General features: G+C 41.1%; 1 protein-coding gene across 5 annotated transcripts; it reads left to right on the top strand.

Moving 5' to 3' along the window:
- The first annotated feature begins 10,152 nt into the window (after positions 1–10,152).
- Positions 10,153–104,788, top strand: LOC126297617 (dynamin-1-like protein). Of its 5 annotated transcripts, XM_049988634.1 has the most exons (15): positions 10,797–10,854; positions 10,944–11,000; positions 11,102–11,204; positions 17,107–17,251; positions 52,129–52,337; positions 52,828–53,038; positions 67,422–67,522; positions 70,172–70,318; positions 70,545–70,708; positions 74,660–74,810; positions 81,504–81,719; positions 88,523–88,717; positions 88,799–89,057; positions 89,155–89,366; positions 103,655–104,788. In XM_049988634.1, coding segments are annotated over exons 2-15 (2,172 nt in total). In that variant the 5' UTR covers positions 10,797–10,854; positions 10,944–10,998; the 3' UTR covers positions 103,712–104,788. The 5 variants fall into 5 exon arrangements, with proteins under 5 accessions (XP_049844592.1, XP_049844589.1, XP_049844591.1 ...); XM_049988635.1 differs by lacking the exon at positions 10,944–11,000 and having other exon boundaries at positions 10,153–10,854; XM_049988632.1 differs by lacking the exon at positions 10,944–11,000 and having other exon boundaries at positions 10,741–10,854; positions 74,660–74,819.
- The last annotated feature ends 39,391 nt before the right edge of the window (positions 104,789–144,179 follow it).

Genomic DNA, 144,179 nt, shown 5'->3' on the forward strand with positions numbered 1-144,179 from the left:
TCGAAAATGTAGTCCATCAACAAAGGAGGTGGCTTACGAAACACTCGTTCGACCTATACTTGAGTATTGCTCATCAGTGTGGGATCCGTACCAGATCGAGTTGACGGAGGAGATAGAGAAGATCCAAATAAGAGCGGCGCGTTTCGTCACAGCGTTATTTGGTAACCGTGATAGCGTTACGGAGATGTGTAGCAAACTCAAGTGGCAGACTCTGCAAGAGAAGCGCTCTGCATCGAGGTGTAGCTTGCTGTCCAGGTTTCGAGAGGGTGCGTTTCTGGATGAGGTATCGAATATATTGCTTCCCCCTACTTATACCTCCTGAGGAGATCACGAATGTAAAATTAGAGAGATTCGAGGGCGCACAGAGGCTTTCAGACAGTCGTTCTTCCCGCGAACCATACGCGACTGGAACAGAAAAGGGAGGTAATGACAGTGGCATGTAAAGTGCCCTCCACCACACACCGCTTGGTGGCTTGCGGAGTATAAATGTAAATGTAGATGTAGACTGCTGTGGTCGCAGGTTCCAAACCTGCCTTGGGCATTGATGTGTGTGATGTCCTTAGTTAGGTTTAAGTAGTTATAAGTTCTGGAGGACTGATGACCACAGATGTTAAGTGCCATAGTGCTCAGATCCATTTGAACCATTTTTTGTTGTGAGAACTTGTGCAAATGATTCAGAAGAAAAAAGAAAACGGTCAGGTTCTATGTCCGCAAAATTCACAAAAAAAAACTTTATGTGTGCGATGGATGCCCGGTATTAAAACTGACAGTAACATGCATTGGTCATAGTCAAGTGGCCATACTGCAATTTTTTCTTTATTGTAATGTTATTCCCCTAATCCCAAATGGCTGAGGTGGGGGCTACTGTACCTGTCATGCTACTGTCAGCAGAACAGCATTCCACATTCAACCAACTGCTTTTAAAAAATATAAGGAAGATGGAAAACAAGTATTATTAAAAGGTGAAAAGTTTGCAACAGTTTTTAACAACTTCAAAATGTTGAATTATCTTGGTATTTGCTTAAAAAAATAAGACTGTTGTGTTTATTTGTGGTTAGAGTGAAAGGACTAAAAGTAAAGAACCACTTGCAAAATACATACATTTAAAAATACATCACAGAAGGAAATTACGGTTTTAGGTAAACCTGCATGTGGAATATAGTCATGCACAAATCGCATTACAACAGCCCCGGGCAGTAGCACACTATAATGGATACAATTTTACATATTTTGTAAATACATCATAAAATCCAAAAATGGATCTTACACCTCCTCTTGACCATGGAAGTGGGCCGCAGATATCACACGAAATTAGTGACCTTGGCTCTTGTGGAATAATTGAATGCAGAACATCTTTACTACCTCTATCATCTGGTTTTGCTTTCTGACAGATTAAACACCTATGCATTAGTTTGTGCACTTTCGTCCTAATATTCGGAAAATAACAGTAGGCTCCTATTTTGTTTGCACATTTAACCACTCCAAAATGTCCCCATGATGAGTGGGTGAACCAAATTAATTTCTCCTTGTATTCTTTCGGGATGCACACACACAACCTTGGATTGTTGTCCTTCTCATATCTGAAGAATAATACTCCATTCACTAACTTGTATCGATCTATATTGGCACTTGAATATTGTTGTTTCTTTAGCCGAATTATCTTGTTCCATCGCTGATATTTCCATTGTAAATTTCTCATATCTCTACAGAGATGTATAGAGTAAGCTTTGTAGTTATTGTCTTGCAACAGTAGTATTGGAAATTATGAAGTACTGATTGATTCTGTTTCCTGGAGATCTCAAAAGTGCATCAGCAATAATATTCTCCTTGCTAGATACATGAACCATTTTAAACTGGTATTGCTGTAGTGTCATTGTCCAACGTGACAATCTGGGATGTAATAATTTACACTTGTGCAAAAAGGTTAGTGACTGATGGTCACAATACACAATGGTTTTCGACCCATAGAAATAATAATTAAACTTCTTGAATGCCCAGATAACTTCAAGTGCTTCAAGTTCTGTTGTGGTATAAGCTCTTTCACATGGTGACAAAACTCTACTAGCAAATTATATTGGGCATAATGTTGTTACTCCTTTTGTTTTCCTTATCTGAAAGAGACAGGCATCTAATCCAACATCCAAGGAATCCGTAGAAAGACAGAACTCACAATTCATATCAGGCTGATATAACAAGGATACATTGACGAATTGGTCTTTAATGTCTCGAAACGCTTGTTCACATTCTTCAGTCCATTATATGGCACATCCTTCCGCAGAAGTCAGTTTAATGCTTCGGAATTCATGGCTTGATTCTTTATGAAACGACGCCATTCCTATGAATCCCTTCACTTATCTCTTATTCCGTGGAGATATAAAATTTCTGGTTGCACATTTCTTCTTCTCAGTTGGCAGAATACCTTTTATGTCAATCATATGCCAGAAGAACTTAATCTGTGGTAATGCAAAGTGAGACTTCTGCAGGTTTAATGTAATTCCTGTCTTCTTGAAGACATCAAAAATCCTTTTCAGAATATGTAAATGCTCTTCCCATGTCTTCATGGCTATTAAAAAATCGTCAATGAATACAGTTATGTGACTTCGCAATTCTGACCCAAGAGCATAATCCAACACTGATATGAATATTCCGGCACTGATATGGAGTCTGAAGGGGCAACTTTAAATTGGTAACTTCTACCTGCATAGATGAATGCCGTATATATTTCCTAGATTCTTCATTAATGGGGACTTGCCAATGAGAACTTCTCACATCTACACTAGTCAAGTACGAAACAAATTGAATTAACTCATCAATATTTTCCGGATGGGTTCTCACAGGTACTATTATTATATTGATCTCTCTCTCATCAAGAACTACTCTTACGTTGCCTCCAGGTTTTGGAACGACTGACAATGGGGAACAATATGGACTCATTGATGGCTCAATCAGGTCCCATCTTAGCATTCTATTTATCTCCTTTTGAACAAATTGTTTTAATCGCCAGGGGATCGGATAGTTCGTGTGACAGTAAGTCTGATGTGGCTTTACTTGCAGGTGGCAAGTATACCCTCTGATAATTCCCAGTTTACTCATCAGAAATCTCTTCATAAGCCGCTAACAGATGATGAAGGTGCTGCCTTTGTTCTACGGTAAGATGATTTGATTCACTGGCTTTAAGTATTGGTGTTTGATTGAAGTCTTCATTCTGCATCGAATTATTTGAAAAATCCTTCCAACGACCATTTGTAGTATCAATTAATTGAATGGTGGCACCATGACAATACTTCTTATGCACTGCCTCCTTTCTATTTAAGTCCAGTGCTATCTCTCCTCCATTTATTATAAATCTAACTTTCCCTTCGGAAAAATCAATCTTACAATCATACTCATGCATACTCCGAATAAAAAGAATACAATCTAATAATAATTTCTCTACTACAAAGAACGTGCATCTTATTGCTACACTTCCCATCTTCATCTGCAATTGCATTTGTACTTTGACATTGGAAGAGTGTGCTCCTATAGCTCCGATGATTTTACAGTTTTGTACCTGTAAAATTGGTACCTTCCTCTTCTTAACAATTCTCCTAAAAAGATCGCCTGAGATGACATTGGCGGAAGCGGCGGTGTCTAGTATTACATTCGTTGGATTCTCCTCTATTTCGACAAATACCTCCGATACAGGAACACTCGATCTTTCATTCTGACACATTGTTAAATCTTTCGTCAACTCTTCAGTTAATAGCTGACCGTCATTATATCCTAACAATTGCAATTTTACTGACTCGCCCCTAACAGATCCCCTGACCGCCCCTCCAGGGCACGATGCGGTCACAATTAGTTTGACTGATTTGTATTATGATTGCTATTTGTATCGTCAATTATTTCAGTAATGATCGGTTGTTGTGGTGAGTCGTGATTCCATTCTGTCTGTTGAGGTGAATTTGGTCGGTATTGCCTTGATTGGTTCGTGTAGTTATTGTTATTATTCTGTGGCTGTTGGTAGAACTGTCTTGCATTCCCATACATAGGATTAAATCGATTAAAATTTCTGTTGTTCCTGAAACTGCCCCTAGCGACCCTGTTATTGAAATTTCCATTATAATAATAACTGTTTTTTCCATTTAATCCATTTCCAAGTCTTCGTGGATAAGATGGTTGGTCATGATTATTATTACTGTTACTATTATTGCCATTTCCGTTCTCGGTGTAGCTCGGATTTGCTTCAATTGCTCTTATTTGATAGAACATTTATCTTGTCCTTTGATCGTCCACCTCAATTAAATCAATGTGATCATGAGTGGTCATAAACGACTCTAAGTCCTTATCATTTTTGTACAAAAGCTGATTCCTTATATTCATGGGTAATCTGGGTTTAAGTATTCTGAGTATGTCAGGTAAAGGAATTGGTACCTCCAAGTATAATAATTTGTTAATATATTTCTCAAAATATTTCATTGGGGATCCTCTTGAGAATGAGAAAGGCTCAGGATATAACACTTCCTGTCTTAGTTTTTCTTGTATTCCAGCAGACCAGTATTTTGATAGAAAAGCCTGCTCAGATTCTTTATATACTTTACAGGACGATATTTGCTCAGATGCCCACAGTGCTCCTGATCCTTGAATATATCCTGACACAAAACTAATCTTTTGCCATTCTGTCCAAGATCGTGGAAATAGACCTCTATAGCTTCTAATGAAAACTACAGGATGAACATTCCTATTATCAGGATTAAAGATTTGTCTTTGTTTAATCATTTTTTCTTCTACCGCACTACGATTCCAAAAATCATCCTATTCAATATCTTCATGGTGACAATCTGGTAGATCAACTCTAACCTATGACGTTATACATCTGTCTGCGTCTGACCTTGATGTTGAAGAAATGTCACGCATAGATTAAGAATTTGGTTTCTTGCTTTGTGCAGTTTCCAAATCCTCTGGAGAGAGATTTAACGATATTTCAATATTCTCCTTCCAACGCGAAAATTCCTCACCAAGTTGGTCACGGACATTCTTCAACCTTTTGTTAAAGAAATTCTCTTTGGAACTATCAGAAATTGACTGCAAAGCTACTTTCACTGTTTCTTCGATCTTTTGAGAAGAAAAATTCTGCCGTTCTAATGTTATTTCTCAAAATTTTCCAGTAAGTATATTGATTCTATGTTCAACATTCGCCTGGTTTTCTTTGACTTTGTCGAACTGCTTCTTTAGATTGTCTTGTGATTCTATCATTTCAGGTATCATAGCTACGGCACACTGCATGTCCTCTTGGGCTTGCATTAATTGAGGAACAAGTTCGACTTGTTTTTGTATCATGTCTATCTTGACAGATACATATTTGGTTAGTTCCGCCTTTAATTTACTGGTAGTTTTTTGACATTGCTGACGGACCTGCTCAATTTGAGCAATGAGATTTTGTTCGGTTCTTTCTGCCTGTTCTTTTATTTCCTGTGTCTTGGTATTTAAACTCTGATCTAGTTCATTAAAGCTTTCTCGTAATTGATTCTGTAATTCGGTTTGATTTTCACTTAACTTATTATGCAGGTCAGACTGTACTGCTGATAATTCTCGTTTGACTTTGGCTTGCCCTTCTGCTAAACTTTCACGTAACTGATTTTGAAGTTCAGCCTGTACAGCTGATAAGTCTCGTTTGACTTCTGTTTGTGCCTTAGCAAGATTGGACACATTTTCTGCTAAGAGGGACAGCTGCTACATAATCACAATTAACAGGTCCACAACATTTTGATCTGGTGTTGTACAAACATTGTCTGAACCAGCGGGAGTTTATATATTGCTACTGCTATCCACAACCGTCTCAGAATTGCTCTCTGTGGCCTCTGCTTCGGCGTAAACAGCTGAAGGCTGTTGGACGTCTTGTTGCTGATGCATTGACATTTTATATGTAGCTCTAGTTAATACCATCAAATAATTATCTATCACAGTTTACAAATCTGATGCATTGACATTTTATATGCAGCTCTAGTTAATACCATGAAATAATTATCTATCACAGTTTATAAATCACTGAATGTTGTTTCAAAATTAATGTATTAACCAAGTTTAACGTTCAGATTAATTTACTGAGGTAGTCAAGTTAAATGCTCACACACGAAATAATAATCACACAACATTAAAATTCTACAAGCTAACTACTCTCTGAAAAACTTCTTTCCAAGATACTTCAAATTCTATTTCAACTACAAAATTAAAATTTGGTTTGTTCTGGTCTTTCTCTGGAGTGCTATCCTTGTCTAGCAGGTGAAACCTTTCCTGTTGGCAAAATTTACTGTCAGCACAGGATATCTCTGCAGCTTAGGTCCAGTTCATTCTCGTAGTTTATCATGAGACAGAAAATACGTGTATTATAGAACAATCCAAGATAGTTCTGCCACGTTCGCCAATATAATTTTAAGTAATATTGTGTTTATACTGGTTGCTGGTGAGGAGGAAAGTTAGTTGTTAGTATTTTATTAATGATCTCATTCATAAGCAGCCATATCACAGTCATTACAGTCGCTCAAGAAAGTTATAATTAAGCTTTACTTGTTTAATTAGAATCGGACGATGACTCTCCTTGTCTGCAGTCTCAATGATTCGAAACGATCTGCAATCCTGTGTGAATAAAATGTCTTGGTTTCTTGCATTGCGTAGTCAGTTGTGAAACCTCAGATCAAGCGGAAAGTTTGCTTTGATAGAGTTTAATTATCCGATGAAATAATGGAGATCTTGGATCTAATAATTGCAGGTTCGTTTCCAATTCATCGGAAGTTTCCTTCTGATTAACAACAAAACGACACCTCCACGCAAATTACCAAGTAGAGAAGACATATATAATAAAATTCCTTACACACCTTTGACATAAATGCTCAGTATATATTTTCTTGAGTAGCATACAATATATTTTCAATCGCTTTCTTCCAGTAATCTCGATAGCAAAATTACAATTATTCAATGCAGCTATTCGGCACTGATAAGATCCTAGAAGTCCCCTCAACACACCAGAGAGAATATTACAAAGAGTAATTATGCGCTCATGGAACAGTAATAGTACTGTACTACTTTGCGCATGGTTCTGGAATATATAGACGGTCCAGTAGGAAACGTAATTCACTCATAGAATTGTGCAGAGATAATTAGTAGAATTAAAGAGATATTATAATTCAGTGACTATCGGGGATTGTAATCGTAGGAGTTTTATTCTTTTCAAATACACTCCTGGAAATTGAAATAAGAAAACCGTGAATTCATTGTCCCAGGAAGGGGAAACTTTATTGACACATTCCTGGGGTCAGATACATCACATGATCACACTGACAGAACCACAGGCACATAGACACAGGCAACGGAGCATGCACAATGTCGGCACTAGTACAGTGTATATCCACCTTTCGCAGCAATGCAGGCTGCTATTCTCCCATGGAGACGATCGTAGAGATGCTGGATGTAGTCCTGTGGAACGGCTTGCCATGCCATTTCCACCTGGCGCCTCAGTTGGACCAGCGTTCGTGCTGGACGTGCAGACCGCGTGAGACGACGCTTCATCCAGTCCCAAACATGCTCAATGGGGGACAGATCCGAAGATCTTGCTGGCCAGGGTAGTTGACTTACACCTTCTAGAGCACGTTGGGTGGCACGGGATACATGCAGACGTGCGTTGTCCTGTTGGAACAGCAAGTTGCCTTGCCGGTCTAGGAATGGTAGAACGTCGGGTTTGATGACGCTTTGGATGTACCGTGCACTATTCAGTGTCCCCTCGACGATCAGCAGAGGTGTACGGCCAGTGTAGGAGATCGCTCCCCACACCATCATGCCGGGTGTTGGCCCTGTGTGCCTCGGTCGTATGCAGTCCTGATTGTGGCGCTCACCTGCACGGCGCCAAACACGCATACGACCATCATTGGCACCAAGGCAGAAGCGACTCTCATCGCTGAAGACGACACGTCTCCATTCGTCCCTCCATTCACGCCTGTCGCGACACCACTGGAGGCATGCTGCACGATGTTGGGGCGTGAGCGGAAGACGGCCTAACGGTGTGTGGGACCGTAGCCCAGCTTCATGGAGACGGTTGCGAATGGTTCTCGCCGATACCCCAGGAGCAACAGTGTCCCTAGTTTGCTGGGAAGTGGCGGTGCGGTCCCCTACGGCACTGCGTAGGATCCTACGGTCTTGGCGTGCATCCGTGCTTCGCTGTGGTCCGGTCCCAGGTCGACGGGCACGTGCACCTTCCGCCGACCACTGGCGACAACATCGATGTACTGTGGAGACCTGACGCCCCACGTGTTGAGCAATTCGGCGGTACGTCCACCCGGCCTCCCGCATGCCCACTATACGCCCTCGCTCAAAGTCCGTCAACTGCACATACGGTTCACGTCCACGCTGTCGCGGCATGCTACCAGTGTTAAAGACTGCGATGGAGCTCCGTATGCCACGGCAAACTGGCTGAGACTGACGGCGGCGGTGCATAAATGCTGCGCAGCTAGCGCCATTCGACGGCCAACACCGCGGTTCCTGGTGTGTCCGCTGTGCCGTGCGTGTGATCATTGCTTGTACAGCCCTCTCGCAGTGTCCGGAGCAAGTATGGTGGGTCTGACACACCGGTGTTAATGTGTTTTTTTTTTCCATTTCCGGGAGTGTAGAAACATGATGGGTTGATATGACATCGCAGACAAATATCACTGTGCGATGTTTGAATATTTTTCATTTCTTTATTTTTCTTAACAATGCTGGAGGAAAGTGTATGGCTCCTTAGCACAGGAATAAGGTTTCAGATTATATTGACAATTATGAGCTATTCTAGGGTTGCGTTTCTGCTCTCTGTGGCCACTTGAAGGTCTTTACATGTATGGGAAATAACTTCCCAGGGAACTGTGGTTTGCAGAAGTCGGTGACGCGAGGACTTTTGTCAACACAGGTGGCGTTGTCCTTTATAGCCTGTGGTAAGTCATTGAGGGTGCCTAGAGAATCAATGAGTGTGACTAAGGAAGCTTACTCAAGGCAAGTGTAAGAACATGCTGTCGCAGCTATGCTGTGCACCATGAGGGAATTAGGTGTATTGTCATCCAACCAAAGAAATCGGTTGGCATCTTCCCCATAGCGTGAATGGCATGACAGTGAGCGTTACCAAACAACTATGGGACCCTGCTATCAGCTCTTTTTTTTTTTTTTAAAAAAAAAGGAGAGGGGCGAGTACATTTAATGTAAGGAGGACTTGATACTTGGTTATCTGGTCATGTTTTAGTTTTCAAGTAAGTTTTACACTTTGCGTATGTGCTATTCGCTTTCTGAGCAGTTCACAATTTGTGTGGCCTGCTATACAACTTATGTTGCTTCATTAATTGCATTGTTTCATGGATCTCGAATCCGTTTACCCCTCAGTTACGAGCTACATAGATTAGGAAAGTTTATCCCATTTCCCAAGCAGTTTTCCAGGTAGTTCTGAGGTACACCCCTAGTTGTTAGCGCTACATTCATTATGCATTTGAGCTTCTAGTGAGCCACGGTTTGCTATAAATTTTACGACAATTAACATTCTTTCTACTAATAGCTCACTGTCAATAATTTTCATTATGATTCATATCGAACTTTAGTGTCAAACAATCAATATTGTAAAACGCAGACTAGATCTGCATTTCCAAACCTAATTGTCCTACAAGTGATCCAGATTAGGTTACCTTTAAATAATAAAGATAATCAGTACATAGACAGCACACACCACAGCCAAGCTCCAACATGACACAAAACATAGACATTTCAATGTGTTTATTTTGTATAAAAACAACAAAACGTCATATGAGTAAAGAGAGGAAAAATATGGAATTTTAAAATTTTTTAACAGTAGTCGACAGGCTATCAATCGTTTGGCAACATACGTGTTCCTAATTATTTTCTTCTGTAACGTTAGGAGCCTCATAATATGTGCTGAATTTCACCAGAATATGCGATAACAGTTAACTGACCGACAATCTTTCTGGTGTCTATGTTTGTGGCCCTTGACCAAATACACATCGCTGTCGCTACGTTTTACAATTTACTGGATAATTTGCAACATAAATTTTTGTCGAGATTTAGGCGTAAGTACTTTGCAGCATTTGCTTCTGTGATATTTTCATCACTGCAAGTTACTTTTGTGTCAACCTGTTCTCATCATTTAGTTTCACTCTGCACCAGTTTAGTATTTGTTACTTTTGGTTGTAAGCCGTTTCAGTGGAACCAACATTCAAGTTTTTCTAATCTATTTTTGACACTCTCTGGAATTCTTTCAGGCACCTCACTTCGTAGTACAACTAATATGTCTTTAGCAAATAAAATTAAGTGAAGTGTATGTGGTAGGTCCTTTACGAAGGAAAAGGATGGATAGAAACCCAATATCGAACCTCCTGGTCCTCCTTGGAAAATTGATGTGATGAGTAATAGCTTGTGATTGAAGTTACGCCTCGGCAAATTGTTTTCCAGTTTGAGGAATAATTGCTTGAATTTGAAGTTATAATTTTCCCATCTTTTAAGTACGAGACGAGCCATTGGAAAGCAGTGTGTCTGATTCTATAAATCTGTAATTCGTGGACAAGCAAGGAGCGACTCACTGAATTGACTGCATGGGTCAGATCACAGAATACTTCTGTGACCTTCTTATATGTGGAATATATTTTTCAATAAATTCATTGATGACATTGACAGTGTTTGAATTAGATCAAAATATCCAGTAATAATTCATTATTTCATACTGTGATGCCTATTTAATATTGCTACACTCAAACTTCATATGGGAAATTGATGATATATTTTGAAGTGCTTTGTGTTGGGTGTGTTGCCTTTTGTTTTTGACGAAGATCTCAGGCAACGTAAGTTCAAGAGGTAAGAGGGAAGTTGTGTTTGTATTGCGAATTGTGTGTGAAAGTTTAATTGTTTGTCAGTGTATTTACAACCTTAGAATGTTTGTTCAGATGGGTTGAATTGCTGAGAGAGAGAGGAAAAAAACTTAAGTTTTTCTTAGAGTAAATGTACGTACTTCCAGTGAGATATGTTTGAAACATAGATATGGGAGGTTTTTGTCATTTTATGAATGATTAATAGTTATATATTGAAATTGGGTGTATTACAGGATGGAGGCGTTAATACCGGTGATCAACAAACTGCAGGATGTGTTCAGTACTATTGGCGCCGACTCTATACAGTTACCTCAAATTATAGTAGTCGGCACGCAGGTATGTACAATAACTACAGAACGGTGTTTACATCTGATGACATAAATAGGTAACTGTTATGTGTTACATGTTCTTAGTGAACATCGAGATTAATTCTGTTGTACACTGGTTTAAGTACGCTATATGTCGGATGATACCGCATGCGAATGTAATCACAAGACCGGATTTATTTTGTGAAACTGTTCTATAGAAAACGATACTTAGTTCGAAGAAGAGCTCTGTGACAAGTGCATCATTTCTTTTAAACAGCTACATTATTTTAGCAGAAACTATTGTTAGTGCTAGGCCTTTCTACTTTTATGCCAGCGATTGTGTAGTTTTTTCAGTGACAGGAAACTTGTACTGACAGTTATGTTTAGTAAGTATTCATAAGTATTAATAGATAAATACCAAAGGAAGAAGATAGTTCAATGTGGTATTAATAACGGTTTTATTGTGACGTTAATATTAATTTTCATTAAAATTTTTAATGTGTTTATGTGGATGGTGCAAAACATCAAATAGCAAACAGAATTTTTTATGATCTGGAATCAACATCATAATGTTCACATATTGATTGATAATGCATCAGAGATACCACAGTTGGGCCCTGATGCCTTTCAAATCTGCATGTGACATTTGAAGAATGTTGGTATTATTTTCATTAGGGTGCAGTGGGAACCACTTCAAATGATCAACAACCTTATCAAGTGAAGAATTTATTTTTGTAAATAAATTAAAGAAATATATCTGCAAAAACCTTCTTATGAAGAACAGCTATCGGTGATTTAGCATGATCAATTCAGTTTCAACAAATAATACTTCTTGGCATTATATTAAGATTACCTTTGAAAAAAAAAAAAGCCCTAAGAAGTTCTCCATAATCATTTCAAAATATTTCCATTTTATGTTATGCCTGTGCTATATGACTTTATCCATTGTTTTGGTATCTTTCTTACATTATGAAACTTCGAAGGTTTTTGAGGGCTTGTGCTCTGATATTTGTGATCGTGTTGTTATAGCGGTCACTAGAGACACAGCACTTTGCCTCAGTTATGATGAAATATAGTGCATTTGCTTCAAAAAATGTCCAATAGTTAATGCACAAATCTGCTTTAATTAGTTATAGTAGTCGTTATATGACAAGAAAAATGGTAATATTTACTGATGATCCTGAAAGCCTTGGACAGGTGGTTGCTGGACCATATAAAACAATGTCACCAATGCAACACTGTGATTTGAACTTATTGCCATGGGCACCATCTTGCAAGCTGTTTATTCTGTGCACACACTTGGCCAGTCCAGTTAATTTACTGCAACAATCTAAAAGTTTAATGACCCTCTTCTTCCAATATATATATATATATATATATATATATATATATATATATATATATATATATATATATATATATATATATATATATATATATGTTTTTCCTTCCTTCTTACTGAATCATGCCAGTACTATGTACTGTGATGCTATACATTCACCACCACTGAAGGTGTGGTGATTGGATGCCATACAGTTAAAGAGAACTGTGAACATTGGAAACAATGTGGAACATGCAGTAGCATTGCTAAATCAGTTTGTGTTTGCACTGTCACATTTGTCTCAAAAACTAGTCATGATGGTTTAAAAATGATAACAGTCGTTTCTGCGCTAGCAATTCTGGTGGAAGTGTCTATAAAAGTCAGTGTAATTGAAGCTTATTGAGATTAATTGGGTACAGCAGAGAAAACTGGTTTTACTGTACTGACATCAACCAGGATTTATAGACTACATCAGTAATATCACCTGCAGTGCATCTGATACATATTTGATTTGGAAGATAGTGTAACCCTGATAGTACGCCATAGAAGATACTTCGGGATCCTCTTTTAGTGTAACAGTGAAAAGGTGCACTGAATTCTAATAAAAGAGCAAGAAGAGAATATGGCCAGAGTCTTAGGGTCTCAGGAATTTATCTAGTTCCATTAAGCAATAATGCTTGTACAGCTGGGTGATGTCTCTGGGCAGTTGTCGCAGACATCACCTGGTTGCATTCCCGTAAGCTATTTTAACAGTTTGTGTGCTGGGGGAAAGTAAAGTTTCACATTTGTATAGTGTTTCGGTATTGTTGGTGGTGGTGTCCATACCCCCCTGCCCGTTGCCCACCATTGTTCCATCTTTGGATCATCATCATTGTTGATTAATTGCTGAGAGTAGACACGCTTCACTCCCACTAACATTAAAGAACATAGGGACACATTGTAAGAAACCGGTGCTTAGCTGGGTGGTAATGTGCTTGCCTCCCATGCAAGAGGGTCCAGGTTTGATTCCCGGCTGGGTTGGAGATTTTCTCCGCTCGTGGACTGGGTGTTGTGTGTCCTCATGATCATTTCATCCTCACCAGTGGCACGCAAGTCGGACAGTGTGGTGTTGACTGCAATCAGACTTGCACTTAGCGGTCGAACTTCACCAGATGGTGCCTCCCAGCCAACAGTGCCATACTCTCATCATCATTTAGTGGCCTGTTAAATTGTGATGGATGAATCTTAATAGCAGAGGGGTCAGTGCAGTCATAGCCCAAGATGTTAAACGAAATATTTGGAGGTATTGTCTGGACTCGCTTGCAATGTACTAATTTTATGAACTTTCAAAAGGCGCACTTGGCAGGAAGTGTACAACACAGGCAGTTGCAAGGAGGACAAGAGCTTTAATAAGTGGATTGTTTGTATAAATACTGACATTATATACCACCCAGCTAAGCACCGGTTTCTTACAATGTGTCCCTAATATAAGAAATAGGACCTATATCACAACTGGCAGTTGTAGTCGAATTACTGAATTTAATAGCAGATAATACTGCTAAGTGCTACAACATGTTACCAGACAGGTTCTACCATTGAGTTACACTAAAAGAATAGGAAGTTCAAGGAATAATATGGAAGTTTATGGTGAGTCATGAATAAAAAGAAAAGCATCAAGGCAAAAAGAGGGAGCTCCCCATATTATGTCTTCTCCATGGGAAGATGAAAGTGATACTTTGCCAGAGTTCTGTGAAATATTCACTATCAGCTTCTTTTCCATAATTGGTAAGTTGAATAAAAGTTTTATTGGTACAAGCAGATATGCAGGAGTTTTCAAAGCTGGTGTCCAGAGGCAGTTAAATCACGTGTAGCTAAAAGGAAAAGGGAAGGTGGAAGCTTAATTAATTATTGAATTGCTGGAGAGTTGAAACTAGAGTGTTTATGTGCAGACCAGAGCACAGTACATTAGTGTCATTCTGTCACCTGTTTTTCAAGTGTAATCAATTCATTGATAGATTAAAATGCTTCTTCACGTGTCTCTATTAAAAAGGAAAAAGTGATAACAAGGAAAGTTATAGGCCTGTTTCCCTGCTGCAGGTTTCCAGAGATTGTTGAAAAGACAGTTTATGTGAAAGCAGGGTGGCGATTCTTCAGGAAAACCTGGAATTCTCAGGGAATTATAATTTATCTGTAAAAAATTGGGGAAACGTCCGAGAATTTGAGGAATTTCATAAATTATTTGGGAATTCTGTGTATTTAACATAGCACTGAAATTAAATTTTACTGAGTTTTATAAATCACAATTTTTAAAATATTTGATATTTCAAAATGTGTTAATTGAATGCATGTTATTCCGTGTTAATAGTTGATTGTTTAAAACTATTGTTAGGCTACTGCTTATGGCTGACATATAGCTCATCGGAGAGGACAGAAAAGTTATTATTGTGGTGACATATACCTCACTCTCAGCCCCCACCCTCACCCCTCTCGTTAACCATTAATTTATTTGGAGCTTCTTACCCCATCTTCCTCCTCACACCTGGAATTCTTAGGGAAGTTTTTTCCAAGTTTGAGTAGTACCCTAGAAAGACTAATCTCTGCAATATTAATTCATTTTTGGACTTGCAGTTAGTGTTCAGGAAGCAGAAATAAACATGGAATGCGCTTTATTCTTTTCTCAGTGAGGCACTTTTAGGGCGATAGTAAATACCTTATTTTATATAAGTAATGTATTTGATTATGTGGACACTTATACACTTGTGTATAAAGTGAAGCATTATGTTAAAGGGAAAGCAAACACCCACACTACATACAGTGTTAGATACAGATTTCTTATAAAAGTGAAATTTTTTACTCAGTGAAAGCATGTTATTTCCCAGTACAATAGGGAAGGAGGTAAGTAGCGAGACTGGTTGATAGAGAGAGAAAGAGAGAGAGAGAGAGAGAATAGTACTTTAATAATTTTCTTGAGCTTTTTACCAAGTACGTAGTAGCTTTTGCTTTTCAGAGGTAGAAATTTGGGATTTCATTATCAGAGCCTGGAGTATTTGTGTGGATATGACATTGTAAAATGTAAACTTTCACGGCCGGAACTGTCATGATTAATAAAATTCTTTTTCGGGCTATTATGCCGTGGTCTGATGGATTTCGCATTGTAAAATATTGAAAAAACGGAATATCGCGGTGATTTACAAACCTACCCGGAAGATACAAGAACACCTGAGATTGGCTAAGGATGCTCGTAAACCGCTGGAAAAAGCAGGAATTTACAGGATCCCGTGTAGTTGTGGGGAGGTATATGTGGGTACCACAAAAAGAACGGTCAAAAAACGACTAGAAGAGCACAAGGGCAGTTGTAGAAGGGGAAAGATTGATAGATCAGCTGTTGCGGAACACGCTTTGCAGTCAGGAGACCACCACATTTATTTTGATAGAACTCAAGTACTGGCAGCCACAAGCGGATATCATGAAAGGCTTTACAGAGAGGCTATAGAGATTATGAAACACCCCAGGAATTTTAATAGGAAGGAGGAGGGCGTGAAATTGAATGACATCTGGATGCCGGTGCTGAAGATGATGTGTACCAGTCTTCCGCCATGGGATGATAGCAACAGCGGACGGCGGCGACCGACAACGGCCAATTGCGCTCGCGTATTCAAAACATGTGACGTCACGCCTATGCGCGGGAGCACGCGAAAACAAAAAATTTGCTGCAGTCAGTAGTGAGACAGTGTGTGTTTCGGAAGTTAACAGAAGCCACGAACCCCCTTGAAGATGTCCTCCGCAGATGGGGACGAAACGTTGGTTTACAATGCGAAATCCATCAGACCACGGCATAATAGCCCGGAAAAGAATTTTATTAATCAGGATATGACATTGTTTTTTGCATGTATTCTATTGCATTTTTTCTTTAACTTTCCATTCCAATCTTGTGAGCTACTTCCAGGAAGCTGGGAAAAAGTCATCAATGTCTGTAACTTATTATTTGGCTGTTTTTCTTTAATAACAAGGTTCTCATATTCTTAACTGCTTTCCTGGTTTCTCTTCCAACTATTCACCACAAATATTTAATTTTATTATTTGCATCCTTCATTTCAGATGTTATGCAGATCATTTGATTTTTTTAATCACTTTCCTTAAGGTAGCACACCATTTCTTGATATATGACATCTACTTATGTCATCCTCAAAATTTTCTTTTCCTTCCACATGACATTTGAACTCCTGATTCCGAAGCTTTTAGGCTTGCTTGTGCCATGGGGAAAGCAGTTATTAAAAGTTTACAAGCAGCCATCTAGAAACGCAGAATTGACATATGTCACATTATACCCCACTCTACCCCAGCTTCCTGCAAGGCTACCTTGAAGCATTCCGTTTTTTGTTCACTCGGGTTTTCATTATACCACAAAATATAACAAAATGTAGTTTTCTTTTTAAGTATACATGTTAGAAATAGTTTGTGTTTAAAATCCCTCTTCTCATCAATGAGATGCGATTTTTCATTGTTTATAATATATGATATGATCCACATTAGAGCTGTTTAGTTTTGTGTCCTGCACTGTAAACTCCTATTTATTTTTAAAAAAGTTCTTGATGAGATGATTGTGACTGAACCCAGTCTGTTGTTACAGAGCTCGGGCAAGAGTTCAGTTATTGAGGGTATAGTTGGTCGTTCTTTTTTACCACGTGGTGTGGGCATAGTCACCAGACGCCCTCTGGTACTGCAGCTCATATATAGTCCTAAAGGAAGTACACGTCATAGGTCAGCTGAAGAAGGTAATTAATTATTATTGTAGTTGACTACACATCTACTTATTTCATATTTGTAATAAACAAGCCCATTCCTAGAATATAAATTTTTGTATAATTACATTTAAAATAATGCTGTCAGTAATACTTCCATTACAGTTTTTTTCATGTCACCCTGTAATGACAAAAAGGAGAATTTTTCTGATGTGGGAAGCTTGGAAAGAATTGGCTGATTCTTTTGCAGCCATAAGGATAGTTGGGAATACACTGTGGCAGTGTTGTCTCTCTTTGGCTGCCATTTTCACACTATTAAATATGAGGTTGTATGTCAGTGAGAGACTGACTGGAAGCAAGGACTAGTAATAATTAGAATAGAATAAAAATCCCAAAACATTACAAGGCCCAATGAAAGGTTAAAAATATTTTTAATATAGTTTGTGATAAAATCTTCTGAAAAGTTAGACTACTTGTAGCTGCTAATCCTCATTTATTGTGGACTCAGGCTGCAGCAACTTTCACAAAAATAAATCACATCTTCAGGTTAAATTTTGCTGGAATACATTGAGATAGGATTTACTAGTAGTTGCATCAGCACAACTGAGTTAGTTGTTCTTAAATGTGCTATCAGAAGTGCAACACTGGTTCAAATTAGTATGTCCCTCATTTATGACCCATAATCGTCTGAAATTATCGATGGATCTTTCAACTTCCATTTCCATTTGTTAACTGGATGTGTGCCTTATAGAATGTTGGGGAACTGTATTGGTTTAATGGCTTAATGTAAACAAGCCAAATTAACCTGAAGATATCTGCTGTACATTGATTCCACAATACATGAGAATTATCAGCTATCAGCAGCCTGTACAATTTTTTAGAAGACTTTACAACAAACATTTTTTATAAATGATTTCTTAACTATCTAGAGACAAAGCTGCAGTTGCTCACATAGAAAACTTACATGTTTAGTGAAACGGTCAAACTGTACGAAGATATTATAGTGTGTGTAACACTCCCTTGTAGCATTTATGCTGACCATGCTTTAAGCTGAATAATACTATCGAAAGCAACAATTTATTGAAAAATGGTACATTAAGCCAAACCATAACAACTCTGATTAGACTCCAAAGATTCACACACATATCTGGTTCTGGGAGATATTGCCAAATATCTGTAGGTGTGCATGTACAAACACACCACTTTCAAGACAAATGCTAAGATTGCACTGGACTCACATTCAGGATGATGATGGTTCAAATACCTGTCCTACCATCCAGATTTAGATTTCATGTGATTTCCCTAATTTCCACCAGCTAAATCTGTAGTCGTGAAGGCACTGGAGCAGATGAGATATGGAGATGGAGGAAAGCTCCATAGGGTTACAACATCTTTAATGCTTTAAAAGCATTCAAATACGTTTGGTCCAGAAGATGCAGTATATAATGCTTAGTCTACAAATGCTGGAGGAAATAATAATCTGAGTACACATGGGAAGGAAATGAAATGAGGTAGTGGACAAAACACCAAAAGCAGCAAGCCTCTAAATCCCTGCTGTTCACTTAATGTCCTCCTACAGAGGATAATGGCTGAGTGGGGTGAAAAGTGGCCAGAATTAGTGCACGATGAACTGATGTTAGTGAGGTCACAATCTACCCACTTTACACCTCTTTCTAATGTTATAGGAAAGACAGAGGTAATTCTTAGTTGTCTTTCTGTTGGCCATTGTCCTTGTAAATGTTTCTACTTCCTCTGATGAGAAGGCTGCCTGGGATGCATTACTTGCATAGTTCTCACTGTGTACAATATTTTAGCTTCCTGTGTTCTCTGCTAAGGATAGGAAAAATTTTGAGATTACCTTTCACTTGTATTTGAGATTTGTTCATTCATTCATTCATCCAAGGACCATCTTAGAACGGTGCAGGATTTGTCGTCATAATACAATGAAAGTAAATGGCTGAAATGTAGACTTGCATGTAGTACATAAGGATGTTTGTACGGAGGTAGGATAGGCGATAATAGGGCAGATGATAATGAGATGACTGTAATCTAGAGGTTATAATTTTATATAACATCGGAATAGCTGCAGTTTAAAGGGGCAGATAATTAAATTTGTTTTAGAGTGGCTGATATACTTTATGAAGTGTGTGATCTATTGACCATATCTACATGCTGAACTGTTTGATCAGAACTTCAGATGTTTGTTTTTATGGACTAAAATATGTTTTAAGAGAGTGGTGAATTTGTATGCAATATTTTAAATACTATATGGGGAACAGTCTATTTTTACCTAGCTTAAAAAATTTTAATTACTTTCATCCCATTATTTCAGAATATGCTGTGGACCTTGATGCTCAGTATCCTAAAATTAAATATGCCCATACAACACTAATATGAACCATGGTTTGTTTGTGTACAACAAAGTAGGACATTTAATGTATGTGACTCGCTGGCCACTGTTTTCTCTGTATAAATAGTTGCATAGTTCTGCCAACATCCAATGTGAATAAAATTTTGCTTAAAGATCCAGCAGGTAATTGTAAAATGAAGTTGCATTTATTTTTTTTATATTTTTAAGAGTATAGTAGAAAATGTACACATTGGTTCCTTCAATAAATCTATGGCCTATTTCATTCCTCATATTGGCTAACAGAAAATGCTACATTTCTAATGACCTTCGTCGATAGAGAAAACGCGAATCGAACTTTCATCTCTCCTTCTGATCCATCAGTAATACAAGAGTTACAGTGTATCCCTTGTTGAGGGATGAAAATGGTGTGGATCTGCATGGAAACGAAAACGAGTCTCCTATTGACATAGCACCAGTGATTGTATGAAAGCAAGGTTGAGAACATCCTCTTACCCTCTACTATCTGTAACTCTGAATTAATGTAATGAATCTTTCACTGACTGGAGATTGATGGACTTGTCTCGTGTTAAGCCCCCAGGTACTGATTGAATTTATAAGAAGATATCCAACATTACAGATACATCTCTGCAGTTTTGATACACATTGTAAAGCCAGGGCCACAGTATCGTAGCTTGCTGGTTGAGGAGTCAGTACGAAGGTGCACAACCCATTAATAATGCGGAGTTTGTGTGGTAATTCATTTTCTGCTTTTGTGGGGAACAGTTATGTAAAAATCATTGCTAAGTTAGTAGAAATGTACAGCAGCAGTATACCTTTGTGACACAGTTGTTACACTTTGCCACTGCCAATGTGGCAAACAAGTCTGAATGGTGTACAGCAATGTGGTAGACACTCACTTTGTGATGAATTGGGAATTGCAAGAGAAGTGGAAGACCTGGTGCTGAAAGACCAGTGTGTCACACTTGAGGCAGAAGTGGAAAAAGTGAAAAAAATAATAATGAGTTTTCAGTGTCATGCATGACATTTTGAACATGATCATCACCACGCACTGGTATCTATGAGTACTCATCCTCATTCGTAGAGCCCACCGAACCAAGGTATTGGCAGAAGAGATTGCATTGGTGTCAGCACAATCCAGGTGTTGTCCTTAGTTGGTAGTCACTATGCTGGGTGTTTCACTGTGGTCCCAAGACAAAGGAGCAAAGCAGGCAATGAAAAAGTGGAGTTTTTGATGGCCAAAAAGATGAAGGCATGGCCATCATCGGGCAAGGTAATACAGAGTGTTTTATGAAACTGCCATAGTGCGTAGCTATCAGATTTATGCTCGTAAGGGGTAAACTGCCACGAAAAATCTCCTGATGAGGTTACGGGAGGCTGTCGAGGTGAAGTATTGTGAGCAAATATCGAAGGAGGTGTTTTTTATCAACACACTAGCTTAATGTTCCATGAGCATAGATAACTGTGACAGTAATGTTGACCTAATTGTCTATGGGATGAAAGCTAAAAACATTTACTGTCAATTTAATAAGAATAATAAAATGTTTCTGATGTATTGGTCAGATTTGAACAATATTAGGTTGGACGTAGGTGCAGCAATCTAAATAAGCCTCCCCAACTACAAATAGCAAATAGTTATTCAGTTATAAAGTTCATTCTCCTATTTCATACTTACTAAGCATAAACTGCTGACAAAACTCAGCCCCCAGGGGCTCAGTATTTGGTTGGTGGGTACAGGCTTGGCGTCCCCAGGTTCCTGAGCTGGGGACTGGTAAACACCATCAGTCCTCTGTTACTGTAAGCTCCGGCCATGCTTCAGCAACCACCATGCGGTGCAACAGTGGAGTGTTGTGCGTTTTGGATATCGGGAACCTTGGCTTTATTGCCTGGGTCGCGAGGAAGATACACACCTCTACTAAAAGAAAGAAAGACCCTCAACCTCAGGGTGTGCTACATGCTGATTAGGTGAATGGCTGTTGAGGTAAAACAGTCTCTAGTGGGCAACCTCTGGGGCTCCTGCTGCCCCCCAGTTCTATAAGGCTTGCTCAGGCATGCAGGGTTTTGCCCGGGTCAACAGTTGTTTCCCTAGCATCTCATGGGATCCCTTTGGAACGGCCTCATCAAACTGCTACTCCAGGTAGTACCTACACCCACTCACCAAAGAGAGTTCTGTTGGTTAGTCCTTCTGAAAAGAAGTCTCAGAGTCATAGTAACAGGGCATTAGTGTGTCATAACACTTTCATTGTAATCAAGTGAACAGGAGGAACCTGGGAGAAGGTCTCCCCCTTCTATATTCACATGGTGTTGGAAGGTATTGCTGGGTCTCTAAAAAGTGTCAAACGACTTAGCAGTGAAACACTTCTAGTTGAAACTGCTAATTCAAACCAAGTATCTAAGCTTCTGGGTTGTAAGGCCTTAGCTGACTACCCAGTCGAGACTGAGTTGCATAACACCCTTTAACTTTAGTAAAGGCGTGGTTACCTGCTCCGATATAATGGGGGTGGACCCTGTGGAGTTAATGTGAAGAATGGAAAAATATAGGCATCATGGGAGTACAGATCTGTATGAGGAGAGTGAAGGGCAAATTGGAAAAATCTGCAACATTTACTCGAGTGTTTGGTACTCCAGAATTACCTGACATATCCTTGCAGGCTATATTCGCCTTAAGGTTCGCCCATTTGTTGCTAATCCAACGCAATGCTTCAGATGTCAAAGATTTGGCCATACTACTATGGGAGTGTTATGTGTGGGAATTGTGGAGGCTCAGCTCACGAATTGGACAATTCTTGTACACTGCTCCAGAGATCACCAAGTGTGGAGCAGAAAGTGTGATGTTTACAACGAGGAAAGGAAAATTCAGGAGGCAAAAGTCAAGAGAAGCTTACCCTTTGCTGAAGCTAAAAAGCTTTCAAAGATAAGTGACCTCCTGTTTTTGCTACTTCTGTTGCATCAGCCCTTAAGATACCAATTGTCAAGTACGATACCTCCGAAGAAACTCAGACCACAGATGTTGCCGGTGTACCCGTGGGGGAAATGCTACATTTGAAACAGAAGTCATTCAGAAGCCGTTGGCAATGGGCTTACCACACAAGCCACATACCACTCCCCACCATCAGATGCCTACTAAGCTGTCCCCTCGACCCAGGCAATCAACTCCTCCCATAAGTAAAGAAAAAGTCCTTCAAATAGTTCGAAGTCAAAGGAAATGGTAGGTAAACCTTCGGATCGGCAAGCTCTCTCCTCCTCTGAGTGGGACTATGTTCCTCCCCAGTAAATACCGGCCTCCGAGGGAGAAAGAAAAGAACAACCTTCACTAAATAGTGGCTTCCACAGGGACTTCTCTATTGCAGTGGAATTTAAATGGATATCAATCACATTTGGAAGAATTCAGCTCCTGGTGTAGGAGAAACAGTTCTGCATCTTCTTACAAGAAATGCATCTTAGTCACTGACAGCTGCATTATGCAGTTACCACCTCTCTGGAAAGGACGGTATTACTGGAGGCAGGGCTAAAGGTGGAGTAGCTGTTTTCATTGATGACAGATGCCACTTCTCTTCTGTTCATCTTACCACGATCATACAAGGAATTACTGTGCACGTTCTCACGCTTTAATGTCACAGTGTGTTCCTTGTGTCTTCCACCTAATGATGCTTTGGATGCAGATGCACTGCCAGAACTCCTCCAGGCAATCCCACACCCATTCCTAGTTGTGAGGGTCTTCAGTGCACACAATAAACTGTGGGGCTCGGCTACCACTTGCTCCAGGGATCATATGATCTAGCGACTCTTCCATTCTGAGAATATCTGCCTTCTGACTGCGGGTCAGATGACACACTTTTCCTCAGCTACAAGGTCTTTTACAGCCATTGACCTTTGTTTTTGTTCCCCAGCTATTACAGACTTAATTTAATGGGAAGTGGCTACAAAGTTACATTTTGGTGGCCACTTCTCAGTGTGGATCCATCTGCCGACTAGAACGGTGGCTGACAGAAGACATCAAAGATGGATGATACGAAGGACAAATTGGTTGCAGTACAGTCGACAGGCTTTTTTTTGTATAAAAGGATTGTGCATAGGAGATAGTGGCCCATATTACTTGTGAGATCCAATGGGCTGACACAGAGTCCATCACCCGGTCTAGTAACCATCTTAGACGATGGCCTGTACCTTGGTGGAATGCCAACTGTTGATTGGCAGTCATGGCCAGACGAACAGCTGTGTGGGACTTAAAACACCGTCCAACTAAAGAAAACCTTCATGCCTTAAGATATGCGAGGCGAATGATGAAAGAACTGAAGAGGTCTTCCTCGAAGGAATTCAAGACTTCCATTAAAAGTTCCACTTCCACTGCAGAAGTTGGGGACTCAATAAGACAGATTTCAGTTATGGGTAGTACCCATCTCCTTATGGCCTTGTCAAGTAGTGGGCCTTGGTGGACATGCCAGAACACATGGCTCGTGTTTTAGTTGAACACTTTTTTACTGTCATTACATTGTCTAGACAAGTTCCTGGTTTTGAGGTGTTCCATAGTACTGCAGAGATGAGGAAGCTCAATTTATTCTTGCATAATGAGAAAGTTTACAACCTTCCATTCTCCATATTGGAACTGGTATCAGCTTTGTCTGCAGCCAGACACACTGCTCCAGGCCCTGATGAGATCCATTATGCCATGCTTCATCACCTGTGCCCTGAAGCAAAAGGACAGCTTCTTTCTTGTTTCAGTGGGATCTGGTTTGATGAGCAGTATCCTGTGACTTGGATGGGGGCAATATTAATTCCAGTCTGTTACCAGTGGCATTGGTAAGACTCTTGAATGCGTGGTTAACCACCACCTCATCTGGCTGCTAGAGTCCCGAGGTTACCTGAGCTGCTCCCAGTGTGGTTTCAGGTGCTACCCTTGACAACTTAATTCTACTGTAGACGACAATACAGTAGTCCTTCTTATGCTGAAACCGTTTGGTTTGTGTGTTTTTGACCTCAAAAAATCATGTGACACTACTTGGAGGTACAACATTCTTTGCCAACTTCATGAATGGAGACTACGTGAATGCCTGGTACTTCTTATTCAATCCTTTCTCGGCGACTGGTGTTTTAGATACTGTGTTGGAGATGCCTGTCTGACTGCTTTCTTCAAGAGAATGGGGTCCCCCAAGGCAGTGTCCTCAGTGTCAAATTGTTTGCCATCACTATCAATGGCATCTCCTCCACAGTCAGGAGCCCTGTCAAATGCTCTTTGTTTGTGGATAACTATGCAATCTTCTTCTCTTCCTCTGATCTTAGTGACGATGAGGTAGCTACAGCTGACCATGAGGAGGCTGGAAATCTGGGCCAGGACAACAGGTTTTCAATGCTCATCAGAGAAGACTACATGTGTCAATTTTACCCATGCTCATCAAAGTTTCAACCAACCAGTGCTCATAATGGGGACAATATTTTATGTTTCCAAGAAATTGCGGTTTTCAGTTTATTCTTTGGCTCAAAATTAAATTGGCTGCCACACCTGAAAAACCCATCATCAAAGGACTTAGTCATTGACTGTTTTCAAATGCCTTAGTGGAAAAACATGGGGAAGTGACAGATCCCCCCCCCCCCCCCCCCCCCCTCCTGCAGTTCTATAGGGCATTTGTTCAATCATGTTTAGATTATGGCAGTGTGGTCTATAGATCAGCCTGTACTTCCTAACTCAAGATGCTAGACGCTGTCCACCGTGGTGGCATTCTGATATTGACTGGAGTATTTCAGATCAGCTCAGTTCAAAGTCTGTGTGCAGAGGCTGGCGAACCGCCACTATGGTTTTGGCGACATATCCTTTTAGCTTGACAGGCACTGAAAATCTGTGTGTCACCACAGTCATTGACATATAGTGCAGTGGTCCAACACACCTTTGAATGGCTGTTCAGGAATCATTCTTATGGGACCAAGCCATTTGGGATACATGCTACAGACTGTCTCAAGGATCTGGATCTATTGGACATCAAAATACACAGCCAGGGATGGAACGCATTGCCGTCTTGGTGTCTTCAGAGGCCGAAAGTGATTTTAAGCGTGACACAGTACAAGAAAACTTGTACTCCAGATTATGTTTTTACAACTCTATTTTTGTCCATTTTAAGTATGTACCACAGTTTTATCATTGCTTATACAGGTGGAGCCCAACAAGACGTTATCCTTGGTTGTTCTGCTGTTTCCTCTGATAGGGATTTTAAAGTGTGTCTTTCAGAACAGTTTACAAGTTATGATGCGGAATTATATGGCATTCTAATGCCACTGAAGAGGATTCACATACCTGGCCATATTGAGATACAGGGAAACAACATGGCCGACAAAGCCATCTAGGAAGCATGTTGGGATGATGCTGTCCATCGATGTCCCGTCCTGTTCAACGCTATCGTCTCATTTTTCTGATGGACGCAGCATGCATCAGTGGGAGACTGAATGGTTGCAGGTGACAGAAAACAAACTTTGGTCTCTCAAATTGACCATGTACGCTTGGTGGACTTCATGTCAGCATCACCGCTGGAAGGAGGTTGTTCTTACCTGACTGTGCATTGAACATAGCCCTTTAACACATGACTTCCTCCACCAGTGGAAGGATCCATCACTCTGTGAAGTTCGTGGTGTGCCACTTTCAGTTCAGCATATTTTGGCAATGTGTGGCCTATAAACTGATATTAGGAGAGCCCTCTGTCTCGATGGAAATCTGCCCACCATCCTCACAGATACTGATTCCAGTGTTGCAAGAATGGCGAAATTTTGTGAACTGTCAGGCCTCATTCCTAAATTAGTGGTGAAGGGAGGCAGACTTTAACACATTATAAACATGCTCTGCATGTGGGTACAGCCTTCGTCTCCACCCGTGAGATTGGCATGCCAACTTTTCATCAGGGTGCTGATGACAGTGATGTTGCTTGCCCCTCTCCCCAAATCGTCGTCATCATCAGACTCAACATTGAAGTTAAGTGAATCGAAAATAGTTCAAGCCCTCAGTATAGTGGTTAGCAAACACACCATAAAATTAAAATAACTGGACAATACAACAAGTGTTGATTGTTAGAAGTCAAATGAACACTAAAACAGTCAAATGAAAGTCTGAAGAGACACGATGTGATGATCCTAAGCGTCGACCAGTGTGGAATTGAACAGTCTCCACTAACAAACAAGAGTTAGACTTGATGCATGTAATTCAAAGTTCAGTCCAGATTGACGCCCAAAAAAGTTCAAGTTCATCTGGACTACTGTCGGAATAAACTGGAGTCTAGAATACTGTGGATTTTTCTGACTTCCTACTGAACTAATGCAGAATATTTCTGAGTATCGTGCCCATTGTCACAGAAAACTTCTAAGTTTAAAAGTGTGCAGCTGGACTGCCACCCAAACCTACATTGGTCTTAGCTCTGTAACTCCATCCAGAACAGTTCTCTTGACACCAGTTGGTCACCATCTGTAATAAATTTGGCATCCTTTTCTCCAGAAATTCCAAGCTTCTATGTCACATGACTTAGAACAAGTTAGATCTTTATACAATAATGCAGTCCTAACAGGATGTGCCTTTAGATGTGCACTAAAAATCTGAATAAAATGACATATTACACTTAATTCTACATAATGCACACTGCTCACAAATTGAAGGTAAAAAAAAATGCATATTTTAGTTGCAGTAATTAAATGCAGTCAATGCTTTCTTTGCCTTGAGTGCTTGTTGTATGGCACATATGCATCTCTCTTTCATTTGAATTGATATATTCTTTCCACTGCTGCAGTCAGAGTTAATGTAACTCAAACGATTTTTAAATTAAAGTTAAAACTGTACAAAAATAATAGACAATTAATTAAAATAACAAACACGCAAATCTTATCAACAAAGTGTTGGTGATGTATATGTGTCTGCCAACACATACTGACTTGCTGGTAGTGTAATTGTTTTGGCCTACAAAATATGCTGATTTTAATCAAATTTATCATTAAACCATGGCTCATAGGTTAATTATTTAAGTAACAGAACACATAACTAGCTCAGTCGATGCATATTGATGAGCAGTGCTAACTGATATGTCAACCTTTTTTTGCAATTAAAATCAAAGTACTTGTTAATTATTTACTAAATTTCTGTTAAATTAACCTTCTCAGCACTGTAACTTCCCTCACACATCATCTGCATAGCAAATCAATGTATCTTTTGATTCATTCTTTTTCTCCTCTTCAAAATGGTGTATCGTGCTTTATTGTAATTATGATGATTTGTGCTACACGTGCATAAATATATATAACGCTATTCATCCCTGTGTGATGTCAGTTGGGCAGATATGTCACATCCGGTTAGCGCACATATTTGACAGTTCCGTGTAATTTCAGCCATGCCACTCCATGGTACACAACACCCTCTAGTCAGCTGTCGGAGCCACACCAGCCTGGCCTCTGCACCACAGCATGCCTAATTCAAATGCCATGCTCGACCAAAATCAATCACTTCAGCTCAAGTTGTAGTGCATTGACACACATCATTCAGAGCAGGACACAGTCACACATGCTGCTTCTTTGGACTGTCAAATTTTGCTTCACCCCTGTGTTGTTCTGATATGGCAGTTAATGACTTGTTTCTCTTTCCTCAGATCAAGAAACTATTCCGTGGCAGTCATTTTCAGAGTGATGATTGATGGTGATTTTTGTGGTGTGACCTCTTGTGAAAAGCCAAATTACAGACTTCTGTAACCAAGGTCTCCACCAAGTCGTTCACCAGTGTGTGAAAATGTCACACTGGAGGTGTAATATGTACAGATGGACTAAGATGATAACTAAGTTTCTCACAGCTTGATTTTTTTCCAGATGATAATTCAAACTTTATGACCAACCCTTGTGTATTGCAGTGACCTGATTTCACTGTGACAAGTACTGTGTTTAAATAGCCATTGGCTCCTCCCATTTCACTCATGGCTTGCAATCACAGTGGCTACTGCAACTCCAGTGTCAACGCAATCTGCATGAGTCAATATTGCTGTACATTCTATGTTGGCCAGAGTGTCAATTTAATCACAACTGCTTCTGACTAGCAGGGATAAAATATGGTACAGCTAATGCCTATTGCAGACATAGAGGTATATTTTTATGAGTGCTGAGTTAATAATGGCTGCATTGTATATGAATCAGTGTGACATTCATACCTTCAAATGCTTTACTTAGTGCACTGTGAGAAAATCTGATGAGTCACTGGAGTGTTATAGGACTAGGGCAATAACCAGTCTAACAGTAGATATTGGATAGCTGCCCGTAGCAATCTTATGGAAGTTAGTAATGGTACAAAATGTGTATTATGAGCACAGCCACAATCAGCTGTTTCTGTTGCTCATGCACTCGTAGAACATGTATATTAGTGCCATTGCCCCATTTGGAGTCTGTATGAAGCAGAATGTGACCTAACTGAGTTTTGCATTATGAATGCCCTTGCACAACATTGGAAACCATTTCAGTGTTACTTATTAAGGCCCAAGTTGATTTTATATATGTTTGAGTGTAGAAAGTATTGCATTCCACTTTTAATTTTTAAAACAATTTTATAATATTTTATGTAAGTATTGCAGTTTTAAGTTTTTGTTTTGTGACAAATTTGAACAAGGGACACAGTCAGCTGCTACACCACTTTCCTTCACAGTATATTCCAGATTTAGCAACTTGATGAGTATATTACATTGGTTGTCAAACTTAACACTCTTTAGAGTGTGTAGGAGCTAGTAAATTGGTCCAAAACTTCCTAGATGCTCCTTTCTTCACAAAGGGAAAGGAAGAATGTGCTGTTTGGATGGATATTGGCCCATATGGGAATTGTGGCTAGGTAGTTATTGCAGCCATGAAGGTGTGGAGTTCAAATTGTGTAGGTAACTATATTGTCCTACTACACATAGTGATAATGAGATTTAGAAGACACTTCTTGGGTCAGTGGGTTTGTTACTGGCTAGAGGTGAGTAGTAATATGTTATGGATTGGCCATGCAAATATGATAAAGTTGATCTCACTAGACACTGCCTGTTGATGTGTGAGTTCCTCCTCTATTTTTAGTTAGAATGCATGAACACAACATTGATTTTAAAATTTTATGTGATGTTAGGACTCCCCCCTAAATGGATAGTATGAAGGTTTTAATTTGTAATGCACTGGCTGGGATGGTCAGGATGCGTATTTGGAAAAGGACATGGCTGACTTGCTTCTCCCATGTAGTGCATTGTGATCTTGAGCTTCTTCTCTAATGACCTTGTGTGTGAGAGATTACACTCATGTCTTCCTTGCTTCCACTAGCCTAAGACAGAATTCTTTTGTGACTGAAAGTAAACAAATTTCGGCATAAACTCTGAATTGCCAAAACTTGGATTAAGAGGCCTACTTCCATAGCTGTGTGGTCAGCACATCTTTTTTGACTGCCCTACAGAGGATCAGAGTTGAATTACTCTTACTGCCAGGGATGTTTCTTTGATGGAAGGAGTGGAACAGGGTCCACTTAGCCACTTAGTCTTGTTATGCCAATTAAGGAGATACTTGAATAAGATGTACGGCATCGACGTCTGGGAAGCCAACAGTGGCCTTGCAGGGTGGTGTGTTGACTCTGTCCCCATCTGTACCACATCCAAATGATGCCTTGTGACAACTGATTTGCATTGTGTGGCCTTCTGAGCTTGATCAAGGAGTTTAGGTTAAAAATAAAGTAGTCTGAAGTACGTTGTTTTTTTTCTGTTGTAATATTAAGGTCATGTTTAATAAATGTTGCTTTTGTCATCAGTTAGTAATTGTAGGATGTGAGCATTGCTGATTGCTGTTTCACTAGCATTATTGAAATATCAGAAATAAAGTGAAATTTGTGACTGGATTCAGGATTTTTTGGTAGGGAGGTGCAACATGTTATCTTGGATGGAGAGTCGTCGGCAGGTATAGAAGTAAGTTCCCAGGAAAGTGTGTTCGGACCCTTGCTGTTCATGTGGTGTATTAATGACCTTGTAGACAATATTAATAGTAACTTCAGACATTTTTTCCTGAGATGGTGCAGTTATCTATAACAACTTATTTTCTGAATGAAGTTGCACAAGTATTGTCAGGTGTGAAGATTTGCAACTAGCTGTAAATGTTCAGAAATGTAAAATTGTGCATTTCACGAAATGAAAAAATGTGGTACCCTATGACTATATAGTCAGAGAGTCACAGTTGGGATCTGCCAACTCTTAAAAATACTTGGCTGTAGCATTTTCTACAGATTTGAAATGGAATGGTCACATAGGCTCACTTATCGGTAAAGTAGAAGGTAGACTTTGGTTTATTGGTAGAATGCTGGGGAAATGCAATCAGTCAGCAAAGGAGATGCTTACAAATCACTCACGTGACCCATTCTAGACTATTGCTACAGTTTGTGGGACCCGTACCAAGTAGGACTAACATGGGATGGTGAACATCTATGGAGAAGGGCAGCATGAATAATCACAGTTTTGTTTGACCTGTGGGAGAGTGTGCACAGAGATACTGAAGAATTTGAACTGGCAGACTCTGGAAGATAGATGTAAATTATCCTGAGAAAACCTATGTACAGTATTTAAAGAACCACTTTAAAAGATGGCTCTAGGAATATTCCATTGCCCCCTGCATATTGGTCGCACAGGGATCAAGAGGAAGAGATTCGATTATTTACAGCACACAAAGAGGCATTAACTCAATCATTATTCCCACACTTCATACATGAATTGAATGAGAAGTGGCTTGGGGAGTACAGATGTAGATACAGGGTGTTTAAAAAATGACCGATATATTTGAAACGGCAATAAAAACTAAACGAGCAGCGATAGAAATACACCGTTTGTTGCAATATGCTTGGGACAACAGTACATTTTCAGGCGGACAAACTTTCGAAATTACAGTAGTTACAATTTTCAACAACAGATGGCGCTGCAAGTGATGTGAAAGATATAGATGAGAACGCAGTCTGTGGGTGCGCCATTCTGTACGTCGTCTTTCTGCTGTAAGCGTGTGCTGTTCACAACGTGCAAGTGTGCTGTGGACAACATGGTTTATTCCTTAGAACAGAGGATTTTTCTGGTGTTGGAACTCCACCGCCTAGGACACAGTGTTTTCAACGGAGGTTTAATGTAACCAAAGGACCGAAAAGCGGTACAATAAAGGATCTGTTTGAAAAATTTCAACGGACTGGGAACGTGACGGATGAACGTGCTGGAAAGGTAGGGCGACCGCGTACGGCAACCACAGAGGGCAACACGCAACTAGTGCAGCAGGTGATCCAACAGCAGCCTCGGGTTTCCGTTCGCCGTGTTACAGCTGCGGTCCAAATGATCCCAACGTCCACGTATCGTCTCATGCGCCAGAGTTTACACCTCTATCTATACAAAATTCAAACGCGGCAACCCCTCAGTGCCGCTACCATTGCTGCACGAGAGACATTCGCTAACGATATAGTGCACAGGATTGATGACGGTGATATGCATGTGGGCAGCATTTGGTTTACTGACGAAGCTTAATTTTACCTGGGCGGCTTCGTCAATAAACAGAACTGGCGCATATGGGGAACCGAAAAGCCCCATGTTGCAGTCCCATCGTCCCTGCATCCTCAAAAAGTACTGGTCTGGGCCGCCATTTCTTCCAAAGGAATCATTGGCCCATTTTTCAGATCCGAAACGATTACTGCATCACGCTATCTGGACATTCTTCGTGAATTTGTGGCGGTACAAACTGCCTTAGATGACACTGCGAACACCTCGTGGTTTATGCAAGATGGTGCCCGGCCACACCGCACGGCCGACGTCTTTAATTTCCTGAATGAATATTTCGATGATCGTGTGATTGCTTTGGGCTATCCGAAACATACAGGAGGCGGCGTGGATTGGCCTCCCTATTCGCCAGACATGAACCCCTGTGTCTTCTTTATGTGGGGACACATGAAAGACCAGGTGTACCGCCAGAATCCAGAAACAATTGAACAGCTGAAGCAGTACATCTCATCTGCATGTGAAGACATTCCGCCAGACACGTTGTCAAAGGTTTCGGGTAATTTCATTCAGAGACTACGCCATATTATTGCTACGCATGGTGGATATGTGGAAAATAAGGTACTATAGAGTTTCCCAGACCGCAGCGCCATTTGTTGTTGACAATTGTAACTATTGTAATTTCCAAAGTAAGAATTTTGTAAGCAGCATAAAAAAAAATTGGACTGGTTGCAATTCACTATAACAAGCTACTGTATGTCTGATGTGGCTGTGGTGGAACTGAGAGCTGTGGATTTACAAACCATAGATGGACTTGATGGAGGGGGGTTAGAGAAGGGGAGAGGGAGAGAGAGAAAACCACTGTAGTAATTTTAGTGAGATTTTAGGCAGAATTAGAAATGGTGTATTTTGAGTTCAGGTTATTTTTAAAGCTTAAGCAGGGTCATATGTTTCCAGTCAGGGCCATACAGACCCTAAATGGTGGAGGTATGCTGTGCCACAACTACCGTCACAGATTATTGAACAGTAAAACTCCCATTTTTACACTTTTCAGTGGACTGACATAAGAAAGTGTAAAATACAGGAAAGCATGGGAAACACAATAAACAAAAACAAATAAATTACTGCTACTGTCATTCTCTTTATATTGTTAAAATATGAACTGAAAACAAAATAAGTATTTAAAAAATCTGAAATACTTAATTGTTTTTGTTTCTTTCTAATAACAATTAGCTCTACTTCTCTCCCCATAGTGTACAAAGCATCAAATGCGTTATCACCACGAGATGTGCTACAGATGTACTGCCTCAAAGTGTTGATAGCTTCCCTACTGCTTGTCACAACTAGTTCTTGGTCATTGTCTTCATCATCTTCTTCACCAATCACCTGTCTCTTCTCTTCAAAATGTTTGATAATTTTGCTACCTACTGTTGGTACTTCTGAAGTGATGACTGAAGCATCAACACAGACGCTCTTGAAATGTAGATGATGTGCAGATGATATAACTACTGCAGAAAAATCTGTAGACTCGGACAAATCTTCTTCAGTGGTTCTTGTGTGTTTTCTGTGAACTTAAATCGGGCTTTCATGAAACAGTTAGAAATAGTTAAAGTAGTCACATCCATTCCTGCTTTGGCCATTCTCTGCTTACTCAGTTTTGCACGGTTGCATTTCTCCCCTTTAAAACATAAGGTCTTATTTACTAGATAACATGTTACAAAGAAAGACCATTTTTGTCAACATTAAAAAATTTATACTCTTTAAAGATTTTTGCAGTTCTGTTTTCCTTTGGTCCACAGTTCAACTGTAAACACTGAGACTTTCACCACACAGTTGCTGGCAAACAATGTTATGATGAGTTTTGAATCAGTCGATCCAACCATTTTATGTTGTGAAGTCAGTGATTCCCATTTTTGCAGCAAACAGAAGCACCTTTTCTCTCAGTATCTTGCTATCAAATGGAATTCCTGGTGCTCCTGTGCTAACAAACCATGCTGCAGTGAGTTTATCCAAACGATCATATGCTGATGGTTGAATGTAGTTATGCTTTTTTGCCATGGAACCAGACTGTTGTGCATTGGCTTCCGTTTTCTCACTGTCGTGTTCAGAGTGGAAGCGAAAATTCGTAGGTCCATCGCTAATTGAATTTGTGATCAAAAACTCGGATCTACATGTTGTAGAACCATCATTTATTTCGTTCACAGAAATACATTTCCTATCTTTTCTGATCATTTCATTCATAGGCACTGATTGAAATTGTTACCTAGCATGACTTTTACACTAGTGATTATCTTATTATTACTGGTACAGTACTATTTCTTTGGTATCATTGTTAGAATTACAGCTCCATAGTCACGTTCAAAGAAGCAGTCACTATTAGGAAAAGGTAGAATATAACTTTTACTAACTACTGGTAGTGAAGTTTAATCTAATGGTGCATTTTGTTTCATAATTCTTATTTAAATATGCAGTAATCATTTTTATTTTTTGGCAACAAGAAGTCTTCTTGCATAGCTGAGGAGCACCAGAACAAAAACTGATAAATCCGCATTTCCTGTTAATACAGAAAGTAACAAATAGTGATCTCTAAATGGCTCAGCAAGCTATAAAAAGAAGAAACACATCATAAAACACTTGATGTCGTGTTGTTCTGAAAATTATTTTGTGGCAGCATATATTGCTCCCATATCTCTCCCCTACAGCTCAAAGACGCAAATACAGCAAAAGTGGATATATCAGGTTTTGTTCTGGCGCTCCTCAGTTCTTTTTGTGACATGTTGGCACAATTTGGAACATCTCCTGTTGACTATTTTAGGTTTGCAATTGTGGCAACTGGAAACAATTGGACAGTAATAACTCAAGTTGCAACCTTCATTCTGTTCATTGCATTGAGTTACAACAGCTTTAATTTATTTTCACAGTTGTGTGTAGAACAAGCATATGTGTGCGTGCATGTTGTGTGTGTGTGTGTGTGTGTGTGTGTGTGTTTTTGTTTTTGTTTTTGTGTTTGGGTGGGCACGTGTCCGCGCCTGTGTGTGTACACACAGCCACTACCTTCATGATAATCACAAAGGCAGTGGCTGAGGGCTGACACAAATAAATGCGCACACGAGTTTCCCTTGTTGTTATCTATAGTTTGTTGCCAACAAGATCACTAGGTTCAGGGATGTCCTGGGTGAGAAAGAGGGTGGACATTGTCATGTTGGTAATGGTGGGAAAGCATTGTATTGAAAGAATAAGACTTAAGTTGAGGCTGACTGAAATGAACATAAAAAGCAGGAAAATGTAAAACGTGGGTATGTAAAAATGGGGTTTTACTGTATATCCTCTGGTATAGTTATCTACATGGCAGACATTCCCTCTTTCTGTTTGCAGCTTGAATGCTTTATTAACAAAATGTCTTATAACTCTTATTGGTAGCAATATATTACAGAAATTTTAGAGACGGAGCAGGTATGGACAAGTTCTATAATGTTCAGTACACATATTGCCTAATGTGGAAGGGAAGATTGATATTAAAAGACAGAAAAATGTTGAATTGTTTGCTTTTATTTGTTGATGTCATTTGTTGGATCAGTTCAGATTTTGACTGTTACGGAGGGACCGGAAACTGTAGCATCTATTTTTTTGTAGAATTAAGATTTATTTCACATATATTTTTTGCAAAATTCTAGTCAATTTTTTTTGTTTGTAATTGATTGGAGACACAAATTAAAAGGTTGTCATGCTACATGAGTTAAGACACACAGAGCCTTAGTTCTTTGAAATTGACTGCTAGAACAAGTGCTGATGGGGAACTTTTTGACTGAAATATTTGCTTTTGCAAAAACTTTAACACCCTTTTCTTCCAAAATGGATTTTTCTTCATTTGGCTGTATTTAATGTTTAAAAAAGATTGCTTTGTTGAAAAGCAGCAGCATTTTTCCCGCCAGGAGACAGAATGCACCTCTGACGGACAGTGTTTCTGGGCATTATCTGACTTTTCCCCACCCAATTCAATGATTACAAAATCGGCAGACTATTAATTTGATCTTTCATGGGCATTTATAGCTGTGCAACCCATGCTTGACAACGCCACAGGTAGAACTGACAAGTCAGTTAGCATACAAGTAGAATCGAGCGTATCTTAACTCCGTTTTAACTTTAGGGGAAGAATTTCAGTGCAGTTGAAAAACTTAACAGATTTTGTTTTCTAAATGCTGTAGCACAGAGTGCAGGCACCATAGGCTATAGTGGCAGTGGTAAATAAATGAGAATTTTGATTGCCAGAGGTGAGAGGAGCAGCCTACAACAGACCTGACACATTGTCACAGGGATCGCTGCTTTCTTCTGGTGTTGTAAATATCATCATCGAAATCTGTGATGGACCAGGATTAGTCGGTTCACATATTTCAAAATAAGAAAAGAAAACGACGAGCAATGCACAAGACACAGCAATCTGAGGTGGCCACCATGCAGTTGCCTCTTAAGGTGAGCAATTAACAACGTAGTTAAAGCCCAACCTCTAGCGGAATTCAGTGCAACCACAATTCAAAAATCCACCAACTAATTTGGCATGATAAAAGTGTAACATGATATGTCTCATGGCTGAGTACTACATTGCATTATGTGGTGCGCATCTTCACTGAAGCGCCAAAAAAAGTGGTATAGGCATGATTATTAAAATACAGATATGTATAAACAGGCAGAATATGGCACTGCAGTTGCCAACGTCTTCATAAGACAAGTGTATGGTGCAGTTGTTAGGTTGGTCACTGCTGCTACAATGGAAGGTTGTCAAGACTTAAGTGAGTCTGAATGTGGTGTTAGAGTTGGCACACGAGCGATGGGACACAGCACCTCTGAGGTAACGATGAAGTGGGAATTTTCCCAAACAAACATTTCATGAGTGTACAGTGAATATCAGGAATCCAGACCTCGCTGTGGCCAGAAAAAGATCCTGCAAGAACGGCATCAACGATGACTGAAGAGCACCATTCAACATGACAGAAGTGCAACGCTTCTGCAAATTCCTGCAGATTTCAATGCTGGGCCATCAAAAAATGTCAGCGTGTTAACCATTCAATGAAACATCACCGATATGGGCTTTCGGAGTCAAAGGCCCACTCCTGTGGCCTTGGTGACTGCATGACACAAAGCTTTACACCTCCTCTGGGCCCATCAACACAGACATTGGACTATTGATGACTGTAAACATGTTGCATGGTCAGACAAGTCTCGTTTCAAATTGTATCAAGCTGATGGATGTTTATGGGTATGGAGACAACATCATGAATCCAATGACAGAATGCGCCTCTGATGGACAATGTTTATGGGCATTATCTGACTTTTCCCCACCCAATTCAATGGAGAGCAGCGCGCTTCGTTACAGGATCATTTAGTAATCGCGAAAGCGTTATGGAGATGATAGATAAACTCCAGTGGAAGACTCTGCAGAAGACACACTCAGTAGCTCGATACGGGCTTTTGTTAAAGTTTCGAGAACATACCTTCATCGAAGAGTCAAACAATATATTGCTCCCTCCTACGTATATCTCGCGAAGAGACCATGAGGATAAAATCAGAGAGATTAGAGCCCACACAGAAGCATACCGACAATCCTTCTCCACACACCGTCAGGTGGATTGCGGAGTATGGATGTAGATGTAGACCCTGCATGTCAGCAGGGGACTTTTCAAACTGGTGGAGGTTCTGTAATGGTGTGGGGCACGTGCAGTTGGAGTGACATGGAACCCCTGATACATCTAGATATGACTCTTAACAGGTGACACATAAGCAAGCACACTGTCAGATCGCTTGCATCCATTCATATCATTTGTGCATTCCGATGGACTTGGGCAATTTCAGCAGGACATTGTAAAATCCCACATATCCAGAATTACTACAGAGTGGCTCCAGGAATGCTCTTCTGAGTTTAAACACTTCCACTGGCCACCAAATTCCTCAGACATGAAAATTGTATAGCATATCTGGGATGCCTTGCAACATGCTGTTAGAAGAGATCTCCACCCTCTCTTACTCAGGGTTTATGAGCCCAGTAGGATTCATTGTGTCAGTTCCCTCGAGCACTACTTCAGACATTGCTTGAGTCCATGCCACATCGTGTTGCGACACTTTCACGTGCTCGCGGGGCCTCTACGTGATATTAGGCATGTGTACTAGTTTCTTTGGCTCTTCAGTGTAAATGGACTATTTAACGTCCACAATTGGCATGGCACCATATCATTGAGCACACTGATATGTTGTGTTCATACACTTTTTATTTTGCACGCAGTTTCTTATGCACATTATCTTTCTAAATTGGGCTTAGCCAGATGATGTGCAATACCAGTAACTGAAAATTGGTTGAATTTTAGTTATTTATATGCAGAAAATAAAGCTATTCTAAACTATCTCTGATAAACTTCATCTGTATACAATTCGCAATGAAATAGCGTCAATTAAGTGATATTGCATTTTGAGGCTGAATTCACATATGTTTTGCATTTATCGCATAATGCAAATTTTACCAGTACTTAGTATGGAATAGAAACTGAAGGTGACATAAAGTATTCTCTACTAATATTTTGAGGGCTATCAATTGACGATAATCTGTATAGTTCTTTCATTGTGGTCAAATGGATTTTAAATTGAAGTAAAATAATTGTAGGTTGTTCTGGAATAAATATGAAACTATTTCATATCCAGCTAAGCCTGTGGTGTGAACTTTACTAGTGGTATTTTTCTAAATTTGTCACACATACACAAACTTGTTTGACTGAAAAAGTCTTCAGCATTTACTGATAACCTTTAAAGTTTGCCACCACTGTTCTGACAAGGAAGCATACCCACCTGCCATCACTGATTTCCTCCAAATTTATGATATTTGCAGAACTTGGCCATAAATGAAAGTGAGAGAAGTGGGAGATCCAGATGGCCTAATGTTTAGAAAAAAATAGAATTTTTGGTGCAGTTTGGCTGGGGCATGAGCCATTTATGTTAGCACTGGTTCCAGGCAGCAGCTGGCACAATGGAAATATTACAGATTGATATTGTGAAGGTCGTACTGCAGATAAACCAAAGTAATGCTCAAAATATTGTACTTATTAATATTATCATAAAACACATGAAAAGGAAAGCCCTACAAAAATTGGAGATTGCAAATAAATTTCCAGGAAGGGATTGTAAGGCATATGTGAGAACTTTGTACATCAAATTAGATACTTTTATTATTTTACAGTTGACGATTTACATGTGCTGGGGTGATAATCATTGTAAAAACAGAGAAGCAGTAATTTATAGTTACTTGTTTCTTTTTTTAAAGTTTCTATAGAAAAACAGACTTGGTTTACATTCATGAAAGATTCTCTCTCATGGCACAGTTTAGCAGCAAACTGTACGTTATGCATCATTTTGCCAAATATTGGCAAGGATAGCCGGTGATGTACAATGAAATGTACTGTATTTTGATGCAGTACCCTTGGGTTGTAACATCTTTTTCTCTCTCTTTATGAGGTGTTAGCAGTTTTCAAGCTTTATCAAATTCTTTCCCAGGTGATAGAAATAGACATTGCTGGTTTGCGGTAGTTGGTGCATTTGAGGGGGGGGGGCAGGAATCTCTGTAAGTGGATTTGTTAGTCCTCGCTGCGAGTTATTTAGCAGAATAAAGTTGTTCTCTTTCATCACTTCAGTCAAACACTATGGTATAAATGTGCTTAAGTTTCCCAGGTTTTGATTAAGTAATGACAATGTTTTTTTTATTTTGCCAAATACTCATCCACCTTTATTTGAATCTTACGTTGAAAATGTTCCTTTTCATGTTTTTTATGAAAATAATAATAAATACAATATATTGAGCATTCTTTCTGTTTATTTGCAGTGGAACTAACACAAAAATGGAAAATAAAAAAGTTCCACTTTGAAATTTGACGCAGTTCTCTTGTATTAGCATTACGTACTCTTTACATTGTGCCAGCTGCTACCTGGAACCTATACTAACATAAATGGCTCATTCCACACCTGTCCTGTGCAGAAAATGTTCTTTTTTGTAAAGAGATCTGTTACAGGCGTCCAGATAACTTCACAAAGACACTTAGAATGAATCTCATTTGAACCATTATTTTTGTTGACTACAATGAACACTCCCCCACCTCTGGCATATAATGTCGTTTCAATGTACATTCTATGACTTGGTAAATACTCAGAGCTTTCTGTTTCCTGTTTCAGCCACAATAATTTAAGTGCAACAAATTTCCAGGAGGGCAGTAAAGTTAGGAACTTTGTTACGATTATTTTGACAATTTATTGACAAAGTTTTGACCTTCAAAGTGTCTATACTCTGAACGCGACCTGGTTTCGCTCTGTGTGTCGACGGGTGAGTGTTCATCAGAGTACCTCAAACTGCCACGTAGCTTTTTTTAAAAAAAAAAAGAAAAAAAACCTTCTCCACTCCACAATTACTTTGTGTTGTGCACCCTTGACCTATCGAGGGGAATCCTACTACTCTCCACCCAATAATGCAGATCCAGAGATCTGCAGCCAAGACCGTCACAGTCGATGAAGCCTTTGGTTGAGACCCTCCACTTGGCTCCAAACCAAAGGACCCCAATCAAGTCTGGGAACAGCAGACTGCGAGCTCTACTTCCACCCCCAATGTCAGGCCTTCAGAACTTCTACCGGCTGCCCACATGAACTGAGAATTGCCTCGGAACCCAAGTGACGGGCATCAGTGGTGCTGACATAAGCCACAACTTGCAGATAGCTGTTCCCTGTTGCCATATGGCAATACAAGCTTCTCTAGCTGCCAAATTCAGGAAAACTAAATGAGGTGGTGAGGTGACTATCTATGGAGGAGAGGCCACCACAGATGAAAATCCTCCATTGATGACAGTCACAAAGATATTGGCAATTCTCATTAATGTCATCACTGCCCAACCTTTCTGTGCACTAGTTGACTCAGGAGCTTCCTTTTCTGCAATGTCAAATGCTTATCGTCAACAGCTAAAGAAGACTACTACTTGTGATACCAAAGTGATTATGCTGAAGGTTACAAATAGGAAATACATCCAGCTGACAGGAACATGTATTGCAAGAATAATGATCAGTGACAAAATGCAGACCTTTGAATTTGTCATTTTAGCTGAATGTAGTCATGTTGTTCTCAGATGGGCCTTTGTGCAGACATCACATGCACTGAGACTGTTCAAGATAGATGAAGCTACTCAAACAAGTGCACACAATAAAGATTGCTGTGGGTGGTTGTTTGCCATTGAAGATGGTGTTATCCCGCCATCATCGAGATGAGTTCCAGTGGACAATTGATATGTTTAGGTAAACTGTGAAGATTTGGTAGACTGCAAAAAATTACTCGGGCTCACAAAAGGCATGTATGCTAGTGATGATCATATACATTTTAGGTGCTCAAGAGAGCTTTGAATCACTAATTGTCCTGAGCAGGTATGTGCATAGGGGAGCTGAACCAGGGTAGCTTAGTGCTGTTGATGAGGAATCATACTTTATTATTACTGCAGACAACACATTGGAGGAAGCAACTATCAAACTGTCAGTAGGATCTGGCCTGACCAAGGAATGATGTGGGCAAGTGTTACCGATTCTGTGCGAATTTTCAGATGCTTTAAAATCTGGAGTGAAGAAGAGACAGACCAAATGACCCATGGTAAACTACTACCTTATCAGTACTGGTTATCATCTACCAATACGCCAGCACTCATATGGGGAGTTGCTGGCTGAATCCAGGAGGAAGTCTTGAAGGTGCTGAAAGCTGGCATTATTCAGAGAGTCCTTGGGTGTCTCTCCTATTGTCCTTCTAAAGGAGGAGGATGGCACATGGCATTTTTGCTCTGATTACCATTTGACTGATCGGGGGGGGGGGGGGGGGGGAATCCTCCTATTGCCGTACATCAATAACACCCTACACTGCTTGAAAGGATCCAAGTATTTGCCAAATATGGACATGCAGATGGGTTGCTAACAAATCAAGGTTGATGAAGCTGACTAGGATAGGCTGCCTTCATAATTTTTTATGCCATCTACAAGTTCAGAGTTACACCATTGGGACTATGTAACACTCCAGTGATATTCAGATGTATGGTGGATAGTCTGCTTTGACACCTTAAATGGATGACGTGTATTTGCTATGTAGATGACAATGCAATTTTTTTGAAGATCTCTGACAAAGGTGTGGAAGCGTGCTCGGACTGCAGGTCTTCACCTGAATTTTAAAAAGTTCCTCATTGTTGCCCAAGAAATAGAGATCTAGAGCACCTAGTGAATGGCAATGGAGTCCATTCTGATACAGAGAAAATAAGAGCTGACACAGATTTTCTGACTCCTTGGCACATTTGTGATGTTAGAAGTTTTATCAGAATGCTAACTACAGGCAATTAATAAAAGGTCTTCTGTACCAAGGCATGTCCCTTGCGACAACTACTACAGGGAGGTGCCAATATTTCCAGGAACAAAGTGCAAGAAAGATCTTTTCTTGCCCTTACGGAAGCACTAACATCTTCTTCAGTTCCAGCATTGCATGATGAGAATGCTGTGACGCAACATCACAGTGACACTAGGGCTTGGGATTGGGGCAGTTCTAGTTCAAATTCAGAAAGGTGCCAACTCGTGCTTCCAGATTACTGTCAAAGTCTGAGGTCAATTACTCTCTGCAACTGAGAAAGAGTGCCTTGCAGTCGTTTAGGCCATCAAAAGTTCCAGTTGTATTTGTTTGGCAAACCTTTAGCCATACTGATGAACCACCATTATCTATGCTGTCTGTCTAGCCTGAAGAATCTGTCATAATGACTAATGACTGAGGCTTTAGGAATCTCAGGGGCTCTGACTGTCTTGCAAGGAATTGTGTGGCAGAAAACAGCAGTGGGTATAAAATCTGTTATTGCTCTATTAAATAAAATTACTGTTGAACAGAGGGAAGATCCAGCAATGCTGAAAACCATATGCCATGAAGATTGAAGAACTATCAGAGGAGAATTCCAATGAATAAATGTGACATTGTATAAGAGTAACAATGATCCAGTGGGGCAGAAATGGTTGCATGTCATTCCAGCCCATCTACTGCCAGCTATCCTGAAGTTTTCCACAACACTCCAAAATCTAGTCACCTGTGATTCATGAAGACTCAAGACAGAATCAGATGTAAGTATCACTGGCGTGGTCTCTACAGATCTGCTAGATAATGTGTGAGCCACTGTAAGGAATGCCAACAATGGATGTATGTGCCACAAGGTAAATAGTCTGCAGTGACTGCCACCCACTATACTCTCACTAAAACTATACTGACTACTGAAGCTCCAGAAATTGCAAAGGTCTGTGTAGAAAGCATCATTTTGAAGCAGGGAGCACTCAGTGGTATGATCTCTGGTTGTGGAAAAGTTTTCCAGTTAAGACTAGTGTTAGAAGTAATTTAATATTGCGACATCGACTACAGGACGGCAACTGCCTACCACCCACAGAAGGGTGGCCTCACACAACATGTTTGTAAGATTTTGGCAGGTGTGCTCTTGATTTACGTTGATCTCGAACAGAGAAATTTGTATACAATACAGCCCAAAGTGACATTTGCATATAGTACAGCAAAGTGACACTGCAGTCTTCCTGCTGCACAGTTGTGAGAACAAAAAGACAATGGATACACTGTCACGTTTCCAGTGGGTGATACTCGGGATGATTATGTGAAACCAGGGCCAATGAAGCATAGCAATTGGCTTGTGTAAGGACCCTGGACACCCAAGAGAAACACGGAGAGCACTGTAATGCCATGCATCGGCCAGTGAGATACAGCCCGTGAGGCTTGATGTGTGGAAAGGAACACTATTGGAAATTTTACTAAAGTTCTACTTTGAATTGCACAGTTTCCTTAGTCACTTGTTGAACATTGCATCTCAAAGATAGCCAATGAAAACCTTGTAACTCTATTTCATTAAATTTTGCATGTGAAGGAAAAAAACTCTTTCTTAAAAAGTGACAGAGAAAGTTGCTACATGTGTAACTGTATAGTAAAGTCTAGCTATTGAAAGATTAGAGAAATCCATGCACTTTCAAATCACTTTTTGGTTGTGGAGTTACTGGAATTAAGTTGTCAGAGACAGATGGAATTATGAGATTTTCATTGCCTGGTATTGATACGAAGTTGAGGATTCTGACCTCCACCAAGAAGACAAAAGCACATAGACATATTCCACATCCTTCGTATGATGCCCTATTACAGTCCAGAAGTGCAAATCAACACTGGGAGGTTCAAAGAAACTGAAAATCCTCTTGACTATTGTGAAGCCTTGACATGAGTGACCCTAGTATTTATGATTTATGAAAAGTTCTTGAAATATCTTAAGTTTGTATACTCTGGAATATTCTGTGTTTGTATAAATATCAGTATTCTGTAACATTCAGTGTTTGTATAAATAGCTGCACTCCCGTCCACGAGCTCAGTTCTGTTCTGTCCATGTGTTGGTGTTAATAATAAACATGCTTTCAGTGTTAAGTATGGTATTTCATTGTGATCCTGCCTTCGGATTTGGAGTTGTTATGGTTTTGACATGAAAATATAAATAAGTTTTGTACATCTTCCTCTCTTCATTTACTGGTATAGTAAATATTATTAATTCTTCTGCACAGGTTGTAATTCATACTTAGTAGGATGTTTCACACTACAATTGTTCTTGTATTTGTCTCTCCGGACAGCAAAGTGGTTGAAATAGTGGATCAGCATACATACTGGTATAGCCTTCAGTCTTCTGTGCGTTCATCACTGTTAGTCACTTATTGTCACATTTTTAGCTGTGAATGGTACCTGTATTTATTTTGTGTAATGAATAGACCTTCTAGCAGATGGGGAGTTGAGAGGTTGTATAGTTATTCTTTCATTTTTGAAGTATTCTATATTTGTGAGATGAAATGATTGTATATATAGAGGAAAATTTAAACTAGAAGAAATTTGTCATGGAACTTTTGACACACGGAAGCCAACAAACCTTGTTATTCTCATGATTAATAACCTCAATAAAAAGGAAACAATGTCACAAGATAGTTTGCCAATTTCTACTCATTAATGATTGCATGAGAGAAAACAGTATAAATAATAGCTCATGCTCATCCAAAACTGCCTTGTATGTGCTTCTTCAAGGAGTTAGGGATTGTAATTATTGCTTCACAGATGTATGTCTGGTAATAAAATTTGACAGGATCAGCGAACTAATTTAACAACAATGATGTACAAAATGACAACACAAAAAGTAAAAATTGCCTTCATTATTTATTATTATAGCAGTTGCTGGCTCAGAGCTGTGCAGTATGTAATTACGAAAATCTTTGATCATTTACCCAATAGAAAAATATCGGACCAATAGCAAAGTAAATTTAAATCTAAAGGAAATTCAGCTACATATATTTGACAGCTTAAAACAACCAGTAAATAGTAAAACAAAAGTTGATGAATAAATGAAAAGACGTGGGGGAAGAGGCCTGACTGGGGGAAGGGGAATAGAGATAGAGAGAAAGAAGGAAAGACTAAACCCTACTAGAGCAATTGAAGCTTTGACAAAAGTGCTTTAGTAGTGAGAAGACTGAGGGATTTCACTTTTGAATTATTGGGACATCTATCCCTGTTCATCCTGTTTCCACCTATTGCTTATCTTCTCATTTGAAGAAATTTGTTAGTGGCAAACAGCTTTGGTGCAATGAATGGGTTAGCGCAGGCATAGATGAGTATTTTGCAACCCTTCCAGAACTACACTTAAGGAAAAGATTGTAATCACTGGAAAAACCTGGGACACAGTGCTTTTAACTAAAAGAAATTGACAAAAAAAAGCACTTTGATCTTTGCAGATGATTCTATCATGCTAATAAGTTAATGTGGAGGCTGATATTTTTTTGAATCTCTTTATTACAGCTAAGATATTTATCCTTAGTGGTTGCCTCTTCTTTCATTGGCAAATATCAAGCAGGTTTTAGGAAAAGTATATCCTTTGTGGAAGAAATTCTCAATTTAAGTCTTAAAAATCTGCAAGACAGACGAACTGTATCTTCTTTGTAGACTTCAAAACAGCATACGAGTCAATAGATAGGGTACACTGTTTAATATACAGAAAGAGTTTAAAATTGATAGAAAGACCACAAGTTGATTAAACACTTTAAAATTGATAGAAAGACCACACAGTTGATTAAACACTTTTGATATAAAAACTGGTCTTACAGGGAGATTTATATCCCCCTTACCGTTCAGTCTTATAACAGAAAAAGAAGTATGTCCGGAGAAGGGTCTTATGGGATGGGAAAGACCCACTGTAATTTAATAGCTGTTTTTGGAATCAACAATGTAAACAAAGAGAGCTTCATGACAGATTCAAGAGCTTTCAAAACTTGTGTGACAAACGAAAAGCTGAATGAAGTGAAAATGAACATAAGGAGAGCAGTGAAGGAAGCTTTCAATCACTTTTAACGTAAAATTTTGTCAACTGATCTGAGCAACAACCCTAAGAGGTTTTGGTCTGATATAAAATCAGTAAATGGTTCAAAATAATCTGTTTAGTCATTCGTTGACCCTAGTGACACTGAAATGAAAAACGACAGGGGAAGGCTGAATTACTGAATTCGCTCTTCTGAAATTGTTTCGGGAGACTGTAATGTGGTGTCTCCTTTCAATCATCATATGATCTTTGAAATGGCAGATACGAGATAACTGATCACGGAATAGGAAAAAAATTAAAATTGTGTTGTACTAGAAAGGTATCAGGACCAGATGAAACACCTGTAAGATTCTACAGAGATTATGTGAAATAACTTACTCCTTTTCTAGCAGTAGTTCATTGTAGGTTACTGGAGCATGAAGGGTATCTTGTGACTGGAAAAAAACAGCAGTCATTCCCATTTTCAAGAAGGGTCATAGAACAGATGAACATCATGGATGTCAATCTGTTTTAGAATTATTATCATGTATTATGACATTTGTGGGGAACGGAAATCTCCTCTATTTAAGTCAACATGGATTCTGCAAACAGAGATCTTGAGAAACTCAGCTTGCTCTGTTCCTCTAAGAGATCCACAGAACTGTTTACCTCGGCACACAGGGTGATGCTGTGTTCCTTGAACTCGTGAAGACATTTGACACTGTCCCTCACTGTAGATTTGCGACTTGATTCAAGACTTCCTCACAGATAGAACTCAGCATGTCGCTCTTAATAGAACAAAATAGACAGATGTATAGGTAATTTCCAGAACACCCCAAGCAAGTGTGATAGGACAGTTACTGTTCATGATGTATATAAATGATCCACCAGAAAGTGTCACAAGCTCTTTAAGGCGTTTTGCAGATGATGCAGTTGTCTACAAGAAGGTTTCAACGCCAGAAGACAGTAACAACTTGCAGAAGGATGTACAGAGAACTATTGAACAGTGCAAGGACTTGCTGTAGACTCTGAAAATAAATAAATGTGAAATATTGTACATACATATGAAAAGAACTCCACTACTGTACAAATTTCTGGAAACAGTAACCACCATAAGATATCTAGGAGTATCTGTTGAGAGCAACCTTAAGTGGAATACCCACATAAAACAAATAGTTGGGAAAGCTGATCTCAGAATTAGGTTCGTAGGAAGAATATTAAGGAAATGTAATTAATTTACTGAACAAGTGGCTTACAAGACACTTGTTCAACCAATTCTTGACAATTATCAATCGTCTGTTACATTGCCAAATCCTAAGTTCATTTTGTTTGCAGATGATACAAACAATGCAATAAGTAGCAAGTCAAGTACAGATTTAGAAATAGCTGCTAATCAAATTTTCACTGACCTTAATAAGTGGTTTAAAGCTAATTCACTGTCATTCAACTTTGAGAAGACCCACTATATGCAGCTCACAACCTATAAGAGATTTCCTTCCAGCGTGTGTATAACATATGGAGACATGCAGATCAAAGAGGTTGACAGTGTTAAATTCTTGTGGTTACAACTCGATTATAAATTCAGTTGGGAAGGGCATACCACAGAACTGCTTAAGCACCTAAACAAGTCTGTATTTGCTGTGAGAATGATATCGGGTGTGGGAGACATAAATAATAAAAAAAAACTTGCATACTTTGCTTACTTTCGTTCCATTATATCATATGGGATCATATTCTAGGGTAACTCATCAAACCGAGCAAAAGTTTTTAGGGTTCAAAAGCTTGTCATAAGAATCATTTGTGGTGTAAATTGAAGAACATCATGTAGAAACCTGTTCAAGGAACTTTGTATTATAATCACTGCTTCTCAGTATTTTTATTCCTTAATGAAATTTGTTGCAAGTAATACATCTCTATTTGCAACCAATAGCTCGATACATGGTATCAATACTAGGAATAAGAACAGTCTACATAAAGACCTAAAATCACTTTCCTTGGTCCAAAAAGGGGTCCAATATTCAGGAACACACATTTTCAATAAATTGCCAGCAACCATTAAAAACTTGGTTTCAGATAAAGCACGGTTTGAACAGAATTTGAAAGAATTGTGATAGGCAACTTCTCCTACTCCATAGATGAATATCTTAACAGAGACTGTTAAGTGAGCTTAAGTAAAAATAACTGTTAGATTTCAGTTTTGACAGCACTTGGCCACAACAGTCAAGATTAGGTATTTTGTGTACGATAAATTTATTACTAGTGTATAGCAGTGTTTCATTTTGACAGCATATTAATTCTGTAAATATTAGCTGTTACAGTTTACTGCATTGTATTCACCTATCTCCTGACAAATGATCAGGGTTGTAAGTATTATATTAAAGTGTTGTATGTTATACTTTCTGACATGTTACACACCCACGAGAATCATCTCATTTTTTGGGTCTAAGGAATGTAAACTGAATCTAATCTTATTAGTTAGGACTGATGGGGGGGGGGGGGTGGGGGGCAGGGGGAGGGAGGGAAAGGGAGGGGGGGGAGAGAGAGAGAGAGAGAGAGAGAGAGAGAGAGAGAGAGAGAGAGAGAGAGAGAGGAGAAGAAGAAGAAGAAGAACAGCACATTTCCGCATGTTATTGTTCAGTCAGCATGGGAGCGTTACAGAGCTGCTGGACAAACTCTTGTGGCAAATGCTACAAGAGAGGTGTTCTGCATCATGAAGGGGTTTACTAATTCAATTTTGGGAGAGTACTATCCAGGAAGAGTAGGCCCACATATATCTTCCTGCCACACACATTTTGCAAAATGACTATGTGAAAATTTGAGGAATTAGAGCTGACATGGAGGATTACCGACTATCATTTGCGAATGGAATAGAGGTTGGGCATCAGTTAATGGTACCAAAAGTACTCTTTGCTACACACTGACCTCTTGCTTGCAGAGATATAGATGTAGAAAGAAATAATCATTGGCAGACTATGTGAAACTAAAATTCTTTTATGATGATTGGCTGATGCAGACAATCTAGGATTTGTTTCAAATAATAGAGGAGAGTAGATTAACTCCCTTATATAACTGCATGAAATAACAGCTAAAAGTGGACTGAAAATTTCTCAAGAAAAAGTCCAATACCTGGAAGGTTGTCCTCTGTGGACAAATCATTTTTTCACAATTTGGCAAAATATCTCAAGTATCCATATTTAAATACCTATGAGAAATCATCCAGTGCTCAGGGTCAACTCTTGAAGCAAACAAAGAGGCGATCATTAAATTACGAAATGCTTATAGAATTACATGGGATAGATGTAATGGAAAATAAATATCTCATAATGTAGAATTAAAACATTACATCACATTAGGCAGCTGGAAGCATTATATGCATCGGATGCTGTCATCATTGGAGGTAGATTTTTAACTAGACACACAGAAAAAGAAGAAAGGAAAATACTAAGGATTTTTTTCTGGTTTGTATTGATGTTGAATTCTGGGTGAAGACAGACGTCTGATGAGTTATATCAAAATTGGGAGAAAATCTGACACTTTCAGGGAAAGAAGGTTGAAGTTTTATGGCAAAAATCAATGGCAATAGATTGGACAAAAGGATTCTTACCTATGCCTTTTAAATGAAATTTGAAAACAATTAGATACTTAAAATACAGGTAACAGGCATTACAAACAAAATTCTACAGGACACAGCTGCATTCAAAACTTTGACAAGGCATCAGTTTAAAGCCAAAACCAGTGTTACGTGTGAGAGAACATAGACAGAAGATTATAAGAAAAATCATAGTGAGAAGATGAAGAGATTTTGGAAGCAGACGAAAGCAAATACAGCAGTGTAAGTTCAAATGTGCTCCTTAGCTGGGCATAGTGGTGTAGAAATAAAGATGCATATTGATCTACAAAACCCAGTCTTTTCAGTACCTGGCCAAGAAAGTCTCTCTTTGCCCTCATTTATTTAGTCATTTATTTATTCATTCTCAGTGTGTAAAAGTATCACTTCATGAGAGTATTGTACCATTAGAGGTAACATTTTTTAGCATAACTTGAGAAAATGCCCATTGGGTAGCACAGTCACTTTCATCAGAATTTCCCTTTCAACTTTTTTTCTGTGTATGGGATTTTAGGTCTAGGAGTAAAACTTTCATTAAGCCAAAACCAGAAATTACGTACTAGCAAAACACCTGTAGGCTAAACAATGTAGAGATTTTCTTAATAGTCTAGTCACTACTTCCATCCAAGTGTATCCAGTGGCTTAGCGTTCAGTTTGCTTGTTCTGAAAGTTTGAACCCAAAGCAAAAGAGCTGAAACTGTTCAGAACTTTAGCAGTTTGCCACAGCTCTTAAGTGAATACGAAATATCCGTTATTTTGCTGCTCAAAATCACATAGTACTGCTAGCACAAGAAGAGTATAGGTGGCTACTTTGTGAATTTTTTACAGTCTTGAATACTGCAACAATACTGCTAGAATAGTTTGTGTATGATGGTTTGAACAATTATTCCCAAAGTAATAGGAGATATTTTGTGAGTTGGCAGAACTAGACTCAGGGTATTAGAATATAAAAAAAAGAGAGATTGTAAACAATGTACACGCGGCAGCAATCAAATTTGAGGTAGCTACTATTTCGACAAGATAAAACTCCAGTCATTGTAACAAATAGTACAGTTTAGTGAGGTGCATCATGGGGACAGCAACAGATGTTGTACGGGCAGTCTTCACCATAATCTAATGCAGGATGGGCAAGGTAGCAGGTGATCAGTGTGGTCACTGAACTTATCACATGCCACCATGTTGAGGGTGTATGCAAGTACTCCACCTGAATTGACTAATGCAGGCAAGAATGTTGATAACAAGAATCACAGTTTATGACAGTGGATACTTGGATGATAGTACTACAAATTGTTTGCATATTAAATGCAGAAAGATAAGTCAGCAGCTGCAATGTCGGGAACAACTGCCTTGGTACAAGGTGCAGGAGTGACTGTTGTTCACGTGTTCCTTGCATGTCACATGTCGTAGAGATTAGAACGTTTAGAGGAAGAGCAGCATGCGACACTCAGTATGTAAAGGAAGGTTCCCTGGAGTGGCAAGGTGTGATGTTGATGTGTTAGTGGCAAGGTAGTAGTGTATTTCACCAATAGCTCTCTCTCCAAGTAGATGAAGGGGCTAGCCTGGTTATACGACATAAATTGGACCCCTCACAAATGACATGGGAATGTACTGTTCATTTGCGTGCATTCATTTACTATACAGTCTTCTGTAGGGTATCACAAGTTGCTTGTGAAGCCCCCCAGGTTACTAGATTTCATTATGCTGAGCATGTCTCTCATGTCATTGGGAGAGATGCATGCATCTCTGTGTCAAATCTGATGGGTCTCAATGACTTGGGGGCAGTGGCAGTTTGACTTTGATCTGCCACACTTTTGACATCTTGTAGAGTTCATCTCACTTCACACTTCTGCCATCATTGGGGTAGATTTCTTGAATTTTGCTTCTTGTGAGCACAGTTCGTGTGGACACTGAAATGTGCCGTGTTCACATGCAGAAACATTATAGCAAAATTACACTACAGGTTGTGCGTGAGCATTTATGCCAAAGTACTTGAATATATCCTACTGTTGTATTCCTTTCCGTTAATGAATTAATCATTACAGATTTCATGTAAGTTTCATCTTTTATTCTAGGCACCCTCAACATTGAAGAATTTGGGAAGTTCCTTCATAAAAAGAATGAAATATTTACTGATTTCAATGAAATACGCAAAGAGATTGACAGAGAAACTGAAAAAGTAGCGGGATCAAATAAGGGCATCAATGCAAATCCTATCACTTTAAAAATTCATTCACCACATGTTGTGAATTTGACTCTGGTTGACCTACCTGGCCTTACAAAGGTAAGGGTATAATGGCTGTGGGTTCTTCAGATATGTTGTTGTCTAGATATGTTAGTGGAACATATGTGCAAGAGAAGAAGCAGAATTATTTTAAACATTATACTACCTGTTGTGCCTGTACCAAATTGACTCAATTTTTAGGTGTATTGTTGCTCTGCTTTTTACGATTTCTGATATTAAACATTTTTAATGTGACCACTTTTTCCACTCTCTGGGTCATTTAGTATGTGCTCCTACTTCTGTGTGAATATAAATAACAATAATGTGAAAGAGTGTGTTGTAACAAGTTCCAAAGTGTAATGAAGGTGTACTTCAGCTACAATTACTAATCTGCAAATAACTGAAAAGTCTGTTTTCTCCATAACATTTATCTTTCTTGTTTGTTTTCTCAGAATCTGGCAACTTTACAAGAATTTTCCATTAGGTGCGACAGTGTCATTTTTTCCTTGTCAAGTTTCTTACATTGCTTAAATCAACTCTTTTGTTACAGGTACCTGTTGGTGACCAACCGGAAGACATTGAAGTTCAGGTACGGGAGTTAGTCTTAAAGTATATAAGTAATCCGAACTCAATAATATTAGCAGTTGTTACTGCTAATACTGATATGGCAACTAATGAAAGTCTGAAGCTGGCAAAGGAATGTGACCCTGATGGTCGCAGAACTTTGGCTGTAGTAACTAAACTGGATCTAATGGATGCAGGTATTTTGTTCATTTGAATTACTACAGTGTATCTTAAGTTACAAATGTAATTTTTGTCTTTGCTGCAGAAATATTTCATGGAAAAGTTCTTCCCAATTCAGGGAACTGAAGCAAGAATAAATGCATCTGGAAATTATGTATGTAAAATGATAGATTTGAAGCTGTCAAAGAATGGTCTTCATTGTCAGATTTAGCTGTACTAAGTTATGAATAGTAAATTATAATTATATTCAGTAAGGACTAAAGGAGACTGGTAGCTATGAAATTGATTCAGGAATGTACAAAACATATACTGGGCTGAATGAAGTGTGCAGCGAGTTTGTTTTGAATTGTGAGGATGGGTATAATTAATATAAAGCATGTGAATTTTTTTTAAAAAAGGGGAAGGAGAAAGTGGGCATGTTTCCAGGAAAGGAAACAGTAATTTTGAACAGTGAATAAAAAAACTATATATGAATGGGAATTTGTAACTAGAGCAAAGGTGCCAAGATTAATGGAAAGGAGATAGCAGCTGACAGCGTTCAAATTTAAAAAGATGTTCATTATAAAGAAACTTTACATATGAGGGGGGTAACATACATTATACAAAAACAAGGCATTAATAGTGAAGTGACAAAGTGAAGTAACTATTAACTAGTAATGCAGAATTGGTGGTGATTTGATTTGTTTCCTGGTTGATTTAAGTTTTGATGCTTCAAATAAGTTAATCCCTAGCTATATGCCTTTTCTCTAAAGCAGTATGGCGGTAAGAAGATTGGCTACAAGCATGACATTTTCCCCCATTGCAAAAGCCACAGTGAAATTCAGTGAACAGATGGCACTTGAAAACTTCCAGTAGGAAGTAGTAGAGGCATCACTTAGTAAGGCAGAGATACTAGGCGAGGAATAGACGTATGTGAGACAAAGGTGGAAAATAGTATAAAAGAAAAAGCAAATAGCGAAGGAAACTAAAATCAAATAAATGAAGAAGGAAAAAAAACAACAGAACAAAGAGAGTGAAATGTAAATTTTGTATGAAAACCTGAATTATAATAGTTGAGGCTGACTGTCAACTGGGAGCTGCCCAACATGTGGGTGAAGAAGTTATATATTTGAATGACATACAGTATCTGCTGTTTTTTGTTCCTCAATAAATAATTCTGTATGTACCTATCAAGTAGCAACTGTTTGCTACTGAAACAACTTGTATCAGAAAAGAATATTTTTAAAGAGAGCGTAAAGACAATATGACTTGTAAATTGTTTAGTTCAGTTGCTTCCTTTCCGTGAGTGACAAATTCTGAAAAATTGCTAAACAGCCTGAGAATAATGAGAATTACAGAGTTCCAGATAGATTATTTTTGCAAGGTGGTCAGTAGGGAAGAATAACAGTTTATTGTTTTTGTACGGAGGTCAATAGGGAAGAATAACATTATGCTGAAGTTTTTGCAGGAATCTGTATTCAGACACAAAACATTATTCATAAATCAATTTTTTCTTACTCTTCATTGCTGTAGGTGGCATAAATTCTTATCAGACTTCAGTCTGTCTTCTCTTCCTCTACAGTTAATCTGCATTTTGTAAAACATTTTGACTCCTGCTCATTAAGACAGGAAAAAATACAGTGTGTCTAAAGTCTTAAGCTTTTGGTTGCTTTCCCTCAGTTCTGTCATAGCACTGTTTGAAAATTCTCTTGTGGAATAAAAACTTCGTTTCACAGTGCCTAGCTATTTTGAAGGTGGCCAAAAAAAAAAAAAAAAAAAAAAATTACTGGTTTATTCGCTTTGTACCTTCTCATTAGGTGAAGTATAACATTTTCATTACCTGTTTATTTGCATTACTTGAAATGCAGTAGAAGTCATGGTCCGAAGCTATCTGAGAAAGTTTGGGAGCTTGTAGCTTGTAGAAAATAATTAAGTTTCCCAACTAAACTTTTAAAACTTTTGTGCCCTGCATCTGGATGCATGAAGTGGAATAAAGTGCCTCTTGGAAGCAACACATTGTAGGAAGTGAATATTTTGCTTCACTGATTGAATATTGTATTTATTAGTTGAGAAACTGAATGATTTTCCAGGTTACCAAGTGATAAAACTGCCCTTAGGGGCCCAGCATTCAGTTGCTGGGGACAGGCTTGGTGGCCCGGAGTTCTGTAGCTGGGGACTGGCAAGCGCCACCATTCCTATGTTCGCTGCACACTTTAGCAACCACAGTATGATGCGGCAGTGGAACATTGTGTGTCACAGGGACTGGGGATCTTGGCTTGGCTGCTCGGATTGCAAGGATGTGATATATATATATATATATATATATATATATATATATATATATATATATATATATATATATATACACCTCAAGGTGTGCAACACACCAATGAGATGTGTGGCTGTTGAGGTCGAACAGTTGTTAGTGTACCTCTTAGGTAACTACCAAACCTCAGTTGTACAGGGCTTACCTAGGTGTGTGGGGCACTGTGTACGTGGACTTTTATTTCCATAGTTGCTCATGGGACTGAGACGGATCCTTCAACATTATCCTTCCTCCTCCCAGAGAAAGTGTGAGCTCCTGGAAGGTACCAACAAGAGAACTCGTGCAGCTAGACCTCCATACTAGGAACTGTTTCAGAACTCTATTCTGTACTGTAACAGAATACATGCTGCTAGTCATAATGTATTGTTATTATTATTAGTTAAAAGGGAGGGGAGAAGTTTTGACAAAGTCTCTCATTTTATATTCAATTAGGTTTAGAGGGTACGTTAAAATCTGTTAAACGGTTACAAAATGGTACACTGTTGATGGTGACCTCAACTTCCCTGCTTGTGACAAACCTGCAGGAAGCCAAACACCATAGCTAGTATCCCACTGAGGCTGTGCTCCATTCCACATTAAACTATGGTCAAGGTATTGTGACATGCAGGGATGTGGTGGACATCCCCAAAGATGACCTCAATGTTGAGTGGACCCAAGAAGGCATTGTAGACATGCAGAATATCATGAAAACGGTGTAAGGCGATCTGATTAAATCTGACTCGTTTATCCTCACTTTTAATGACACAAAATTTCGCTTAACTGTGCGGCTTTGTCTCCCCAACCCAGTGTGCTGTTTTAAGTGCTAGTGCTTTGGGTACACCACTCTTGGATGTAAGGTGAAAGCCACCTGCAGCCCTCCACATTCGCTACCTCCTTTGCGTTACTTGTTAAACAGTCGCTTCAGAAATCTGTTGCTCCTATACAAACAGAAGTTATTAGTGTGAGCACTAGTACCTGCATTTATCAGTGCACTTGTACTGCTGCAGTTACTTGAAAGCCTGCACTACCTCCCAAAACATCAGCCAAGGCTGTGGTAGCCAAAATTGTGGAGCTCTCTGCTCCTCCAAAGGTTCAGTGTGCTCCACCACCCAGTGCTGCGCATACCGCTGCTGTGGTTGTGGCTCCGAAGCCTACCCACGACAAAAAATCAAAGGTCAAGCATCTACCACTGATGGATTCAGGGAGTAAACAGTCAGACAGTGTCAATGTCATCCTCTCTGAAATTTCTCGGGATTCTTCTGTAGAACTAATGGACTGTGATGTCAGATTGGGGCAATCATCTCTGCGCCCCTACCTTCTCTCACAGCCTGAGCCTCCAACCAGTATGGACTCCCCTCCCTGGCAGAAAGACAGGGTGAAAGTGCAACACCTGTTATAGATGGCTCCTGTATTACAGTGGAACATTGATGGGTTCAGGACACCCGTAGAGGGACTGCAACTGCTAGAACAGGAATGCCCCTGTGCCTGTGTTTGCAAGAAACACACTTGCCACTGTATCCTTTACCAAAGGGATGACCTGATTGGGGAGAGCCAAGGGAGGGATTGCTGTGTTTGTCAGTAAGATGCACCACTACTCTGCTTTCTTCGTGGTTACTGACCTACAAGCAGTAGCTGTTGCAGTTCATGTGGGTCATATCATCACTGTGCTCAATGTACTAACCTCCACATGATGCGATACTCTAAAGCTCTCGTGGGCATTATTGAACAATTCTGATGCCCATTTCTCCTGCTGGGTGATTTCAATGCCAATCATGTGTTATGGGGCTCGAGCTATACTTGCTCCAGAGGTTGAGTTTGGGAGAACCTCATGATGTACGAGGAGTTTTGCATCCTCAATACATGCAGTCACACTCATTACTCAGCTGCTACTGGATCATCCCCGGCCATCAACCTCTCTTTCTGCTCTCCCACCCTTGCAGACTCAGCTCAGTGGGAAGCATCTGATGACCTTAATTCCAGTGGCCACTTCACTCTGTGGATCAACCTACTGGATGGAGGATTGCTTGAACAGAAGCCACCAAAATGGATGGTCCATAGGGCTAACTTGACACTGTTCAGCCAGCTGGCTGTGCGTTTGAACACTGCGACAGTGTCCAGGAATGGGTGAACCACATCACACAAGTGATCCATCATGCCACTGACTTATCCATCCTGAAGTCTTCAGGTCATCTTTGAAGGCAGCCTGTACCTTGGTGGACTTATAAGTGCCACTCAACAATCCGGGACAGGCTTTGCTGGTTTAAATGACACCCAACAGCAGATGACATCACAGCTTATTGAGTCGTGAGAGCCTAGGAGGCTCGACACATAATTAAGGAGAACAAATAAAGATTGTCGCAAACATTCCTGGACTCTGTCAACCATTCCACTTACTCTACCAAACTATGGGAAGTCATTGGGAGGATTTTCAGTAAACAGTCATTTACCAGCAGCAGCAGTGCTGAAAGAGGGGTGTCATTGCTCAGATGATAGCGGAGCATTTTGCAGAGACTACTGACAATGCCAGCCAGGATCCGGCATTTTGTCAGTACCATGTGACTGCAGAGAGGGGGCACATTCGATTACAGATACAACATATCTGAGTCTTACAATACCCTTTTTCCATGTGGGAGCTCTAATTGGCACTGTCAGATACTAGTGATGCTGCACCCAGTAATGACCAAATCCACTACAACATGCTTTAATATTTGCCAGCAATGTCAAAGGAAATCCTCATTGAATATTTTGAATTGACTTGGCAGTCAGGTCAATTCCCCAACTTGTGGAGAGAGCAATTTTGATACTTCTCCTCAAACCAGGGAAGGACCACACATCTCCCAGTAGTTACCAGAGTATTGCCTTAATGAACTATGTCGCAAAGACCCTGGAATGAATGGTTAACCATTGTCGGGGATGGTTGTTAGAGACCAGGCAACTTCTTAGCCATTCTTAGTGTGGGTTCTGGAGATTTCGGTCCACTGTTGACAACCTGCCCCTGCTGGAGGCAACTATTCAGCAGGCTCTCCAACGTCAACATCACAAGCTCTGTATTTCCTTTGACATCTGTTCCTTTCATCATATAGTCTTTCCTCTCTGAAGTGGTATTTTAGGTCCTGTTTTGGTGACATGCTGTCAGATCGTTTTGAGCAGGAGAATGGTGTCCCTCAGGGCAGTGTTTTAAGTGTTACCCTCTTCGCTATAGCCATAATCAGTATAACATCTACAGTAACGGAGTTCTGTACAATACTCAATATTTTTGGACTGTTCCTCCTCCAATATTGCAACAGTGACTCATCTGTTGCAACCTACAGTGCAGAGGTTAGAGGAGTGGGATGAAAAGACGGGTTTTCATTTAATCGTTCAATTTGTATTTTAAATTTACCACATTCGCATGCGTGGTATGCCATTCTCCATTTCAAGGCTCTGGGAGGTTTATGGGCCTCATTTTTTTTACTCCAGATTGTCGTGGTTACCACACCTGAGACCTGAAAGCCAGAACCCAGAATGCACTGAATATCATAAAGTGTCTCAGCCACAGGTCACGGGGAGCAGACAGGATGTATTTGATCCAGTTTTATAATGCTTTTGTGTGTTCACTACTACACTATGGGTGCACAGTGTAGGGATTCACAAGGCCTTCGTATCTGAAGATCATTGACAGTCTCCACCATGAGTAGATTAGGCTGGCCACAGGTGCTTACAGGACTAGTCCCATACCCAGTCTCTGTGCTGAGGCTGGTAAACTGCCACTTACAATATGAGGGCAACTCCTCATGGTATGTTAGACATATAAGTTTCTCGCAGCTCTGAATTCACCTGCTTACCAAACTGTTGCTTGTGTGCATCTGTAACACCTTTTCTCCAATCATCTATGAGAAACAAGGCCATTTGGGATCCATGTATGTCATGTGCTGGAGTCTCTTGGTTTGGACCAAGTGCAATCCCAAATCCAGGGTTTTAACTCTCTGCTACCCTGGTTATCGCAGAGATGCAGAATACTTTCAGATTTAGTGCACTCTTACATATGTTTTTAATACATTATTTAAGGATGTTTAACTGACCATCACAACTTTACAGGTGTCTTTATAGATGGGTCAAAATGGGGGGACTTCGTGGGTTGTTTTCCCTGATCATGCTTTTTTTAACTTCAGTTCTCAGATGGCATACTTAAGCCGGAACAGCTGTGTATAAGAACTAGCATCTTCTAAATTAATGTGATTTTTTGTGCTGGCTATTGTTTAAACTGTGATAATACCAGGCAAATGAGTATTGAATCTCCCCCCCCCTCTCACTGCATCCTTTAGATGTCTAGAATGTTTTTGGCTCCATGCACATTGTCTTTAGTATTCTTTACACTTTCACAGTTACATAAACTGAGGCTTCCTCTCTCTTTTTTTTATAATAAATTACAAACTCTCCATGATCTAAAGACGGGTTAGTCGAGTGGGATGTTAACCATGGAGTTTCACAGTTTCAATTACAGACTTCTAGGGATTGTCAAGGGGGCTTACTAGATAAAGTTTTGATTAGGAATACATGCCTGGAAATATACTATTTGGATATAAAATAAGTGGAAATGTCTGATCACTTTCAAATGTTTTTCACAGTATGTCCACAAGCTGAGAAGAGTGCCACTGTTAGCCTCTGTTGTAATTATGACATTACATACCATTTTCATCAGACTACAAGAATGGTTGTGGGAAACTGGTGCATTTGCAACTAGGGGGGTTGATTGTGGTACTGCACTGTGGCCGAAGAGGACAACTTTCATCTCATAGAAGAGAACCTGATGACGAGTACTTGAAACACTACCTGTGCAATGATCTCCTGTAGAGCACACAGATCAGAGCTCATAATCTCCACTGTTTGTATACCATGAAACGAGAAAATTTTAAAGTGATGTGATATTCAAACTTATTTTACGTCCGAATGGTACATTTTTAGATGTGAGTTTTTTGTGAAAACTTTATCTAGTAAGTCCCCTCTACAGTCTCTAGAAGCTTATAAGAGAGATTGTGAAACACTCTTTATAAGATCAAATGGGATGTAGTAGGGTTATCAGAAGAGTAACAAAGAGAACGAACACCAAATAGAATTAATATCAGACAGTATGGCTTACTACATAGGAACAGAACAGGGATTAAATTCAAATGTAGGAATCTCGATAAACAAGAAAATTGAAGGTGATATTACAGATTTTGAACAAATCTTGAGTAGGATGATAAAACTTCAAAAATACACAAAAGATATTCCGTAGAGATAATTGGTCTGTGTACCAATATTGTCGCATTCTGGTGAGGAGGAAGAACTACTGTATGACAGGAGGGGGGGCTGATAACTGGCAAATGCCCTACAGAATGATTCTATGCAGAAGTAGGACAAAAACTAATGAACTATGGATAAGACACCAGAAAAGACGGGAGACAGGTTGTATGTTAGTAGATTTTACTGTGCCCTTAACACATTCTCCCAAAATAAAACAAATAGAAAATGGATTTGGCAGGGACCAAGGGGTACTAAAGGTGAACTTTTGTGCTCTCTTGTGAAAAACTGACGTTCATATCAGGGACTTGATATACTTCATTGAAAGTTTCAGGAAGTTATAACACAGATCAAGTGACATTCTGCTCAGTTTCAATGAAGTTTTGTTGTGTACAAAGTTGCTGCTAAAGGACTCGGTGAAGCACATCGGGTCCTTCTTCACGGATTATATAACAACTGTTCCATACTTACCTCACATTTAGTTACCTCATGTGTGATGGTGATTTCTATGAACAGCTGGAAGAGGCTACTGTGTGAATTCCACTAAGTCCAGTGGTATCCAGTTGATTATAGAACAGTTCAAATAACAGGCTCGGGACTTGGCACCATGGAAGCTTACAGCGAATAGCTACATGGATGACACCTTTATAGTGTGGATTCTGGTCTCCTGGCATATTGGACATTCAAATAACTGATAGGACTGTTGCTGGGTAACATTCTCGAGAATTGTCACTATTTTTACAGGTTAACTCTCTGTCATTGCCAAGACACCTTTGAAATTAGAGATCACTGTGCGTGGCTATTCGAACAGTCATCTTGGTACATGCATAAACTCGACACACAACTAGTACGCCGACACAAAGATAACCAACACCAGATATTAGTGATGGTGAAATGTCAATTAACAACAGGTGAGCAAGTACCGTTAACTCTGTCCTTGTGTTGTTTGACCAGGTAGAGAGTAGGAGTCAAAGTAGAAGTGGAAACATTAGTATCTATTTATAAGGTTACTTTATAGCTTAATTCTGAGACACTATCTGTTAAGACACTATCCCAGTAACTCGCAAGTCACATCAGAATATCTGTGTTGTTACACTCCATTGGACAATCAGTAAAAAGGCAATATTCTCCAGTCATAGATTTGTCTATCTGTTATACGTCTGTGTGACGTTTCATCAGTTCCCCACACTCAGATCATCAGTGTGATAGTGCAGTAGCATAATAATGCCCTTGCAACAATTGTGCGAAGAGTATATGAGTTGTGACACATTGGAAATGAGGTACAGAACTTGGAATTGGTTTTGTAGGCAGTTGAAGAAATCTAATATCTGACAAAGCCTGACACTGGAGAAATGACACCTTTAAAGAAGATATTTCAGGCTAAGTGTTTTTTCTGTTCAGCCAGAGTGATGGACAGTATGAGCTGTATACTCTGAAAATTCACCACAAAGACGATATATAGACTGACAAAGTTGATGAGTGCCTCAGATCAGCCAGAGATTTACTGGACCCACTCACAGTATCAGGGGCTTACTTAATAATGTGTAGGTGTGACAAAGTGTAGATCAGTATAACAAGATGATTCATTAACACCAAGATCACAGAACATAAATGAAATTGCAGTCTGAGACACATGGAAAAAGTCATCTGTGACTGAGCATTCATTTAATGTTGCAAGTTATTGTACAAAATTAGTTGAAACACTAGTTATTCCAGCAAGGGAACTGCTGTACTCGATTGAGGAGACAGTGAGATCTATGAACATGATATCCTGTCTTAGAGAGAATGGTGACCACATGTAGCAAGTATAAAGGGTCATTAAAAATGATCCCAGAGAGGCCTTCGAATGGTGCCGCCACAGTGGCATATATCTTCCACTCATGAACTTGACTTTGGTTCACCAGAAGTGATGTAAGATAGTTCTTCAAGAATGCCAGCTAATTGTGCTGGTGAAATATCTGACAATGACTCAAACAGCTATTGCATGAAATAACCAAAACCTACAGCTCTGGTCAACATGTTAAGATGTGTTTGTAAATATTTTTGTTATGTAACTTTTTGTGTGCCAGGCTGAAGGATACCCAAGAAATACTGTTAGAGGCCACCACCACCATACAGGCATGGAACCTCACCTTGGCACCTCTGTTGTGAGCAGCAGGCTCCAGATGGCACTTACAATCCGGACATCTTTCTGCTCCGATGCCACATCCTTGAGCATGTCCGTATACATCTACTGATAGTGTGGAGAGTTGCCAAAGTGTATGCTGTCAGCCATGGATGACATTGCTTCCAGCTTGTAGTGGCAGATGTAGAAATTTTTCTGCTGACATGCACAAAACACGATAAGCCAAACCAGCAGTCTAGACTGTTCAGTTCCATGCCTGCAGCAGCTCAGGACAGTTATCTGAAGAGTAGATTGTGACTTAGCATTTGCTATTTACAGAGTAATAGAACGGCCAAGTATGGTTGCTTCATTACTATCAGTTATACAGACAATCTCGTAGACGGCTGAGACACAGAAAATATTATTTAGATTACATTGTATTAGGTTCAGGACATAAAGTTCCCTGCAACACACTGTAACAAAGTTAAGTGCCATTGTTCTACAGACTCCTAAAAAATGTTATTAGTTATTTCTTGAAGTGTTGCCACTTTTTTGTTCTAGTGTGCCATGTCAAGCTTGTGTTTATGTTGCTGATTAGTAAGCATTTAATCTGATACTATTGCAGAACAGTAGCAGTAAACCACTTATCTGCTACCGTGGATGTTTCAGCTGAATTAATTATAGCATTCAGTCACAACATTCCCATCAACCACCAGCAGTTACATACATCTCTTCTGATGAGTAAATTCTGTAAATTTACTTACTTTCAATTAAGCCCTATAAGTATTACTCTGATATTGATTTTGAGCTGGTTTTCTAGTGTTAAAACTGTTCTAGTCTACAGCATCTGGTCTTTTCTTACATATTGCGCTGTGAATTTTCTCTTTTGATATGAAGTAGGCACAATTAATTCTTAAACTGTGAAAGGTTTCCAGATTCCATCCATCCATCCATTTGCTCGATGTAAATTTTGGACCTGATGTGTCAGGTGATACTTGGGTATTTCAGTGTGCGAGATTAAGCTTACTTTATCTGTAGCATTCTATAAATTACATATGATGTTTGTGTCAAGCATCATCCATTCAGGATTGCTCATTCCATGTTACGAAGTGCGAATCAGTTGTACTCTGTGATCTTTTTGGCGTATGTCTAGGCACTGGTACTAAATATAACCATCATTACTGTGCACGTAATGTATGCACTAATTGTATTATGCTTACTGAGGAATGTGCCTATGATTTCTTTAGCCATCTGGATAGGCCCGACACAGCTGCAAGACATCCGCTGTGACCGAAAATGAATTACCACACAATACACCTCTTCTCAGTGGGTTGAGCCATATTGTTTAGACTCCTCTAGCAGTGTACTGTGAGACTTTGGCATGGAGATTTCAGTGTGTAATAGAACTACAGACATGTATCTGCAAATAAACAAAAATAAATAATGTAACTTAATTTTTTCAAGATGAGAGTTGGAACTTCATGATTACCTGTTACACATGCATAAATTACTCCATCGTTATAGGAGGTACAAGAAGAGCCAGTAAAATAAAACCTAACCTTCATGCCTTTGAAGCCTTTGGTTTCCATTTTTCAACACTACTTCAATGGAAGTGCAATGGTCATAAATGCCACCTGCCATCTAGCAGAGTTCCATCAGCTGATGACCATTAGCCCTCTCCCCCCATTTCCTGTGTGTATTGCAATACAGGAGTCAGTGTTATGATGAGATCACCTTCTAAACATCAGAAATTATCATGTCATTTGCAAAAACAAAGTAAACTTAAGGAGGGCATCTGGAGGAGTCTGCACACTGATAACTTTAACACTCTTAGCACCAAAGTGTCACCTAACACCACACTAGATGCAGCAGTCAGATTAGAGGCCATAGGAGGGGGAGTTTTCATTGCAGTTGAGAAAAATATTATCTCTGTTCAGGTCGAAGTTGAGTGTGACAGTGAAGTCATCAGGTTGCATGTAACAGGTGTAGATGAAATTAAGTTAATTGTTGGATGTTTTTACTGGCCACCCAATTCCGCTATGGAGAGTCATTCAAAGAAAGTCTACGGTCAGTTCCATGTAAATACCCAGATCAAGCAATTTTAGTTGGAGGCGACTTTAATCTGCCGAGTATAGTCTGGGATGTCTACGGGTTCATTGTGGGGGGTGCAGACATAGTCATGCGAAATCATTTTGAACATGTTTTCTGAAAATTGTCTTGTGCAGCTAGCTGGGTAGCCCACACACAATGGAAATATCTTGGACCATTTAGCTACAAGTAGGCCAGATCTTACAGACAATGTCAGTATAGAAATGGGATTTAGTGATGACGATGTCATTATAGTAACTGAGATTATGAAAGTTAATAAACCAGTCAAGATGGCTAGAATAGTGTTTCTGCTAGATAGAGTAGATAAGCAGTTACTAACATCCCACTTAGTGAATTGGCATCACATAGTTCCAGTAAGATGGATGTAGAAGAATTACAGGCAAAGTTTAAATAGATTGTAAATCATGGTCTAAAGATTCACATGCCTAGGAGGTGGATAAAGGATGGAAAAGACCTACCATGGTTTAATAACGAAATTTGGAAAATTCTGAGGAAGCAGAGGCTGTTGCACTCTAGGTTCAAAAGGGGACCCACAAATGACGAAAAGCAAATGTTAGTAGAGATTGACGCATCTGTGAAAATATGTCAGCTTGAAGCATGCAACTACTACCTCCATCTCACCTTAGCAACAGGATTGTGGCAGTTGAAGATAGCGAAACAAAAGCTGAAGCTTTAAATTTCACATTCAAGATGTTGTTCACACAGGAGAACCATACAAACATACCATCATTTGACCATAGGACAGACTGCTGTATGGACGACATATAAATAAGCATACCTGGTGTAGAGAGGCAACTTCAAGATTTGAAAACAAACAAACCACTACATCCAGATGGAATCCAATTTGACTTTACAGAGTGTACTCGACGGCATTGGCCCCTTACTGAAGTTGCATATATTGTGAATCTCTTGCCCAGCACCAAGTCCCAAGTGACTAAAAAAAAGTGCAGGTGACTCCAGTATATAAGAAAGGTAAAAGAATGGATCCCCAAAATTACAGACCAATATCCCTAACTTCTGTTTGCTTCAGAATCCTTGAAAATATTCTCTGTTCAAATATACTTCCTTGAGGTTAAGAAGCTTATGTCCATGAATCAGCATGGTTTTAAAAAGCAACATCCATGCAAAACTTGGGTTGCCCTTGCCTCACATGATATACTGCAAACTGTGGATGAGGGCAGAAGGCAGATGCCATATTTCTAGATTTCTGGAAGGCATTTGAACACGGTACCTCATTGCAGGCTGTTAAAGAAGGTGTGAACATATGGAATAAGTTCACAGTTATGTGAGTGGCTCGAAGACATCATAAATAATAGAACCCAGTATGTTGTCCTCGACAGTGAATGTTTATCAGAGACAAGGATATCATCAGGAGTGACCCAGGGAAGTGTGATAGGACCCCTGTTTTTGTCTATATATATTAATGATTTGGCAGATAGTGTGGGCAGTAATCTGTGGTTGTTTGCTGATGATGCCGTGATATATGGTAAGATGTCGGAAGTTGAGTGACTGTAGGAAGATAAAAGATGACTTAGACAAAATTTCCAGTTGGTGTGATGAATGGCAGCTAGTCTAAATCTGGAAAAATGTAAGTTAATGTAGATGAGTAGGAAGAACAAACCTATAATGATTGGATACGGTATTACTAGTGTTGTTTAAATATATGAGTGTAATGTTGCAAAGTGATGTAATTGGTTGTTGGTGTGTACCATTTCTCAGTAACATACCTTCAATGTGACACTTAAATTCTGACCACCCCATGCAGTACTTTAGAGTGAGGCCTCTCCTGCTCCTGTGGTACTACTCAAGAGACATATGCTTTATGCCATAAGCTGGTTTTATCCTGTCCCTCCCTTTCATTCCCTATCTATCTGTAATGACAAAAAAAAACACTATATTGCATAACTTCATCAGTCTTTCATGCGAAACTTGATGCTTCATCACACAATATAGATAAACGTTTAACATTTCCCATTTGTTACAGCAGTCCCTGTATGTAACTCCACAATTTTATGTTTGGGGAGGTGACAGTGTGAAACAATGTGTCTTTCCTCTGAAGGCTACAATTTTGCTGTAGAGTGGGAGAGCTGTGGCACTCTCTTAGGAACTGCTGCTCGTGAAGTTAACTGTCTGCCTGCAGCATGTCTCGTAGCAGTCACTCCACTGGGACTGGATCAGAAATTGATAGTCCTTTGCCGGGGCACCAACATTTTTCTGTTGTATTCTTTATATCCTTATCTGTTAAATTTATTTAACCTTTGTTCAAGTTATCATTTGTATCACAAGTTTATAAAACTTACATATAAAGTGTGCGATATGTAGTGGAAAATGTAAACTTTTATCACTTTTGCTGACTCTTGTCTCCTAAGATTAAATAGGGACACTGGAGACCTTGATGTCCTTTTTAAAACCTAGATGTGAATGGGTCTTCCAAATATCTTACTACTCATACTTTAACCAACATATTTAAAACCACAGGACTTGCAGTGGGTCAGTACACAGTGCTTTAGTTGAAGGTGAAAGGCCCTATCTTGTAATTTTTGCTTGTCTGAACATCTAATATTAACTAAATTTGCTTTTATAAAATTGCTGTTGCTGTGTTGATTTTGCTTCATTTTTATATTAAAAATGTCATTTTTAGGCACAGATGCAATTGACATACTCTGTGGCAGAGTAATCCCTGTAAAATTGGGGATCATTGGTGTTGTTAACAGATCCCAGCAGGATATAATGGACAATAAGGTAACAGAGCTGCTTGTGTAATTTAAGTGTAACATTTCCTTTATGTAATCTGAAATTTTATTCACTGCCTTTACTATTCTTGCTACTTAATTTCTCAGATACTGTCTGTACAGTTCCAGTTTTTATTAGTACAAACCACTTAAACTTGCACCATTTTCAGCTTAAGTGCTTGGCAACTATACTTTCAAATTAAACTTTCACATTTTTTTCTAGATATTACTTCACAGATATCTTATCACTACACACTGACATTTTACACCACGTAACATGAAAAAAGCTTAACACAGTGTACTTGCAAGAATAATGTTAATCTAAAATTTTACCTTATTTTATCTATTTTGATTAGAGAACACCACAACTCTTTTCGTAAATTACACTGTAGGAAATACTGCAATCGGCCATAAGTTTTCTGAAATGATTTTGTTGTACCATTACTGGTTTCAGACCTGAGCCCATCTTCAGATGGTAGTGCTGACTTCATTGCAAGTTTTACGTGTTTATCTTCCTGGTAACCACTCTTCTACATATTACAAGACAGAGGTTTTATATTCTTTTACAATCTATATTGTTCAATGAATTGAACTAATAAGAGATGGCAGATAAATTCTACCTTTTATCTTGCATCTGTTCCAGGAAAGCTTTTTCACTTCAGTTGCAGACAAGATACTGAATTCTTTGCATACTTTCTGATTGGTTCACACTGCAATAGACTTTAGTGTATTGTACTGTGCTGATAGTCTCTGCTGAGTAGGTACATCCCCTGATAGTTTGCAAATCAAACATATAGCTATAAAGTTGTGGGTATACGAAATGATGAACAATTAATGACTTATCCTCCTTTTGGCTTGACATTACGTATGACACAGCTGACAGTAGCTGAAATTATGAAAGACTGAAAAGCTGACAATCACTTACCTTCAGGAGATACAACTCCCATTACTGCTAATGCTAAAAAACATGTTATTTTTAATTTTTGTAACTACGCATTCCTTACTCAGAAGGGGAGAGGGCTAAATTGTGACAACATTTAGGAACTCTGCATCAGAGTCATGGCTTTCATAGCTGCTGTGCATTCTAAACACAGATAAAAAGGAGAAATCTGATGTTAGAGCTATTTGGCGAAGTTTGGTTCAGTCATTTGCAAAAGCTAGCCAGCCGGTGTGGCCGTGCGGTTCTAGGTGCTTCAGTCTGGAACCGCGTGACCGCTATGGTCGCAGGTTCGAATCCTGCCTCGGGCATGGATGTGTGTGCTGTTCTTAGGTTAGTTAGGTTTAATTAGTTCTAAGTTCTAGGGGACTGATGACCACAGATGTTAAGTCCCATAGCGCTCAGAGCCATTTTGCGAAAGCTAGATCTTTGTATATTTGTGACAGAATTATGTTATCTGAGGAATTTTATGGTGAATGATGGAGAGCACATAGGACTACAGCCAAAATCTGCATTTGCACTTTTTTAATTTGTTAAGATACAGCTTGTTTAGGTGTTGGTCAACAGCATGTATGAATTTAACAAAATGTATTAAACTGTGCTGTCAGTGATAAATGATATTTATTCTGCTACCAGTTTTGGTCTTAAATCATCTTCAACGGCAGCTTTGCTCATTGATAAGCCAAGATTGCCTGGACCGAAACCGGTAGCAGAATAAATCTCACTAGCACAGTGTAATGCATTTTGTAAAATTCGTACATGCTGTTGACCAGAGCCTAAATAAGATCTTCAGTTTACTGCCAAACACAGCAAAACAGACAATCGTGGCTTATCAATGTGCAAAGCTGCAGTAGAAGATGGTTTAAGACCAAAACTGGTAGCATAATAAATCATTATCACAGACAGCTCAGTGCAATGCATTTTTTAAAATTTTTTGGACATCTCGAATGTGGCCTTTCTAGAACTTGTCTTCAAGTCTGCTCACCAGTGCCTCCTCTCTAATTATTTAGTGTGAACTAGAGAAGGTCCTTCAGAAACACGTTGCAGTCGCAGCAGCTCGAGAATCCAAACTTTCATGGATATTTTGTTTAGCGTTTCAAGAGAGATTCACATAGGCACTAGAGCTGCTCTGTAAAGTGACAAAATGTTTTAATTTGGGACAATTAGCATACCTATTCGCTATTAATGCCCTCAGTTTTTCAATTTTGATTGTAATCCTGTTGCTGAAGAATAAGTGTACTTTATACCTACATTCATTCTTTTTTTACACTTGATGGATGACGACATTAGGAAATAAGTGCACAACTATCACTTCTTTGTGTCATTTGTTGCATTTTGATTTTGAGCAGCCTGTTATTCCTAGCATATGTTGGCAGAACATGCTGAGTGTTGTGTCACTGTGTTTGACATTACAGTATCTACATACTGTAAACTTACCCAACATGACTCTACTGCTAAAATTTTACAGGCAGTTGATGATGTAGTACCTACAATTTAGTTAATGTGATAGTAGACGTAGGAGGTATCTTTTTTGGTTGTCTGAGTATAAGACGCAATGTTTTCAGTAGCAGTTGTTACTGTGTGCCCAGACTGACCTTCATCTTAGTCTCTGACATTAAACTGCTGAAACGATATATATCAATTTGCAGTATATCTCTGCCGTAAGTGTAAAACAGATATCACATATTCAAATTATGGTTAAATTTTTTTTTACATTTTCAGTCGATAGCAGAATCGCTTAAAGATGAAGCAACATTTCTTCAGAGGAGGTACCCAACTTTAGCAAATAGAAATGGAACACCTTACCTTGCCAAGACACTTAACAGAATGCTGATGCATCACATACGTGACTGTTTACCTGATCTGAAGGTAGTTCTCTCATTTTAAATGTTAGAATGTACATATTTGTTAAAGGTGATATTTTTTTGTGATAAACTTGTTACTATTAGCTCTCATTTCGTTGTTTATTTCTTGGAACTTACATTGACTTTTTTCCTCATCATTTTTAGTCATCCATAACTAGAAATTTTATGTGAAGAAGAAAAAAAATTGAGTTGATTGATTGCTTTCTCTTTCTTTCTTTCTATTCATACAGACAAGAGTGAATCTTATGATATCACAGTTTCAAACATTACTTACATCATTTGGTGATGATGTGTCAGACAAGAGCCAGACACTACTTCAGATTATTACAAAGTTTGCTTCAGCCTATTGTGCTACTATTGAAGGAACTGCGAGGCATATAGAAACTAATGAATTGTAAGTACTTGCTGTATAATCATGCTTTATATTATGATGTAATTGGCACATTATTGGGTAATGCTGTGGTATTACAGAAATAATGAAGATATAATTGAGCTTATCATGGTGTGGCCATGTTTTAGTACAGTCCACTTTATTTACCTCAGCTGAGCTATGAATTAGTTCCTTGAATGATCCCCCATTCATTTCCTCTATACCTCCATATATTAAAACACTTGCTGTCATCCTGCTCATGGTCCAGGTGGTGGGTGATGCAAGAGAGATTACCACACAACACTGTACTGCATGGCTGAAAAATTTTGTTGGGTATCACCATGGTCATCATCATCATCATCATCATCATCATCCTCCTCCTCCTCCTCCTCCTCCTCCTCCTCCTCCTCCACCCAAATCAAATTCTTTGAATAAGGTTCATGAGGATAGAATTAGTAGTTCATACTCCTGTATTAGGTGTGTCAGTAGAGAACAAAAGAATTGAGTAGATTGAATAACAGGACAGTATGTTAGTACATTTTGTGGAGAGTGAAAAATACTGATAGCTGAAAGCAATATAATGTGGTGTTCCCGTAGTCATTTCATCTCCTGAGAAGGGAATGCCACCATCTTTCTGTTGTGAACTGAATACAACCTGAAGATAGATGTACTGCTTGACAAGCCCTGTGTATCACAAGCTAAGATAGGATCTGACTGGCAAGATTCAAAGAAAAACTGTAGACCTCCTCAGGAAGAGTTCTATTCCCACAAATTTTGTCCAGAACCTGAGTCAGCAGGCTGTAGTCCCCCAAGACTGTACAGCATATGGAGGATTCAAAAGGATGGTTCCACTCTTTGCCACACTGTAAGCAACATTGGAGCACCTACCTATTTTGGGGGTAAACATCTTACTTTGGTGTTGCGATTTCTCATAGATGAAAGTGACAATCGTATTTAAATGATTTCTTAGGATGCTTGAATATGCTTAAACTAAAACAGTTGGATCTTTCAGTGAACTTCGATGTTGTATCCTTATTTACAAAAGTGCCTCTATGGGACTCATTAGAGCTTATTCACAACAGATTTTAGAAATACATTGTGACATTATCTAAACATATTCCTACCTCAAGGTATGTCTTATGTAATTCCAAGTATTTTGAGCAAGTGGAAGTTGTGGCCATGGGAATCTGTAGCTCCCAATGTGCCCAACTATTTTACGGAAGACTTTCACGGACATGCACTTAAGGTGGAAATTCCCCCAACCTTCCTGCTTCTTGCACTTTGTAGGTGATGTGGGCCCATGAAATAGACAAACTATGTGTGTTTCTTCAACATTAGAAATCACTCCATTTGAATATTCAGTTATCCATGGAAGTGGAGAGAGGTGACACCCTACCACTTCTGGGTGCTATGGTTAGAAGAAAGGTCGATGGAGCTCAAGTCAAAGGTATTGCAAACTCCCTCTCACAGGACTTCATTTGCAGGCCAAAAGCTGTCATTACCCTCCACAGTGCAGTGGTGTCTACATTCCTTTTTGAATAGAGCACATGTGGTCTCAGATCCCAACAGCCTGCTAGGTAAGCTGCGACACCTAAGATAAGTGTTCCAACAGAATAGTTATTTTGATAAACAGTTATACAACGTATTATGAAAGGCAAACACATCTCGCACACACATGACCAATGTCTATGGCAGAGACAGTGGTTTTGTGTGTGTGTGTGTGTGTGTGTGTGTGTGTGTGTGTGTGTGGCGGGGGGGGGGGGGGGGGTGTTACTCTGAAAGAAGGCTTTTTTTGGCTGAAAGCTTGCTTGTTTAGCAGTATTTTTGTTGTCTGTCTGTGACTCTGCATCTCGATTGTATGTTGAATATCAATCTGTCCTTTTCATAATATTGTCATTATTCCATCCTGGATATTCCATTGTTTGATATGTAATGGATTTTGACCAAAGTGAATGCATTGTTGAGGTGTGAATGAACATATGGAGGCATCCACTGCAATTGCCTTTAGTGGCATGATTTCAAGAATTGAAGGGGTCCTCAAGAAATAAAGACACTTAGTGTGTTTTTTGTCCACCAGCAAAACAGTAGAACTTATTACAATTTTAGAAAACGGGGTCTACTTAAGATCACTTGCCGGTATAGGAAGCCAGACATGTCGCACTGTGCAAGAATGTTGTGCTGAACACTAGTATGACATACACGTGTGGGCCAGCTTGACAAATCAGCTGTGGTGGAACACTGCCTGAATATGGAGCATTGCATGGTCTATGAAAAGACTGAAGTTTTATGCTCAGCGTCGTCATTCTGCAATTGTATTTTTGAGAAGGCCACACTTATCTGTAAGCAGACAATTTTATCAACAAGGATGTGAATTTTATCGAAGCACTGCTTGAAATCCAGCACTGGCTGCCATTAAATCAAAATGGGGAGAATAATGGACTTCAGATTTTTGACCTGACACATTACATTGCTGACAAGTTAATTTAACTTTCAACCACAGCAGCATCTGGCAACACAGTCATTATCCACTGCACACTTGCAGAAAGCCTTTCTTCGGCACTCGGCAGGGGACACGCTTCTGTCCAGTTGTGGGTGCCTCTCTATGTGTGCCATATTCCAGCCCCGGGCCTTGACAAATTTTGATGCTGCTGTGCAAGTATCATCAGTCACATCTTGCAGCAGTAAATACCGCAATATTTACAACCTGAAGATATTAAACAGTTGTTTTGGTGAAATATTGTTGGATGTCCATAAGGTTATCCAGTGGCATACCTGAAAAACTATTACCAACAGATCTGTGAGGAAAGCCTGAAAAATTATAAGCACTTATGCATTGAGGAAAACTACCAGTGAACGAGTATCCATAAAAATCTGTGGACATGGACTTATTTTTTATGGTTTACAATATTGTTATAGAATACCAGAGGTCAGGATCTATCAGATCCTATGTTCTTCAGTTGAAATATTTGAGGACAACTAATATTTTCTTAGATTTTTGGTTAATATTTCAGTCATATGAGGGCAATTTTCATTCTAAAATCATGTTTTTAATAGTTTGCTGTGACTTCCCATCATGCAGTGTCAAATTTAGTTTGGTTTTCTTGTGTCAACAGATAGAATTTCTTAATAGTTCGACAATAAACATAAATTGCTACAGTCTATCATTTGTAGGTGGAATGAGGGAAAAAATACATGTTTTATACACAGTCATTGTAAAAGACAAACCTGAAGAGGTCGCAGCAGTGTCGTAGTGGGGACATAAAACATATTATACTCATCACACAAAAGGTAAGAAAAGGACTGCTGAATCTAATGTGAAAACACACGTCCGTGAATCAAAGCAAATCATAATGTATGCATAAAAATTGGTAGCTGATTTATGCAGGTTGTTCACACAACCATGAATGTGTACCAACATTTTTATGAATAGGATTTTGTGTTTTTGTGGGTTCATGTGCAGAATTTGTGGTAAGAAATTATAAGATAACATCCAGTATCCATCTGACTTGTTGGAATTCACAAATGACATTGCATCTCTGATAAAATTTCAGTTGCGGTACAACCAGCCTCGTAGAACCAAATGAATGTACTGTCGAACATATGCTATAGGATAGGTGGGAACAAGCAAGTGCGAATATAATGGCTCAGCCACACTGTGCAAAATGCAGAATTGTCTGATACTAAAATATATCATTACTGAGAAGAGGAATAGATGTTAGTGATAAAAACCGTAGTGTAAAAATTATGTTGCTTGACTTGTAAATGCCAAACTAGATATCTCAAATGAATACGGTAGTTCATTCAGTTACAGTGTATCATTCTTGCAGAAGTGAAAGTTTCAGTTCCATGTGCATAGCATTCATTGTTAAAGTTATGTTTTAACATTGATTTGAGTGTTTGAAGGGCAAAGTAGTTCCATAAAAGGAGGTTTTAAAAATTGTTTTTTGAATGGTTTTTGTGATAATTTTCTTGCAGATGTGGTGGCGCTCGGATGTGTTTCATTTTCCATGAAACTTTTGGGAGAACTTTGGACACAATTCACCCATTAACAGGCCTTAGTAAAATGGATATATTAACAGCAATTCGTAATGCAACAGGGCCTCGACCAGCATTGTTCGTTCCAGAGGTTTGTAAAGTAAATATTATTTCACATACATATTTAGAGATTCTGATGTTAAAACTATTCCACATTTTATAATACTTGGGTGGTGATTTGCCTGGATTAATTTGAATTTTTGGAAAAATTTATTTTTACCTAGAAAAGCTCTGAGAATATAGAGTTATTCTAAGAGACTGGTGGAATTTTTCGAATTTTCAACTGTTTGTTGAATACTGATTGAAGGGTGCTTGTCTGTGCAGTATTCTTTTTTTATAGGAGTGCTAGTCCCACAAGGTATGCAGGAGAACTTCTGTGAAGTTTGGAAGGTAAAAGATGACATACTGTTGGGAGTAAAGCTGTTAGGGCCGGTCATGAGTTGTGCTTGGATGGCTCAGTGGGTAAGAGCACCTGCCCGCAAAGGCAGGTCATAGATTTGACTCCTGGTCCGGCACACAGTTTTAATCTGCCAAGAAGTTTCATGTTCTAAATGATCGAGAGAACAAGGAGTTGTAGAGTTGCTGTGTAAGGGAAGGGGTACTGTGCATTGAGTTTTCATAGTGTGTTTTATTTGATAGCAACCATCACAGTGTGTTAACCAAGGTCACTTTTATTTTTAGAAATGTTCACCACTGACATTATTTGCCATTATAGCTTCATGTTTCCAAGTGATATCTCGTACTTGAATTCTCCCTAGTCTATTCAAAGATGATTCCGTTGTAAGAAGCATGTAAAGTGTTTGTCAAAAAATTTGTGTGGCAAACATTCCTTCAGTACCAATCAGCCTAATTGTTGGCAAAAGCTGCAAGTAGTCTTGATCCCAATCTGATTGGAACATGTACTGATTTGAGAGAAAACAGTTGGATAAAGTTACTGCAGTACTGATGGAAAGAATTGACTTGGAAGTTCATTAATGGTTGCTGTAGTGCAAGAGTTCCAATAACCTTTAACACACCCAAGAATAATTTTAGACAAGGTGTCCATAACACAGGCCAACAAAAAATATTATTTTAGATAGTAGCTTAATCTCATGGTTTATTATATTCTGAATCCTTATCTGACATTAGTTTTGTTTCCGTCACTTATGATATTGCCACAGTGTGACTTCGTTATAAACTATAAAATGAACAAAACACACACAACTGTAATTACAAATAATTTAATTTTTCAATATACACAAAGGTAGTTTAGAAGTACAACTGTAGAAAACTCTTTTTTCTTACATAGGAGTATGTGTCCATTGGCTTACATTTCCCTACTGTTCTCTCCTTAAAGCATCTAATGTAGCTTTTTCGCTGATGAATTACCTGTTCCACGTCTTTCTGAAGTGACCAAGAGTAGTCTCCCATGATACTGCCATTCCGGCAGCCCTGATACTGTCTTTCCATCACTTCAGTGTCCTGTGAATGTTCCCCTTATTTCTTATTAGCAGCAATAAGTTTTTTCTTTTAGCTGACTGTCCATTGGGTGAGTCTTGAGGTTCATCAAATCACCCAATCTTTTGGACTTGCCGAGAATGTTGGCTGCAGCATAAAGATGATGTGGGCCCTTATTGTTGCATAAGAAGTTTCAGCAAGAAGCTCCTTAGCTGAAACCACCTTCATAGATGCACCCCCCCCCCCCCCCCCCCACCACCACCACCACCCTCCTACCTTCCTTACAAAATTTTTAATGTTCCTGATGTTTATTAACCACAAATTCACATGAAACATAAAAAGTATGTATAATGAAAATCACAGCAAATGCATGTTTGTGTGTTTGAGAGTTGCTACTATAAACTTAAAACCAAGGAAAGTCCAGGTAGAAATCTCAGAATTGTAGAAAAAATAGATTGCTACTTACTGTAAATAAGTTGCAGACAGGCACAATTAAGAACTTGCATAAAGCTTTCTGCCACAGCCTTCAGCAGTGAAAACACACACACACACACACACACACACACACACACACACACACACACACACACCAATTGCTACTTACTGTAAATAAGTTGCAGACAGGCACAATTAAGAACTTACATAAAGCTTTCTGCCACAGCCTTCAGCAGTGAAAAAAAACACACACACACACACACACACACACACACACACACACACACACCATTCATACCCACGAGAGCAAGCACACCACATGGAAACATGGTCGCCAACTGCGGCATCTGGACATTCCAGCTGGAGATGCTGGAGTTGGCGGTCGGTATGTGCATGTGGTGTGCTTGCTTGTGTGTATGAATGGTATGTATCTCTCTTTTACTGATGAAGGCTGTGGCTGAAAGCTTTATGCAAGCATCTTTTAATTGTGCCTGCCTGCAAATTAACATATATTCTTTACAGTTGTTAGTATAAAAGTACATATTTTGTTAGATTAGGTTTCAGCACACTACAAACCACTATGATAAGCCACTGTCATTAAGGAAGTTCCTTGCACTGTTGGCCTTTGTAATCATAAATTCAATCATCAGTAAGTCACTTTTTATTTTTACTTAGTGGCTGGTTTTGATGTTATTCCATCACTGCTGCCTACTGGCCACTGATATAAAATATTTATCTACAAACTGTCTTTCTTCATTTTATTGTAATGCTGCATTTATACTTTCTTTGACCCAGTAATGGAACTGTGGAACTGACCAATAGAGCCCATTTTGTTATGAGGTATTATACACTAATTAAAGTTGTTTTCATAAAGCGTTTGCTTAGTATGATGATAGGGTAGGTGTTGCAATCACTATATTTAAATTATGATTTTTATTAGTTTGACTTGCATTATTTATATGTACGATTTTGTCACTCATATTCTTATTGTCACTGAATTATTCTTTATGCTATGTGATATTTCACATAACTTAAAAATGCAGTATCAATCATCGATACAGAAATCTTAAATCGATATGACTGTGATCTTTGATCAGCAACGTAATTTTGGCCACTTGTGTTTTGGCCGTGGTTGAGAATTGTTGTTTTTGTGTGTGTTTCTCAATAAACGTGTGCTGTCCACAATGTGTGTGGTACTTAATTTTTGTGATTAGACATTGTGAAATTTACTAAATTACTTTAGAGATCAAAGTGATGACAATAAATCCGTGTTTTTCCTAAACAAAAAATCGTGAAATCCTGCTTCATGATTTCGGTAGTCTGGTAATAGTCAAGAACTGCACCTTTTTCATCCAGAGCAGCAAAGGAATCAATCATCGCATAGACAACAAAGTTACATGTACAATGGGTATTCTGCAGCATCAAGATAAGTGACATCATTATCATCTCTACAAATTACTTTACATCCATTAGCCACACCGAACTGTGTTTTTATGGAAATAACTTCGCATTATAGTAGAGAGGGTCCATGATAACCCACAATAATTTTCTTTTTAATAGTTGATCTGAAGATCCCTACTTTACCAAAATGGGCCACCAACTACAAATAAAAAGTGATTATGACTCTTTTCAGATCTGCATAGCAAGAAACAACACTTTGTTTGCATGTGTTTCACCTTTTTTTCATTTGCAAGAAACATAGGTTTCTGGTTCCATGTCAATACCCTAGTGTGACTTGGAACCAGCAACCTATGTCCTTTGTCTTGTGGAGTAAAAATCAAGTTAAACAAAATCAAATGGATGTGTGTTCCTGCGTATTAATTCCATTGCTTCACAAAAAACTGACAGTCAAGTCAATTAACCTTTTGCTGCTAGCAGATGTCCTCTCTGCATTCCGTGCTGAGGTTGGCTTTTGTTATGGCTATACTGCTCGCCAAATGCCGGTGCCTGTGTTGAGAGACTGCATTCTGGCCATATGAAATACATAACATATGATGTTTCAAAAACTGTTAGATGAAAACAAAATTTGATTTTCGCACATTTTGCAGTATGATATCTTCACTTGCCAAAGAATTGAATTTCTTTTCGTTATCCACCATACTATTTGCGCCACATCAAGTTAAGTAAAACACTGCACAAAATTTTAATGAGTTCACAGGGGCAAAAACACACTGGTTAAACTTTACTTATGGTTGATTTTTGCTGATACATTTCAGTGAATGAAATGCAGATAAGATACCAAAATTTTATTTAAAACTGAGTGCAGAAAAATATTCCATTTGGTTCTGAAGTTTTTGGGTTTCTGAAAGACAGTCGCATGTGATGCATCCCTTCATGTCCTTGCACATTGCAAATTGTGTTCATAAGAACCATCATATCTCATAAACAATTCAAAATATTGAAATGAGATATTCTGCAAATCGTAGTATGCAATGAGGCATATATGTTGTGTGATAAATACTTGAAACTCTTTCATTCCGAGATATCTAAGTAGTTTGTCCGTAGAAGTGGAAAGTCAGCGGCTCAGGATGCATACAGATGTCTGTAGTACTGCAGGAAAACCCAAGAGTTGCGTGTATGCATGTCCATAGAACCTGGGGAATGGCGTAACAGGACGTTTATACATTTCCAAATTAGCAAAACAGGTAACATAATTGACATATTAAAAACCTTCAATTGCATAAAAACATTTCTGAATAGCTCTTCCCGGAAAAAAAAAAAAAATTGCAGGCAGTAGTGTTAGAAGATAGTGAGGCTTCTAAGTGAACACAATACGTTATTGCTTTTGGAGAAATAAGAGCAATCATTGCCCATCACCAAATCGATGTACACACATCAAAAAAATTGAATGTGGATATTGTATCACAGACACAGACCTGTCCAAAGATGTAAACAACCTTGCATGAACACTGCCTATTAGGCAGAGGGGGTCCAACAGCCCATCGGTTCCATTCATTCCATCAGGAAGGAGATACACGGCTTGTGTTGTCTGTAGTTCAACCATCCCTAGATGGTCAGTACTGCAGTTCAATCGCGTATGTGTTGTTACTTTCTGTCAGGAAGGGCTCTCAACAAGTGAAGTGTCCAGGAGTCTCGGAGTGAACCAAAGCGATGTTGTTCAGAAATGGAAGAGATACAGAAAGACAGGAACTGCCGATAACATGCCTCACTCAGGTGGATGATCTCTATCTACTGATTATGGCTCGGAGGAACCCTTATGGCAATGCCAATACGTTGAATAATACTTTTCGTGCAGCCACAGGACCTCGTGTTATGACTCAAACTGTGCGCAATAGGCTGCATGATGCACAATTCACTCCCGATGTCCATGACGAGGTCCAGCTTTGCAACCACGACACCGTGCAGTGTGGTGCAGATGGGCCCAACAATGTGCCAAATGGACCACTGAAGATTGGCATCACGTTGTCTTCATCAGTGAGCATCTATGTGTCTTCAACCAGATAAACGTCGGAGACATGTTTGGAAGCAACCACCGTATCGGCAGCATATTAGCAAAGCATTCGTCTTCATAGACGACAATTCGTGCCCCCATTGTGCACATCTTGTGAATGACTTCCTTCACGATAACAACATCGCTTGACTAAAGTGGCCAGCACGTTCTCCAGGCATGAACCCTATCGAACATGCCTGGGGTAGACTGAAAAGGGCTGTTTACGGCCGATGTGACCTACCGACCACTCTGAGAGATCTACTCTGAATCTCCGTTGAGAAGTGGGCCAATTTGGGCCAACTGTGCCTTGATGAACTTGTGGATAGTGTGCTACGACGAATACAGGTATGCATCAATGCAAGAGGAGGTGCTACTGGGTATTGTGAGGTACTTGGGTACCACAATCTGGACCACCACCTCAGGAGGTCTCGCTGTATGGTGGTACAACATGCAATATGTGGTTTTTATGAGGAATAAAAAGGGGGAAATGATGTTCATGTTGATCTCTATTCCAATTTTCTATGTAGGTTCCAGAACTCTTGGAACCGACATGATGCAAAACTTTTTTTGATGTGTGTGTGTGTGTGTGTGTGTGTGTGTGTGTGTGTGTGCGCGCGCGCGCTTTGAGTCATAGGTTAACTCAGAATCCCCACTTATAACTGATATAGCAAATCAAAAACTTCAGTTTGTGACCATGAGAACATGGAGAAATTAAGAATTTTGAGTTGGTTATCTGAGAGAAATCTTCGGATTGGATAAAATTAGCACCCTGATTAGTGGAAAACTATATTTTGATTGAGACTTGATTTAGTTGTGAGATAGAAGTTGTATATGTGGTTGGAAGTAATATTTCATGCAAATGAATGCTGATAACAAGAGTACTGGATGGTCCTCATTAGTTGGCAGACATGATATTCATTTAAATTTGTTACATATAAAAATGCATTTTCCATTTGTGTGTGTATGACTAGCATAAAATATTAGACTCCACCCTGTGTGGAGTCAGTCTCATGTTTTCTTTCTAGTATCTGATTTTTGGAATTTCAGTGGTTTTCTTTGTCTATTTGCTTTAGTTGTTTACATTTCTTTTAACATTGCAGTTTGTATCTGTGAGTGTGTTTTCTTTTTGCAACCTCAATGCCCCACCACCCTTCTTCCATATAAACTTTGGTGTTCCTCATTGAATTTCAACAGTATTGCCTTTTTTCTGTGTTAAAGCATTATATTTCTTTTTTAATATCATTTACAAGTTAGACCAACATTCTGTGCTACTGTTCAAACATAACAGTTCCGTGCACCCTTTTTAAGTTTCCTTTCACTTCCGTTGTTTACGCTTATTAGCAGAAAATTATACTGTGGAGCCAAATTTTTAGGTAAAAATCACTTTTTTATGTTAATGAACATGGCCAGTACTGCTGACAGGTCATGTCAGGTGAAATTTAGTGTATAATGGTGTTCCAGATATCATTTGAACTTCTTGTGAAACGCCAAATTCGACGCCTTGAAGAGCCTGCTCTTCGCTGTGTTGAATTAGTCCATGAAGAAATGCAGAGAATCATCCAACACTGTGGTTCTGAAGTCCAGCAGGAACTGATGCGCTTCCCTAGGCTTCATGAAAAAATCGTGGATGTAGTAACTCATTTGCTGAGACGAAGACTACCAGTCACGAATCAGATGGTATGAAAACAAGCTGAATATATATTATGTTATGCATGTAGTGCTATGATACAGGAAAAATGTTAGACTAATCTTGGTTTTTCTTTTATGTGTGTTAATTTTATGTAAAAGCTTTTGCTGGTTCAGAAGAGCTGTAAAAAGTATAAAAATGTTGTGTAATGTCATCAAAAAGTTTAAAAACATTGTGTTATGTTTTCAGTAGAGTCAGGGCTATACAGTGTAGATAAATGAAGGAACTGGGTACTTTCATTTACTTTTATTACTATCATAACCTGCATCTTGTGTTAGAATTTTATATAGTGACCTTTGTTTTTTAATTTCCTATCAGAAAATCTAACTTTTTCCTGTCTACATGGATTGGCTGAGAAGTGAAGCTATCATGTAAGTGATTTCTGGTGGTATCAGCTGACAGGTTGTTAAATTGAGAGAGAGAGAGAGAGAGAGAGAGCAGTTTCTCTAGTGCAGTCTTTGATTTAATTACTTACCCATTCAAATCCCAGTTACCGTGAAAGGTGGCATAGTTATCAACACATTGAACTCTCACTCGATAGGTATGAGTCCGCAGCTCGTGGTCTAGTGGCTAGTGTTGCTGCCTCTGAATCATGGGGTCCCGGGTTAGATTCCGTGCTGGGTTGTAAATTTTCTCTGCCTGGGGACTGGGTGTTTGTGCTGTCATCATCATCATAATTTGTGACTAAATTGGACTGAAAAAAATTGCGACTTTTTACGGGTTCTGATGATCACGCAGGTTCGTGCCTCACAAACCAGTCATAATCATCATCATAATCATCATCATCAATAGGTCTGTGGTTCTAGTCCCTGCCTGAGCCTCCAGACCTCCAGATATGGATTTTCTGTGGTTACCGTAAATTGCTTAAGAAAAATTCTGGCGCATTTTCCATTAATTACCATTCCCCATCATAGGTTTATTCAGCTTACCCACAACTGTCTGTGCTGATCACCACCTGCTTATCTCAGTAAACTAAAATGGCAAGTACTAATCCTCTTTGAAACATTCCTGGATCATTGAATGTCATGTCAACCAGAAAACAGCATTATCCTGCGCACCATCTTGGATTTGGATGAAACTTGGCTTACTTGTTCTTCCTATGAAGATAAGCAAACACACCAAATGTTAGCATTTATAACTGTCTGTTACTGTGTTATGCCACTTTAAAGTTAGGAAATTTTGCTATTTTTTAACACTGTGAAGGCACAAAATGACACTTCTGAACATTTTGAAAATAAATTACTATTTTAAATTTATCATCCACACTGTGAAATTTAGTGATTAATAATTTCTGTGGTACAGATTGTTGCAATGCTGCCCCATGTGGTACGAGCATTCCCAATCCCAGGTGCCCCTTGTCACATTTGCTGGCAGGTGTGGGTAGTTTAAGTCACCATATGATCAGATTGCACAAGTTTTGTCCATGCACAAGCTGCTTGGGCATCTCTGACTTGTGCACTCTACCAGTACAGTATGATTGTGTATGCTATGGCCTGGCTGCTTGACTGCCCACATAGCAGTTGTATGCCCTTCCCTTACACCTGTGCCTTGTCTGCCTGAATGCCTTTTCTGAATACCTTAATGCTGACACACTACCTGTTGTGGTGTACTGTAGTATGAGGACTGTAAAGATAAATAACTCCCATTTTTATGTAAAATCTTCAAGAAAAAGAAATGTAGACTTATAGCTTTGTATTTTATTTTATAAAAAACTTAGTTCACCATTACATTGACTCTCACTTAAAGGAAAAGAGAGATTCTCCTTTCTGTAAATTGTTGCAACTAGCCCGAAAACTGGTTTTAGGTTATTTTATGAAATGGAATTAATCATTAGAGAGCGTGCATGCATTCATCAAAAACAGGTTACGTTGGTTTGCAGGTGGGTTGCCATAGGTTAAACAGTAATTCTCAGTTGCAGAAGTGTAAGAATGATGGTTATGCTACAGACTAGTGTGTTAGAATGCAACTTACCCCCCCCCCCCCCTCTCTCTCTCTCTCTCTCTCTCTCTCTAATACACACACACACACACACACACACACACACACACACACACACACACACACACACACACACACACACACACAATAATGGTAATTTATTTTTAAAATGTTAGCAAAAAACTACAAAAATCTGAAGTTCCATAAAAAGAAGACAGATATAAAGTACTGACATTTGATATTGTTATTTATTTTTGTAGAGAGAACTGAACGTGTAAGGTGGCATGGTGGTTAGCACACTGGACTTATATTCGGGAGGATGACAGTTCAAATTCGTATCAGGCCATTTTAGGTTTTCTGTGATTTCCCTAAATCGCTCCAAGCAAATGCTGGGATCGTTTCCTTGAAAGGGCATGGTCAATTTCCTTTCCCATCTTTGAAACGTGTCAAGATTGTACTCCATCTCTAATGACACCGATGTCAACGGGATGTTAAGTCCTCATCTTCCTTCCTTCTTTGGGAGAAAAGATAAGCCAAGTTTAATCCAATCTGAGATGCTAGGGGAGAATTTTTTGTGGTGGAATTGACATGGAAAACAGAGGAGTGTTTTGAAGAGGACTAGTACTTGCCATTTTGGTGCCTCTAGATGGTAAGCAGATGTTTTCAGTACAGACAAGAGTCCTGAAAGTCTGTCATCCAAATAAACCTGGGGTGGGGCAGGTAATCTAAAGGATACATCTTATGCATGCTAATCTTGACTCAATGGTAATATTTTTGTTTTTATAATACTTTCCCCATGATTGTACTTTGAGCAATAAAACAAAATCGATGCTGCGCAAGATAAATAACATTGCTAATTGCTGCCAGTAGAAAAATCTTAAATGCTTGGTTTTCTGCAGCTTACATCTTCTATACACAGTGAGCTGCTCTAGAAATGAAAATTGTTTTTTTGGGTTTATAACCCATCAGTGGCATATTATATGTTTCTAGAGCTATGACATGCTCTTCAGTTAATATTACATGATCTGAAATATGTTGTATAATATAGTACACAGTTTCTCATATATGTTACTGCTGTCAAATTTTAAGCAGTGATAATCCTTGATAATGTTTGACATAACTGTCATATAGAGTAAACCATGAAAGACAGCACATTGTGGCCAATTACTGTGCCCTATCGAGAGAATATCTGCTCTTGTGGACCAACACCTACTGCATGTTACCAGTAACCTGCACTCCTATTTAAATGACATTTACCATTTCCTGTTCTGACTCTCCACAGTTCCTGATCCTGTACGAGCCACACAGCGCCCTGCTTGTCATTGTTGATGCCATTCCTCTGTACATGAACATCCCCAATGCCAGTGGCCTTGCCACTAGTGAACACTATCATTCCTAACGTCCTTCTGACTCCAAACCTACAACCTCCTTCATATCCTCGCCCACAATTACTTCTCTTTTGAAGCAAATCCATGTTACAGCAGTGCGTACCAGCATTGCACCAGGCTGTACCAATCTGTTCATGGATGATCTAGAGGAATTCTTCCTAATCACCCCACTGATGACGTCTTTGTGATCTGCACTGGGGGTGAGGACACCCTATCCATGTCCCTCCAAAACCTGAACACTCTCCCCTGTGACTCAGTGCCACTCAGGACTGAAGCAACTGAATCATATTCTCTGCCAGGGTTTTAGTTGCCTCTCTTCAAACCTTGAAATGAGGAATAACCTTCCCACTATACTTCCCACCCCCTCCCACCGTGGTATCTTGCCACTCACCAAATCTGCACAAGATCCTTGTCCATCCCTGTTCGACCCCAGCTCTCAAACCTTTACCTCGTAGCTCATATCCCTGGTCAGACATATATGCAAGAACTGTCCCATACATCATCCCTCCGCCACCTACACTGGTACAGTCACAGGCATCTCCTGCCCTTCCAAAGTCAGGACTACCTTTGAAAGCTGTCATGTGATATGCAAACTAAGCTGCAGCCATTGTTCTGCTATCTATGTGGGCATGACAACTAACAAACTGTCTGTCTGCATGAATGGCCATTGGCAAACTGACCAAGAGACAGCTGGAGCATCCAGTTGCTGAAAATGCAGTGCACCACATTGTCCATCACTTACATGTCTGCATCACAGCCCGAGTCTGAATTGTACCTCTCACCCCCCACCACAGGATTGCTGCTCCTATGAGGCACTGTTACCATTCAGTCTGCTCACAGACGCTAGAGACAGTGGTCATATGTATGTTTTCCCTGTCAGGAGAAGGCCTAAGTTCTTGAGAAGTCGCACTTCTTATTTTTTATTTACCAGTTTCATTCTTCAAATGAACAAGAGCATCATGAAAATATACACTGTAAAAGATACAACTTGAGATAATACAGAAAACTTTCATTGCTGTTATGTAAAATAAATATTCTGTTTCAAGCATGGCGAGTTAAGTTGATAAGTTGGCTAACAGCTCTAAAGGTTAAACTGGCTGTACTGTAGTACGTAAACTTATGTTTTAAGTACATTAGTAAATAATATTGACAGAGCCAAAGATGAAATTGACTGTACAACAGTACTTGTAACGTCCATGGCATAGTGTATCCAAAGTTATTTTACAACTACAGAAAACGAAATTTACATTTTAGTCACCTCTTTGTATGGGCTTGCGTATAGACGTCTGTAAGTATACTGTAAGTGTACTTTAAACACAAGCTTAAAACTACAGTAAAGCCAGTTAAATATTTATAGCTATCAGTGTACTTTAAATGCAATCATTGATGCTGTCAGCCAAGTTTCAACATAAGTAACCATGCTGGAAATATGTACTTTACATAACACCAGTGCAAGTTTTCTGTATTATCTCAATTTGTATCTTTTTACAGTGTATATTCTGATAATGATCTTGTTCATTTGAAGAGCAAAACACAGAGTGCTGCTTTCAATTACTTAGTTTTATAGTTTTAACTGCCACTCCCCCTGCAGGCAATTGCTATATAGAAGAGGGCCTTTTGGCCAAAAGCTAAATGTATAGGTGTGAAAGAATAAAATAACTAACAGAAAGAAAGCTGAGAGAATGAAAGTGAAATGAGTAAACACTGAAAAAAAAAATATATAAACACAAAAGAAGAGGAAAAAGGAGGGGAGGGGGGGTGCTATGCTAATGGCGAGTGAAGTGATTGAGGATATGTTTGAAAGTTTACATATCTGAAGTTCCTGTGGTACAGAACATACGGAATTTATCTCTGAAATGTTTGTAGAATACACAGGTATAAGTCACAGTTGTTGATTTTGTAAGAATGAACCAGTGCATAATAGTCCTAAAACTCCGAAAATTCTCATAAACATACACAAATCCTCACACAGGATAAGATACACCAACAGCGCATTTAATATGCATGTAAGTCAGGAAAGTGTAGAATTTTTAACTGAATCTCTGAAGTCTGCATAATGTATATAGAAAAAGAGAAAATGCGAAATTACAATATTTTTTCAGTCAGCTTGTTAAGACATTTTGTATGACTGAAGTGCTATTCCATGTGACAGAAGTGAAGGGTGACAATTATTGAACTGTATGAAAAGAAACGTAAATTAGTTACAAGCTACAGCATACACACACACACTTCATTCAACATTTAAGGATCACTACAGGTATTTGGATTTAGGTTATGACATGTTAGATATGCCTGCCATCATTGGCGATGATTTGGTGCAGGCAAATATCAAAATTCTGCATGACCTGCTGAAGTGTGGAAACATTGATGCTGTTGATGACCTCCCGAATGGCTGTTTTCAGCTCAGCAATGGTATAACTTGTCTTTAAAGTAGCCTGAAAAAAAGGAGTAGTCACATGTATTCAGATCTGGAGAATATGACGTCCAATTGGGGCCCATGCCAGTGGCCTCTGGGTACCCCAGACCAGAATGCGATCTCCAAAGTGCTCGTCAGTGACAACAAACACTCTCCTGCTTCGATGTGGTCTAGCTCTGTCTTGGATGAACCACATCTTCTTGAAATCAGTTTCACTTTGTATAATGGGGGTGAAATCATCTTCCGAAACCTTCATGTACTGTTCATTAGTTACTGTGCCATCAAGGGATATCGTACCGATTATTCGGTGACTGGACGTTGTACCCCCACAGTCACCAGTTGAAGATGAAGAGACTTCTCAATCACGAAATGCAGATTCTCATTCCCCCAAACATCCCAATTTTGCTTACTGACGAGCCTATCCAAATGAAAGTGGGCTTTGTCGCTAAACTAAACCATAAATGCACATACGAATTCCCATCATGCCCTGTGGCTAACTGTTCAGTTTGAACGTCCTTATGCAAACTGTTTAGAAGTTACGATGATTTTATTTCATATACTTATATAATTTTCACCCTGTTTTGTGCTCTAGATTGCAGTGCGTCTCAGTGAGATATGAGAATGTTATGTTTGTATGAAACTTTCAAAGCTGTAAGACATAACCAAACTAGTGGTAGGGCATTGTGATGACGAGCAAGGCAAAATAATGAATAGTATCCCAAAATGTAAGAGAGAAAATAAAATAAACTTTTGTGAAAAATGGGGAAGAAAAGGTCTTACACATTGCTAGCCACCTGAAACTCCTATATTAATGAAAAGAGAAATTTGTTACACTTCCAAGTCAGATACTTTATTTCATCCTTTTACAAACAGGATGAACTCTGTGAATGTAATATTTCATGTGATGCCTGCAAATTTCTAACATTTTGTGAAGTAAATTTGTCAGCTAGCTCATGTGACAGACCCAGTGTTCTTTGTATAAGATAACCAACTCAGTATACTGTTTTCTTAATTTAACTTTTTTATTTAGATGTGACTTACCTTTTTTCAGGTAGAAAACCTGGTAGCAATTGAACTTGCGTATATTAATACGAGGCACCCAGATTTTAATAAAGATGCAGCGCTTGCGTCGTGCTTGTTCTCAACGCCACCGGCTGAAGAAGATACACCAACACCAAAGCCTACAAATCTAAAATATCCTGAAAGTAATTTTCCTTACACACCAGTAGAACTGGAAGGGGCCAAGGTAATATAGTACTTTCATTAATTTAGTTCTAACTAGATAGGTGTATATTGTGGTACAGCTAAAGATTTGTGTGTTTTGCAGAACTCCTTTGGTGCCAAGTCAAATGCTGATGCCAGTGGGTGGCTATCAAACTTGTTTCCTGCTGGTCGCATGGATAATAAAGAAAACCAAAGTATTAGAGATAAATCTATAGAACTTAATTCTTCTGCTTTACCAAACCATGTTTTTGAAGCAAAAGGTGTGCTTTCGCCTCAAAAGCCAGTAAATTTGCTACCTGAAGTTCCTGTACAGACAAACAGGAAACTTTCAGAAAAAGAGAAAAGGGATTGTGATGTAATAGGTTGGTGTATAATTCAGGCTTTTAAGTCATTCATATTCTTAATCATTCTTATTCTTAATCATTCTTTTCTGATGTCTGACTTCTTGTTTTGTTTCAGAACGCCTCATAAAAGTATATTTCTATATAGTACGTAAATCAATTCAGGATACTGTACCAAAGGCTGTAATGCATTTTCTTGTAAATTATGTGAAAGATAACCTCCAGTCTGAGCTGGTTGCACATCTTTACAAATCGGCGCAGGCTGAGGAGCTGTTGAGTGAAGCGGAACATGTTGCACAGCGTAGAAAAGATGCAGCCGATATGTTAAAAGTATGTACTTTGTGGTGGTAATTCTCTAAATTTCTGTCTATCTGTATAATGGTTACCTTTATAGCTTGTGCCTCTTGACACTGTACAAGTAAAAACAAAATTTAAGTGATATATTATTCTTCAGATTACTACTCACGCTATAGAGCAGACAAAGAGTGACAGACAGGCACAATGAAAAGACTGCTATACACATGACCTCTGCCTCTGGCAGCTGTGGTCAGACTCCGGAAGAAGGCCATTTGCTGAAAGCTAAAATGTGTAGCAGTCTTTTCCATTGGGTCTGTCTGTGACTCAGTGTGTCCTCTATACAGTGAATAGCAATATGTCGTTTCATAGTATTGTTGTTGTTCTATTCTGTACTTTACATTGTTTGATATATTAGTCTAATTTTTTCAGATGGATAGAAAAATTAGTCCAATTGTTCAGAGAATGACTAGGTGAACCACGGAAAATTGGAAACCAAAATATACTGTTTGAGGAATGGGCACACTGCACCACAAGCAGTTTTGTCAAATTCCTCACCATGTCATCAGAAGACATAAACCATGCATTATGCATAAAAATAAAATCCAAGAACAAAGAGAAGGCAGTTGGGAACATTTGTAGGCATGATACTAATTAACTCAGTAAGGAAAACTATGTCCAATCATTGATGGCAGTAGCAGTGAACAGATGATAAATTTAGCTCATTGGCCACTAGACTTGATTAGTACTTCATAAATCGAAGGAAAAATGGGCCATTGGAAGTGGAGGTTTTATATGTACTTAGACAAGCATTGTATACTCCACCACCAAATCAAAGTTTTGCCAAGTCAACTATTGAAGAGATCTCAAAATTCAGTAGGTTACTGAAAAGCAGCAGTTCTTGTTGCTAGGATGGTATTTCACCAAAGTATTGAAACCATCTGTCGAATTTGATAGTGGCCCTGCTAGATTTACCTCTTTCATTCGGTCAATATGAGTCAAGTGATATCTCTTGAAAGACTGATATGAGCAGTAGTAATTCCGATTTATAAAAGTAGAGATAAGCAAATGACCTTTAATTATGGATTCTGCTTCCTCTGTGTATTCATAAAAAGTTTGAAAACATGTCTTACAACAGAATATTGAACCTCCTACCTAAGAGTAACATTTTAGCAACAGCATGGTTTGCTTCTGTAAAGGATTTTCTACAAAGAAAGCAATATATGAACTCACCAACTTAGTTCAATAGTACTAAACAAGAAAAATTACAGAGTTGGTATTTTCTGTGAACTTGCCAAGGGCTTCAGTTGCGTGGATCATAAGATTCTGTTTTGGAAATGAATATGTAATTGCATTAATGGCACCAGTGTTGCATGGGTAGTCAAATCTTGTCAGAAAATGGTCACGTTAACAAATTATCTCACACTGGAGAAACTTAAAATATGGAGTCCTACAAGATTCAGTGCTTGCCCACACCTGTTTTTGACCCATGTAAATGACCTACCAGGGACATGGAGGACTCCCCCAAAACTGGACTGGTATTGACACATGAGGATACTTCTGAAAGGATTCACACACCCACATCAGGCATAGCCTAGAGCTTAATGGAACACACTGATAACTGGTTCACAGCCAACAGTTTAAACCTCAGTTGTATAAAACAATAAAGAATGAACTTAGGGTTAACTCTGAAATTGACAGAGTCCTTATAATTAAACTTTCGCTTCTTGAGCCAGTGTAGAAGGAAACCTGTGTACCCAACTTCATAGGAATGATGTTCAGACTGTCCACTGTTTGTGTTGTTAGTAGTGTGTGTGTGTGTGTGTGTGTGTGTGTGTGTGTGTGTGTGTGTGTGTGTGTGTCATGACTTGTTGTTAGATGCCAATACTGGTATGACAACATACGGTTAAAACACAAAAATCAGTCTGCATTACAGTTCCAGAGAGTCAACATGGGGTCTGGAAAGAGTGAGCAGGACTTTACTCATAAATCTCAGAACAATAATAATAGTGCTACTGCTGTTAGCGAATATTTATGCATTAAAGAAATATGGAGAGGTCCTTTTTCAGCACTGGGGTTGTTGAACTTGATTTGGAAGTTCAAATTATTTAGCGATTAGGAAATTTCTCCAGTAGGCTGACAACCAGTTGCATCACAAATTATTGAAGAAGTTACTGTTGCCTTGGCTGAGAATGCTTTATGTAATTTCCAGTCTTTGAGCCGTGCACAGGCTGTGTCTTGACAGCTGAACATTGCGCGGTTTACCATTGTTTTGGGCACGGATAGAGCAGTCTCTATTGTAGTTTCAGGCTGTTGTGAATACAGATGGTCGTCACGTTGAGCAACATTTGTAACATGAGACATAAACATGTTACATAGTTGACAAGTGTTAATTTCTCATGTAGAAATTAAAATATGTTTCTATCAATGGTTTATTCATAATCTATCTTCCACATGTCCTTACAAATTTTGCCACAAAGTTTTATTGAAATTATTAAAGTTACTTAAATGCTTAATATGCAGTGCAGTATAATCCCACTTTCACATCCCCAAAATTGACATTTTTCACAATTTTTACAACATTTTTTGTTCAGGCCCTTAAAATTTTCAATGTTCCAGTCATTAATTTGCACTCATTTTTGTGGCATTATGATTATAAAGTTATTGCTATTTACTCTTAATAAAATTACGTTCATGGAGATAAACAAAAAAATGGTGTAATTAATAAAATGTCACTGGTAAGGCATTGGATTTCTAGTAGTGTTTACAAGCATTGTACAGTTAACTTTCTTTGAGCCTTGGACTCCATAGTTATGAAGTGATTAAGCTCATTAAAAGTTGGAAGTACCTCCAGTGCTTGATCTCCTAACGACTGCTACGTTGTGTGTAGCATTGTTCTTAGTTACATTATTGAACAAAATGTCAGATTGAGCTAAACTTCAGTATTAGAGTGGTGCGAAGTTGGCAGCAATAAAGATGACCTATGCCAGTGCCTCTTATCAATTATACAAAATATTGTCCCAAACTGTCACAGATGTGGCAACTCGTGTGAAAAATATAGGAACATTATTTCATAAAAAATACTTAGATTTTGATTTGAAGGGAAACGTTCTCAAGTGGTGTATCGCAGTACCTCCCCCTTGCGCCTCTGCCTCCCCTTCGCGCCTCTGCCTCTGCCTTTGCCTCCCCTTCGCGCCTCTGCCTCTGCCTTTGCCTCCCCTTCGCGCCTCTGCCTCTGCCTTTGCCTCCCCTTCGCGCCTCTGCCTCTGCCTTTGCCTCCCCTTCGCGCCTCTGCCTCTGCCTTTGCCTCCCCTTCGCGCCTCTGCCTCTGCCTTTGCCTCCCCTTCGCGCCTCTGCCTCTGCCTTTGCCTCCCCTTCGCGCCTCTGCCTCTGCCTTTGCCTCCCCTTCGCGCCTCTGCCTCTGCCTTTGCCTCCCCTTCGCGCCTCTGCCTTTGCCTCCCCTTCGCGCCTCTGCCTTTGCCTCCCCTTCGCGCCTCTGCCTTTGCCTCCCCTTCGCGCCTCTGCCTTTGCCTCCCCTTCGCGCCTCTGCCTTTGCCTCCCCTTCGCGCCTCTGCCTTTGCCTCCCCTTCGCGCCTCTGCCTTTGCCTCCCCTTCGCGCCTCTGCCTTTGCCTCCCCTTCGCGCCTCTGCCTTTGCCTCCCCTTCGCGCCTCTGCCTTTGCCTCCCCTTCGCGCCTCTGCCTTTGCCTCCCCTTCGCGCCTCTGCCTTTGCCTCCCCTTCGCGCCTCTGCCTTTGCCTCCCCTTCGCGCCTCTGCCTTTGCCTCCCCTTCGCGCCTCTGCCTTTGCCTCCCCTTCGCGCCTCTGCCTTTGCCTCCCCTTCGCGCCTCTGCCTTTGCCTCCCCTTCGCGCCTCTGCCTTTGCCTCCCCTTCGCGCCTCTGCCTTTGCCTCCCCTTCGCGCCTCTGCCTTTGCCTCCCCCTCACGCCTCTGCCTCCGCCTCCCCCTCGCGCCTCTGCCTCTGCCTCCGCCTCCCCCTCGCGCCTCTGCCTCTGCCTCCGCCTCCCCCTCGCGCCTCTGCCTCTGCCTCCGCCTCCCCCTCGCGCCTCTGCCTCTGCCTCCGCCTCCCCCTCGCGCCTCTGCCTCTGCCTCCCCCTCGCGCCTCCGCCTCCCCCTCGCGCCTCCGCCTCCCCCTCGCGCCTCCGCCTCCCCCTCGCGCCTCCGCCTCCCCCTCGCGCCTCTGCCTCTGCCTCCCCCTCGCGCCTCCGCCTCCCCCTCGCGCCTCCGCCTCCGCCTCCCCCTCGCGCCTCCGCCTCCGCCTCCCCCTCGCGCCTCCGCCTCCGCCTCCCCCTCGCGCCTCTGCCTCCGCCTCCCCCTCGCGCCTCTGCCTCCGCCTCCCCCTCGCGCCTCTGCCTCCGCCTCCCCCTCGCGCCTCTGCCTCTGCCTCCCCCTCCCCTCGCGCCTCTGCCTCTGCCTCCGCCTCCCCCTCGCGCCTCTGCCTCCCCCTCGCGCCTCTGCCTCTGCCTCCGCCTCCCCCTCGCGCCTCTGCCTCTGCCTCCGCCTCCCCCTCGCGCCTCTGCCTCTGCCTCCGCCTCCCCCTCGCGCCTCTGCCTCTGCCTCCGCCTCCCCCTCGCGCCTCTGCCTCTGCCTCCGCCTCCCCCTCGCGCCTCTGCCTCTGCCTCTGCCTCCGCCTCCCCCTCGCGCCTCTGCCTCTGCCTCCCCCTCGCGCCTCTGCCTCTGCCTCTGCCTCCGCCTCCCCCTCGCGCCTCTGCCTCTGCCTCCGCCTCCCCCTCGCGCCTCTGCCTCTGCCTCCACCTCCCCCTCGCGCCTCTGCCTCTGCCTCCGCCTCCCCCTCGCGCCTCTGCCTCTGCCTCCGCCTCCCCCTCGCGCCTCTGCCTCCGCCTCCCCCTCGCGCCTCTGCCTCCGCCTCCCCCTCGCGCCTCTGCCTCCGCCTCCCCCTCGCGCCTCTGCCTCCGCCTCCCCCTCGCGCCTCTGCCTCCGCCTCCCCCTCGCGCCTCTGCCTCCGCCTCCCCCTCGCGCCTCTGCCTCCGCCTCCGCCCCCCCCTCGCGCCTCTGCCTCTGCCTCCGCCTCCGCCTCCCCCTCGCGCCTCTGCCTCCGCCTCCCCCTCGCGCCTCTGCCTCTGCCTCCCCCTCGCGCCTCTGCCTCTGCCTCTGCCTTCCCCTCGCGCCTCTGCCTCTGCCTCCGCCTCCCCCTCGCGCCTCTGCCTCTGCCTCCGCCTCCCCCTCGCGCCTCTGCCTCTGCCTCCGCCTCCCCCTCGCGCCTCTGCCTCTGCCTCCGCCTCCCCCTCGCGCCTCTGCCTCTGCCTCCCCCTCCCCCTCGCGCCTCTGCCTCTGCCTCCCCCTCCCCCTCGCGCCTCTGCCTCTGCCTCCGCCTCCCCCTCGCGCCTCTGCCTCCCCCTCCCCCTCGCGCCTCTGCCTCTGCCTCCGCCTCCCCCTCGCGCCTCTGCCTCCCCCTCGCGCCTCTGCCTCCCCCTCGCGCCTCTGCCTCCGCCTCCCCCTCGCGCCTCTGCCTCCCCCTCGCGCCTCTGCCTCTGCCTCCGCCTCCCCCTCGCGCCTCTGCCTCCGCCTCCGCCTCGCGCCTCTGCCTCCACCTCCCGCTAGCGCCTCTGCCTCCGCCTCCGCCTCCGCCTCCCCCTCCCCCTCGCGCCTCCGGCCCCGCCTCCCCCTCGCGCCTCCGGCCCCGCCTCCCCCTCGCGCCTCCGGCCCCGCCTCCCCCTCGCGCCTCCGGCCCCGCCTCCCCCTCGCGCCTCCGGCCCCGCCTCCCCCTCGCGCCTCCGGCCCCGCCTCCCCCTCGCGCCTCCGGCCCCGCCTCCCCCTACGCGCCTCCGGCCCCGCCTCCCCCTACGCGCCTCCGGCCCCGCCTCCCCCTACGCGCCTCCGGCCCCGCCTCCCCCTACGCGCCTCCGGCCCCGCCTCCCCCTACGCGCCTCCGGCCCCGCCTCCCCCTACGCGCCTCCGGCCCCGCCTCCCCCTACGCGCCTCCGGCCCCGCCTCCCCCTACGCGCCTCCGGCCCCGCCTCCCCCTACGCGCCTCCGGCCCCGCCTCCCCCTACGCGCCTCCGGCCCCGCCTCCCCCTACGCGCCTCCGGCCCCGCCTCCCCCTACGCGCCTCCGGCCCCGCCTCCCCCTACGCGCCTCCGGCCCCGCCTCCCCCTACGCGCCTCCGGCCCCGCCTCCCCCTACGCGCCTCCGGCCCCGCCTCCCCCTACGCGCCTCCGGCCCCGCCTCCCCCTACGCGCCTCCGGCCCCGCCTCCCCCTACGCGCCTCCGGCCCCGCCTCCCCCTACGCGCCTCCGGCCCCGCCTCCCCCTACGCGCCTCCGGCCCCGCCTCCCCCTACGCGCCTCCGGCCCCGCCTCCCCCTACGCGCCTCCGGCCCCGCCTCCCCCTACGCGCCTCCGGCCCCGCCTCCCCCTACGCGCCTCCGGCCCCGCCTCCCCCTACGCGCCTCCGGCCCCGCCTCCCCCTACGCGCCTCCGGCCCCGCCTCCCCCTACGCGCCTCCGGCCCCGCCTCCCCCTACGCGCCTCCGGCCCCGCCTCCCCCTACGCGCCTCTGCCTCCGCCTCCCCCTCGCGCCTCTGCCTCTGCCTCCCCCTCCCCTCGCGCCTCTGCCTCTGCCTCCGCCTCCCCCTCGCGCCTCTGCCTCCCCCTCGCGCCTCTGCCTCTGCCTCCGCCTCCCCCTCGCGCCTCTGCCTCTGCCTCCGCCTCCCCCTCGCGCCTCTGCCTCTGCCTCCGCCTCCCCCTCGCGCCTCTGCCTCTGCCTCCGCCTCCCCCTCGCGCCTCTGCCTCTGCCTCTGCCTCCGCCTCCCCCTCGCGCCTCTGCCTCTGCCTCCCCCTCGCGCCTCTGCCTCTGCCTCTGCCTCCGCCTCCCCCTCGCGCCTCTGCCTCTGCCTCCGCCTCCCCCTCGCGCCTCTGCCTCTGCCTCCACCTCCCCCTCGCGCCTCTGCCTCTGCCTCCGCCTCCCCCTCGCGCCTCTGCCTCTGCCTCCGCCTCCCCCTCGCGCCTCTGCCTCTGCCTCCGCCTCCCCCTCGCGCCTCTGCCTCCGCCTCCCCCTCGCGCCTCTGCCTCCGCCTCCCCCTCGCGCCTCTGCCTCCGCCTCCCCCTCGCGCCTCTGCCTCTGCCTCCGCCTCCCCCTCGCGCCTCTGCCTCTGCCTCCGCCTCCCCCTCGCGCCTCTGCCTCCGCCTCCCCCTCGCGCCTCTGCCTCTGCCTCCGCCTCCCCCTCGCGCCTCTGCCTCTGCCTCCCCCTCGCGCCTCTGCCTCTGCCTCTGCCTCCGCCTCCCCCTCGCGCCTCTGCCTCCCCCTCGCGCCTCTGCCTCCCCCTCGCGCCTCTGCCTCTGCCTCCGCCTCCCCCTCGCGCCTCTGCCTCTGCCTCCGCCTCCCCCTCGCGCCTCTGCCTCTGCCTCCGCCTCCCCCTCGCGCCTCTGCCTCTGCCTCCGCCTCCCCCTCCCCCTCGCGCCTCTGCCTCCGCCTCCCCCTCCCCCTCGCGCCTCTGCCTCTGCCTCCGCCTCCCCCTCGCGCCTCTGCCTCTGCCTCCGCCTCCCCCTCGCGCCTCTGCCTCTGCCTCCGCCTCCCCCTCGCGCCTCTGCCTCCGCCTCCCCCTCGCGCCTCTGCCTCCGCCTCCCCCTCGCGCCTCTGCCTCCGCCTCCCCCTCGCGCCTCTGCCTCTGCCTCCGCCTCCCCCTCGCGCCTCTGCCTCTGCCTCCGCCTCCCCCTCGCGCCTCTGCCTCTGCCTCCGCCTCCCCCTCGCGCCTCTGCCTCTGCCTCCCCCTCGCGCCTCTGCCTCTGCCTCTGCCTTCCCCTCGCGCCTCTGCCTCTGCCTCTGCCTTCCCCTCGCGCCTCTGCCTCTGCCTCCGCCTCCCCCTCGCGCCTCTGCCTCTGCCTCCGCCTCCCCCTCGCGCCTCTGCCTCTGCCTCCGCCTCCCCCTCGCGCCTCTGCCTCTGCCTCCGCCTCCCCCTCGCGCCTCTGCCTCTGCCTCCCCCTCCCCCTCGCGCCTCTGCCTCTGCCTCCCCCTCCCCCTCGCGCCTCTGCCTCTGCCTCCGCCTCCCCCTCGCGCCTCTGCCTCCCCCTCCCCCTCGCGCCTCTGCCTCTGCCTCCGCCTCCCCCTCGCGCCTCTGCCTCCCCCTCGCGCCTCTGCCTCCCCCTCGCGCCTCTGCCTCCGCCTCCCCCTCGCGCCTCTGCCTCCCCCTCGCGCCTCTGCCTCCGCCTCCCCCTCGCGCCTCTGCCTCCGCCTCCGCCTCGCGCCTCTGCCTCCACCTCCCGCTAGCGCCTCTGCCTCCGCCTCCGCCTCCGCCTCCCCCTCCCCCTCGCGCCTCCGGCCCCGCCTCCCCCTCGCGCCTCCGGCCCCGCCTCCCCCTCGCGCCTCCGGCCCCGCCTCCCCCTCGCGCCTCCGGCCCCGCCTCCCCCTCGCGCCTCCGGCCCCGCCTCCCCCTCGCGCCTCCGGCCCCGCCTCCCCCTCGCGCCTCCGGCCCCGCCTCCCCCTCGCGCCTCCGGCCCCGCCTCCCCCTCGCGCCTCCGGCCCCGCCTCCCCCTACGCGCCTCCGGCCCCGCCTCCCCCTACGCGCCTCCGGCCCCGCCTCCCCCTACGCGCCTCCGGCCCCGCCTCCCCCTACGCGCCTCCGGCCCCGCCTCCCCCTACGCGCCTCCGGCCCCGCCTCCCCCTACGCGCCTCCGGCCCCGCCTCCCCCTACGCGCCTCCGGCCCCGCCTCCCCCTACGCGCCTCCGGCCCCGCCTCCCCCTACGCGCCTCCGGCCCCGCCTCCCCCTACGCGCCTCCGGCCCCGCCTCCCCCTACGCGCCTCCGGCCCCGCCTCCCCCTACGCGCCTCCGGCCCCGCCTCCCCCTACGCGCCTCCGGCCCCGCCTCCCCCTACGCGCCTCCGGCCCCGCCTCCCCCTACGCGCCTCCGGCCCCGCCTCCCCCTACGCGCCTCCGGCCCCGCCTCCCCCTACGCGCCTCCGGCCCCGCCTCCCCCTACGCGCCTCCGGCCCCGCCTCCCCCTACGCGCCTCCGGCCCCGCCTCCCCCTACGCGCCTCCGGCCCCGCCTCCCCCTACGCGCCTCCGGCCCCGCCTCCCCCTACGCGCCTCCGGCCCCGCCTCCCCCTACGCGCCTCCGGCCCCGCCTCCCCCTACGCGCCTCCGGCCCCGCCTCCCCCTACGCGCCTCCGGCCCCGCCTCCCCCTACGCGCCTCCGGCCCCGCCTCCCCCTACGCGCCTCCGGCCCCGCCTCTGCCTCTGCCTCTGCCTCTGCCTCCCCCTACGCGCCTCCGGCCCCCGCCTCTGCCTCTGCCTCTGCCTCTGCCTCCCCCTACGCGCCTCCGGCCCCCGCCTCTGCCTCTGCCTCTGCCTCTGCCTCCCCCTACGCGCCTCCGGCCCCCGCCTCTGCCTCTGCCTCTGCCTCCCCCTACGCGCCTCCGGCCCCCGCCTCTGCCTCTGCCTCTGCCTCCCCCTACGCGCCTCCGGCCCCCGCCTCTGCCTCTGCCTCTGCCTCCCCCTACGCGCCTCCGGCCCCCGCCTCTGCCTCTGCCTCCCCCTACGCGCCTCCGGCCCCCGCCTCTGCCTCTGCCTCTGCCTCCCCCTACGCGCCTCCGGCCCCCGCCTCTGCCTCTGCCTCCCCCTACGCGCCTCCGGCCCCCGCCTCTGCCTCTGCCTCCCCCTACGCGCCTCCGGCCCCCGCCTCTGCCTCTGCCTCTGCCTCTGCCTCTGCCTCCCCCTACGCGCCTCCGGCCCCCGCCTCTGCCTCTGCCTCTGCCTCTGCCTCTGCCTCCCCCTACGCGCCTCCGGCCCCCGCCTCTGCCTCTGCCTCTGCCTCTGCCTCTGCCTCCCCCTACGCGCCTCCGGCCCCCGCCTCTGCCTCTGCCTCTGCCTCTGCCTCTGCCTCCCCCTACGCGCCTCCGGCCCCCGCCTCCGCCTCTGCCTCTGCCTCTGCCTCCCCCTACGCGCCTCCGGCCCCCGCCTCCGCCTCTGCCTCTGCCTCTGCCTCCCCCTACGCGCCTCCGGCCCCCGCCTCCGCCTCTGCCTCTGCCTCTGCCTCCCCCTACGCGATTCCGGCCCCCGCCTCCGCCTCTGCCTCTGCCTCCCCCTACGCGCCTCCGGCCCCCGCCTCCGCCTCCGCCTCTGCCTCCCCCTAAGCGCCTCCGGCCCCCGCCTCCGCCTCTGCCTCTGCCTCCCCCTACGCGCCTCCGGCCCCCGCCTCTGCCTCTGCCTCCCCCTACGCGCCTCCGGCCCCCGCCTCTGCCTCTGCCTCCCCCTACGCGCCTCTGCCTCCCCCTCTGCCTCCCCCTAAGCGCCTTCCCCTAAGCGCCTCCTCCCAATTTGTACTTTTCACTAATAACACCAAAGGCAACAAGTTTTTAATATATAAATATTATTTGCAGCATATAACCTCTACAACGGTGTAAGAGTTTGGATTGTGTACGAGAAATGCATGGCATGATATAATCAATGCCAAATATATGCAAACATGTCAGTTAAATTGAGTAAAACTTCTTTTAATTTATAATGTCATTGAAGTTCAGCAGTTTATGGGGACGTTTTATGAACTATCCAGTTTCATAAAATACTGTTCTTTCACATTCTCATCACTTCGTGTTACTACCTACAGGGTGGTGATGACTGTTACCTTGTGTTATGATTGATTATAAATTTAACATGGTATGATAATGAGTACACGTGTTAAAGTGGTTGTAATATAGCGATCACTGCCCTTTATCAAACCTCAGTGTATCCTGTTGTTTAGTTACCCAGCTTGAACAGTAATTTCTTACTAACAGGCTATTTCTGTCACAATGTGGTAAAGGATTTTGCAGTGATTCATTGTGAATTGCTACATAGCTGTTATTACACATTATTGATGTAGCAGTATAAGATTAGCTACAAAATTTGTGGGTATTGAGTGTTTGGAAGTTCAATATGTAAACAATTTTTTGTTGATGTTATCAGTTGGAGGGGGTTTAAGAAATAGTTCCATTATCATCCATAAGGTTGTATTTGTAGGATATTCTATTAATTTTAGGGGAGGGGCCTGTGAGAGTATCACAGAAACATTAAAGACACCTCAGTGTGATACGAGAAAGGCATTGTGCATTGTAGACTTTTCCATTAAGTTTGTGACGGCTTTCAATTCAAAACAAATTGAGGAAATCACAATTTCTCCAGTGTACATCTCGTGTAATGATAACGATGACAGAGTTAAAGAACTTGGAGCTTATACAGAATTATTCCTTTGTTTTTGCCATGTACTATCTGCAAGTGGTATGGATAGGTGAAAGTAATACGGCTGTTCATATACTTTACGGGATGTGAGGTCGTGGTCCAAGAACTTTTTCTGCTCCTTTCATTTCGTCCAGGACTGCGGTGGACTTCCTCAGAGGCGGTGCTCCGCTGAGTCTTGCCGACTGACTGGTCGGGTGTCTGAGAGCGACTTATATATTGTGAGAAAGGGGGGCGTGGTTCAGGTGACACGTGATGAGCAGTGATAATCCATATCAGAGATAAGGATGACTATCTATTACCACCTTGTCAAGATAAAAATTGTTAGCAATTTTGTAGAGCCACTGTCCATATATTGCCGAGTTTCATAGCCTCCTCTTTCCTATTAAAATTATCGTGATGTTTATAAATTTCAATAGCTTCTCTGTATAAGCGTGGATAGTAATTTAACGTTGTAGATAAAACTTCGGTATCCGAAAACTTCACTTGGTGGTTTCCTGGTTGAAGAGCATGTTCCGCTACAGCTGATTTTTCTATTTTTCCAAGTCGACAAAGACTTTTATACTCTTTCAGTCGCGTATTTACGCTTCTTTTGGTAGTACCAATATAAACTTTCTCACAGGTACATGGAATTTTGTACACACCACATGTCGACAGAGGAGGGCGTTTATCCTTCACAGATCGTAGTACTTGACTTATTTTCTTTGTTGGTTTAAAGACCGGTGTTATGTCATGTTTTCGTAAAATCTTACTGATCCGATCTGTTACTTTTTTAATAAAAGGGAGAACTACTGTATTTTCTATCGTTGTAGTTCATTCTTATCTTTTGGTCTTCTGTTCCTTGGACGCAAAATTCTATTTATCTCTTTACAACCATTTATTGGAAAAACGGACTCATATATAAAAGACTCGCGTCATTTTATTGAAAAACTAGAGGGACTAACTCTGGCCCCTAAAGATATTCTTGTAAGTTTTGGCATTGTGTCCTTATTCACAATGATTCCTGTTAACGAAGTTATGATTTTCATAGCGGATATTTTTCCAGAAGACTTGACTGTTCTTTTTAGACATTGTCTCACATCAAGTCAGTTCCAGTGGGATAATGAATTTTATGAACGACTTGATGGAGTAGCAATGGGTAATCCATTAGGCCCTGCGATTGCCAATCTTTACATGGAGAGATTTGAACAATCAGCTCTAGAAAAAGCTAATAACAAACCATCTCATTGGTATCGATATGTAGATGACACATTTGTGGTTTGGCCCCATGGCAGAAAGGCCTTGGACAATTTCTTTGATTATTTAAATAAAATTCACCCAAAAATACAGTTTATTATGGAAATAGAAAAGTATAACAGAATATCTTTCTTGGATGTCTTAGTTATGAGACGGTCTGATAGAAGCTTGGAATATAAAGTTTTTCGAAAGGCAACACATACGGACAAATATTTACATAAAAATTCTAATCATCATCCACAACAAAAAAGAGGTGTCATAAAAAGTCTTGTCGATCGAGCGCAACGGATATGTACACCTAAACATTTGGATGCTGAAGTGAAACATCTGAAGCAGGCTTTCGAAAAAAAAGGCTACTCAAAAAAAGAGATAAATAGAATTTTGCGTCCAAGGAACAGAAGACCAAAAGATAAGAATGAACTACAACGATAGAAAATAGAGTAGTTCTCCCTTTTATTAAAAAAGTAACAGATCGGATCAGTAAGATTTTACGAAAACATGACATAACACCGGTCTTTAAACCAACAAAGAAAATAAGTCAAGTACTACGATCTGTGAAGGATAAACGCCCTCCTCTGTCGACATGTGGTGTGTACAAAATTCCATGTACCTGTGGGAAAGTTTATATTGGTACTACCAAAAGAAGCGTAAATACGCGACTGAAAGAGCATAAAAGTCTTTGTCGACTTGGATAAATAGAAAAATCAGCTGTAGCGGAACATGCTCTTCAACCAGGAAACCACCAAGTGAAGTTTTCGCATACCGAAGTTTTATCTACAACGTTAAATTACTATCCACGCTTATACAGAGAAGCTATTGAAATTTATAAACAATACGATAATTTTAATAGGAAAGAGGAGGCTATGAAACTCAGCGATATATGGACAGTGGCTCTACAAAATTGCTAACAATTTTTATCTTGACAAGGTGGTAATTGATAGTCAACCTTATCTCTGCTATGGATTATCACTGCTCATCACGTGTCACCTGAACCACGCCCCCCTTTCTCACAATATATAAGTCTCTCTCAGACACCCGACCAGTCAGTCGGCAAGACTCATCGGAGCACCGCCTCTGAGGAAGTCCAGCGCAGTCCTGGACGAAACGTAAGGAGCAGAAAAAGTTCTTGGACCACGACCTCACATCCCGGAAAGTATATCAACAGCCATGTCAGCCGGTCGTGAAAGCCTTCATTCTACAATTGAAAGTAATACGTCTAGCATACTATACAATCACTGTAAGGTGTTGAGTTAGGTTGCACAGTAGTCTTCGCAAATGTGAGTCGAGTGCATTAAGTAGAGTTCAAATCTCTATTTTCTTATCTAGCTTAAGGTCAATGCCAGCATGGTTCCCTTAAAACAGCTACAGTCAGTTTTGTTTCTTGTCATTGCTCTATCTGAACTTATGTCCACTCTCAAAAGGTGTTGTTGTCAGGCCATTAAACACTGATCTTTCTTCTTTTAGTACATACGTAGTTACTGTAGCAACTGTGTATGTCACTGTTGGTATTGGCACATGGAAATAAGGAGAAATGGAAGAGCATTTACATAAGCAGTAGGGAAAGAATAATAATTTGATGCTGACACATTCGGTGGAGGAAATTATACAACTTGTAAGGAATTATGATTTTACACTTAGGTCAGTTACACCCCATTCTCTTTCTCTCCACTCACGTCATCATATATTGTACAAATGTCACTGGATTCCAGAGATAACCTGTTAACGCACAGAACAGGTGCGTTTAAGCCTTGCCCGCTCAGCTCCTCCCTCAACACTTTATCTTCAAAATTCGTGATTAGAGGATGCTGAGGAAAGGGACTTCACTGCTGTGATTAACTGTTTAGTATCTTATGCTAGCAGTAATGATACTTGTTGCAATAAACCTACTTTCTTTTTTTTTCAGGCTCTGCAAAATGCAAGTAGCATTATTAGTGAGATACGTGAAACCCATGTGTGGTGAAGACTTAATAGTGACTGGAAACAATTGATTGCGTGTTTCCAGAAAAATTGCAGTTTGCCAGTAGTTTAATTCAGATACATGGAATGTATAGCACATTTGTGACCATGTAGATGACTGGGTTTGAATGCAAATCTGTTTTAATTGTGTTTATTGTTATTTATTTGAATGATACATCTGTTTGCATTTTCTACACAATATAGAATGTAGCAATCATTATTAAATGGTGAAATTCACAGTTTTCGAAGTATGTGTGTTATTCATGGTTCCTTGTGTACCTGATTCAGACGTTTGCAGACGACTCGTAAACTTCGTGTATGTAATTAATCTTTGTATTACTACGTTTACGCAAAAAATAAGCTTGTTATTTAAATTTTAAAAATCTTGACATTTGTTAATAACTGTATGTAATCACATAGTTTGTAGGTGTTAATCATAACATCATTGCCTCTGTGAAGTGTTCGATTTTTTTGTATAGCTCAGTTAAGTTTAAAATACAGAAAGTTTACTGTATATATGATGTTCAACTGGACCAAATATTTGGAAGGAAAAAAAAATCATGAACATTTGTTTTATACTGCACTGTCAATAATTGATAATCATGTGTTGTATTGTGATCTTTGTGGAGACAACAGTTCTCCTTTCATGCCTTTAAAACGAAAAGCATTTTGAGATGTTTAAATCTATATTACACTGAACTGCGTCTATAGAAAGAGATGCCAATTCAGACACATTAATGTGGTGATACAAGAACTTATGCAATAACATTCATTTATAAGTTAATTGTTTGATCTGTCTTATTTGTAGATTATCACAATTGACAATTGTATTCACTGCAAAACGTGAATTACTGTCAATTTTCAGTTCAGTTAAAAACATGGTACTTAATTGTTTGCCTGGCAGTTTTGAGCTTAAAGAATATTAATTAATGAGTATGTTTAGTTATGTCAAGTTTTTCCTAAAAAGCTTTATATGCCCTTCTTATTTGGAACTAGCAGATTTTGCATTACATCAGTTGTGGATATAATTGAAAGTTAAAATGCATTAATAAACAAATTGAAATTGTTATTGCATACTGAATTTGTTGCTGTGTTCCAATTTTATTCATTCCTTCTGTGCACTAATGTTGAGCACACTTTGATCGGATGTTGTAGACCTTTAACTGTTGTTTGTTAGGGTAGTAGACCAGACAGAAAATCTTCAGCAAATTTCCCTCCCTGACCTTGTCATCCGAGATAATCATCCATCTCAAATGATGTTAATATGTTGTGAATGGGATGTTAGCCACTGACTGCTCTCCCATTTAAGATGAAATGTGCTCTCACAGAAACTTATTTACTGCAGTGAGATAACATAAATTTAATGTGACAATTATGCAGTAATTGCACATGCTGAACAAATATGTGATTATATTAACTTCACTGTGATACGTTGTTGATGATTGACAGTGGGGGCATATTTTCATAATGTACCTAATGAATTTCTGTAAAATGTAGTACAAATGTCAATCAGTAGGAAATGTGCACCCACTGTGGCTCAGTCAGTTTAACCTAGGAAAAGATATAGAATAATTATCTCTGTAGTCCATTGCAGATGTAATTTAATATATGATCCATCTGACTCACTACACTTCAATCAGCTTTGTTTCCATATACACACACAGAATCAACTCATCGTCTGGTTGAAACTAAAAGTCATGTACATATAACTCTGAACTCTTTGTTCATAAGATACATCTCAGCTCATCGAAGGATGAGCAGTGTCATTTGGTAATGGTCTTCCACATGTGAGACGGCAAGTCCTGATTAGTTTCTTTTATTTGCAGATCCCGATTGCCTCTGTTCCATCAACTGTCTTTTAGGCTTGCTATCAAAATTAAATGTGTTATCTTTCATCATGCATGGTGGTCCATGAAGCATAGTGGACATTCCACACAGAAAAATAAAAATATGAGCATGCAGATTCTTTTTTAATTATATTCCTTGAAATAAGAATTAAAAATGGTTGTCAGTATTTACATGCACCCCAAGATGATTTGCAAATCAATAGAATACACTGTTATTATTGAAAAGTGCAAGTAAGTGTGCATACAAACATTTGTCGGTGGTTTCTCTAGCTGGTTGATGAAAGCCAAACAGTTTTTAAGTGGGATGCTTTCTTTAAAAAGGATGTGGTCAGTTTCCTTCCCCAGTCCTTCCTCTACCTGAACTTGTTTAGATTACATTATATTTACTTTCATTCCAATCGATCTGTAGTTAGGAGGTTCTCCAGGATGCAGAACATGTCAGAAAAACAATAATATATGACAAAGATTAACAACTGAAACAGATAAGCTAATGTACCTTCCACAGGTCCCAAGTGGAATGATAGTTTTTTTTAATGAACACTATATGAAATATCATTTTACAAACACTCATTTACTAAGATTGCATTAATGCACTGAATTTAAAGAAATGTTTGTTTATAAGGTAATAAACATATAATAGAACTACTACAGTACTTATTTACAATGAACACATTACTGCAATGAAATGGTGCAGAAGTTAAATTACACACACACACACACACACACACACACACACACACACACACACACACACACACACACACACACACACACACACAGAGAGAGAGAGAGAGAGAGAGAGAGAGAGAGAGAGAGAGTTGGTTCTACTGAGAAATACATCAATGGAGTAGGAGGATTTGACCAACAATAAATCCTTTAGGCTTCTCTTAAACTGAATTTCATTGGTTGTTAAGTTTTTGTGGCTACTGGCAAGTACTGAAAATGTGTGAATAATGCACACCTTTTTGTACAAGAGTAGGTGACTTTAAATCCTTGTGAAGATTATTCTTATTTCTAGTATTGATTCCATGAATTGAGCTGTTGTTTTGAGAAAGTGATATGTTTTTAATGAAAAATTTTGTTAAGGAATAAATATATTGGGAAGCAGTAGTTAGTATCCCTAGGTCCCTAAACAGGCTTCTGCAGGATGTTCTTGAGTTCACACCACACATAACTCTTATTGTACATTTTTGTGCCCAGGAAACTTTAGCTTGGCTTGGCGAATTATCCCAAAAAATAATCCCATATGACATTATGGAATGAAAATAAGCATAGTATGCCAGATTTTTCATTTTTATATCCCCTATGTCTGACACAATTCACATTGCAAGTAGAGATTTGTTAAGACACTTCAGCAGTTCTGTGGTGTACTCCTCCCAGTTGAATTTATTATCATGCTGTAATCTCATGAATTTAACACTGTCCACTTCTTCTATCTGCTTGTCATCGTATGTTAGGCATATACTCGTGGGACACTCCTTACAAGTGCTGAACAGCATGTAGTGTGTTTTTTCAAAGTTTAGTGACAGAGAATTGGCTAAGAACCAGTGATTAATGTCCACAAATATTTTATTAGCTGATCTTTCCAAGACTACACTTGATTTGCTACTTATTGCAATGTTTGTTTCATCAACAAACAAAACAAACTTAGCATCTGGTAATGTTACTGACGAAAGGGCATTCCCTAAGATGGAACCTTGTGGGACCCCACATGTAATTAGTTACCAGTTTGATGATGCCTGATGTTTCTTTCCTAATAACACCCTTTGTTTTCTGACAGAGATATAAGATTTGAACCATTTTGCAGCATTTTCTGTAACACTATAATATTATAATTTACTTAAAAGGATATTGTGATTTACACAGTCAAATGCCTTTGACAGATCACAAAATATACCAGTTGCCTGCAACTTTTTGTCCAATGAATTAAGTACATTTTCACTGTAAGTGTAATAGCCTTCTCAGTATCAGAACCCTTTAGAAATCCGAACTGACTTTGACAGTATGTTATTTGTGATAAGATGGTTATAAAGCCAATTGTAAATTACCTTTTCTAAATTTTTTGAGAATGCTGGAAAAAGGGAAATTGGACGGACATTTTATGCTATTTCTTTATCTCCCGTGTTAAACAGTGGCTTAACTTCAGCATATTTCAACCATTCAAGAAATATTCCACTGATAAATGACTGGTTACTCAGATAGCTTAATATGTTACTTAACTCAGAATTACATTCTTTAATGAACTTTGTTGATATTTCATCATACACACTAGATGTTTTTGATTTTAAATATTTTATGCTGGACATTACTTCTGCTGGGGTAGCGAGGGTCAAATTCATATTATGGAAGTTACTTGAAACGTCTGGTCTGAGGTTTTCTACAGCAGCACCTACAGAACCTGACAACCCTATCTTTTCAGTAACAATTATAAAATGTTTGTTAAAAAGTTCTGCAACATTATACTTGTCTATCACTAATGTATCATTTACTCTTAATACTATTTGTCCCTCTTCATGTCTGGTTCTACCGGTCTCCTCCTTCATTATATCCCGTATAGTCTTTATTTCGTTATCTGATATGACTTTTCCTTGTAATATATTTGCTTTGATATCCATATTACAGTCCTTAATATTTTGCAGTATATCTTGTAATGTACTATAGTGTCAGCATCAGAGCTGTTTCAGGTACACAGATACAGTTTTCTTTTTGTTCTACAAGATATCTCTATTCCTTGAGTAATCCATGACTTCTTTGTAGACTTTGCTCTAACCTTGGTTAGTTTTGGGGGAAAACTGTTCAAATAAGGTAAGCACTTTATTAGCAAAAGTGTTATATTTATCATTCATGGCATGAGAACTGTTAACATCACTCCAGAGAATGTCTCTGAGGAGTGTTCCAAAATAAGTTTTGGCTTATGGATTATCCTCTTGAGCTCAGAGTTAACAGATTTTATATCCTGTTCAGTATTAACATTTAACAGAACGAACTGCAGGTCATGGTCTGAGAGGCCATTGACTATTGGTTTTGTACTATAATTTTGGTCATTGGACTTTTTCTATAAAGATACTATCAATGGCTGTTTGTGAGCAATTGGCTACCCTAGTGGGGAACTTTACAGTGGGAATTAAGTTGAATGATAGTGTTACTAACTCAAATAAGTTCTTATTGGGAGAGTCTTCAAGGAAATCTACATTGAAGTCACAAGCAACCACTATTTCTTTGTTTTTGGTTGTTGAATGGGCCAGTACAGCTTCAAGGTGGTTTATGAACAGATTAAAGTTACCTGCAGGTGCTCGATATACACTCAATATTGTGAAGGATTTTTTGTGAAATTCTAGTTCTGTTGCACATGCTTCCATATGCTGTTCTAGGCAAAATTTATGAATGTCTATGTTCTTAAATTTATGACAATTCCTGATGAATGTGGCAACTCCTCCTTTCTCCATTTCTGCTCTACAAAAGTGAGATGCTAGCCTAAATCCTGTAACACAGAAAAGTTCTATACCACTGGTTACATGATGTTCAGAGAGACAGATTATGTCAGCTAGGTTTGAGGACTTACTTCCTCTATGCAGATAATTAATTCAATCATTTTATTTCTCAGTCCTCAATTATTTTGATGCAATAAAGATAGCTGCCATTTCACATGGATGAGTTAAAATTGGGTAGAGTTGAAATTTCTGCTGATAGTTGAAAATTATTAACTGACAGTTGTTTATGCCGATGTAATAAGCTAGAATTATGTTTTTTTTGGTTTTTTCTCAAACTGAAGGTTTGTCTCAGTCCTAACCTCTCTTAAAATTTGGTTTCTTTCTGTCCTCCCTACCCTAAGAAAGGGTCTTTCTGAACACTATAACCACTGGTATTTTATCACTCATGACAGTGCCTCCCCCCTTTAACTTTCCTGCTATTTTCCCCAGCCAGGTTACTCTTCCCTTTCCTGTTGAGGTGAAGGCCATGTCTAGTATAATCCCACCCATTGAGAGAATCAACAGGAAACACACCAATGTGTCACCCTGCACTCGACATAAGCAGCTGTTCCAACTCCAAATTAATTCTCTTGACAAGACTTCAAATGAGGTTAGTCATGGTGCATAAGATAAGATACAAACTCAACACTAGTATGCTTCGATGCTGATGCAACCTTTGCTAGGTCACACTCTGTACTGTACCCAGGATCTCTGTCAGTACTATGACCTGGCCCACCCACTATAATCACAGTGTATTCCTTAGTGAAATCTTTGCAAAGTGATCCTAAGTCCTCTGTCACCTGGTCCAGACTAGTACTAGGTTTAAAAAAATTTGTGACATTTTATTCTGATCCTAGTTCATCCCCTTCCATGGGAACTACCTAACAACAACACTTTCTTTCTCTTTATTGATTTCCCTACATTCTTACTTTTCAATTTGCTGCTGAAAGTGTGTTGTGCCCTGTCTACACCTGCAACTACAGGCTCACCAGCTTCTTACTGAAGCAACAGGTCAAATGTATTTTCCACATTCACCATGAAGCTGTCAGACAAAGTTCTAGGCCTGTTCCTCCTGTTACCTGTTGCCACTTCCCACCTCTCTTTACCCTTCTCCCTCCTTAATCTGTCAAGATCTCCCCTGGCCTTGTCTAACTCAGCCTGAAGGGCGGCAATTTACCCCTCCTGTTTCTGTTCTAGCCTTTTCCTGTCTCTACTACATATCCTACAAAACCACTGATGAGTCTAATTTACTTTCCTTATTCCCACGCTACTACAGTCACCCACGTGGAAAAAACTACAGCACCCGTCACACCAAAGCCCCGAACTAACAATTCGATTAGATTAGATTAGATTAATACTTGTTCCATAGATCATGAATACGACACTTCGTAATGATGTGGAACGTGTCAGGTTAATAAAAGATGTCTGTACAAGAAATTACATTACACAAAATATTGCACGACACTAATGATTAAGGTTTTTTTTTTTTTTTTTCAACGGCAAGTCAAGCACTTTTCACTCATGATAAACGTAACAGTTTATTACGAACATGTCGGTTAAATTAAACACGAAAATATGATTCCGCAAATTTGGCCTGTACGCAACTGTATGTAAACGAGAACAACGGTCCAAAGTTTCCGAAACAGCAACTTAAAAGTTTACGCTACTTTCCGGTAATGTGAGTTAAATAATGAAGAGGTGCGCTAGAGTTAATTTGCTGGAGAGAGCGAAGAACAATTAAACGAAATTCTTTAGATCTGCTCCGGCAAAACGTAAACAGAAAATACGACTCTAACCCGACTGTACGATTTTTCGCGTTTTCTGCTATAGTACGTAAAGAAAAATGAATCCTTTAATGGTACGCGTAAAAATCACACTAGTACACCTATTTACTACGCAATCAGTACTAAACTAAATGTTGATATAAACAAGTCTCATTAGAGAGCACTAGAATACGTTAAAATTAAAGGGCGCTTTACACGTTCCGATTGGTCTGTGCAGACTAGATTCACAGTTGCTGTCTGCGCATGTAAGCTGTTGCATGTAAGCGTCCTGATCGTAGGTACAGTTTTGGTTCTTTGGTTGATTCGAAGGAGGGGACCAAACAGAGATGTCATAGGTCCCATCTGAAGCGATTTAGGGAAATCACTGGAAACCTAAGTCAGCATGACCGGACGCGGGTTTGAACCGTCGTCCTCACGAATGCGAGTCCAGTGTCCTAACCACTGCGCCACCTCGCTCGGTGGGTACAGTTTTGTCCAGTCTGGAATTCATCGGGAAACAGTATAGAGGCTTTGGCAAAACTGGGTAAATTTGCTTATAAAGCAATCCTGCTGTCTACAGCTACTATTTATTTCGGTAGTTGAAAACAAAGAAAGAGGCCACAACGTAAAAAGTGGACGGAGGCTGGCGTCTAAAACGCGCGTCACTCTCACATGTTAATCTTTTAAAGGAGTTAAAATCTGAAAAAGACGGATGGTTCTACTATATGAGTGTGAACGAGAAAAACATCTTTGGTACTTTTGCGACATGTCATACCATACATACAGAAATAATAGCGCAATGAGAAAATCAGTAAATGCTTACCAGACTTTTAGTGACACAGCCATTTCTAGCAACTGGTAAAAGATATGCTGATCTTAGACTTTATGTTGTGGTGTCATCATCATTGAGTCACATCATTCCTGAAACATGTTGTGTTACATACACAGTATTATGGAAGCAATATTTGAAAGTGACAGTAGAAGTTTAGCACAGCTCTTTATTATTTTTCAGTGTGGTTAAGTTTCTTAATCCCATACAGTGAAGGAAAGTTGTAACAATTATTAAACAAATGTATTTACAAATTTATACGTATGGAATGTAGGCCTATTAAAATGTGAGAGACATCTTCTTTCTCCAGTGTATTTAATTTTTGTACACTACACGCTGAAGATTGTCCTACATCGAAAACACTAACTCTCGTTCGTCAGGGTGGTTAACTGTTTCATTGTTAAGCATCTTCGATGTTCTGCGACAGTCAGTCTAGATTACCGGTAACTGAAACAATGTGAAGTACAAAACTTATTAAACATTAATGTTTTAAAATTATTAACAGTTTTAAGAAGTCAGTATGGTAGTAGGAAATATATTCTACTGCGATTTTGTGGTTGTCAACAAAAAAATATGTTTATATTTTCAATTTTCAAACTCTGAGGAAGACTGGAGACACATGTATGTAGTTTGAAGAAAAATGGAATTTCCCACATGCTCTGGGGGCCATATATGTAAAGCCTAGTTTATATGGCGACATACGGTTGCACCACTCGTTGCGTGGAATGAGTTGCACGTAAATGGTTTCATATTTGACTATAGACATGGTGAAAACAGTATATACTTCAGTTTCGTCGTTTTGTGAGTTCCTGAGTCGTGTCTGAAATGAAAGTTTGGGCAGCTGCACGTCGCACGAGTTGTGATGGAGTTAAAAGCTTGTTGCGTGGAATCGCTTCAGAAGAAAAAATAATAAATGTTTTTTGAGTCGTGACTGATAGACGTCAGCTCGGTTACTCAGCATCCTTGCTGAAATAATTTGTAATGGAAGACTCAAGAAGTTTTTTTAATTGTCTTAGAATGTCACCAGAAGTGTTAACGTTTCTTCTAAATAGAGTTAATTATGCGATAAGGAATAAAGATATTGTGATGCATGAACACTGTCGCTAGAACCGAAATTACATATCACATTGCATGCATTACAATCGAGAACACTCGGCATGCTATAAGATCCGGTTTTAGTTGGTGATGACGTTTTTCACCGGCAACAATAATTATTAACAATAATAATTATTAAATTGACAGCAGTAATTATTCGAAGCAGGCCACATCAAGAAAAGAATGATTTGCAAACTACTCTCTAGAAGATAAATGGCTCTGAGCACTATGGGACTTAACTTCTGAGGTCATCAGAACTACTTAGGCCTAAACCTAACTAACCTAAGGACATCACACACGTCCATGCCCGAGGCAGGATTCGAACCTGCGGTCGTAGCGGTCGCGCGGTTCCAGAATTAAGCGCCTAGAACCACTCGGTCACAACGGCCGGCTTCTCTTGAAGATAGATCTGTACAGTGGCAATATTTCAAAATTCAAACGTGTGAATGGGAGCACTGTGAGATATTTTAAATAGATGAATAAAGAATGTAGCTTCTTGATTTTTGTAGCTTTCCCTCCTGTCAACAATATTCCTTAAAAAAAAAAAAAGGCCGGCACAACAGAAACTGTTCATTAGAGACCAAGTTCTTTCGACAAAACTTCGTTGTCTATTTCACAGCCAAAAACACTACAGAATGATTAAAGTAACGACAGTGCCTTCGAAATGTGTTGTAATTCACATGCTGATGTGCGTTTTTGTTGAACTTATCTGTATAACTATTTATATGTACACAAATTTGTCACTCTGATTAAAATGAGCATATTTATAAAGTCTGCAACATTCTTTCACTTACTGTATTTTCTGATCAGTGCCTGATATCGATGGCCGAGGAAGTTCCTGGTCCTGCACAAAAGAAAGAAGCTTAAAATACCACAATTTTGGTGTATGTGTGTATTCACTGCTTGCCCCTGAACGACTTGTCTGCTGCCCTTTTTTAAAAAATTCTGTCCTGGACTATGCAGATTATTAATTTTCATGACAACCATATTACGATTAACATTTGGCGGCCTGACAGGTTGCACGTTTTTTGTTTCTATCACTGTATTCTATGCTTATAATTTTCCATGCAGATGGTTGTTGTTGTTGTTGTGGTCTTCAGTCCTGAGACTGGTTTAATGCAGCTCTCCATGCTACTCTATCCTGTGCAAGATTCTCCCAGTACTTACCGCAACCTACATCCTTCTGAATCTTGTTAGTGTATTCATCTCTTGTTCTTCCTCTATGATTTTTACCCTCCATGCTGCCCTCCAATGCTAAATTTGTGATCCCTTGATGCCTCAGAACATGTCCTACCAACCGGTCCCTTCTTCTTGTCAAGTTGTGCCACAAACTCCTCTTCTCCCCAATTCTATTCAATATCTCCTCACTAGTTATGTGATCTACCCATCTAATCTTCAGCATTCTTCTGTAGACCACATTTCGAAAGCTTCTATTCTCTTCTCGTCCAAACTATTTATCGTCCATATTTCACTTCCATACATGGCTACACTCCATACAAATACTTTCAGAAACGACTTCCTGACACCTAAATCTATACTCGATGTTAACAAATTTCTCTTCTTCGGAAACGCTTTCCTTGCCATTGCCAGTCTACATTTCATATCCACTCTACTTCGACCATCATGGTTATTTTGCTCCCCAAATAGCAAAACTCCTTTACTACTTTATGTGTCTCATTTCCTAATCTAAGTCCCTCAGCATCACCCGACTTAATTCGACTATATTCCATTATCCTCGTTTTGCTTTTGTTGATGTTTATCTTATATCCTCCTTTCAAGACACTATCCATTCCGTTCAACTGCTCTTCCAAGTCCTTTGCTGTCTCTGACAGAATTACAATGTCGTCGGTGAACCTCAAAGTTTTTATTTCTTCTCCATGGATTTCAATACCTACTCCAAATTTTTCTTTTGTTTCCTTTACTGCTTGCTCAATATACAGATTGAATAACATCGGGGAGAGGCTACAACCCTGTCTCACTCCCTTCCCAACCACTGCTTCTCTTTCATGTCCCACGACTCTTATAACTGCCATCTGGTTTCTGTACAAATTGTAAATAGCCTTTCGCTCCCTGTATTTTACCCCTGCCACCTTTATAATTTGAAGAGAGTATTCCATTCAACATTGTCAAAAGGTTTCTCTAAGTCTACAAATGCTTGAAATGTAGGTTTGCCTTTCCTTAATCTTCCTTCTAAGATGGTAGCGACCTGTAAAGTTCTATAAATTCTGTTACAAACTCTCGAGTGTAAATCCGCGAATCTCCAGAAACATCACTCATACTAAATTCTGCTTATCACAACACCGACCCAACAACGACACGATTCTCGCCAAAGCAACAGTGGACTGAGCGGTTAGTCTGAGATACCGCTTACAGGCTCAGACTTGTCTCTGTGCGTGATTCCAAACCCGGCTAGGCTTTGCAAAGGTAACAATGCAGACCAAAGCTTCTGTTGATGAACCATTTTCACGCGACGACATGTCTGAGCAAACACGGTCTGTACACACAGATCTGATTACATATCGGTGCGTATAAAGGTAGCCTATCCTACGTGACCGCAGTGTTGCGAATGCGCGGCGGCGCGGCGACCATGCGATAGTGTCAGACCTGATAGCGCACACGCAACTCGCGATACGGCGAAACGGACGCGATTAGTTGCTTTGACAGTTTTGCGGGAAGGGACGTATTTTGTGGTCTTTATTTCGACCTACATTGGCAGAAATTTTTATTAGTGCTCTGCTTCGGACAAGAGAAATAAAAATTATAATAACCACTTAATATCATACCGTGAGTATGAGGAAGTTATCAATATAATGATACTCTCAGTAAATACATATAACACACAGTTATTAAGCAGCGTTGTTTGCGGTTTTTTTTATATAGGACTTTTTCCATAATACAAAAATCCGTCACTTTCCAAAGAAAAGGTACTTCAAACACGTACCTATAAAACATTTATCAAGCAGCATAGGTAACATTCCTTGTATATTGTTCAAAATACAGTTGTAAATTTTCCCTTACTTGCTCAGCTGCTCGCTATGAAGCATATATCTTTTGTAAACTGTCTTGTGCTGTTTTAGGTTGGTTGGTTGTTTTGGGGAAGAAGACCAGACAGCGAGGTCATCGGTCTCATCGGATTAGGGAAGGACAGCGAAGGAAGTCGGCCATGCGCTTTGAAAGGAACCATCCCGGCATTTGCCTGGAGCGATTTAGGGAAATCACAGAAAACCTAAATCAGGATGGTCGGACGCGGGATTGAGCCGTCGTCCTGTTTTAGGTATATTTCGGTATAATACTGGAAAAATCCGATGTCAGCTTCATTTACTGATTCGAGATCATGGATGATGTGTAATAAAGTTATAGCATGCACAATATTTACTGCATGTTCTACAATAATTTCGATAGGTTTTTGCACAATTCTGGATTAATCTTTTATAGATTCAAATGAACATTCAACGACCAATCTTGCTTGAGATAACCGAAAGTCCTTCTTGGAAAAGGTCCCACTAAATATTCCTTTAGAGAAAATGCTGGATCCCCTAGGAAAACAGGTAGGCTCTTGACACTCGATCCTGACAAAATTAATCGTTAGGTATTTTGTCTTCCCTTATCTATTGCATGTCAAAAGGGCATTCATCGAAAATACCTGCGTCATAGCCTTACAGTTGGAGTGTATATTCACCGCAACGAACCTATAATTTGCATCAGTGATAGTTAATAATCCAATGGAAGAAACGGATTTATAGCGATAACACGTGGAAGCAGATTTACTCGGTTTTTTAATGTGAATGTGTTCCCCATCAGTACTTCTGAGAATACCGTCTACTGAGCTCAGCGTGAGCAGAAAGGCGTGTGCATGTCAGTGTGTGTGTGTGTGTGTGTGTGTGTGTGTGTGTGTGTGTGTGTGTGTGTGTGTGTTTCCTACAAGCTTGAAAAAGGAAGTACATTCCGAAAGCTAGCCAAGCTCTGTAACTTTTGATTGTGTACCTATCGACGATGCACCACTGCTGCGTTTTTGGTGAGTCATCTCCTTTATTCCTAAATAATTCGTAATGAAAGGGACCTGTAATTTTCCACATTATTTTTCTTACTTTTCTTAAAGACTGGATAACTTTTGCCACTTTTGTACAATCATGGAAAGTACCTGACATCAAAGATGAATTGTACACATTAGACAGTGTGAAATGTACCAAGATGGAGCCTAATCCATCTGTTATGCTTTCTGCTACCAAGAATAACTATTTTTTTATCTTTTGCATTCTATATCTAATACAGCTGCATATATTATACGTACAGGAGTACATAAATGTTTAAGTTGTTTGTATTTGTAGTCTTGATTACAATGGAACAAGTGGTTTTATTATAAACCTGCATAATTAAAAGTTAGGATAACTGAAGTTATGAAGTTTTGAGCTAATCTACAGCGTGAGAGCTACAATTGTCTGTCATTCAAAAGCAGAAATTACCAACTTTCTGAGAACATATTTGAAATTATCTGAAATTAATTAACTTAGGAAATAACTGACATCAAAAGTTCAGATCCTCAAAATTTAAATTACCATTTTTGCAGGAATGTCTACAAGATTTTAAACTTTGATGATGTAATTTTATTTCTGTATTTTTACTGACTCAAACACCACCTCTCACTAATCAGTTCAGTTAGTAAGTAAGATTTTGAATAATTCAGAATCATGAAACATTTATTGTGAGATGGATGACATATTCATAAATAAGGGTTTTCAGCTGATGAGTAATAATATTATTCTATATACTTTTGTGAATTATTAACCTGAAACATTGTTTATGAACAAAACAATAGTGAAATGTGAAGGGACCATGCAGAATAGTAAAAGCGAACCTAGCTAAATTTCAAAGCATTAAGTAGTTTCAGAAATCACATCATGTTCTTATGCTAGTTTTTTAAATAGCCCCCCTTCAGCAAAATAACAGGTAATATCTCCATGTTGGTTTGTAAAAGTCTGATAATATCTCCATGTTGACAAATTGAAAGTTGTGGTCAGGAAGTACACTAAACATCTGTGTAGCCTAAAGCAGATGACCAATGAACAACCATTTTAGCTATGCCATGAATCTAATATAATTTTTTATAACCTACATGAGCGTGTGAAAACACAAAAAATCGAGTTATGGGGCAAATAAATAAGTATTCATGCAATCACCTACAGAACTGACAAAGAAGAATCACAGTATGTTACTCCAGAGTTGTTTTCTGAACAGATGGAGTTAGTGCAAGGGGCATGGCAGCATGTTCATGGTCCAGGACTCACTAGCTAGTACCTTTAGTATGTGCAGTGAAGATGAGCATAACTTTGTTTTATATTATACGTAAGCTGGATCAAATTGCGTGGAAAGTAAAGAAATTGTACAACAAGGACCAAACAAATGAGGCAGTACAGTTGTTAAGACACTGGCAACATATTCAGGAGGATAGTGTTTGCTCTGTCTGGCTACCCTGATTTACGTTTTCCTAAATCATTTCAGGCAAATGCCAAGATAGTTCCTTGATCAAGGTCATGGCTGGCCAGATGTCATATCCTCATAAAAGGATACTTATATAATGTGTGTCATGACAGTGACAAATTCTGTATGATTGTGAAATGATCCCTGGGCGAATCAATAAATAAACAATTAATGCATTGAGTAGGTACAACTGCAGCCACGTTCCTCATTCATTTACCATAAGACTGACAGCAATTAAAATGACTAGTAAATAAAACAAGCTGACAGATAATGATGTGTAGCTTGACTTCACATATAAGCAAAAAAATAAAAAATCCGTTTGAGGAACTCCTGTAGCGTATGGGCTACATTGCATGCTCTAATCTGATGCGAGTATATAAGCACCGACACGCAGGCAAGGTATTAATGTGGCATTTGTGTCTTTATGATGTGCATGTGGTAAATACAGATACACTGTTGTAAGCAAACATGAGCCATGACATACTTACGTGAGAATCCTGCACTCATATCAGAGATGAAGCAAGATATTTGGTCATCTGTTTCTTGGCACACGATTAGCTGCATACAGGAGGAACAATGATGGGGTCAAGCTGAAACTTTGAGGTCTCTGTGGGTGGAGACAGTACTGAATGACTTAGATGTTAAGCTAAGGAGGTAGATATGCTGATGACAGGGGAAATGAGACTCTGGGTTGGCTTACTGGTCTGGTTTTTATTCCTTCTTCACATGTTAACAATGAGCATGCAGAGAAGCACAGGGATTGGTTTACAGAAACAAAGATGATGCTTACTAGATTCTCCAGCAAGTTAACAGAACCTCATCAACATATAAATTTGTTAAGATTCGGGTATACACAGTAATCTATTGTACCTACGGATCATGAGCTATGGAAGAGCCAGATTATATTGTTCTCATTTTCTCATTAAACCGTAAGTTTCGAGTACTCATAACAATATAAATTACATAAAGACATAGGTACATGTAGACAAATGTATGATGATAACCAATAAAGCTATCCCAGAGCTACACACAGGCAAGCTTTGCAAGTCGTTAGTGCCTGAAGTTAACTGAGTCTGACTGTTTACCTATATAGCATCTGCTGTAGGCTCATCCATCTGAGGCAGTGTTGCTGGATCTCTCGTATTCTCAAAAGTTGCTGAACCCCTGCCTTGCTTGTTATTTAAGGACCTCTAAATATGGGTTTGAGGCTGTTTGCTTGTAGATGGTATAGGACTGCATTGCCTTTTGCCTCAACTTCGCAACTGGTGCACTTGAAATCAGAGGTTTCTCAATGCGTATGACCTCTTAATGGACTGATGAAAGCAGCTTGAGCTGTGCTACTCCACCTAAGTTATAGGAGTTAGAGCTAATATTCATACTTGAACGATTTTTCATTTTTTGTAGCAACCTTTCATGATTTGGTCATTACAGTGTGAACTATGGTGATGTTAGTACCAAATGTATCCAGACAGGATAAACATGCTGTAATTCTTTTCTTGGCTGCCAAAGGACAAACACCAGTAGACATCCATTGGAGAAGGGAGAATATGTATGAGGCAGAATGTCTGTAAAAAAACACCTTTGTGTAATGATGCACCAAGTTGGCTGCTGATTGCGATTCAACACAAGATGCCGGTCGATCAGGGAGGCCAGCCTCATTTGTTATGGACAACAACAACTCAAGTGGGAGACACTTGAGCACCTACCCTATAGCTGTGATCTGACTCCATGTGATTATCATGCCTTTGGTTCCCTAAAAAAGGCCCTGAAATGTCAATGATTCCTGTTGGATGAGGACGTGCAGCAGGCAATTATGGACTTCTTCACATTGCAGAACATGGTGTTTTATCAAAGTGGTATCATCAGCCTGGTGCAATGGTGGATGATTGCTTCAATGCTCACGGCAGTTTTGCCTTACCAGTTGTGGACTGTACAGCCTTTGAACAGTAACATTTTGATCGCCCCTTATAATATGATTTTTGACAAAATATTTACACTGATACAAACCAAAACACTAACCTTTTACATGTTAATGTTGAGGACTCTAATGTGATATTCACCGTTACTTGTAAGGTGATGTTAGTACCAAATGTATCCAGACAGGATAAACATGCTGTAATTCTTTTCTTGGCTGCCAAAGGACAAACACCAGTAGACATCCATTGGAGAAGGGAGAATATGTATGAGGCAGAATGTCTGTAAAAAAACACCTTTGTGTAATGATGCACCAAGTTGGCTGCTGATTGCGATTCAACACAAGATGCCGGTCGATCAGGGAGGCCAGCCTCATTTGTTATGGACAACAACAACTCAAGTGGGAGACACTTGAGCACCTACCCTATAGCTGTGATCTGACTCCATGTGATTATCATGCCTTTGGTTCCCTAAAAAAGGCCCTGAAATGTCAATGATTCCTGTTGAATGAGGACGTGCAGCAGGCAATTATGGACTTCTTCACTTTGCAGAACATGGTGTTTTATCAAAGTGGTATCATCAGCCTGGTGCAATGGTGGATGATTGCTTCAATGCTCACGGCAGTTTTGCCTTACCAGTTGTGGACTGTACAGCCTTTGAACAGTAACATTTTGATCGCCCCTTATAATATGATTTTTGACAAAATATTTACACTGATACAAACCAAAACACCAACCTTTTACATGTTAATGTTGAGGACTCTAATGTGATATTCACCGTTACTTGTAAGGTTTAGCTTTGAAAACAAAATAATATCTCAGAAAAATCTAAAATTTACAAAGCCCATCAGAAAATGGGAATGAAGTTTTGTCTCCTCTCAAAGTAAAGTGTGGCTGTTGGCCTGAATAAAGCTGACAATATTAAGGACGATGGCAACAAGAGCAATGAAGGCCTGCAGCATCTGGATATCAACAAAAGAACGAGAACTTGGAGAGCATAATTGGTGCATCAGTGATCCACTGTTAGTTTACTTCTGAGGTAGCACTATTACATTTCAAAAGCTACAGGTCTCAATAGCGTTAATACTTCAGTATATAACCGCAAAGTTGCCTAGTTTGAGATGTAATGATATTGAATTGTCCTAGTACTCTTTATAACTTTTGATACTGAAATGGAAATAATTGTCTTAACATTATAAATATGGCAGACATAGACTTCAGAAGCACTAGATGAAAGTGCATATTTCAGCGCTCAGCTAACAATTTTGTCCCCATAACTGATATCACTAACACACGCTTGTCAGCTGGTACTCAGCTTGGAGTAGCCGTATCACATTCTGACTATGTAAAATGTTTCATTGTCAATATTTTGACTGCAAATGGAGGAGAGGCGATGGGATCAAATTCATAATCGACACAGTTTTTATCAGTATTCTGGATTGGATAACAAACTTCACTACAGTGTCTTATGGTGCCAGGGCATGTGGCCCTGCTGGCAGTGATCTGTGTGTCAGATAGAGATGTTAAGCTTAGCGACCCCATTAGTGCTATTCAAGAGGCGTAGGTTATGTGCTGAAAGCAGTTTTCATCTTCTTCCTCCTCTCACTGTCATCAATGCAAACAGTATACTACACTCACTGCTCTATCACAGTCCTAAATAGGAAAGTTACAGTTACACATAACATATAAACTGCTCAGTAGATGTCAACTAGAAAGACTTCCACCAGGCTGTAAGCCATACAAATAAGAAAGAAATTAAGTTAAGTTTTACCTAGTATTTATACTTCACAGTAGTTTCTGTTACAAATTAGGGCTTGCTGGTTCTGATTACTACGTGATAATGTACAGGATGCAACAAAAGATTGCTGACAACTTTCAAGGGGGTACAAGGATGACTCTAGAAACAAATTAAAGATAGGAAACCATGCCTGGAAATGACACTATAGATCATCGAGGTTGTAGAGACCAATACTTGCTGTAGGCCACTCGTTCAGCCGGAAGCACATGTTTAGCAGTCTCTACAATGTTGTGACAGGTTCAGTGCCAACTAATGTACTAAATACTATACAAGTATGGGTCATTGTAAGAATTTACAGTCATGGTACTTCAGTAAAAAAGTTCAGGCTTACTGACGAAGAATCGATCTAGTGCTAGGCATTATTCTCTTTACTCTAACAGCACTTTATGTAATACAGTTGGAAGATGTATCCCCACGTAGGTTCCCATCCTTAATTTGTTCTTCATGATACTCACTACAACCGTTAATAGTTGTTTGGTATTTTTTTGTTACATCCTGTATATCTGAATGTTTTCTTAAGTTATTTAATAATGGTTTGTTTGAGTTTCATAAAGAGACCAGACACCTAAAAATATTCTGCATAGGCCTAACTGAGTCAAGTTAGCTCAAAACAGAAAAAGACATGGTAAATCATAAAATGAAAAGGCTACAACAGAAGAAAGTTTTCTTGTCAGAGAATTCAATTTCCACCAACAGTATGTAATGCGCAACTTCTGACAGATATTAATACCAACATTGGTAATTCAAGATTTTATCTTAATTTCCTTACTGTTTTCTGTGTAGATATGAAATCACATTAACTCAAAAATTAGTCAGAAGTTGAATATTGAGCTTTGCTGTAATTAAGGAGCTATTTGTTGACAATGAGGGACACAGACAACTTCTGAGTAACTTTTTTAAATAGTGTACATGCATGACATATCCTTTAGAATTTTGTTTCTGCCATCTGATTTTTATAATCGTTTTTATTGTTTAAAACATTCTCATATATTCTAGGTGTATGTGTATTTGAGCTGACGACAAATGCGGTATCGTTATGAGATGATCACTTGTGAATAAATAAATAGGTCATTAAAATATGGTATCAGAAGGAAATGTGTACAGCTACAAACATTATTAAAAGTCATAATGAACCTTATTGGCTGATGACAACAATATGAAAAAATTAACTGCTTCTATTTCTCATTTAGGAAGCAACTCGTTATCTGTCTCCAGTTAATGCAAGACTATGACACTGGTGATAGTTAACAGAAGTTTATTCATTGTGGTTTCATGACTTTAAGCTGTTAGCTGTAAGGAAAGATAACTGTGCTCAATCCTAAAGCTGGTTTCAAAACGTCAGTGTTTTATCAGGAACAGTTTTCATCAAGGTTCACACTGTCTTACTCAGCTGGTTGTAGGGTGGCCTATAGTTAAACTTGCGCTCTAAAATATTGTGCAACTTTGTATTTTTGATATATGCAGATTATTGTCAGAAGTGAAGAGTGTCGCTGAAAATCCTAGAACCAAATGAGGATTTAACAACTGGACCTTAGGTTTTAGAGGGTGACATGTGAACACTAAATTATTGACCTGCCTGCTGCTAACAATATAGAAAATATTATACTCATCAAGTGGAAATTCCATAAGTTGAATGCATATTCTTCTTGAAAAATTTTATGTCCTGTCAGTACATATTATTAATGGCTGAGACTAGAATGTGTATCAGAAACTACTGAAGAGAAATATAAGTAGACAGGCCATGTTTTTAAGCCCTGTGTGTTCCGAATACAAGTTAATTGCAAATATTTCATCAGTTTACTAACGTTCTTTCAGCAAATGTATCGTTCTAGATGCATGGCATTGATTTTACATATTGTTTTTCAAAATGAGGAAACAAAGTCTGCATACACAGCTTGGGCCATGTAGTAAATATTTCTTGAAAAATCATAAAAAACTTTCATATTAATATGTAATTTAATTACCAATCTCTTTAATATATGTAATGGTTCCATAGAAGAGTGTAATAGTAACAGACTAAATAAACCACAAGTTCTATCAAAGGTAATAAGGATGAATGGTACCAGTAGCTAAAGTGGCAAACATAGGCTCCCTCCACCTCACACATTCGCACAGAACTGCACATTTTAGGCTGCTTGGATTCCTTTTGACGCAAGCTTTCTTCTGACTTGAGTTTTCTATCATTCTGAGCATATTTATGAGTCATTTGGGATGACACATTTTGTATTGCAAGATGGCGTCAAGTGAAGTTGTATATGTTGGTAAAGTGAACACAAGTTACAGTGAAGTATGAAAAAGCAATTTTGTAGCGATTGTAACGGGGAAATTAGGAAGCTAAATGAGTGCTTAATATGTCTACAGCTCATAATGGATCCATTAAGACGTGAAAATTCCCACTTATCATATGAAAATTCTGTACTGCAAAAGCTACAAATACCACGAGTTCCTGACATGCAAACAAGTAGGCCTAAACTGCAAGACTAGAAACAAATAAGTGCTGTAAAAGTAAAAAATGTGTCAACCACAGGAAGTAAACAAATGTTTATTGATAAAAACAAGTATAGTGTACTCTCAATAAGTGGTTGCAGTGATTGCAGTACATTTAGGCTTACAGAACTTGATAACGAACATACTGGTAGTTGGTGTAATTTTGAAAGAAACCCAGTGAAAAGTACGAAAATAAGATACAGCACTAGATCCTCAATAAAAAGGTATAATGAACATCCTAAAAGTACCGTAATGAAGCATAAATAGCTCCCAAAAACTAATGAAAGAAAGACAGTTAATAAGGAAAATGGGAACAATGTGGCAAAGCAGTCAGTGACTCCTTCAACGAACTCTATAATTCTGGTACTCCAAAGCACACACTAAGGTGCAATGTCACTTTACTGTCAGACAGCTGTGGAAGAAGTCTAGCTGAAATCCTAAATAACTCAAACATTTTCAACTGAGTAGTGTTGTTAAACTAGGTGTGAAAACAAAACAAAAAAACATCATACAAGATACCAACTTGAAAGGTAATGATATTATTGTCTCGTGCGAATGATATGGGGAGCAATGAAGCTGATATCTACATTGAAGCTCTGAAGAATTTCCTTGAAGAAAATAGGCAGAAAAACACGATTGTCGTCACTGCCCCGCATCAGTACGATCTGACCTATAACTCGCGTGTAAACAAGGAAATTAGAAAAACAAATATTAGAATTAAGGCACTATGTTCAAACTATGGAAATAGTTCAACTCTAGATATAGGAAAGTTGGACAGAGGTTAACACCCTAGCCGCAGATTGTATTAGAATTATGCAGGTAAACGTTATTTGTGTCAAACATTAATTTAAATAATAAAGGAAAGGAAAGCCTTATGTATAAAAACAATTAGTTCATAAGTGAAAGTAGACCTACAGAAACCTTTTTTAGAGTAAAACAACTCTCACATTGCATACCTGAAGGCAAACTACTTGACAACAACATCAAAAATGACAGTAAGCTCAAAATAATATCACAAAACGCCCAATACATTACCACCAAAACTGGAGAAATTGACGACTTTCTAAGTGGGAGTAGTCCTCATATTTATCATGTAAATGAATTAGGGTGCAAAACTGAAGAAATGTGTAACATTAATTTAAGTAATTATAACACTGTCACTATGTATTGTGGGAAACAACATAAAAAGAGCAGTGTCAAAAATAATGTCCAATGTAAACAAATTGACTAGGTAGATCAATTTGCATGTGAGATGATTTTGAAATAGCTGCAATAAGAATAAACCTTGGAAACAGCAGTTTAATAATAGCTAGCCTGTACCAATCCCCTGACAGTAAAATGGAAGAATGCTTTTGCCATTTAAAGGAACTTCTTGATAAATTATCATCTCGTAAAAAACAGACTATAATAGCAAAGTGACCATTGACTCCTTGACTAATAGTATAAAGTATCTTAGATCTATTGATATGTTACAGTCCTATAATTACATCCATGAGACTTCAACGCCAACAAGAATAACATGTGTCTTTTAGACATGTATTGACCACATTATTATAAACTTAAGCAAGGAAGACCTTGTAGTTGGAACCATTGAGAACCACATTTCAGATCATACTGCATTAGTCCTAGTGCTTTATACAGACAAAGAAATAGTATTTCATGAGGACCTCTTTACCTATAAAAGAGAGCTAGACTATCATACATTAAAGAAACCCTGGCACACATAAACTGGAATCAGGTAGACCTATATGAAACAGAAGATATTAATGGAAAGTGGGACAAATTTTATAGAACATTAACCCATTGTGTTAATCAAGTGTGCCCATTGGTAAAAACACTAAGGAAAGGTTGCAGTTCCAAGAATCTTAAGCGTCCCACTAATGTGAGGAAATTAAAGTAAAATTTGAAACATTTATATATTCTTTTTAGAGACATCAAACTGCAGTACTTCCAATCTAAATACAAGGTCTGTAGAGAAACCTACATGGAAGCACTTAAAGACATTAAAAGCACAGATTTATGCAGAACAGATGAGGCAATCCAACAATGTTTGCAAAATGGCGTGGAGTATGGTAAACAAAGAAAGCAGGGGAAGTGAAAATGCAATGCACAATAACATAATAATAAGAGGCAACGAAAAATTGCTGAGTGACCCAAAGGAAGTATGTGAGAGATTAATAGACCAATTTAGTAAGATGAGTAGGGAGGATGTGATTGACCCATCACAGGCACTAAATCCCAGTAATGTCAGTAATTTATTTTTCCTGAGATGTGTTACAGAATTGGGAATTCTGAAAACCATTTCCAGCTTAAAAGCAAAAACATACAGTGGCTGGGATGACAGCTCAGCCAAATTTCTAAGAGAATGCAGTGATGAATTAAAAAAGCCACTACAACATTTAATAATCAGCTTTTCCTCAGGGGTCATTTAATGACTTAGTTAAAAGTCACTCAAAATAAGACCGGTGCATAGAAAGGGAATAACTAGTGATAGGCTTATTATGTTAAAATCAGTACTTAATAAGTTGTTGGAAGAACTACTTCTTGATCAAAGTGAATAATTTTTCTGCAAGTACAGTTAACTAAAAAGCTCTCAGCATCATTTCAGACGGGCAAATCTACAATAACACCTGTTGCTACATTTTTCCAAGCAGTATTGGGTAAACTTGATGATGGAAATAAAGTTATTGGCACCTTTTTAGACCTATCCAAGACCTTGGACTCTGTAAATCATTCTGTTCTTCTATATAAGTTTGAAACTTATGGTGTCAATGGAGTGGCATTAGATTAGTTAAGATCCTACCTTGCTGACAGGAGACAATGTGTTAAGCTGTATCATACTACTGGGGGATGTACACAAACAGTAAAATCATCTTAAAATTCTTATCTGTGGAATCTGTCAGGGAAATATTATCAGGTCTCATTTGTTTCATGTGCATCAGTGACATGAAAATTCCACAAAATTCAAACATAGTAAATTATAATGACGATACCCCCTTCCTAAGATGGGGCGCTAGAAAACAGTTAGCATTGCAAAGTAATACAGAGAACATCAGCCTCATCGCAAAATATCTTACAAAAACAAATTGGCACTAAATAAGGACAAGACATCTCTCATGGACCTTCCTGGCAGTTTGAAACTGTGTGCCAGACTGAGACTCGAACTCGGGACATTTGTCTTTCGCGGGCAAGTGCTCTACCTACTGAGCTATCCAAGCACGACTCACGCCCCGTCCTCACAGCTTTACTTCCGCCAGTACCTCGTCTCCTACCTTCCAAACTTTACAGAAGCTCTCCTGCGAAACTTGCAGAACTAGCACTCCTGAAAGAAAGGATATTGCGGAGACATGGCTTAGCCACAACCTGGGGGATGTTTCCAGAATGAGATTTTCACTCTGCAGGGGAGTGTGCGCTGATAGAGCACTTGCCCGCGAAAGGCAAACGTCCCGAGTTCGAGTCTCGGTCCGGCACACAGTTTTAATTTGTCAGGAAGTTTCATATCAGCGCACACTCCGCTGCAGAGTGAAAATCTCATTCTGGAACTCCCATGGAGTTTCTGCTAAATTATAAATCAAGACAAGTGGATATTGAGCCAGAGTTGTCAGTTGAAATGGATGATGCTTCCCAAATAAAAGAAGCAAAATGCGTTTGGCAACAAACAAACTGCCTTCAGTTAGTTGAATAGATGGTACATACCTTCACGATTTTAAAGCAACTAAGGGAAAGACGGAAAATAGAAAAAATGACGATAAATCCCTGGGTATTATTGTAGATGTTATGGCATTAAGTCAAGTGCCGGCACGCCAGTCAGGAACAAAAGAGAAGAGATGGCTGTAAGAAGAAGTCAGCCAATTGCCCGATGACCAGATCTCTCTCCACGGTGACAACACAACAGTTGCGACAACTACGTGAAGAGGACATATTCGCTGTGACCGACTGGTGAGGCCCAGTTCACTAGCAGCGTCAACTCTAGTCACTTCACTTGTACTCTCTATGTATGACAGACTTGGCATTGTCTATACTGAAGAAGATTGGATTATTTTGTATGTCGTGCTTTGCTTGCGACACACCTGTGTAACTGCAAAAGTTAAGTATTGTAATTTTCTTTTTGTGATAAACCTAATTAATACGACTGGTTTCATTGTTCGTCTAGTGATCCGAGTGTGCAGGCTTCCTTGACACTACACATTTGACGACAATACATATTTGGCCATGAGGAGGCGAACGAACAACAATGTCACAACCTAGAGCCTGGCTGCCACAATGTTGTTTTGTTGTGTTCTGCAGGCGCCTTAATGGTACCTTGTCTTTTCTTTGCAGTGGTGTGTTTCCATGTTTTAACAGTATCTCTTATAGTGTTTTCTCTATTCAGTGTTTTCAGGTGGGCGATGAAGAAATTATCTTTGCTTCTGTGCTTATTTTTCTTGCTTGCATTATCTGTTTGTCACATTTGCCTATTTCACAATGAGCAACTCACCTCTCCCACCTCTGCTCAGGCACCTCAACTGCAAGCGATAGATACAACGGAGCTAACACAGATGTTTCAGTTTTAGGCGCAGCAGACTAAGACCCTACTAAACACAGTACAGCAGCTCCCGGTAAACCAAGCCACTAACGCAGCGCCACAAGCAATAACTGTAGCTCCGAGTGCCATACCGCCTTATCGCTTGTTTAACGAAAAAGAAGAAGAATGGCTCGAGTGGTTGCAACAGTATGAAGCCGATATCATTGCCCACAAAGTGTCAGTTACTGTGAAACTACATTACTTTTTGTCAATGGTTTGAAGTGCAGTCTTTCGCCTTATTCAGAAATTGTTCCCTAATGCCACTCCGAGTGATCTTTCCTATGATCAGGTTGTAGATTCACTCACTAATTATTAGGACCAACAAGTGGATGTGGTGGCAGCTAGGTACCAATCCTTTCGTTGTAAGAAAAGATCAGAACAAACTTATCGGTATGACGAGGAAATTCATATTCAAAGGTGCTTGTGGTGCTTTATATTCAGACGTTATGTTGCATGATATGATCGTGTGCAATGCAACTGATGTCAAACAAAGAGAACAGATTTTGAAACAGTCAGATCCATCATTTCAGCACGTAGTGCCTCACCAATTAGTCAGGCTGAGTCGTCCTTTGATCACTACCCGCCCAGTAGACAGCAATAGCACGCACATGCCAAGCTGCGCAAGCAGCTCTCCACACAGGCAAATAGAATTTAGTCATGCCCTTGGTGCTTTGGTGCTATTGACGTCACAAACGCCAAGACTACCGTCCAGACAAGCAGAGTATTATGCTTGTGTCAAGAATGGTCACATGCAATTCGCATCATTGTAACAGAACAAATATGAGCATTCTGCCCTTTCACAAAAATTAGTCACAAGGCCCACATAATCAATGCAGTGTATTCAAAGCCTATGGCAGGCATTAGCAAAACTAGCAAGCAAACAGTTTCTTCAGTGCTATGCCAGTCCAGCAAACTCTTTGTCCTTTTGCATGTTAGTGGAAAACGTGTGAAATTTCAGTTGGACATAGGCACCTCAGTTACATTGCTGAATCATAATACATTTGAACTGTTAGGCTCCACACGCCTGTCTAAAACTAGCACACACCTGACGAATTATAATGGACATGTCATTCCCGTTCTCGGAAAATGTACTTTGCCTGCCATGTATCACTCGCATACATGAACTGTGGCTTTCACTATGCTACAAGCACGTGATTGTGAGAACATATTTGGCCTTGATTCATTTGATTTGTTTGGCTTTAAAACTCAGGACAATGTGTTGTCAGTGTCCCCATTCAATGCCAAAGACAGTGTAGATAGCTTGCTGAAAGAATTCCCTGAACTTTATTCTGAAGGTTTAGGCAAGGCTAACAATTTTGTTGCACATATTACTATGAAATGCAATGCTCAGCCGAAATTTTGCCGCTCCAGAACTGTTCCCATTGTATTACAGTACAAAGTGGCTGATGAACTTAAAGAACTGCAAATAGCGGAGCTATTGCGCCGATACAAGCTAGTCAATTGGCAAGTCCACTGGTTTTGGTCGCCAAACCTTCAGGTCACATTTGCCTCTGTGTTGACTTTGTCTACAGTCAACCCCAAACTGTGATTGATACTTATCCATTGCCGCACCCAGAGGATCTCATGGACAGATAAGGCGCTGGTCGCTACTTTTCAAAAACTGATTTGCACGACACATATCTTCAATTACCACTAGATGAAGAATCTCAAAACATGTGTGCTGTGAACACTCATTTGGGCTTGTTTAATATTTGCGTTTGCCTTTTGGCAGTGCTTCCGCACCCACCATTTTCCAATGATATTTCGAACAGCTCGCTGCTCGAAATTGTTCAAATTATCTGGACGATATTGTCATAGTAGGTCATACAGCTTAAGAACACATTGCAAATTTGGGTGCTTTGTTTTGTATGCTATCTGCTGCAGGGCTAAAGTGTGGACTGGACAAGTGATTTTTTAAAACCTGAGTTGCAGTGTCTTGGTCATGTCATAAGCAGTCAAGGTGTACATCCTCTTCAGTCACATTTGTTAGCCATATGAGACCTGCCAGTTCCGCACACTCTCATAGAGTTGCAGTCAGTCTTAGAGAAAATTCACTATTATATTCGGTTCATGCCGAATGTTGCACAAATCGTCGTAAGAACGTCTCCTTTGTTTGGACAGGTGAGTGCCAAGAACCTTTTCAAAAACTTAAAGATGCATTGCTCAGTGATCGACGCTTGGTTCACTTTGATCCTTGTAAACCAGTTGTGTTGCAAATTGACGCTTCTTCTTATGGAATCGGTGCAGTGCTTTTGCCCAGATTTGGTGATAAAGACAGGTCTATTGCTTTCGCATGTGTAGCGGCACCACCGTTTAAGATGGGATAAGGTTGTCTTTGATGCAATATTTCTGAGCGCACAAGTTACAGCCAGGTTGAGGCCTGTTGACCGTAAGTTACGCTACCAGCGGTTGCGAAGTAGAATGGAGGCCACAGGGCCATAGACCCGCTGAAAAGAGTAAATGCAGCGGTTTGCATGGCACAAGTTACAGGCAGTAGGGGCACACTGGCCCAAACCAGGTATTATGAGTACATGACTCACAGCGGTGCGTTAGAAAAACAGAAGTGCATAGCCTCGTACAACCAGGCGCCAGTTCACTAACAAGGCATACAAATGTGGCAGCTCTCTTGGATGGCGCGGCGTGTCACACCACCGACTACACGCAGCAGCAGATGGGGCGCCAGTATTCCAGTCCACGGCAGGTCGCTGGTTCGAACCTCTGAGGCCAACCCAGGGTCCACAGCCATCCAGCAGTGGGCCACACCACGGCTCGCTACTGTGGGTCCCAACACATGCCGGAGGCATCCAGAGGTGAGGGATCACAAGCGCTTGTTGTCACCGTGATCCTAACCGTGACTGCGAAAAAGCATGCAGGAGCTGTCCTGCAGCTTCCCGTGGGCGGCGCTGAGACAATGGGGATGGAGGCTGCTGAGTTGGCTGCCAGCGCATCCTGACGTCGTCACAACTCAGCGGCCATACAAGGCCGACACACAGCACCGCGCTGCACGGGTCGCTGAGCCAGCCATTCCTCGCCAAGCCGTTTCACAGACAGCAAAATGGTGTCCTCAGTATTGCAGGACCTGGTGACACAGACCGAGAGGAACGGGGACACTGTAGCTGGAAATAATAAACCACACGGGAAACTCGAACGAGTTTTAATATGGTGCATCCTGACAGTTTCCATCCTCATCAAACATACCGCTACATTTGGTGACAGAATAGCAGGTGTTGTCTGTACAGTATGACATTCGAGCCCACCGCCTACATTACAGTAACAAAATGTGGTGAGTGTTGACAAATTCTTATTTTTGAATGTTGGATGTTTTCTTTCTTTTCTTTTGTTCGTGTTTTGAGTATGGCTCCTGGCAGTCCATTTTAGATGTTTTGCGTAGGCATAGATTTTTTTTTGTCAGAATAAGTGTTAGTGTGTTTGGGGCAGTAAGATGTTGTTTTTTGAGGGATTTGGTTACTTTTTTATTGGGGTATGATGTTACTGAGTATGATGATACGGAGCTGTAGGAAGTCAGGTTATTCTTGTACTTAAATGTTATGTTTCAGGACTAAATGGGAACGTAAGCAACACAATGGCAGAGTCAGGGATGCAAGGTGTGTCGGAACCAGAAACGGTACGGATTTTGTTGGAAAAGGTAGCACAATTCACAGTGGACAATAAGCAGTTGAGAAGTGAATTAACATTTAGAAGTGAGTGGGAAACCGCATCGGATCAGTCGTTGCTGCCTAGGGTACCACAGCAGGAGATTGATCCACTTGCCATGTGTTTGATTATTGCGTTTTCTGGCAAGGCATCTGAGGATGTGCGTTCGTTTGTGGAGGACTTGGAAACTTCAGCTGTGATTAATGGTTGGTCTGATGAACAGTTGTCACATGTAGCCAAGATTAGATTAACAGGTGAAGCGAAGACATATGTAAGGTGTTCTGAGGCCTTAAGGAAGGCAGGACAGTTTAAGCAGTTAAAGGAGTGGCTTTTACAGAGGCACAAGAAACAGAATAGCGCTCGGTACTTCAGGGAGAGGTTGAGTATAATGACGATGAGGCAGGGGAAGACGGTAGAGAAATTTGCGGACAGGATACGAGAAATTAACGAGTATACTTACGAGTTGGGTCAGAGCGATGAAGAAAATGGTGTTCTGTTGCAGAAGGCCGAGCAAAGGGCAGTTGATGTATTTCTGAGGAGGTTACCGGCGCATATGTCGCGTCAAGTGCGTGAAGGGACGCCGAAAGATTTGTATTTGGCCATTCAGCTGGCAATTCAACATGAGAAAATAGACGTGGCAACGGGGGTACATGATAGACAAGCAACGTTTTCAGCGGATATAAAATGTTATAAGTGTGGTCGTACAGGACACGTGCAGAGACAATGTACCCAGTCACCGAGGAATAGTGGAAGGGGTGGAAATCAGCAGCGTGAAGGGTGGAGAAGTGGAGTTAGTAGAGGTGGACAATAATTAAATGGCAGAGGGGGCCCAAGACCCACCTAAGGGAGCTCCCTTTTAATTTCAGTGTTACAAATACGTATGCAGAGGTGGAGTGTTCAGTGGTAAGGTTCATAGGAACGAAAAAGTTTAAGATTTTGTTGGACACAGGGCACAAGTGTCAGTGGCTACTAAGTGTTTATAGGGACGAAGGAAGTTAGACCCACCACGTTATAGATTGCGTGGAATAGGGGATAAGGAGGTCACACCTTTGGGGTCAGTGGCAGTTGACTCTGGCATAGGGAAAGTTCGATTTAATGCATGCATGGAAGCAGTACCATGGGTAAGCGAGGGCTACGAAATGATCCTAGGAGTAGATTTCTTGCACCAACATCATACCAAAATTGACCTTGAACAAGAAACTGTGGAACTTGATGGAATGTTATTTCAGATAGGGGAAACTGTTGTCTATGCAGAGCTGTCACGAGGGCCGTTCAATGCAATGAACAAACGAACTGAACTGCCTACATTAGCATTAAGGCTTAATTCGCATGAGTGTGTGTCTAGTGGAGCCGGGAAGTCGCTTTTGGGTAAGTGTAGAGTCAGATCTACCTATGAGTACGGTATATGTTATTGAACCATTGGAGGATAATTAAGTTTTGGATTCATTAGCTCAATTTGTGAAATGTAATATTGTACGCATACAAAAGGGAACGTGGATAATTTTAGCGCTGAAGACGCGAATTTGGGAAAAGGAGTTTTAGTAGCGAATTTGGATGTACCGGATGACGAAGACTGGTGTTCGAGAGGTAGGCACAGTGATTCACGACTAACTGCCAATAGAACTGCATTGCGAAACAAAGTTAAGCATTTGAAAGGAGGAGAAATAGAGCATATGGAAGAATTGTTGTGAGAATTTAAGGATTTGTTTTTTTCCCGTGAAGGCCGTTACCAGCAACTCCATTAGTTGAACATAGGATACCAACAGGGAATGAAGCACCTGTTTACCGTAAACCATACAGAATACCGAGGTATTTGCAGCTGATTGTGAAGGATTTCATTGATCGACAGCTCACAGACGGTATTATAAAGCATAGTAATAGTTCCAGAATGAGATTTGCACTCTTCAGCGGAGTGTGTGCTGATATAAAACTTCCTGGCAAATTAAAACTGTGTGCCGGACCGAGATTCGAACTCGGGACTAAGTTCGAGTCTCAGTCCGGCACACAGTTTTAATCTGCCAGGAAATTTCATAGTAATAGTTGCTGGGTAGCGGGCATTGTCGTAATGCCTACAAAATCTATGGATGGAACTAAGAAATACAGGTTGTATTGCGACTACCGATACCTTAATAATAAGACAGTAACTGATGCATACTCCATCACAAACATATCACTTAGGACGGTGCCAGTACTTTTCTGCGATGGATTTGACAAGTGGTTATCATCAGTTAGAGGTCGCTCCAGAGGATCGTCCAAAAACTGCTTTCTGTACTATGGGAGGCCATTACCAGTACATCAGAATGACATTCGGGTTGAAAAACGCTCCGGCAACATTTCAGAGGTTGCTAGAGATTGTCTTGAGGGCTTGAAACTACGACCGTGTCTGGTCTATTTGGATGACATTGTAGTGTTTTCAAGTAGTATGGAGCAACATAGACAGCTGGGAGCCGAAAACAGTTAAGGAAGTTTAATCATTCGTCGGAATTTTCAATTTATATTGAAAGTTTGTGAATGGCTTAGCAGCTATAGCACAGCCATTGACGCGATTTTTACGGAAGGGTGTGAAATTTGAGTGCACATCAGAGTGTCAGAAAGTTTTTGAGAAACTGAAAGAAGTGTTAACATCAAGTCCTGTTCTTGTGTTTCCAGATTTTGAAAAGGAATTTATTCTAGCATGTGATGCATCGAATCAAGCATTAGGGTGTGTTCTTAGCCAGGAAATTGATGGGAAAGAACATCCTGTAGCCTGTCCATCTAGGCAGCTGAATGCAGTAGAGAGGAATTAGTCAACAACAGAGAGGGAGACACGTAATGTAATCTATGGAATCACATATTTTAAATATTATTTATATGGGACTAGATTTCGGGTAGTGACAGATCATGCTGCTTTGAAGTGGTTGTTAGGGTCGAAGGATCCGTCCACTAGACTCACTAGGTGGGCTGTGAGGCTTAGTGAATTCGACTACAATGTGGTGCACAAACATGGGAAGAGGTACGGTACTGCGGATATACTGAGTAGAAAGGTGGCAAAAGTAGAAGTCATAGGGTGTGACCTAGCAGTATGGCAAGAACTACGGGGCACTGACAATGATTGTAAATTGTATCGGACACAGCCACAATTTAATATGTATGATGGTCTTCTGTGCAGGGAAACGAAGTTCGGGCCAAGGGTAGTAGTGACAGCGAAGCTGAGAGATGAAGTTTTAAAAGATGCACACGGTCACGTGTTATCTGGCCATGGTGGGAGTAGAGCGACGAATAGAAGAATGGCGGAGAGGTATTGGTGGAGGGGTAGGAAAGTAGATGTGGACCAGTATGTTATGAATTGTATACCATGTGCGCAGAGAGCAGATTTGAGTCGGAAACAGATACAGCTACAACGAATGCTGGAAGTGACATGTCCATTTTCTGTGTTGGGAATTGATGTCTTAGGATCTTTCAGTCGAACACCGTTGGGGAATAGATTCTTTCTGACAACAATAGACAATTTTTCGAGGTATGTGGAGATGATGGCTATGCCAAATCAACAGGCAGCAATAGTTGGAGAACCGTTAGTAAATAACTGGATTTTGAAGTTTGGTGCACCAGAGACAATAATTACTGACCAAGGAACCAAATTCATGTCGGATTTAATGAAGGAACTGTGTAAATTGTTGAACATAAAGGAGTTGAGGACAAGCGCGTTGCATCCACTGGCGAACGGAAGGACAGAACGAGTGCACAGAACAATCGCGAAGATACTGAGCCTTTATGTGGATTCTCATCACCGTCAGTGGAACGAGTATTTGAAGCATACTGTATGTGCATACAATGCAAAAGTCCATACCAATACTGGTTTGTCTCCATATGAGGTAGTGTATGGGCGAAAAATGCCGTCACCGTTTGATTTAGTGATGCTACAGAAAGGAAGGACCGGTCAGTCTGTATGTCAGTTCGTGAGAACAATTTGGGATGTTTGGAAACGGGTACAAAAGGCAAATACGAAGGCTTTGGAAAGGCAGGAAGACGCAGTGAAGCAAAAAGGAAGTTTACCGCAGTATAGAGTAGGGCAATGGGTATTGCTATCCAACCCCTATATGCCAAAAGGGAAAACGATGAAATTCGTCACGAGGTATCAAGGGCCATACCAAGTAGTTGAAAGTACATCCCCCATTAATGTTAACGTTCAGCTCCCAACTAGAATAACGATAGTACACATTGGGCAGTTGTGGCCATTTAAGGGTTGTCACAGGAAGGGAAGAGGAAGAAACAGAGAGTGGAGAGAAGCGTGAAGCACAGGGAAAAGCAGGGAGATAGAATACAGCATGCTTTGCGATTCAGAAATTAGTAGAGTATTTGTAGCTTTTTTGTTTTCTTGTTTTGTTTCATTGGATTGCGTAAATTAATTAGGCGTTGTATTTTCGTACGTTTTATGTGATTCTAAGTATTATGAGCCTTCTAGGGATAGCAGTCTTTTTGAAGAGGGAGGAAGGGTGATGGTATCCCTGTCGTCAGGTCACTGAGAAGAGGAGCGTTGAGAAAGTTTGTAGAAGTAAAAACTGAGGCAGTAATGCTGATCTCGGCAGTTAATAGCTGGTACGCCGAGATGACGAGGGAGGAATTACGGAGCTGCCATAGAGGGAAGGTAACGGTATGTCCAACCAGGGTGATAAGCACCAATCCGGATACGTGCATGCTGCAGTTATTTTTGGGCAGGAAGGTGGGAATAGACTGTCCAAGGGACATCATGGAGCCAAAAATTGAACTTGTAACGGGTTGGGATGTATTGGATCTTCTCCGCCTACGAAAAATAAATAGTAGTAGCAAGTTGTTTTGAGCGGGGAGTATTTGCAGAAGCGAAACGTATAGAGCTCGAGGGCAGCGGAATTTTAATCAATGGAACTGTGTGTAACGTAATAGGACCAACCTTCCATCTGCCAGCGTCAATTTCATGAGTCACGCAATTGAATGTTACACAGTCACAACTGTACTGGCCAGAATCAACTTTAGAGCTTTTGCCAAGGCAGAATTTGACCTTGTTAAATGAAACTCTGGAGTCAGGTCTGTTGAGATCCGTAAACCATTTCATTCCAGAGCAAGAGGGGTGCATATCAGCCGAATGGCTTGTACAGCATGTTGCTCAGATTTAGGGAAAGGCAACGACAAGTAGCGATCATTGTGAGCACCTCTGTGCCAAGTGCCATCGTAGCCTTAACTTTGTTGTGTGTTGTTTTCATTCTGATCAGGTGGAGAGCGACGGTAGTCCAAATCCCAGTGGATTGTATACCAAGGGCGTAAGACGGGTAGGTAAGGGGCTGATCGAGCATAAAGTGGAGTGGTCATCCAATAAGGGATTTTTACATTTTGTCTCATGTCACGTGTTTTAAGAGAACTAGAGTTTTCTAATAATACTAGTAAATATGTCCTAAGTATGTGCCGACCCAGATAAGTTTAAGAGTAGTTAGAGGTAGACCCGGGGACAGGCTCTTTCTGCAGGGGGGAATAATGTAGTGGCACCACCGTTTAAGATGTGTAAATGTTAGCTTTGGTGCAATATTTATGAGTCCACAAGATACAGACAGGTACAGACCTATTGACAGTAAGTTACGCTACCAGCGGTTGTAAAGTAGAATGGAAGCCACAGGGCCGTAGACCCGGTTTCCATGGCGCAAATTACAGGCAGAATGGGCACACTGGCCCAATCCAGGTGTTAAGAGTGCGTGACTCGGAGCGCTGTGTTAGCAAAACAGAGGTGTAAAGCCGCGTATAAACAGGCGCCGGTTTACTAACGAGGCATTCAAATGTGACAGCTCTCCTAGACAGAGGGGCGTATCACACCAATGGCTACACGTAGCAGCAGATGGGGCGCCAGCATTCCAGTCCACGGGAGGTCACTGGTTCGACCCTCTGAGGCCAACCCAGGGTCCACAGCCATCCAGCAGTGGGCCACACCACGGCTCGCTACTGTGGGCAGTCTGGTTGGCTCCCAACACACGCCGGAGGCATCCCAATGTGAGGGCCACAGATCTGGCTGTCCGATTGCAGGCGCTTGTTGACGCCGCGATCCTAAAAGAGGGAAGCGATCCTAAAAGTGACGCGAAGAAGTAAGCAGCAGGCCACCCTGCAGCTTCCCACGAGCGACGCTGAGACAATGGGGATGGAGGCCACTGAGTCGACTGCCAGCACATCCCGACGTTGTCACAACTCTGAGGTTGTACAAGGTCGACACACAGCAGTGCACTACATGGATCGCTGGGGCAGCCATTCTGAGCCAAGCCATTTCACAAATAGTGAAGTGATGTCCTCAGCATTGTGGGACACGGCGACACAGAGCAAGAAGAATGGGGGCACTGTAGCTGGAAATAATAGATCACTTGGGAAACTCGGACGAATTTTAATACGGCGCATCCTGACAGTTTCCATCTTCGTCTAACATACCGCTACACATCTAAAGCGTTGTCCAAAGTTCATTATAACTATTCACAAATAGAGAAAGGGGCATTGGCTATTGCGTGTGGTGTCACCAAATTCAACCATCAATCATATTGCAGAAAATTCAACTTAGTAACTGATCAGAAGCCATTGCAGCCCTTGTTTCATTCAATGAAGCCAGTTTCTATACGAACTGCCCAAAAATGGCGAAGATGGGCTTTGTTGTTGTCTCAATACCAATAAACAGTAATGTATCTTCCGACAACTCAACAAGGTAATGTGGAAGCACTTTCACGTCTTCCAATTGGCCCTTTGGCCCTGATACAGACTTTGACCCTTCTGCTGCAGCTTGTTGTCACATCGATGCTCACGATTCTGAATTGCTTCAATCCTTTCCTCTGAACTAAAGGGAAACTGCACAGGCCACGGAAGCTGATTTAGATTTGAACAATTTTTGTAAAATACATTCGCAGATCTTGGCTCTGAGCACTATGGGACTTAACATCTGAGGTCATCAATCCCCTAGAACTTAGAACTACTTAAACCCAGCTAACCTAAGGACATCACACACATCCATGCCCGAGGCAGGATTCGAACCTGCGACCGTAGCGGTCGCGCGGTTCCAGACTGAAGCGCCTAGAACTGCTCGGCTACACAGGCCGGCGTAGATCTTGGTTGCGTTCATTGCATAGCATAAAGAACTCTGTGGCGCGCCAATACTTTGCATATTGGCATAGCCTGCTGTATGGCAAGGTGTGATTTTTCTTCAAATTGATGTGTGTTGCTCCCCAAAGCCTTACAAGAAGAAGTGTTGCAATTACTTTACCAAGGACACGAAACAATGAGTGCGACACTGTACTTGGCAGTGTATGGACACCCAAATAGAATAGTTGACATCACAATGTCACGCATGTGTGGAAAATCAGTCCGCTCTGCCATAAAAGTTCTCTGCATACTCTAAGTCGCAATCACTATGGCATATAGATTTTTTAGGACCTTTCTGGAACACTCTTTGTGGTAGGCTCTTATAGAAAGTTTCCTTTTGATGTGCCAATGAACTCGGCGACGTCAGGTAGAAGAGTTCAGGCGTTGCCTTCTATTTTTTGCCTTGAAGGTTTGCCTGAACTCAGTGTCAGATAATGGCCCTCAGTTCACGTCAAATGAATTTGAAACCTGCTGTGAACGCAATGGCATATGACATCTAACTAGTACACCGTTCTATCCAAAGTCAAACGGCGAAGTTGAACGTTTTGTCACAACCCTCAAGCAGCAGATGGTCAAACTTCGCATCACACTCACCAGTTATCAAGCATTGCAATTGTTTCTCGTCTCCTATCGTTGCATCCACAAAATGGAACATCACTGGCGGAATTGCTTCAGGGGCGCCGCCAGCGGACACTGCCCCACCTGCTCCACTCTCCTAAGCAACCGGCACCAAAGGAAGGCCGTAAGTATCACTTTGCTCCGCATGAGATAGTGTTTCTCAGGGTTTTTAGGTGTAGCAGATGGTGGACCCAAGGCTAGATCCTTCGACGACTTGGCGCATGTACGTATTTCATTTCAGGCCCAGACGAATTACAGCGCCGACATCACAATGAAATTCGCCAATGTCATGTGCACTGTGATTCTTCTGTATTTCTTCACCCAGATTCACAGATCCTGAGGAGAGAGCGGCCACAGCAGCCGCCAGAAGGTATCATCACGACACTGTGGGACTATCCCATGGAGACGGAGCATTGTCTCCTCCACCTCCTCTTGTCCTACCGATGGGGTTGGACCTGCACACGCTGTAGCAGCTGACACCTTCTATATCTTCGTATGGGCCTCAGGAGCTGGACACGTACCCTTCTGGGCGTTTCCCAAGAGACCACCAGAGCAAAGGCCGGATGGTGGGCTACGACCGGAAGTCTGACAATAGCTTCCATTCCCTCAGAACATCCACGCTGCTGCCTCCTCTCCCTTTGTCGTGCTAGTTATAAGACGACAGTTCGTCGCTTTGGGGGAGACGGAGAGGAGGAATGCTACGGTGTAAAGTCAAGTGCGGACACGCCAGTTGGGAACGAAAGAGAAGAGACGGCTGTGAGAAAAAGTCAGCGAATTGCACGCTGACCGGACCTCCCTCTAGGGTGACAATGTGATGGCAGCAGCCCCTATGCGAAGAGGACATAAGCACTGCAACCGATGGGTGACGCTCGGTTCAATAGCAGCACCAACTCTAATCGCTTTGCTTGTACTCTCTATGTAGAACAGACTTTGGACTGGCTATACTGAAGAATATTGGATTATTTTGTATGTCGCCCTTTACTTGCAACATATCTGTGTAATTGCAAAAGTTAGGTATTGTAATTTTCTTGTAGTAATAAAACTCATCAATATGACTGGTTTGATTGTTTGTCAACTGATATGAGTATGCAGGCTTCCTAGACACTACAGTAGATGAACATGTTACCCGGAAGGAGCACGTCAGTTATATGTGCAAAAAAATCTCCTGTGACACCTTACCTATAAAATGCCTTTCTAACATAATAGCACACCTGCCTTAAGACGAATCTGTTTTGCAATCATAGGCTTCCACCTGCAAATGGCATGGAGATTTGGTGTGGGGCAGAGCCCAGAAAACTGCAGTTAGGATAGTAGCTGATATTAGTAAAGGTCAGTCCTGTATAGATTACTTCATTAAGTATAACATACTAACAGTCTATTCATTGTATGTTCTCAGGACAATACTGTTTGTAAAAGAAAATCAGGAGCATAGTATAATCAATAGTAAAATCTATAATTATACGTAATACAAGAAATAGAGAGGATTATCACATAAAATGTAGTAATAAATGAGCAACAGTTCATAGTCCATTTTCTGCTGGAAGACATTTTTATAACAGACTGCCAAATAATATAAAACTGTTAAATGGTAACATATTTAAGACAAAATTAAAGGAACTGTTAACTGATAAATGTTTGTATTTCATCAAGGATTTTTAATGTTGGTGTGTATAATTTGTTTATTTCTAAAGTCTTATTAATTGTTCATATATTTATAAACAAACTATGTCCACGACTGCGAAAGTTATTATGGACAAACAAACCATTAATTAATTAATTAATTAATTAATTGTTGTTTATTATTTTGTAAATTTGAGATTAATAGCAATTTTCACTTATATTCTGGTGAGTATTTTTATTGCCTGACTTTAAGTCCTAGTAGTGTTCCACAAACTGTTCACAACGACATCCTAGTTAAGCATGATTTCATGCTACTTCAATTTTTATAACTTTACACAAAGCTTATTTATTTATCTTTCACCCACTGACCACTTTTTCTGTTGGATATGTCAAGATATACATGGATATGTTATCAGGTATTTGGTACCTACATAGAAAACTTAGAAGATTAGACAAGTAATTCAGTATTACCTAAAAGGGGCCTCAAATCTCTGGAAATACCCCAAAGTTGAATGACAAATGTTGAACATGTCACCAGACTATGTATGTCATCGTACATGCCATGGTTGGGCTTGTTGACCCTTCTGTCGCCAATAGAGGCAGCGCTACACGTTGCTCCACTAGACTACTCTGTTTGCAAACATCCTTTGTAAATGTGGTTTGTTCTGAACATGAAAGTTACAAAGTTATTGTCTTCACTATAAACAAGCAAAAGCTGTTCTCTTTTGTGTTTGTTTCCTTTCGCTTCTTCATTTCTTGTTTACAGATTTTATGCAGTAGAGAATATTTAGGTCATTTCCTGGTAACAATGGAATTTGGAAGCTTATACTTATTTGATTGAGATGCATTACGATGGTTATTTTGCTGTCCTGTACATTGCAGTTAACCAGTGGGGAGCACAAAACCAGTAAATAAAATAATAAATCTTACATCAATGTATGCACATAACTCTCTAAAGGAATGCAAAATAACACTGCCTGTGAGGCACAAGAACCCTGAGCCTCGTGCACTGAAGTCATGCATATACGCCCAGAGCCACACCAAAGTGAATACTTGCCCTGGGTTGGGTTGATCAGGTGTTACAGATAGGTGGCTTGCAGAGTATGGATGTAGATGGATAGGCTGCACCACTGTATGTGCAGTGAGGTATGTCATCTGGTAAGGTCACATTTCATTGTTTGCCACCCTCTTTTGTGGTATTTCCAGACATTTGATTCTGCATGTCTCTTATACTGAATTGCTTCTGTCAGAGTCATCTACATCACTTTGGGGGCTTCAAACGTTAATAAGAATCACCCTGTGTGTGTGTGTGTGTGTGTGTGTGATACTACACGAAGTAGTATCAGACAGAGTTAAGAAAATACATGCAGGTGTGCAAGGAAATATATATAGTTGGGTATCTGTAAAGTGGCCAACACAACACCTTTACATGATTTTACGTGGAAATTGTGGAAGAAAATCTTACACTGTAACAACAGGCTGTGACTAGCTGACAACTTAGTCAGTGTGTTTAAGTTCTTTCTACTACATGGAAGCTTCTTTTATAAAGTATGCATCTGGTTCTTTCAGGGTCTTTGTCACTTTAAGTCTATTTGTATACATGTGGTAGTTATCTTTACAACTAGTACTATGATTATGTATATTTTTGTTCATCAAAGCAGTGCACTTTATTTCTTAAAACAATTGTTCCATATAGGTACAGAGCAGACATTGTTCATATTTGTAATTTTTTGAATTTATTTATTCAGGACTGCCTAGGTAATAGGTTTCCAATGCACCTAGTAACCATATTTTGCATTTTGAGTAGTCTACATATGTGTATACTATCTGCACTACTCCACATATGTATACAGTACAAAAAACACATTCTTAAAAAAGTATCTCAATCAACAGTTTGTGATGTTTTTCATGAGAAATATATTTGTGCTAATTATAGACCATCATTTATCTATATGAACCTCCCATGCAATGAAACAGTCCATCTTTGGAGTGTGATATATTATCATAGGATAGACCACAGGTGGAGTGATTGATTGAGTTCAGTGATGTTTATAGAATTCACTTTTAATACACACCACTTCATACAAGAACATTTTTGAAGCAGTATCGTACAGACAGAAAACCATTAGAAAACAATAATTTTGCAGAAAACAATGATCCACAGTACAAACCAGCACAATAGTAAACTAATTTCAATTTCAGTACCACAAGACTCTTATC

Source organism: Schistocerca gregaria, chromosome X (genome assembly GCF_023897955.1).
Source record: "Schistocerca gregaria isolate iqSchGreg1 chromosome X, iqSchGreg1.2, whole genome shotgun sequence".
Lineage (NCBI taxonomy): Eukaryota > Metazoa > Arthropoda > Insecta > Orthoptera > Acrididae > Schistocerca > Schistocerca gregaria.

Coding starts and splice junctions, on each gene's coding strand:
- LOC126297617 (XM_049988631.1), top strand. Junction 70,709..74,659: donor CATATAGAAACTAATGAATT/GTAAGTACTTGC, acceptor ATTTTCTTGCAG/ATGTGGTGGCGCTCGGATGT. Junction 74,820..81,503: donor TCGTTCCAGAGGTTTGTAAA/GTAAATATTATT, acceptor ATGGTGTTCCAG/ATATCATTTGAACTTCTTGT.